This window comes from Pipistrellus hanaki (genome assembly GCF_964339955.1).
Source record: "Pipistrellus hanaki genome assembly, chromosome: 15".
In the NCBI taxonomy this organism is placed as follows: domain Eukaryota; kingdom Metazoa; phylum Chordata; class Mammalia; order Chiroptera; family Vespertilionidae; genus Pipistrellus; species Pipistrellus hanaki.
In genome coordinates, this window is record NC_140517.1 from 43835429 (window position 1) to 43977593 (window position 142165).

At 46.5% G+C, this 142165-nt stretch overlaps 6 protein-coding genes across 8 annotated transcripts; 4 read left to right on the forward strand and 2 right to left on the reverse strand.

Annotated features, from left to right (window-relative positions):
• The first annotated feature begins 13939 nt into the window (after positions 1-13939).
• On the forward strand, positions 13940-19439 carry LOC311632984 (galectin-10-like). Its single transcript, XM_084905073.1, has 4 exons — positions 13940-14146; positions 15973-16049; positions 16540-16750; positions 18286-19439. Exons 1-4 carry the CDS (start codon positions 14132-14134, stop codon positions 18397-18399), a joined length of 417 nt encoding a protein of 138 aa, XP_084761199.1. The 5' UTR covers positions 13940-14131; the 3' UTR covers positions 18400-19439.
• A 32420-nt stretch (positions 19440-51859) lies between these two features.
• Positions 51860-56279, forward strand: LOC311633099 (galectin-10-like). The gene is made up of 4 exons (XM_084905345.1): positions 51860-51913; positions 53489-53565; positions 54058-54271; positions 56040-56279. Exons 1-4 carry the CDS (start codon positions 51899-51901, stop codon positions 56151-56153), a joined length of 420 nt encoding a protein of 139 aa, XP_084761471.1. The 5' UTR covers positions 51860-51898; the 3' UTR covers positions 56154-56279.
• Positions 56280-75350: 19071 nt separating this feature from the next.
• On the reverse strand, positions 75351-86708 carry LOC311610012 (insulin growth factor-like family member 1). Of its 3 annotated transcripts, XM_084860820.1 has the most exons (7): positions 86337-86708; positions 79228-79346; positions 78624-78713; positions 76874-77015; positions 76331-76384; positions 75960-76221; positions 75357-75706 (listed from the first exon to the last, which is right to left on the reverse strand). In XM_084860820.1, exons 4-7 carry the CDS (start codon positions 76896-76898, stop codon positions 75697-75699), a joined length of 351 nt encoding a protein of 116 aa, XP_084716946.1. In that variant the 5' UTR covers positions 76899-77015; positions 78624-78713; positions 79228-79346; positions 86337-86708; the 3' UTR covers positions 75357-75696. The 3 variants fall into 3 exon arrangements, with proteins under 3 accessions (XP_084716945.1, XP_084716946.1, XP_084716947.1); XM_084860819.1 differs by lacking the exons at positions 78624-78713; positions 79228-79346 and having other exon boundaries at positions 75351-75706; positions 76874-77028; XM_084860821.1 differs by lacking the exons at positions 78624-78713; positions 79228-79346 and having other exon boundaries at positions 86337-86703.
• Positions 86709-96704: 9996 nt separating this feature from the next.
• Positions 96705-98275, reverse strand: LOC311632953 (insulin growth factor-like family member 1). Its single transcript, XM_084905015.1, has 4 exons — positions 98156-98275; positions 97616-97669; positions 97245-97506; positions 96705-96991 (listed from the first exon to the last, which is right to left on the reverse strand). Exons 1-4 carry the CDS (start codon positions 98178-98180, stop codon positions 96982-96984), a joined length of 351 nt encoding a protein of 116 aa, XP_084761141.1. The 5' UTR covers positions 98181-98275; the 3' UTR covers positions 96705-96981.
• Positions 98276-111580: 13305 nt separating this feature from the next.
• Positions 111581-113371, forward strand: LOC311610013 (insulin growth factor-like family member 1). The gene is made up of 4 exons (XM_084860822.1): positions 111581-111848; positions 112340-112393; positions 112504-112765; positions 113019-113371. Exons 1-4 carry the CDS (start codon positions 111824-111826, stop codon positions 113026-113028), a joined length of 351 nt encoding a protein of 116 aa, XP_084716948.1. The 5' UTR covers positions 111581-111823; the 3' UTR covers positions 113029-113371.
• A 25055-nt stretch (positions 113372-138426) lies between these two features.
• On the forward strand, positions 138427-140040 carry LOC311632954 (insulin growth factor-like family member 1). The gene is made up of 4 exons (XM_084905016.1): positions 138427-138492; positions 139004-139057; positions 139171-139432; positions 139686-140040. The coding sequence occupies exons 1-4, from the start codon at positions 138468-138470 to the stop codon at positions 139693-139695; spliced, it is 351 nt and encodes a 116-aa protein (XP_084761142.1). The 5' UTR covers positions 138427-138467; the 3' UTR covers positions 139696-140040.
• Positions 140041-142165: the final 2125 nt, after the last annotated feature.

Genomic DNA, 142165 nt, shown 5'->3' on the forward strand with positions numbered 1-142165 from the left:
CATGGATCAGTTGCTTCCTGCAAGCCCCCTACTGAGGACTGAACCCCCAATTCAGGCATATGTTCTGACCGAGAATCAAACCGTGACCTCCTGGCTCCTGGGTCAAAGTTCAACCATTGAGCAACACTAACTGAGCCTTTGCCCATTTTTTAAATTGGATTGTTTATTTTTAGGAGGAAATTGTTACTTTATCAGATCTATCACTGCCAAGTATGTTCTCTTATAGTATGGGTTCACTTTTCATTTTGTTGATGGTGTTCAAAAGCCTTTTAGTTTAATGTGGTCCCATTTTTCCCTTTGTTTCCCTTGTCCTAGGAGATATATTAATAAAAATAGTGCTATGAGAGATGTCTGAGGTTTTACTGACTATTGTTTTCTTCTGGGGTTTTTAGGGTTTTATTACTTACAGTAAGTCTTTTATTCATTTTGAGTTTACTCTTGTGCATGGTGCAAGTTGGTGGATTAGTTTCATTTGCTTGCATGTGCCTGTCCAGTTTTCCCAACACTGGCTTTTAAGAAACTCTCTTTACTCCATTGTGCACTTGTGCTTCTTTTGTCAAATATTAATTGACCATAAGATGTGGGTTAACTTCTGAGCTCTCTATTCAATTCTGCTGCCTCTTGACCCAATAATACCACTTCTGGGAAAATATTCTAAGAATCCTGAAATGTCAGTTAGAAAGAGTACATGCACCCTTATATTCATAGCAGCTTTATTTACAATAGGCAAGATCTGGAAGCAGCCCAAGTGCTTATCTGTAGATGAGTGGATAAAATTTTTGTGGTACATTTCATAATGGATACTATGCAGCTGTAAAGAACAAGGAACTAGTACATTTTATGACAGCAAGAATGGACCTGGAAATTATTATGCTGACCAAAATAAGCCAGTCAAAGAAAGGCAAATCCCATATGCTCTCACTTACATGTGGAATCTATTGAACAAAATTAAACTGATGACCAAAACAGAACCAGAATTAGGGAGATATGGAACAGAGTGATAGATGTCAAAGGGGAGTGGTGTGGTGGAAACTGGATGAAAGAAGGTGAAGGCATTAGTCAAAGAACAACAATGGTGATGGCCAAAGGGAATTGAGCTGGGGCTGCATGCATGTGGGCAAAGTCATGGAAATGTAATAGTGTCAATAATAAAAATTAAGTTTTTTAAAAAAGGTAATTTGCCCAGTCAGTGTGTGTTAGTGGTTAAGAGTCAACCTATGAACCAGGAAGTGGAGGTCACGGTTCAATGGCCAATCAGGGCAAATACCCTGGTTGGGTGCTCAGTCCACAGTGTGGATTTGCAGCCGATCCAATAATTCTCTTTCATTTTATTTTTGTTTTATTTTTTCCTTTCTTTTTCTTTTTTCTTTTTATTTATTATGATATCACATAATTGTCCTCATCTCCCCCCCCCCCCCGTTCCCATTCTAAACACTTTCCCACATATGCCCCTACCGCCCTGTTTTCCATGGCCACTGCCTAGGTCCATATGTATGCACACAAGTCCTTTGGTTGATCTTTTTCCATTACCCTCCCCCTCCCTTACTTTCCCTCCGAGGTTTGAAAGTCTGGTCTCTGCTTCTCTTTCTCTGGGTCTGTTTTTGTTCATCAGTTTATGTTGTTCATTATTTCCTCTAGATGTGTGAGATCATGTGATCCAAGAAATACCCTTTCTTTATTGATGTTTCTATCTCTCTCTCTCCCTCTGTCTTCCACTCTAAAATCAATAAAAAATATTTTTTTAAAAATAGGTCATTTAGAAGAGAACTTAGGGGACCAAATCCAGGAGCACTTAATGCTGAGCCCTAGGGTTTACGTTCTTTTTAGGATGTAATAGATACTCAATAGTGCTATGTTTTTCTGAGGAGATATAATATTTTTTTAAGCCCTCGTATTCTGTCTGTCCTCCCCATCACTTGGAAACAAGACGCTAACCTCACATAACCACATGGACAACACAGCAAAAAGCTTTGCAGACTTGGTTATTAAGGATAGTATTAGAACAGTACTCACTAGTTATTTTTTATTCTAACACTTTATTTATAATTTAAAGTAAATTGTTGTGTTTTTGTTTTTGTTTTTTTTACGGAGAGTAATGGAGAGGGATAGAAAGTTAGAAACATCGATGAGAGAGAAACATCGATTCTGCACACCCCCTACTGGGATGTGCCTGCAACCAAGGTACATGCCCTTGATTGGAATTGAACTTGGGACCTTTCAGTCTGTAGGCTCATGCTCTATCCACTGAGCCAAACCGGTTTTGGCTATAATTCAAAGTAAATTGTAAATAGTCACACCAGGAAAAATACTGAATTGTCTTTCCAACCTCTCTACAGAAAATAATGCTACAAAATCTTTGTCATATTAAGAGGTAATCAGAATATGTAAGAAAAGAAAAAAAAACTTTCGGGTATGTCAATCTGTTAATAATAAAGATAATACTGTGATTTTTTTTTCTATATTTTTAATGTTGGTTGTATTTGTTAACCCTTGAAAATATATGACTTGTGGTGATCAATGGATCTAAGTAAACATTCCATTTTGTGTTCACAATTTTACATTCTTTTTCTTAAGTCATATAAAATTTAAATTGTATACATTTCAGGCTCAACAAAATCTGGATGGAATCTTCTGGGTATAATAAAAATGTGATATGTAGTGAACAATTCATCTTTAACAATCCAAATTTAGAGTTTTGCTGTCACTCATAGAAGACCTGAGATATCAGATAATCAAGAGATTTGATAGACTGAGATGAATGGAAATAAGGCCAAAGTGCCAGAACTACCTGTTTTGAAGGTGGCATATCAGTCACGGACAAGCAAAAGATGCTGAGAAGAGAAGCTTTAGGGAATGAGAACGTCGTTCTATTATCTGAGATGTGCCTTATCTGCTGGGATATTTGGATTGAGGAGGATTGAGGAAAATGGGGTCTGGGGAAGTCCTCAGAGACACTTCAAAGATTTCTTATTGAACACTGATCCCTGGGCTCTCGATGCCATATCTTAGTATCTGAGACATCACTACTGGCCACCATGAGCACAAAGCAGATAAAGATGGGTGCAATAAGCCACGTGAAGTGAACTGAGTTGATGAATATCGTTCAAAGAAAGGGCAATTATTGTGAGTCTGTTTAGCAAGGTCATCAGGTAAGATTGTCTAGGTATTCCTCTTTCTCTAAAAAATCAATGGGATAAGATATCCTTGGGTGAGGAGTAATCAAGATTAAGACAAGGAAGATGAAAGGAGGAGATTGTGCCTAATCAAAGCTCAAGAGTTATGGATCATGAGGAGGATATTTCATTCCAGTATGAAATGAAACCTAGAAGAGAGGCTGAACAGTGCCATGAGTAATGTGTTGCCATCTCAAGGCTTCTGGGTGTTAGGTTGGGTGAAGGCTAAGGTTAGTAAGGCTGGAGTTGAAGAAGAAGCTGTGGCAATAGACACGGGGAGAAATGACACAATTGAAGCCTAAGGTAGTCCTTGTGGACAAAGACGCTATTTTCAGAAGACTTTCCTTTGTTTGATGTACCAGGCTCTGTTTTCTTTTTTATCTTTGTTGTTGAAAGTATTGCAGAAGTCCCCCTTTCACACCTCATTAACTCCTTTCTCCCCACTTTCTTAAATCTGCCTTGGTATGTTTGTAGGAATAGTGTCTTCTGAGTAGTGTGTCTCCTAAGTGGTTCTCTGGACTTGCTAAGAAGCTGATGATGAATCAGAGCCCCTGAAGTTGTCATTCTGACAGCATGGCAAGAACACAAAGAAGCTGAGAATGGAGGGCGGACTCAATCACTACACAGAAAACAGTCCTAGAGAGAAGGGGAGATATGAGCCTGACTGGTTGTCATATGTGATATGAAACTGCAGGTGCTTTACACCTCCTATTACTGTCTCTGAAAATGTGGATTGCATTTATTCTGGGTCTGTTTCAGCATGTAGGCTTGGCATGTATGAGGTATTTTGTCTCATTAGTGCACACATGAAAAGAACTGCACCTGAGAAGTTATACTCAGTTCACTTTGTGAGCCCCAGGATCTGGTTTAAATGGTGAAATCCTGAACTCTGTCTTGAGCTTGTTGCTGTTATTACACTTGGGAATTCCTTTCAGAGTGGGCAGAGTTTGGGGTATGTGGGAAGTGTGAATGTCTCTGGTGGGTGGGACAGTACTAGTCTAGGATGTCTGGTCACGAATCACAAGGCAACATAGCCATGCCCTGGTGTTGTCTTCTCCACATGATTATGGCCGTCTCTCTGACTCACCTTCGAACAATAGGATGTGACAGGAGTGACACTGCATGACTTCTAGAGCTAGGTCCCATGTCCCCTTGTACCTTCTGCTTGAGCTTTTTCAAGGACTCTCTGAGACAGAAGCCAGTCACCATTCATTAAATCCCAAATCCCTGAGACCTCTGTGATTTGAAGAGGTCTAAGACACGAAGGTCATGTGAAGAGAGAAATAACCAGCCAGCCCCCAGCTGTTTCTGCCACCCCAAGTGAAGTGTCAGACATGAGGAAAGCATCCATCAGAAAACATCACTTCCCACCACAATTTGATTAAGGCCATGTGATACACTACCCATATGAGTGCAGTAAACCTGCAAAATGGAGAGAGATATTAAATTATTGTTTTAAACCAATATATTTTGGGGAGTGTTGTTATTCTGTAATGATTAATGGGACAACATCAAAACCAGAGTATGGTCACTGCATCGAGGTGTATAAATTGTTCTTGTTTTAGTAATAAACTTTAGGCTCCTCAGTCTAAAATGGTGACAATTCATTATTAAACATGCCCCAGGCTTCTACCACATAAATTGGAAAAATCTTGCAATAGTTTGAATAAAAGAAAAATCTTTGAGGCAAATTGTTTTGGTTCTTCAAATAGTCCTTGGATTACAATTTTGTAAGTGAACCCTGGCCAGGTGGCTCAGTTGGAACATCATCCTGTACACCAAAAGGTTGTGGGTTTGGCTCCCAGTCAGGGCACATATAGAACGAAACCAATTGAGTTCCTTCTCTCTCTCTCTTTCTCTCTCTCTCTCTCTCTCTCTCTCTCTCTCTCTCTCTCTCTCTCTCTAAATATATTCTTGGGTGAGGATTAAAAAATTGTTTTTAAATTCTGGCCTTGTCATTCTCTTTATTTTTCCCAGTGCATCTTACAAAAAAGAGGTACAGCGTCAATGCATATTAAACACCCTTATCATAAAGGAACAATTAAGATTTTTCACCCGATTTTCCTCAAAGGACAAAGTTTCTTCCCCAAACCACCAATTATGGCACTTGTGTGCAGAGAGACCCCTAAAGTCTTAGTTTGCCGGTATCTGCTGGCAATAGAACAGTACCTGAATGAGGGGGTGAGGATGAGAAAAAAGACAGACAAGAAAAGATGGGGTCGGGAGGATTGAGACCCAGGTCTGCAGTCCTGAGTTTATTCCATGCAGCATATTTAAGCACTGCAGTAAGACTAAGTGATTACAGCAATTTTGGCAAAAATAGTAAGTTCCTTATCTACGCAAGATACATTTTGCGCCACTAAGTCTACTGACTGTTCTTTAACCAGGTCAAGTAAATATCAAGGCCAACAATGCAAGCAATCCTTGTGCTGCAGGTCGAAACAATCCTTGAGAGCTGCAAACAGCAGTAGTTTCCCACTGCCCGCCGTGCAGCGAGGGAGGAAAAGAGAGCTATGTCTCAACAAGTGAAACCCCTGTTTTCAGGGCAGCTCCCCACATTAGTTTAGCTATCTGAAATTGGGGAAGTATTTTGCTTCAGAGTTTCTAACATATCCTAAGCACTACACCATAAGAATATGGTTCCTATGTCTTTTCAGCTATTTCATGAGCCCCTCTCTTACTCCTTGTATCAGAGAAATGTTTATCCACTTTGTTCCATGATCTCTCCCACAATATTCTCAGACCCTTTTTGTGATAACCACAGACTCTCCCCCCCCCCTTTTCCCCATCTAAAGCAAGAAGCAAATCTTGTCAAGTTTTCAGGGGTTTTAATTACAAAGTGTCAGGGAAGGGTGAGAACCCATGTTGTTAGTGAGCTCTGGGAGTCACAGAGTCACTTAGGTGGAGGGGTCTCCTTGACAATGGGGTGTCTGGTCACATCCTTCTCTAAGCGACAGTCACTGAGGACAGGGACACATCTCTCCACACCTGCATCATCTTCACAGATCCTGGGTCAAATCAATCTGGAAAAGCACAATATTGGCTACATTTACTGAAACCTGGAAGAGAATATATGTCAGAAATATAGCATGTCACCAAACAAACTTACCGTCTTCCTATCCTTTTCTACCCTACACACACACCATCCACCAGAAACTCCTAGTCACACTCTAAAACCCAACAGGCATGCATCTGCAGGGGGCAGTTGTTTTTCTAGAACCTGGGGATCGAAGCGGGCAGTGACCATTGGAGAGCCAGCTCTGAGTCAGTCCACCTCCACAAACTGGCATTGAGGACCATAAGGAAAGAAGGATAGAGAGGCCATAGAGACCCAGAAATCAATCCAGAAACCCTGCCACCCAGGGGCTCAATCACAAATTGACTCTTGTGTAATCAAAATTATAAAGGAATATGAGAAATTAAGACACCTTTCTAATAATAATTACAGGGTAAATTAAGATTGTTATTAGTGTATTAAATTTGACAGTAAATTAGTAAACCTGTCTCCAGCCTCTCCTTTCTCTGATTTTCCAGTGAGCTAACAGCACCTCCATCTTGGCCCAATTCTTCATGATAATGTTTCTAGTGAACTCAATCAGCCCAACCAAGTACCACTTCTTCCTGATAACATTTCTAATGAACTCACCCAGCCCAACCAAGTACCACTTCTTCCTGATAACATTTCTAATGAACCCAATCTGACCCACCAAGTACCTCTTCCTGATAACATTTCTAATGAACCCAATCTGACCCACCAAGTACCTCTTCTTCCTGATAACGTTTCTAGTGAACTCAATCTGACCCACCAAGTACCACTTCTTCCTGATAACATTTCTAATGAACCCAATGAGCCCCACCTTGTACCACTTCTTCCTGGTAACGTTTGTAGTGACCGAATTAGCCCCACGTTGGCTCTCCAATTGATGCATCTGTCCTAAACCTTTTCCTTATTTCACCATCTACAACTTTAAAAAACAGTCTCACAATCACCTTGTGTTGTGAAATCTTTCCTGCATGCAACCAAGAACCCACAACATTACGGGTGGGCCCTAGGTTTATTCACTCCAGACCTGGTCACTGTCCAGTGACAAAAGTGTCCACTTGGGACTGGAAAGCCTATGGAAGCATGTGCTCCTCTTGAGTTTGTTTTCAGATCCAGCACAGCCACAGGAACGGGCTGACAGTACTTGATCAACTTGCTATTTTCCAGCATGCTCCTTTCATTAGACTTCAGGTTGGGCCATGATGTTAGGACCCAAGTTCCTGAGCCCTTTGACCTGCCCACACCTCAATCACCCACTGGTGACCACACAAATTCTTCCTCTGAAGCCTAATTTCTCTCCTAGAAGATAAAGTACAGGTACATAAATTCAGGAACATATGAAGCTTTTAATCCGATTTGGTACAAATGACCAAAAGCACATGCGAGCATGAGAATTTCATACTTTTCACTTATGTAGTAAGAAGGATTCATTTACAATGTTGAAAAACCAGTCTCCAAATACTAAAAACCTCCAGACTTAAATCTGGAAATAAGAAGGAAAAGTTTCATTACTTGCCCAAGTCCCCTTTCACTCTGACGTGGGGGCAGTATGAGATAGTAGATTCAGGATTAGGAGTCTAGAGGGGCAAAAGAGGCACCTTTTTGGAGTAAAACAATTCACCACTGTTATGCCCAGACTTCATGATCCCCAAGGACCACCAGGGAGCCAAGTCCGATGCAATAAACAAAAGAGCCTTCACCATGCTAGCATGGGCCCCCCAACTCATGCCGGCAGCATGGTGGAAGAGAGCGAATTTCTCCCAGTCCAGGGGTTTTGAGGGCTAGGGATAACTCCGCCCTGCGGGGTGGAGTCGGGAGCTCATCCTTGCCCCGCCCTGCCCTCTCATTCCCCCCTTGTCTAATGTGCTTAGTCAAATCATTGACTCAGCCTACTTCCTTTCAGCATAAACAACAAATACAGTTAACAAGACCCTTAGTACCACAGTTCCCATCAGTATTGTCCTCACTGAAGTCCAGTTCCCCTCCTGCAGGCATCAGTTCTCCTCCTGGCCTGTAGTTGCCAGGATCCAGGCCATGCAGGAGCTGGGAGTCATGTAGTCAGGTCTGGGTGCCATCTACTTCAACAGCAGTGGGCGTGCTCAGGATAACAGTGCAGCATCCCTTTGAGTCCTTGGGCAGTGAATTTCTTTACCCACATTGAGTTCCGGGGCTACAGGGTCTGCGGTGGGCACTGGCAGTGCATCTGGAACAAGCAAACTGCAGAGCCTGTAAGGACTTGAGCAAGAAAATGGTTACCATACATGATCCCCTCCCAAAAAGGGGAAACTCGTCCCAGTAAGGGGTACACCTGGCCCTCAAGAGGGCAAAGGACAGGGGGTTGGTCCAATTTTCACCGATTCTAAGACACATTTAGTTAAACCCCCTTCCTCCCGAGTCGCACCTACCTGTCCTAAGGCTAGAGCCATACTCTGAGATACCTTAGCTACCAAGGTGGGGCTGTTATCTGACAGTGGGGTATACCTCAACCTAATCTGAAGTGTCTATAAAAACTAGACCTTAATGCTGGTGGTTTAATTTCTGAAATCCACCTACCAATGCTCTCCTGGGGAGGTTCCCTGGGACCTGAATTCCCAGGGGGGATCCCCTTACCTTGCTTAGCATTTACCTGTGCACAGACAGTACTTCTAGCAACTCTGCCTCACAGAAGTTCAGAAGTTGGTGACACTTAACCTGGTGTCACCGGGCAACTCTGACCTAGAGCCTCTGGGACCAACAGTCTTGTCATCTGGAGGGTCCCTCAACCATCTGGTCCTTCAGTGGCTTGCTTCTGTTCAGCCAATTCCTTCTGGCTGCAGTTGGTAACCCTCTTTCCTCTGTGGATGGCACAGTGTCTCCATCAAAGGGCCTGGATTAAGGCCAAAAGTTCTGGAACTGTGCCCAAATGGTGTGGTCCAAGGTGACTACCACTGCCCCTGCATATCAGGTCCCATCCTGAACGTAACTGCTCCCATCCGTGAACAGTACCTTGTCGTCTGTTACCTCTGTGCAGTCATGAATGGGTTCCCTCATCATCATCTGGAAGCAGGCTGACAGGGTTGATGGTCAGAGTCTTATGAATCCAGACACAGGGCTGGTCCAGGAGAAAAGCCTGACCCATCCAGGTTAGCTCCTGGTCCAGAGTCCGCTTATCTGCCTCCTTCCTTCACCAGCAATGCTGTGGTGGCCACTGCCTGGGAGCACGCTGGCCACCCTGCTGCCACAGGGTCCAATCTCTTAGACAGATAGGCAACAGGTCTCTTCCAGGGGCCTAGAGTCTGAATGAGAACCCCTTTGGCAATGCCTCTTACCTCACTCACGTAGAGGTGGAAGGGCTCCACGTCGTCCGGCAAGGCTAGGGCAGCTGCTGAGATGAGAGCCTTCTTTAGCTCCTCAAAGATCCGTTGTTCCACTTTGGACCAGTTCAGCAGCTGCATTTCCCCAGTACGTGTTCCTTCCGAGGACCACAGTCCTTCTTGATGTCCAAGAAAAACAGGCAATTTGTCCAGTGGCTTCCTGGGCTGATGTATGGGTCCTATTGGCTCTCTCAAGACTAAATAGGGTGCCCCAATGCCCATCAGGAAACTAACAGGCTTGCCTCGCCTAGCTAACCTGCCAGGACATAATCTTTATAATTTTTATAAAAATCTTATCTTCCAAAAATACATAACCATGCCTCAAATTTTAAAGAAAAGGCAAGGGAGGAGGGAGCAGGTCCAGTACCTGTTCCCAGGCCTCTTGAAATTTAAAATGCCACATTTTTCCTACAGATACAGATCTATCAGCATTTCTAAGCCCCCTCTACTCCCCTCATGCAGAACATCGGTGAAAATTGTCCAAGCAGTCGCAGGGGGTTAAATCATACAAATAATTGTTTTCACATTGTTTTAACACAATTCTAAATAAATTATAAACCTTTGTGATGAAGTCTACTTAAACCTATAAAGTAGATACACATGACTGAAAGTAAAAATGATTCCCAAAGTTTAAACAAAATACAAGATGCAGGTACAAGCCCAAATTCAACAGCAATGGCATATGAGAAAAGCAAAACAAAACAAATCAAATATAAAAGTTTCATGTTACATTAAACATTACTTCAGAAAAACTGACTTAAAATAATTTTTTAAGTGTAAGCATTACATACTTTTTCATCTGACAAATGAGAATAAATCAACCCTTGAGATTTTTGATCATTACTGCTTATTCTTAACACATATAATACAGTTTAGTCTGCCATATTCTAGGCATCTAGTTACTGCAATTAACTTTTCCTAATTTATACTTTGAGCTTTTAAAGCTGGCAAGTCAAATATATTTGGCAGTTTTTTAGTTTAATAACATTACATTTCTAATACATCCTGCTTATTTAGGGTAAAGTTTCAGCAACAGATCTAATCATACAGTTTTTTTTCAGATCTCAAATTTTTTTTCTGAAGTTCAAACAAAGCACTGAATAATCTCTTTGTAGGAGAGCTAATAGTCTTGCGCTCTCCGGCCTCCCCTAGACCTCTCCACACCAGAGGCAGTTTACTAGGATTTAAGACAATGTCAGAAAATCAAAGGTCAATCACAATTCATACTTAAGTAGCTATATGACTCTGCTTAGTTGATACCAATGACAAGGAAGACTAACCATTGTGGGCTGCTTCACCACCAATCACCTGCTGCTGGAGCAGCATTTCAAATGCAAATGAACACATTCTTTACCTGAAGCCTCTCAGCCATTATCTTCTAGTTTCTGCCTCAAGGCTGGGAATTTCAAAAGCTGCTTACAATGACTTGGGAAACTAGTTTTAATTTATCTCTCGGTTATCTTCACCATTTTTAAAGCTCATTCTGTACACAGAAAAGTTTTAAGCACAGCCCAAAACTATGCGCACTCGTTTTGAACTGGCCTTTTCACTTTACTGAGCACAGAGATTCGCCCTTGAGCTCTTCTCCAGTACCCGATGTCGCCAGGGACCAGATGCCTCCATGCCGGCCCAGGCCACCAGAGCCCAGGCCCCCGGAGCGAGGCTGCTGCCACTGCAGCCCCAGCCAGGCTACTCAGGCGGCCCCCAGAGAGAAAGCGCGGGTCGCCCCAGCGGCTTCCCGGCTCCACTTCCCCTTCTCCGGGCAGCCAGCAAATTAACCCAGGTGCCTGCTCCCCGAGCCAGGCCACCACTGCCCAGCCGCGCTCCACCACGCAGACTGAGCCCCGCGGGAGCACCCCCTCCGACCCAACGCCGCCAGGGGGCCCCGCACCACCACGCCGGCCACACTTCTCCGGCTCCATCCTGGGGCGCCATGTCGCCCACAGATACCAAACTCAGACCTGGGAAAGGCTCACTTTCCACAGGTGAGGCAACGGCTCATGCCGCTCACCTCGTCCTGGAGAGGATTCATTCCTCTCCCCATGAGGGTCCCTCTAGGGCCCTCCAGGGAGGTCAGAACGTCTTCTGATCTTCCTGCCCGTGGCCTTCATGGTGCGTCCACCAGGCGTCTTCGGGCACCAATTCCATGAGGGGTTTTACGTCCCTCCAGAGCGCTCACACACCTACCGCGGCCAGTCAGACTCTCCGGATTGGGGTCCCTCATGGTCCTGGGTGGGGATTCCGGACGAGTTCCCCCATATGTTATGCCCAGACTTCGTGATCCCCCAAGGACCACCAGGGAGTCAAGTCCGATGAAATAAACAAAAGAGCCTTCACCATGCTAGCATGGGCCCTTGCCACCGACGCCGGCAGCATGGTGGAAGAGAGCGAATTTCTCCCAGTCCAGGGGTTTTGAGGGCTAGGGATAACTCCGCCCTGCGGGGCGGAGTTGGGAGCTCATCCTCGCCCCGCCCTGCCCTCTCACCATGAGGATTTTTTCAAGTAATAAAGAAAATATTCCTACCTGGACTGCTTCTCCTGTGGAAATTTCCTGCCCCTGACCTTGTTGGGGGATGGAGAGGGCCTGGCCCAGCAGTCAGGTGTCTGTTCAGTAATGAATCTGTCTATGATTTGGCTGTGCTACATTGCAGAACTCACTTTCTTTCTAATAGAAGAGTGATTTTCCTTCATTCCTTCCTTTTTCCTTACCTCATTTCCCTAGCTTCTTTTCCTTTAATTATTTGTTATGGGAAATTTCCATTTCAAACATCACCAAATGTAGAGACAATAGTATAATAAGCCCTCATGTACTTATCAGCTTTAACAGTTATCATCCTATAACCCATCTTCTTTTTTTTTTTTTTTAATTATCACCCAAGGATATGTGTATTGGTTTTTTTTAGAGAGAGGGGAAGGGAGATGGAAAGGGAGAGAGAGAGAGAGAGAGAGAGAGAGAGAGAGAGAGAGAGAGAGATTGGTTGCTAATGTATGTGCCCCGAACAGTGATCCAACCCAAAACACAGGTATGTACTCAGACTGTGATCAAACCAAATCTGCAACTTTTTTCCCCCCCAGTGTACAGGACAATGCTTTGTCCAACTGAGCTACTGGGCTAGAGCACACCTGGCTTCTTTTGAAGCAAATCCCTAAACATCAGTAATTTATCTGTAAATATTTCCGAATTACATAACTTATCTATTGAGGTTGTTTAGATTAGATGCTAGAAATAGTGATGAATCTGAGAGATCATGATTTTGTGGGTTGACAATTTGGGCTGGGATCAGATGAACGGTTCTTGTGTAGGTTTTGTCTGCTCTCTCATGCAGGTGTAGTAAGCTGGTGACTTTTTTAGGGTTGGACAGTCCCTGATGGCCTCACTCACATGTCTGACAGTTGATCAAGGAGCCTTAGTTCTCCACCTGGCCTCTCCAGCAGGCTCTCTTGGCCTTGCTCCCATGGTGTCAATATTCCATGCATTCCCTTTGGCAAGAGGGAATCTTTCAATTAAAATTTTTTTATTTTACTTTTAGTGTTCACATCTGTTGACACAGATGTCCACATTTTCCTCCTCCCCCATACATTTGTCCACCTAAAACCAGCCCCTGGCCGCCCTTTCCTGTCACCATCACCACACGTTGTCTGTGTCTATGGGTTATGCACCTTTTTTTCATCTCCTCCTTCCAGTAAATGTTAGTCTGTTCCATGTATCCATGCCTCTGTTTCTATTTTGTTCATCAGTTTATTTTGTTCATTACGTTCCACTTGGAAAACTTAATGTTGAAAAACTTTCTGACTTAACTTATTTTTTATGTTTTATTTAACTTTTTTAAATGACTCGAAAATGTGTCATTAGTTGGGTATGCTCTAATTTATTCAGCAGGTCATCATGACTAAATCATACTTATTCAAGTGTTCTTATTACAAAGAATTTATCATCTTAAATGTCCAATCTTGATTGATATATGTTGGAAGTTGACTAAGAAGGTGTAATAAAAAGGCTAAAACACTGTTGGCATTAAGAGAGCCAAGGGACCTACTGTGGAAAGGACATGACACAAAGACTTTATTATCTCCGTCTACAGGTCTGCTGAGGATCAATTTCCATGATCTCCAAGGACCTCTGGAAGGGAGGCCTTACCTCCAGGACTATCAATTCTTTGCCATTGTTCAAGGTAGAAACATGTGTACCTTTTGGATGGGTTCTGCTCAGAGGGATAAACACTTGGTGAGAGGCATGTAGGCTGGATTGTAGACCCACTCACCCACTCATTCCATCACACTTAATCATGAATTTTTTCTGCTAATCCTCCCTCAACCACAAATTCCTCATTGAAGTTTCTATTGCATCACAACACAACCATTTCAAGGAAATAGCTGTGATTGATTCTATCTATGATAGCCCACACCTTCTCCTCTGCTGGAGATCTTTCTAGAAGAGATTTAGCAAGTGAAAGGGAGCCAGAGGGCGGGGCTTCCAGAAATCATTTATAACCTGCTGCTTGCAGAGATCACACACACAACTACACACAATTTGGAAGAGCTTCCTAGCAGAAAGCACAACAATGGCTTTGCTACCGGTGAGTTGAAAAGGCACAGCCTTCAGTGATCCCAGGTAGCTTAAGGAAAGGAGAAAAGAGTGAGATTTTCTAAGATGAAAATATTGGGAATGTCCAAAACCGGTTTAGCTCAGTGGTAGAGCGTCGGTCTGCAGACTGAAAGGTCCCAGGTTCGATTCCAGACAGGGGCATGTACATTGGTTGCAGGCGCATCCTCAGTAGGGGGTGTGCAAAGGCAGCTGGTTGATGTTTCTCTCTCATCGACATTTCTAGCTCTCTCTCTCCCTTCCTCTCTTTAAAAAATCAATAAAATATATTTTTTTAAAAAAAGAAAAGAAAATATTGGGAATGTTTTAATGGAGGTTGTGAATATATGGAAGGGAGAGGATGGGCCAGTGTATATATTGTCAGCATTTGGTGGTCTCTGACTGAGGGTGAACTGTATTGAGGCACTGTGACTTTGTGTGGGAAGTGAACAGCTGACTGGGAAGAGGCAGTATGCGCATGGGTGCAAGGGGTGAGATTGCACACTTTTCTTCATGCCCCTGAGTATGTGTGTGTGAGTACAGCTGGGGCAGTGGTTGAACAGCTGTGCATGTCATCATGAGTAGTAGTATTGGGAGGTATGTGTGAGTCAGTAAGTTTCATGTATTTGTATAACTGTGTGTATGATGAATTATGACTGTGTGAACTATGAAATGTGTGCACCTGTATCCGCTTATGAGCTGTGGTTCTTTCCATGTATATCATTGTGGCTTCTGGTGGGCAGAACTGGAGGTCTTGGGGAGAGTGGGTTTCCAAGAACTCATCTCTGAGCATTAATGAGAACAGAATGTGTCAGTCCTCAGATGCTCCTTCTCAAGAAGGCTGGGGGAAGGTGAACTCAGACTGTGGGGCACAGGATTTCCTGTCTATGTCAGCACACAGTGACTCCTGCTCCTGCCTCAGGTCTCCTCTCCAGCCAGTCTTTCCTTTGTCCTATCAAAAAAAAAAAAGGGGGGGTGGGGAGGTGTTTTAAACCAGATCCTGGCTCTCTGGGGAAGGTTGTTGGGAGAAATGGTTTCAGAGAATGGATCACCTGAAGATGGAAGGAACAAAACCAGCCTCAATCCAGACAAAGCTTAGTCAATATCAGGGAACAACCTGTAGATTCTACTTAATTAGTTTCCTGTCTCCCACCTTGTGTGCAGGGACTGACTGTCCTCAGTAACTTGTACACATTCCTGAAAAGGCACCATTGCCCTTGAAAATTCTGATGCATATACATCCTATACACAGGATTCTCCTTTTCCATTATTTCCCTCTGTCTTTAGACAACTATCTTATATTAGAGTGAATTCTTATATTTTATATTTTTACATTCTAAAGCCTTATCTTCGGAGTTTCAGATAAAATTGATGGGAGGGTAGTACCCTAGAAAGGGCCCTCCCCTTCTGCTAAGACACCCCGAATGGACCCTATACCTACCAGTGATCATGCTAAAGGTTTTACATCTATTAGCTCAACTATTCCTGAGAACATCCTAGGAAATAGGAATTTTTATAATCCTTCTTGTACTGAGAAAATGGAGGCAGGGAGCAGTCAAGTAACGGAATCCAGTACTCATTGGTAGTAAGAGGCAAAATCAGCATTAGAATCCAGGCCACCTGGCTTTTGAAATCTTGCTGTTAACTTCAGCTTTCTCACTTCTTCAAAGACACAAGGACCTGCCTGTGGTGAGGTGGGAAGAAGAGGGTCCTCAGAGTATGTCCTTTGATGTATGACCTGCTTTGCCACTGGGCACTGTTATAGGACGGGCGACCACACCTGGCTTTGCCCCTCTCAACCACTCTTCTCTCCCATGGCAGGTACCATATACACAACTTGTATCCTTGTCTGTTGGTTCTTCAGTTTACATCAAAGCGACATCTGCCATGCCTTTGAGGTAAGTATCTATATCCATGGGAAAAGAAGTAAGATTATTAGAGCTTTGGGGGTCACTTCATGCATGACTGAGGTTTAAGTTTGTAATTAGCATAATGGAAGCACAATGCAGATGCAAGTTCTGCAGACTCACATGGTGCCAGGCATTAAACCTACAGGTGCATGACTTTGGGCAAGTGTTGAAGTCTGGGGGCTGGGGTCTCTCAGGCATTGGAGCTGAGATTTATTATCAAGGGACACAGTGTTTTCAGGGCATGGAAAGTAGCCCCAGGCCAGTGACTGCTGCTCAGTGTGAGCCCTGGGCTAAGAAATGAGGCATCTCCCCAGCCTGGGCAGGACAAGCTGAAGCACCCCACAGGGGCACGTACTGCAGTGTCACCCAGGAAGGCCTTCCTTCCCCCAGGAGGAGTTGGGAAGGGTGTGTCTGTGTGTGAAATGTGGGCCGCCATGAGGAAGGGTCCTGCTCAACATGCTGTGTGCTTTGCCTTCAGTATGGACCCACAAATGCAGGTGGATTTCCACACTGGAAATGAAGTAGACTCGGACATCGCCTTCTGTTTCCGCGTGTGCTTTGGCAAAAAAGTGGTGATGAACACCCGTCAGGGTGGGATATGGGGTGAACCAGCGACATCGACTATTATGCCCTTTCGAGATGGCCAACCCTTTGACCTGAGCATCTTGATGCAGTCAGATGGGTACAAGGTGAGTGTACACAGGACCATCCACGGCAGGGACTCTCAGGGCTCTCACGGGAGCACAGCTCTCCCTGGCCTGGCCCCCAGGCCACCTGTGGTTCATCTCCTGCCCCTCTCATCACAGAGTGCCCTCTGCATGTGCTCAGGTCCTTTTCCAAATCCAAGCAGGTCATGATCAGCACACATGCCTTACTCTCCATGATGAGGTTCCTGTCTTCACTCACTGCCATCATTTCTCCCTATGCTGTCATTCCTTCAGTTTTCATGTAGGAGATTGTTAAAATATGCATATAAATAATTATAATCAGTCTAAAATTAAGTCTTTCCTACATCCCCATACCCAGTCCCTCTCTCCAGAGCAACACTTGCTAATTCCTTTATGCTCCTTCCAGAAATACTATATGCTTCTTCAACTCTATGTATCTATCTTTCTATCTACCTATTATTTATCTATGTCTGCTTTTATTTTTAAACAATTGATGTTATTAGTTTCTCTAGAAATCACATATTGGTGACTAGATTTTATTTGTTGTCAAAGAATATGTGTTACAGAAACTAACATCATGCTATTTGTGATGCCCCCACATTATTTAATGTTTGCATAATATTTCAATAGAAGCATTTTCAGAATAATTTAACTTGGCCCTTATTCATGCACATTTAGGTGGTTTCCATATTTTGATCTCATGAATGATGCTTCCCTTTGTATCACATTTTTGTCATTATCACTTCCCTATTCTTACAAGGAAGTATAATTTCAGAGGAATTGAATATCTGGTTCAAAAAAGGTATGCATTTTAAATTTGAAAAATTAAGATCTAAACAGTCGACTTTCTCACCATAGCCACACCCATAAAGTGTCTTTTTAAACCTTCGGTCATGGGAGAAGCACATATATTTACTGTCCTATGACTGAAGTGAGGCATTGTTCCATTTGCTTATAAGATGAATAAAAATATCCTCATTGTAATCATATGTACTATTCCTCCTCTTTAGGAATATTCAAGTTTTTGCTCAGTGGTTAGAGCATTGGCCTGCACACTGGAGGTTCTCAGGTTGGGTTCTCAGTCAAGAGCATGTATCTGGGTTGCAGGTTCAATCCCCAGCCACAAAGGGGCGCATGAGGAGGCAAAAATCTGAGCTACTGGGTCATCAGGAGTAAATGGCAGTAAAGTTTAGCAGAGCTAAAATGAATGCACTCAACAAACACTTAATGACCAATTAGCTTAGGGCACTCTGTGCAAGACCCAGAATCAGGATTCATTAAATAGTTCCTGGTCAGAGGGAAGTCCAGGCAAACATAGACAGTGCTACATAGAGTGCTAACACCTCAGTAGAAGAATGAGAAACACAGAAAATAGCGTGAATAACTGTCTGAAATTGTCACAAAAGGTAGGCTATAAAAAGAAGCATGCCTTTTGGGTTTCAGAGTGTGACTAGGAGTTTCTGGTGGATGGTGTGTGTGTGTAGGGTAGAAAAGGAAAGAAAGACGGTAAGTTTGTTTGGTGGCATGCTATGTTTCTGACTCATTTTCTCTTTCAGGTTTCGGTAAATGGTCATGAATATTACAAATTTCCCTGTCTCCTGGACCCAGGATCTGTGAAGATGATGCAGGTGTGGAGAGATGTGTCCCTGGCCTCAGTGATTGTCACTTAGAGAAGCATGTGACCAGACACCCCGTTGTCAAGGAGACCCCTCCACCTAAGTGACTCTGTGACTCCCAGAGCTCACTAACCACATGGGTTCTCATCCTTCCCCCACACTTGGTCATTAAAACTCCTGAAAACATAACAAGATTTGCTTCTTGCTTTAGAGGGGAAAAAGAGAGAGGAAATCAAGAGTATGTGGTTATCACCAAGAGAGGTGTGAGAGTATTGTTGGAGAGATCTGGGTATCAAAGAGGATAAACATTTCTCTGATGCAAGGAGTGAGTGACAGGCTCATGAAATATCTGGGAAGACATTGGAACAATATTCTTATGATCTATTGCTTAGGACATGTTAGAAACTCTGAAGCCAAATCATTCCCCATATTCAGATAGCTAACCTAAGACTTTAGGCATCTGTCTTTCCACATAGTTCTATAATTGGTGGTTTGAAAAAGAAGCTGTACTTTGAAGAAAATCAGGTGAAAAGTCTTAATTCTTCCTTTATGCTAAGGATGTTTAATATTGACACTGTGCCTGGTGTTGTGTAAGATACACTGTAGGAAATAAGGAAAATGACAAGGCCAGCACTTAAAAAACTTTTTTTATCCTTACCTGAGGATATAATTTTATTGATTTTCAGAGAGAGAGATAGAGAAACATAAATGAGAGAGAGAGAGATGCATCAATTGGTTGCCTTCCTTATGTGCCCTGACTGAAAGCAGAACCCACGATTTTTTGGTGTACGGGATGATGTTCCAACAAACTGAGCCACCCAGCCAGGGTGCACTTATAAAATTGTAATCCAAGGACTATTTGAAGAAGCAAAAACGGTTTGCCTCAAAAGTTTTTCTATTATTTAAAAAATTGTAAGATCTTTCCAACTTATGTGGGCAGAAGCCTGGGCATGTTTGGTAATGAATTGTCACCATTTTAGGCCAGGGAGGATCAAATTTGTTATTAAAACAAGAACAATTGATACACGTGGATGCAGTGAACAGACTCTGGTTTTGACGTCCCAATTAATCATTACAGATTAACAAACCACCCCAAAACATATTGGTTTAAAACAATAATTTATTTGTATCTCTCTCCGTTTTGCAGGCTTACTGCACTCATATGGGTAGTGTATCACGTGGCCTTAATCAAATTGTGGTGGGAAGTGAAGTTTTCTGATGGATGCTGTCCTCATGTCTGACACTTCACTTGGGCGGGCTAAAACAGCTGGGGGCTGGCTGGTTATTTCTCTCTTCACATGACCTTTATAGTTATCTTAGACCTCTTCAAATTACAGAGGTCTCAGGGGTTTGGGATTTAATGAATGGTGACTGGCTTCTGCCACAATGAACCCTTGAAAAAGCTCAAGCAGAAGGTACAAGGGGTAATGGGACCTAGCTCTAGAAGTCATGCAGCTTCACTCCCATCACATCCTGTTGTTCAAAGGTGAGTCAGAGGGACAGCCATAATCCTGTGGAAAAGACTACACCAGGGCATGGCTATGTTGCTTTGTTATTCATGACCAGTCATCCTAGACTAGTACTGTCCCACCATCAGGCTCCAGAGACATTCACACTTTCCACATACCCCAAACTCTGACCACCCTCTAAGGAATTCCCAAGTGTAATACAATAACAGCAACAAGCTTAAGACAGTGTTCAGGATTTCACCATTTAAATCACAATCTGGGGCGACGTGAACTGAGTATAACCTCTCAGGTACAGTTCTTTTCAATGTGTGCACTAATGGGGCAAAATACCTCATACATGCCAAGCTTACATGTCAAAAAAGACACAGAATAAATGCAATCCACATTTTCAGAGGCAGCAATAGGGGATGTATGCCCCCTGCAGCTTCATATCTCATATGACAACCACCAGGCTCATATCTCCCCTTCTCTCTAGTACTGTTTTCTCTGGAGCAATTGACTCCACCCTCCATTCTCAGCTTCTTTGTGTTCTTGCCAAAATGTCAGAATGATAACTTCAGGGGCTCTGATTCATTGTCAGCTTCTTAGCAAGTCCAGAGAACCACTTAGGAGACACACTACTCAGAAGACACTATTCCTACAAACATACCAAGGCAGATTTAAGAAACTGGGCAGGAAGGGGTCAATAAGGGGAAATGGGGAACATCTGTAATACTTTGAACAACAAAGATTAAAAAAAAAACAAAACAGAGCCTGGTACATCAAAACAAAGGAAAGTCTTCTGAAAATAGCGTCTTTGTCCACAAGAACTACTTTAGACACCAATCCTATTTCCAAGTGAAGAGCAAGGCAGACAGAAAAAGAGGATTAAAAAAAAATCTTATATTTTCTTGGGAAAACAGCACTATTGAGTATCTATTATATTACATCCTATAAAGAACTTCAATCTTAGGCCAAAGCATGAAGAGCTCCTGGTTTTGGTTCCATAAGTTCTTTTTTTTTAAAAAATATATTTTATTGATTTTGTACAGAGAGGAAGAGAGAGGGACAGAGAGTCAGAAACATCAATGAGAGAGAGTCATGGATCAGCTGCCTCTTGCACACCCCCTACTGGGGATGGGCCTGCAAACAAGGTACATGCCCTTGACCGGAATCGAATCCGGGACCTTTCAGTCCACAGACCGATGCTCTATCCACTGAGCTAAACCGGTTTCAGCCCATAAGTTCTTTTTAATTGACCTACTATTTTAAAAATATATTTGTATTGATTTCAGAGAGATAGAAATATCAATGAAGCAAGAGAATCATTGATTGGCTGCCTTTTGTACAACAACACTGGGGATGGATCCCACAACCCAGTTATGTGCCCTGACTGGGAATTGAATGGTGACTTCCTGGTTCATAGGTTGACTCTCAACCACTGATCCACACTGGCCTGGCAAATGACCTATTTTTTTAAACTTACTTTTTATTATTGACACTATGACCTTTCTCTGCCTTTGCTCACCTCCACACAGCCCCTGCCCCTTTCCCTCTGGCCATCATCACACTATTGTTGTTCTTTGACTAATCTCTTCACCATCTTTCATCCAGTTTCCACCACACCCCTCCCTTTTGACACTCTGTTCCACGTATCTCTACATCTGGTTCTATTTTGATCATAAGTACATTGTGTTAATTAGATTCCACCTATAAGTGAGAGCATATATTATTTGTCTTTCTTTGACTGACTTATTTTGGTCAGCATAATCATATCTAGGTCTATCTATGCTGTCATCAAAGGTAATAGTTACTTCTTTTTTACAGCTGCATAGTATCCATTATGAAATATAACACAAATTTTTTATCCACTCATCTACTGATAGGTACTTGGGCTGTTTCCACATCCTGCCTATTGCAAATAAAGCTGCTATGAACATAAGGGTGCATATACTCTATCTAACTGACATTTCCGGATTCTTAGAATATATTTCCAGAAGTGGGATTGCTGAGCCAAAAGGCAGCAGAACAGAATAGAGAGCTCAGAAATTAACCTACACCTTATGTTCAATTAATATTTGACAAAGGAGGCAAGAGTATACAATGGAGTAGAGACAGTATTTCGAATCAATGGTGTTGAGAAAATTGGACTGGGGTGCACATGCAAAAAAATTGAAACCTGTCTACCAACTTACACCACACACCAGAGTAAACTCAAAATGAATAAGAGACTTACATGTAAGTAATGAAACCATAAAAATCCTGGAACAAAACAATAGGCAGTAAAACCTCAGACATCTCTCAAAGCACTAGGTTTGCCAATATATCTACTAGGACAAGAAAAACAAAGGAAAGAAGTAAACAAATTAAACTATATCTAATTAAAAAATTTCTGAAAATCATCAACAAAATGGAAAGTGAACCCACAATATAAGCAAACGTATTTGCCAGTGATACATCTGATAAAGGGTTAATTTCCAAAAAAAATTTAAACGTAAACAATCCAATTTTTAAAAATGAGCAAAGGCCTTGCTTTTGTACATCAGTGGTTGAGCTTTGACCCATGAACCAGGAAGTGACAGTTCAGTTCCTGGTCAGAGCATAAGCCTGAGTTGGAGGTTCAATCCTCTGTAGTGGGTGTCCAGGAGAGAATCAATGAATCTCTCTCATTATTGATGTTTTTGTTTCTCTTTTCCTTTTTCTTTCTCTCTCTGAAATGGAAAAAAAAAAAACTATTTTAAATAAATGGGCAACAAAACCTGAATGGACACTTCCCCAAAGAGGACTTATACATGATCAATAGACATAAAAAAAAAAAAAACAACCCTCAAAACACTAATCATCAGAGGAATGCAAATTAAAAATAAAATGAGATATCACTTCACACCTGCCAGAATGGCAACCATCAATAAATCAACAAAGAGGTGCTGGTGAAGATGTGAAGCTGTTACAGAAGACTGGAGAAAAACCAAGCAACGCTTAGAGTAATGTAGTTATAAAAATTTATTATGCCCTCGGGCTCATAGCAGAATATCTCTCTCAAATTCTGAGCGACAACATGGAGAAAGCTTTCCCTCTTTAAATCTTTTCCAATCCTTTGTCTCCCAAATATAAGGTTTTCCGGCCTCCTAGGCAAGTTTTTACAGAGCAGCATGTGCTGGGACTTTGAAACCTCCACCAAAGGCCTGGTCAGGCACCAGCACTGATAACTTCATCTGGGGGTGGGTTATGTCCCCTCTAAAATGGGAGTAAATTTTTGGGTAAACAGGTATTGCAATAAAAGATAATTAAAGGGTCAGTAACTAGATTCAGATTGCCAGCCCCCATAAAAGCAAAGGGAACACTTGTGCAAAAGAGGGGGCATAGGAAATGCGAAGCCAAGTCCGAGACTGGTGCAGCCACTGTGGAAAACAGTATGGAGTTTTCTTAAAAATGGAATTCCCATTTGACACAGGGATCTAACTTTTTTTAGAGGGCTCAGGACTTGAGGACCTTGTGTGGAACAGAGAGAAAGAGCCTCGTCTCAGGTCAGAGGCAGTGACAAATGACACCAGAGAGGCCAGGGCAAGTGGAGGGCAGACATAGAAGTGCCAACATTGGGCCAGAGAAAACCAAACAGAGCGGGGAAGGTAGATGGACGTGTTGAGTAGCTGAAAGGCTGAGAGGTCATGTGAAGGCAGGGCCAGAATAATGTCAATAGTCACCTAGTTTCCCACCTAGAAGGTCATAATGAGAAAGAGGACCAATCCAGCAAGGACACAAGTAGTTGGGGCGACACGTGGTCACCGTTGTCTCCAGCATTGGCCACAGTGTCTCAGATGGTCTTGCTGGCGAGATGGCCGGCAGCAGGGTCGGAGGCAGGCAGGAGGGTCCCGCTGCACAGCTGAGGGGTGACGATGGCCACGACGGTGCACTCTGCCACGGGAAGGTTGTCTTCTGTGAGCCAGTGAGTGACAATAGCAAGTGCGAGGGCAACGCTGTGAGTGAGGGAGGGTGGGGCGAGGAGGGTCCATCCCACTGGTGGGTGTGTGACCATGACCAGAGCCAGGAGAAATGAATGCCACCCTGAGTCCTGCTGGCCCCTCCCTGGGCCCACACATGTGTCAGTCCAAGGACCATGAGGGAGAGGAGCTGGGAGGCCCTGGGTGTGTCTGGATGTGAAAGGAAATGCGTTTGGGACTGGAGAACACATGGCATTTTCTGTGGTGGAGACTGGGGAGTAAACATGCCAACTCTATGAGCACCGGTGATTTCCAGTGTGTGATGGGCTGACTCCCGCTGAAACCTGGGGACCATGGGAGAGTAGCTGGGTGCTTCAGGAGAGTCCCTGGGGACAATGGGTGAAGACATGGGAGACCGCGGGGAGGAACCTGGTGCGGTCTGTGAGTGATTCTCTGTTTCCTGCGTGTGATGGGCTGATTCCTGCAGAAACCTGGGGACTGTGGGAGAGTAGCTGGGTGCCTCCGGAGAGTCCCTGAGAACAATGGGTGAAGAGATGGGAGACCTCGGGGAGGAACCTGGTGAGGTCTGTGAGTGACTCCGTGTTTCCCGTTCTTGATGGGTGGAATTCCAGAGAAACCTAGGGACCGAGGGAGAGAAGCTGGGTGTCTCCAGGGAGTCCATGCGGCCTGGCGGTGTAGGGCTAGGCGATGGCAGGACAAACATGTGATAGATGGTGTGTGAGCAGGGTGAGCCGGAAAACCTGCTAGAAGTGGGCGTAGAGCTCAGTGACTCGGGTGACCTTGGATTCCGATCTGGAGAGAGGAATGTGGAGCCGTGTACTGGGGAGGATGGTGGCGAAGCGGATGCAGTCACCGAGGCGGAGGATGGAAAGCTGCTCGGGGTCCCCGGTGGGGAGAAGCCTCTTTGGCCCGGGTTCCTTGGAGAGAAGACTGGGAAGCTGAGTGACGCTGACATGGAGTTTGGAAACAAAGGGCCGGGTGACGGTTCCCGTTCCAATTCAGGAGAGGAGTCAGACATGGCCCACTCTCCACAGGTGCCCACCTGCTGGAGAAACCTGCTGCTCCCCGGACTGTCTGCCCCTCTTCGTTCTCCAGCAATGGCGCGAGAAGTGTGCGTTTGTTCCTGTGTCTGTGTTCCTGTGTGTGTGTGTGTGTGTGTGTGTGTGTGTCCGTTACCTGCAAATGCGTCCTTTCCAAAAAGATGGAAGTCAACAAAGCAGAAGACAGGTCGAAGTCCTTTCACTACCCAAGCGCTCTGTCGTGAGTTGTGGGAAATGCCCCTGCAGCCGCTGCTCAGAAGAAGCGATCCACAGGCTGCTGTCCTCTGAGAGGAAATGAGCCCAGAGAGGCAGGCCCGGGTTTAAGTACCAGTGGGCACCGCCTGGAGGGAGCCCAGGTGCATCATGGGATACAAGGGGCGGGGTTTCACAGCTCCCCTCTCTGGATTATTCCCTTTTGTCAGGGTGACTCCATCCAATAGAAAATTGCTCTCCTTACTTGATAGTATTCTAAATTGCAAACAGTGTTAGGCAAAAACGTAGGAATTTGTTTGTAAAAATTTACAGAGGCCCTGGCCGGTTTGCTCACTGTTTAGAATAGGGGTGTCGAACTCAATCAGAGAAGGGGCCAAAATCTAAAATCCAGCCTAAATCGCGGGCCGAATGGTTTACTGAACAGTCATAAACTGACAATGTCATAAACTGACAGCGGAGTGCAGTGATGACAGTGCGGTGCGGGCCACATTGCAAGGCCTGGCGGGCTGGATTTGGCCCCCGGGCCTTGTGTTTGACACATGTGGTTTAGAACATCACTCCTGGTACAGAAGGAGGGCAGGTTGGATTCTAGGTCCAGGGCACCTGCAACTCCCCTTTCAGGCTCTAGGACAAGTGCCTGTGGGAGGCAACCAGTGGCTGTTTTTCTTTCCTCTTTCCCTCTACATTCCAGTATCTCTAGACAAATTAATAGAATAAATATCCTCAGTTGAGAATTAAAGAAAAAGGAAGATATTTACATCAGAAAGAGTGAAATATTTTCTAGTTCCGAAGCTACAATGGAATTATTGAATCAATCTTTTTTTTTTGAACCAATCTTGCATAATCGCTGCCAAAGATACTTTTAAAAAAATATTTAATCCAGTATATTTGATACACAACACTGTGTAAATATAAAGTATAGACCTGTTACTTGATACTTTTATATGTTGCAATGTGAGTGGTGTAGCAATATTTATCATGATTCATAATTATAATGTTCTGTTTTTATAATTTGTATTTATATTTATAGAATTGACATTCTGTTCCGTATCCAAAATATTCAATTCCCCGCTCCTTTTTTATTTTCAAAGTTGACAATGCAGCCTGTGCATCTGGGGGGTCGCTCCAGGTCCCCCATGCTGATACAAGGATTCTTTTCCTGCTGGCTCTCTTCTCTTCCCTAAATGGCCCAGTTCTTTTCTGGAACGTCTTCACTCTTTATATCAACAGCATCTGCCAGACCCCGCTGGTCCTTTCTTACCCAGGCCTGGAATCAGCCACTTCCCCAAGAAGCTGGGTCCTCCGGGTGGGGGTGGGGGGTCTATAGAGACAGACGGACTCCCAGTGCCCATCCACTGCCCCCGAGATCCTCCCTCAGCCACCGCGTTTCTGACTTCCTTCTCCCACAGAGGAAACCCGGCACTTTGCAACCGTCAACGTACATTTTCAGTTGCTCTGTTCTACACTTAACATATTAAGATTTTAATCTGAATAGAATCTGATTCATAAACCTTTTCATATAGGCCTTCTAAGGCATTTTTACCAACCTGCTCAAACTCATTCCCTATATTTTCTTCTAATAATGTTGTTGATTTTTGATATTTACCCTTCTATCCCAGATCATGTTGTGGTTTTATGAATACTGTGAAGTTGGCATCTAAGTATTTTTCTTCAAGTTGATGGCCAGGAGTCTGATACTGTTTTAAAATAACCCACTGAGCTCTGGCCTGGGAGGTAAGTTGGTTAGAGCATCATCCCCATATGCCAAGGTTGTTGATTTGATGTCTGGTCAGGGCACATACAAGAAGCAACTAATGAGTGCATAAATAAATGAAACAACAAATTGCACATATCTATCTATCTATCTATCTATCTATCTATCTACTTTACCTTTCGCTCTTTCTCATCTTCTTTTTTCTCTCTCTGAAATGAATAACTAAAAATTTTAAAAATTATTCCATTTATTCTCCTGGATTTGGAATTGTATCTTCACCACACAATACATGCACAGATATAAATGGACCAGCTATTTATTTCTCTTCAGCTCACCTGATTGGCATCCATGCATCTGTCAGGTGACCACACTGCTTTTATTTTAATTTTTAATCTTTGCTGTTGAGAGTATGACAGGTGTCCCCCCTTTTGTCCACTCTGCTTTTCATGAACATAGATGTACACACAGAGCTTTGATTTAATATTATTAGCATCACAAGTAATTCTTGACAATTTTCCCAACCCTACCTATTCTGCCTGTCTTTGAAAATAATTTTTTCCAGAAAATTCACATTCTGATTTTCAAATTGTATGAACAACTGATTGGACTGACATCCGATTATTGATTTTTTACAGAAGAAGGGAGAGGGATAGAGAGTCAGAAACATCGATGAGAGAGAATCATCGACCAGCTGCCTCCTGCACACCCCTCTCAGGGGATGTGCCCGCAACCAATGTACATGCCCTTGACCGGAATCGAACCTGGACCTTTTAGTCAGTCCACAAGCCAATGCTCTATCCACTGAGCCAAACCGGTTTTGGTGACAGTATATATGTTTTTATATATCACAGTATTTTGAAAAATAAGTTCTCCCAATCCTGGAAGGTGTCATTCCTCAGGAGAGTATTATGTGTTTCTAAGAAATATAAATTAACAGTTGTGTGTCTTCTCTCTCTCTCTTTTTTAAGATAACATCACTGATGCACAACCCTGAGCTATCCTGGAAACTCTTGGTTCTTCAACCCAGTTAGGTCACCTGACCACCTGACCACAGTGACAGACACCAGACCAGACGCATCAGGACCTGAGTTAATCAAAGAAAAACCACTGAAGCTGGCACAGAACTAACCCATCAGCTTCCCCCGTGACCCCCAATCCCTAGAATGTGATCGCTGCCTTTCAAAGCCCTTGATGAAAAGCCATCAGGGAGGCCTGGGTGGGTAGCTCAATTGCTAGAGCATCTTCCGGATAATCCAAGGCAGCCTTTATCTCGGGTCACAGCACATACCAGAATCAACCAATGAATATGTATCTCTCTCTCTCTCTCTCTCTCTCTCTCTCTCTCTCTCTCTCTCTCTCTCTCTCTCTTTCTCTCACCTTTCATTATTCCTCTAAAAATCATTTTTAAAAATATAGATATAAAGAAAAACCATGTGGGAGTTGGGATTTTGAGCTCCCAGATCTCTTGGCCTGGCACTCTGCCCATAAAAGGCTTTCATTCTCCACTGCAAAACTTGGTGTTCAGCCCTCACTGGTTTGGCTCAGTGGATAGAGCATCGGCCTGTGGACTGAGGGGTCCCTGGTTCAATTCTAGTCAAGAGCATATCCCAGGGTGCGGGCTCAGATTCCAGTGAGGTGCGTGCAGGGAGCGGCCAGTTGATTCTTTCTCATCCTTGATGTCTCTATCTTTCTCTCTGAAATCAATAAAAAAACATATTAAAAAGAAAACTTGGTGTTCAGTGTTTGATTTCGCTGCAGGGCACAGAGTGGTTAGATGCTTTGGTTTTGGAACAATTAGGAAACAAACAAGCTGGAGGTTGATAGTGGGAGAGGCTGTACAAGTGTGTGTGTACAGGGGGGTGGGGTGCTGTGAGTGCGGGGTTGGGCAGGAGGCAAGAAACACATAGGAACTCTGCACTTTCTGCTCAGCTCTCCTGTGGACATAAAACTGCTCTACAAACTAAAGTCTATTTTTAAAAATGTATTTTATTGATATTTTACAGAGAGGAAGGGAGAGGGATAGAGAGTTAGAAACAGTGATGAGAGAGAAAGATCAATCAGCTACCTCCTGTTCACCCCCTACTGGAAATGTGCATGTAACCAAGGTACATGCCCTTGACCAGAATCAAACCTGGGACCTTTCAGTCCGCAGACCAACGCTCTATCCACTGAGCCAAACCGGTTTTGGCTAAAGTCTATTTTTTAAAAACAACACAGGAGCCAGCTAGTAGAAGCTCCCACTCACCAAATGTTGGACAATTAGAGAGTCAAAATAATGATATTAATTATAACCTAATGGATGAAAGAGATCCTAGAAATTCCTAATGACATAAATAATGAATTAAAACAAATGTGAAGATGAATACCAATATTATTCATACAGTGAAATGGCAACTAATAAGTGTAGAAGAAAGAAAGAAGTGGAACACTGGATGGTATAACTAAGTGGTTAGAGCATCAGCCCTCTCACCAAAGGGTGGAGAGTTCGATTCCCAGTCAAGGACAGGTACCAGGGTTACAGGTTCAATCTCTGGTCCAGGCGACTGATCACAGCTCTTCCCCTCTCTCTTCTTTTTCTATTTTTCCCTTTCCCTACCTCTCTCCCTTCCACTCTCTCTAAAAATCAATGAAAAAATATCCTCTGGAGAGGATTAACAACAACAGAAAGACAGAATTAGAGAATTATCATGTGACAAGTTTCATACTATTAATTAATCCAGCCAAGTAACATCAATGGTAACTGTATAGGGGTCAAAGTTTAATGAGCAAGAGATATAGAGATATTTGCATACTGTCACATTTTCTCTCCACCAAATATTTATGAATTGCAAAGAGAGAAAGAGCCACTTTACAGAGAAGAAACCTGTCAGGCACGACGTGAATTCATGGTGAGTGGACAAACCAGAATCCTGTATCACCAGAGAGGATGCAGCAAGGAGAACACCGAGTCACTTCTCTGCTTTCCTACAAGGGATGCAAACCTCAAAGCTCATCCTGAGAAAACATTAGACAAACCTAAACCGAGTGACTAGAAATAACTGTCCTATCATCTCCATAAGTGTGGGGACCATGCAGGTGAAAGTGAGACATGACAATGAAATGCATCGTGTGCTTCTGAGTGTGGCACTTCCGTTCTAAAGGCAGCTGTGGGAGCATTGGGTGGACCGGGGTGAGCTGTGAGGATGAGGTGGTGGTGACGTGTTATGAGAATTTCCCGATCTTGGGTCTGGCTGTGCAGGGAGGTGTCCTTGTTTGCACCAACCAGCAGGTGCAGAGGTGAGGTGATGAGGCAATCTGTTGGCCACGTACTTTCAAATGGTTTAGGAAACAAGTGAGGCCATAATATTCATCTCAAAGGATAGGTGTGAGGATTAAATGACAGGGTGTGAAATCTTATAGCAGTTCTTGGCACATAATCCTTCAATAAATTGAAGATGTGATGATACAATATCAAGACACTAAAAACATGTGGCCAAGGTGATCTTTGTATGTAGCTTTTTCTTCATGAGAAACACTTTTTCAGTTGTGAAAGTTTGTGTGTATAACATCGCAGCCATTCTAATTTGTACCAGCAGAGGGAGCATCAGCCTTAGGTTAGGGCTTGACTGGTTGCAATTTTAATAAGTAGTAGACCAGTGGTTCTCAAATGTTTTAGTATCAAACTCCTTATGCTCTTAAAAATGACTGAGGACCCCAACGTGTTTTGGGCTATGTGTGTGATTACAGTAAGCGTCCAGGTAAACCAGCTCTCTGAGGGAAAGGTAACCCCATGCTATCCTATTTCAGTGCGGTAAACACTCCCACCACAGCCCCTCTCAAGCTACCAAAGATTTAACAACTGGCTCACATGCCTAAGAATTGAACATGTGGCCCTCTGCTTCCAGTAGGGGCTGGCACCGGTGCACCATTGGGTAGATATTCATCTTCACCTTAAACAAATTCAAAACCAAGACATTCGGAATTGAACTTGGGACCTTTCAGTCTGTAGGCTGATGCTCTATCCACTGAGCCAAACCGGTTTTGGCTATAATTCAAAGTAAATTGTAAATAGTCACACCAGGAAAAATACTGAATTGTCTTTCCAACCTCTCTACAGAAAATAATGCTGCAAAACCTTTGTCATATTAAGGGGTAATCAGAATACGTAAGAAAAGAAAAAAAAAAACTTTGGGGTATGTCAATCTGTTAATAATAAATATAATACTGTGATTTTTTTTCTATATTTTTAATGTTGGTTGTATTTGTTAACCCTTTAAAATATATGACTTGTGGTGATTAATGGATCTAAGTAAACATCCCATTTTGTGTTCACAATTTTACATTCTTTTTGTAAGTCATATAAAATTTAAATTATATACATTTCAGGCTCAACAAAATCTGGATGGAATCTTCTGGGTATAATAAAAATGTGATGTGTAGTGAACAATTCATCTTTAACAATCCAAATTTAGAGTTTTGCTGTCACTCATAGAAGACCTGAGATATCAGATAATCAAGAGATCTGATAGACTGAGATGAATGGAAATAAGGCCAAAGTCCCAGAACTACCTGTTTTGAAGGTGGCATATCCGTCACGGACAAGCAAAAGATGCTGAGAAGAGAAGCTTTAGGGAATAAGAATGTCTTTCTATTATCTGAGATGTGCCTTATCTGCTGGGATATTTGGATTGAGGAGGATTGAGGAAAATGGGGTCTGGGAAAGTTCTGAGAGGCACTTCAAAGATTTCTTATTGAACACTGATCCCTGGACTCGCTATGCCATATCTTAGTATCTGAGACATCACTACTGGCCACCATGAGCACAAAGCAGATAAAGATGGGTGCAATAAGCCACGTGAAGTGAACTGAGTTGATGAATATCATTCAAAGAAAGGGCAATTATTGTGAGTTTGTTTAGCAAGGCCATCAAGTAAGATTGTCTAGGTATTCCTCTTTCTCTAAAAAATCAATGGGATGAGATATCCTTGGGTGAGAAGTAATCAAGATTAAGACAAGGAAGATGAAAGGAGGAGATTGTGCCTAATCAAAGCTCAAGAGTTTATGGATCATGAGGGGGATATTTCATTCCAGTATGAAATGAAACCTAGAAGAGAGGCTGAACAGTGCCATGAGCAATGTGTTGCCACCTCAAGGCTTCTGGGTGTTAGGTTGGGTGAAGGCTAAGGTTAGTAAAGCTGGAGTTGAAGAAGAAGCTGTGGCAATAGACACGGTGAGAAATGACACAATTGAAGCCTAAGGTAGTCCTTGTGGACAAAGACGCTATTTTCAGAAGACTTTCCTTTGTTTTGATGTACCAGGCTCTGTTTTGTTTTTTATCTTTGTTGTTGAAAGTATTGCAGATGTCCCCCTTTCACACCTCATTAACTCCTTTCTCCCCACTTTCTTAAATCTGCCTTGGTATGTTTCTAGGAATAGTGTCTTCTGAGTAGTGTGTCTCCTCAGGGGTTCTCTGGACTTCCTAAGAAGCTGATGATGAATCAGAGCCCCTGAAGTTGTCATTCTGACAGCGTGGCAAGAACACAAAGAAGCTGAGAATGGAGGGTGGACTCAATCACTACGCAGAAAACAGTCCTAGAGAGAAGGGGAGATATGAGCCTGACTGGTTATCATATGTGATATGAAGTTGCAGGTGCTTTACATCTCTTATTGCTGCCTCTGAAAATGTGGATTACATTTATTCTGTGTCTGTTTCGACATATAGACTTAGCATGTATGAGGTATTTTGCCCCATTAGTGCACACATTGAAAAGAACTAACTGTACCTGAGAACTTAAAGTCGGTTCACTCCAGGTCCTGGTTTAAATGGTGAAATCCTGAACTCTGTCTTGAGCTTGTTGCTGTTATTGTATTACACTTTGGGATTCCTTACAGAGTGGTCAGAGTTTGGGGTATGTGGGAAGTGTGAATGTCTCTGGAGCCTGATGGTGGGACAGTACTAGTCTAGGATGTCTGGTTATGAATCACAAGGCAACATAGCCGTGCCCTGGTGTAGTCTTCTCCACATGATTATGGCTGTCCCTCTGACTCACCTTTGGACAATAGGATGTGACAGGAGTGACACTGCATGACTTCTAGAGCTAGGTCCCATGTCCCCTTGTACCTTCTGCTTGAGCTTTTTCAAGGGTTCATTGTGGCAGAAGCCAGTCACCATTCATTAAATCCCAAATCCCTGAGACCTCTGTGATTTGAAGTGGTCTAAGACACGAAGGTCATGTGAAGAGAGAAATAACCAGCCAGCCCCACCTGTTTCAGCCACCCAAGTGAAGTGTCAGACATGAGGAAAGCATCCATCAGAAAACTTCACTTCCCACCACAATTTGATTAAGGCCACATGATACACTACCCACATGAGTGCACTAAACCTGCAAAACAGAGATAGATAACCATAAATCATTGTTTTAAACCAATATAATTTGGGGAGTTTAGTTATTCTGTAATGATTAACTGGGACAACATCAAAACCAGAGTCTGGTCAACACTTCCTGGTGTATACATTGTTCTTGTTTTAATAATAAATTTGATCCTCCCTGGTCTAAAATTGTGACAATTCATTATTAAACATGCCCCAGGCTTCTGCCCACATAAATTGGAAAAATTTTGCAATTGTTTAAATAACAGAAAAATCTTTGAGGCAAATCTTTTTGGTTCTTCAAATAGTCCTTGGATTACAATTTTGTAAGTGCACCCTGTCCGGGTGGCCCAGTCAGTTGGAACACCATCCTGTACACCAAAAGGTTGTGGGTTTGACTCCCAGTCAGAGCACATATGGAAGGCAACCAAATTGATGTTTTTCTTTCTCATTGATTTCTCTCTCTCTCTCTCTCTCTCTCTCTCTCTCTCTCTCTCTCTCTCTCTTTCTCTTTCTCTCTCTCTCTCTCTCTCTCTCTCTCTCTCTCTCTCACTAAAAATCAATAAAAATATATTCCCAGGTGAGGATTAAAAAAATTATTTTTAAGTTCTGGCTTTGTCATCCTCTTTATTTCCCCCAGTGCATCTTACAAAAAAGATGCACAGAGTCAATATATATATTAAACATCCTTATGATTAAGGAACAATTAAGATTGTACCCTGATTTTTTTCAAAGTACAAAGTTTCTTACCCAAATCCTAAATTATAGCACTTTGTATACAGAGAGACACCTAAAGTCTTAGTTTAGCTATCTGAAATTGGGGAAGGATTTTGCTTGAGAGTTTCTAACATTCCTAACCATTACATGGTAAGAATATGGTTCCAATGTCTTCTCAGCTATTTCAGGAGCCTGTCTGTTACTCCTTATATCAGAGAAATGTTTATCCACTTTGTTCTCTGATCTCTCCCACAATATTCTCATACCCTTTTTGGTGATAATCACAGAATCTTTTATCCCCCCTCTCTCTTTTCCAGGTCTAAAGCAAGAAGCAAATCTTGTTAAGTTTTCAGGGGTTTTAATTACAAAGTGTGGGAGAAGGGTGAGAACCCATGTTGTTAGTGAACTATGGGAATCAGTCACTTATGTGGAGGGGTCTCCTTGACAATGGGATGTCTGGTCACATCATTCTCTAAGCGACAGTCACTGAGGACAGGGACACATTTCTCCACACCTGCATCATCTTCACAGATCCTGGGTCAAATCAATCTGGAAAAGCACAATATTGGCTACTATTTACTGAAACCTGGAAGAGAATAAGTGTCAGAAATATAGCATGTCACCAAACAAACTTACCGTCTTCCTATCCTTTTCTACCCTACACACACACCATCCACCAGAAACTCCTAGTCACCCTCTAAAACCCAACAGGCATGCATCTTCAGGGGGGGAGTTGTTTTTCTAGAACCAGGGGATCGAAGCAGGGAGTGAGCCTTGGAGAGCCAGCTCTGAGTCAGCCCACCTCCACAAACAGGTATTGAGTGCCAAAGGAAAGAAGGATAGAGAGGCCATAGAGACCTGGATGTCAATCCAGAGACACTGCCACCCAGGGACTCAATCACAAATTGACTCTTGTGTAATCAAAAATATAAAGGAAGAAGAGAAATTAAGACACCTTTCAACTAATATTTACAAGGTAAACGAAGATTGCTATTAGTGTATTAAATTTGACAGTAAAATAGTAAACTTGTCTCCAGCCCCACCTTCCTCTGATTTTCCAGTGAGCTGTCGGCACCCCCATATTGGCCCAATGTTTCATGATAACGTTTCTAGTGACCCAATCAGCCCACCTTGCCCCACTTCTTCCTGATAACGTTTCTAGTGACCACAGGCAGCCCCACCTTGGCTCTCCTATTGCTTCACCTATCCTAAACCCTTCCTTTATTTCACCATCCACAATTTTCAGAAACAGTTTCACAATCACTTTGTTCTGTGAAATCTTTCCTGCATGCAACCAAGAACTCACAACATTACGGGTGGGCCCTATGTTTTTATTCATCCAGGCCTGGTCACTGTGCAGTGACAAAAGTGTCCACTCGGGACTGGAAAGCATTTGGAAGCACATTCTCCCCTTGAGGTTGGATTGTTTTCAGATCCAGCACAGTCACAGGAACTGGCTGAACGTACTTGTTCAACTTGCTATTTTCCTGCTCGTTCCTTCCATTAGACTCCCTGTTGGGCCATGATATGGTAGGACCCAAATTCCTGAGCCCTTTGACCTGCCCACACCTGCAATCATCCACTTGTGATCACACAAATTCTTTCACTGAAGCCTAACTTCTCTCCTGGAAAATGAAGTACAGGTACATAAATTCAGGAATATATAAAGACTTTATCAGATTTGGTCTAAATGACCAAAAGCACATGTGAATATGAGAATTTCATACTTTTCACTTATGTAGTAAGAGAGATTCATTTACAATGTTAAAAATCCTGTCTCCAAATATTAAAAACCTTCAGACTTAAATCTGGAAATAAGAACGGAAACCTTTCATTACTTGCCCAAGTCCCCTTCCACTCTGACTTGGGGGCAGGGTGAGATAGTGGACTCAGGCTTAGGAATGTAGAGGAGCAAGAGAGGCCTCTTTTTGGAGTAAAGCAATTCAGCACATGGTCCAGGGCTGAAGGAAGAACCTATCAAAGTGTAGCTGTGGTTGGTAACTGGGTCTGGATTTGGGTTGCATGTGAAGAGAAACTTGAAACTCTTGTATCAGGAATTAGCACTTGATGCACATTTCATATCCTATGTATCAGGCCTGCACTAAGACTCATTCCTGCTTACATTCAATGTGCTCAAAGCAGCCTGGAGCAGGAACTTCAGACAACCAAGTGTGGGTACTGAATGGTATGAGGTGACTGGGGACTTACTAAATTATTTGAGTTCATTGGCATCATCAGAGATGCTCCACAACTACCACTAAAGCCTTCCTTTTCTTTTCTCAAAAGGACATTTAGAACACACACACACACACACACACACACTCAAACACACTATCACAATTTATGCCATGAACTGTAGCAGACAGTCCAGTTTCTCCTCGTAGGAGTTTGGGTTCCCCGAGTCTCCCCAGAAACTGGATTTCAGGGTAATGGGGAGCTTGTCTCCCTTCGGGTTGAAGAAAGCAATGCCCGCCACCAGCCCCGATCACGTGCCTCCTTACCTCAGCTTTTCAGTGCTTGTTCACGTCTCAATGCTCTTTTGTCTTTCCCTCTAGTTGTAGAACTTCCACTCAGCCAGCTTTCCCATGGAACTAGAAAATTAATAAGTTTCTAATGTAAATCTCTCTCTCTCTTTTTTTTTTAGTCCTCAACAGAGGCCATTTTCCCCCCCATTAATTTTCCTAGAGATAATCGTAGTGGAAGGGAGGGGAGTGAGGGAAAGAGAAACATCCACCAGTTAATGGAGCCTGCCCAGGAGTACCAGGTGCCCTTCACCTAGAACTCAACCTGTGATCCTTCAGTCCGCATCTGACTCTGTAAACACTGAGACAAACCGGCGAGGGCCTCTGTAAATTTATAAAACCAAATACCTACGTTCTCGCTTGGTATTTTAATAATAAACATTATCAAGTCAAGAGAGCAATGTTGTATTGGGCAGAGTGAGCCTGACAAAGTTGGAATAACCTGGGATAGGGATGTGAAACCCCGCCCCTCTTTTCCCATGATCCACCTGGGCTCTCCCAAGCTCCGCCCACTGGTAATTAAAGCAGGCCCTCCTCTCTGGGCTCACATCCTCTCAGAGGACAGCAGTGTGTGGACCTATTCCTATGAGCTTGGGCTGTAGGCAAATTTCCAGGACCGAGGACAGAGCTCTTGGGAAATGAATGTCTGTGTCTGCCTGTCTGTCTGCTTTGTTGACTTTCACAATTTTTTGGACAACACACTCCCATATAACACACACACACACACACACACACACACACACACACACACACACACATCCCCACTCCCTCCATTGCTGGTCAGAAAAGGGGGCAGAAGGTTTCACAACCAGGTGGGAACCTGAAGAGAGTGGCTCATGTCTGGCTCCTCTCCAAAATTGGAAACAGAACCATCGGCCCTGTGTTTCCAAACTCACTCAGCTTCCTAGTCTTCTCTCAAAAAAACAAAACAAAACAAAACAAAACAACAACAACAACAACAACAAAAACGCCGGGCGAAAGAGGCTTCTCGTCATCAGGGAGCCCAGGTTACTTTCCATCCTCTGCCATGGTGACTTCAGCTGTGTCGCCACCATCTCCGCCCCCTCCCTCACCTCCCCACCACAGGGCTCCACATTCCTCTCCAGATCAGAATCCATGGTCACCTGAGTCACTTAGCTCTATGCCCACTTCGAGCAGGTTTTCGGACTCACCCTGCTCACACACCATCTATCACATGTTTGTCCTGCCATCGACTAGTGCTTCACCCCAAGGCCTCATGGACTCCCTGGAGGCACCCAGCTACTCTCCCACCACCCCCATCACGCACAGGAAACAAGGATTCACTCACAGACCTCACCAGGTTCCTCCCCAAGGTCTCCCATGACTTCACCCATTGTCCTCAGGGACTCTGGAGTCACACAGCTACTCTCCTACCATCCCCAGGTTTTGTTGGAGTCAGCCAATCACACACAAGAAACTCCCTAGAGCTCAAAGAACTCCGAGGTTTACTCCCCCGTCTACACCACATGGACTGCCAGGTGTTCTCAGTCCCAAATGCATTTCCTTTCACACCCAGACACACCCAGGGCCTCCCAGCTCCTCTCCCTCATGGTCCTTTGACTGACACACGTGTGGGCAAAGGGAGGGGCCAGCAGGACTCAGGGTGGCATTCATTTCTGCCTGGCTCTGGTCATGGTCATACACGCACCAGCGAGAGGGACCCTCCTCGCACTCTCCTTCACTCACAGCACTTGCTATTGTCACTCACTGGCTCACAGAAGACAGCCTTCCCATGGCAGAGTGCACCGTCATGGCCATCGTCACCCCTCAGCTGTGCAGCAGGACCCTCCTGCCTGCCTCCGACTCTGCTGCTGGCCACCTCGCCAGCGAGACCCTCGGGTCTGTCTATGACCTTGTGGACAACGCTGGAAACGATGGTGACCACGTGTCTCCCCAGACTACCTGTGTGCTTGCTGGAGGGGTCCCCTCTCTCATAACTGAAATTCGGGGTGTGTGTGGGGGGGAATAAGTGACTATCAACATCAGCCTGGGCCTGCCTTGACACAACCTCTCAGCCTCCCAGTGTCTCACCATGTCGGCCCACCTTCCCCTGCTCATTTGATTTTTTATGACCTACTGCTGGCCCTTCCCTGTCTGCCCTCCCCCTGCCTTGGCCTCTCCGCTATCATCCTCACTGCCTCTGACCCTGTGCCTGAGGCCAGGCTCTTTCTCTCTACTCCACTCGAGGGGTTCAAGGCCTGAGTCCTCCTCCATGGACCCCTCTCTTTGGTCTCTTGGTTTCTCCTTCTTTCCCTGGGTGTCTGCATCTCCTCTCACAGCCTATTTTCTGTCCCCACTCCCCCACAGAACACATGTTGTCACTCTCTGAGAGTTCCTCTTTCTCAACTTTAGTCCCTTCCCTCTCTATTCTCACTTTCTACCATCCCTCTCATCATTTTACTTTTTTTCCCCCCATCCTCACCTTCTTAAACTCTCTAAGGCCATGCCCTCTCTCCTTCCCTCTTTATCCTTTTCCCCATTTATCATTCACCCACCCCGTGCCCCTGTGTCTATCCCTCTCTCTGTGGTTAAACTGTCTCAGTCCCACCCCGGTTCCTTCCCTTGCACTCCTTATCTTATCCCTCCCTCCACCACTGACCCTGATCCTCCGCAAACCATATATATCACTAGGATCCAGGTTCACCCTGGAATTAGAACCAATCCAGTGGTTCTAGTGTGTATGATCATTTTTGAGTTTAGAAACCTTTGCTTGGTCACACAGCATTTGGGCATGCTCACTTCAGCCTGTGTTTGTGTGAACAGGGCGGGCCTCGGCTGGTACAGCCAGGTCTGGAGCTCCTCTCCTTCAGTACAGCCAAGAGAGGGGACAGAGACTTTCCTGGCTTGGTGGCCATGGCCTGTCTAGGGTCCAGGTCTGGGAACCCTGGGAGGGGGTGGCTGTACATTTGGGAAAGTCCTGGCCTTTGGCTCCCACCTCTGTCAGAGCCGCTGATGAACTGTGTTCACTCAGGAGTGAGTGCCATGAGGATTTGGGGGGCATGGGTCCAGGGCCCCCTCAGCAAGTGTCCCTCATCCTGAGAGGTGTTCAGACACACTCTCCTGTTGCCCTCCCTCTAAGTGCAACAAGATGGAACTTTCATTCAACATGGCCTCCGCTCAGAATTCTGTGCTACTTTCCCTTTTGCTTCCAGAGTCATTCCAACAGAACTAGGGATTCTCTAAAGGCCAGGGCTCCCATCTCTGCTTGAATGACCAGGCCCTGTGAGCGCATGTGCATGTGTTTGAGCAGGAAACCACAGGTGGGACACTGCGGTGAAGGAATTACAGGTGCAGGCGTAGGAGGGCTCCAGGTGGGGAGAGACTCCGTGTGTCTCCCGGATGCTCCTCCCAGATAAAGTCCTGTTCACAGCTCAGTGCTGTGTCTGAAGGAATGGAGACACAATGGGCCCCTAGTCCAGGGTCTCCACAGCCTTTCAGGACAAAGTGCTGCTGCAGGTGGTTGGCCTGCGGTGGGCGGGGACTTGGCCAGAAGCACAGGGTGAATGCGCGAGGGTGTGTATGGGGGCACTTTTCCACTTCAACCACACTGTTCTGATCTTGGAATGGGTGGGGCGGGCATCCTTCCTCTGCTGTGCACATGTGTGGGTCCCTGCAAGTGGGTGGCAGGTCGCACTCAGGCTTCCTCTCCAGGGAAGCCCTAAGTTCCAGGGACTCATCCATCTGGAGAAGATTCTGGGTCATGAGGGCCTCTGTCCAGGGTCCTGGGCGTCTCTTTTTCTGCCCAATGCCTGACCCTCCATCCAAGCTGGGTGGTTCCTCACAGCCCTTGGGACTTTCGATGACACCAGTGTCCTCCCTCAACCTGGTCCAAGAATCATTGATCAGCTACCTCCTGGACAACTGACGATGGAGCCTGCAACCTGGGCATGTGACAGAATTGACCCGGTGACCTCTTCATTCACGGGTGGACACTCAACCACTGAGACACACCAACTAGGGCCTCTGTAATTTCTAAAACCAAATACCTACGTTCTCGCCTTATGGTGTTTGACATTTTAAAATAGACTTTGTCAAGTCAAGAGAGAAACTATCTATTGGGCAGAGTCAGCCAGACAAAGTGGGAATAAACTTGGCTCCCTCCAGGCAGTGCCCACTGGTCTTTAAACCCAGGCCCACCTGCCTGGGCTCACATCCTCTCAGAAGACATCAGTGTGTGGACCCCTTCATCTGAGTTGTGGCTGGAAGCAGATTTCGAGGAGAGATGAGAGAGCACTTGAAAATTGAACCTCTGTCTGTCTCTCTGTCTGCTTTGTCGACATCCATTGGAGGACACACTCCCACACAACACACACACACACACACACACACACACACACACAGGCAGGCACACACAGGCAGGCACACACGCGCATATGCACGCACGCATGTCATTCTCTCATTGCTGTTGTCAGAAGAGAAGGCAGAGAGTCCCGGGAGCAGCAGTTTTCTAAACCAGGTAGGCACCTGAAGAGAGGGGGTCATGACTGGCTCCTCCCCAGAACGGTCCCCAAGCCCTGCGTTAGATTTCAGCAAAGTTTGGAAGTTGCCAGTGTGAAGACCTTGCACACCTGTATCAGATTTACTCCTAGGTATTTGGACTTCCTGACCTGTTGTTATCAAATTGTTTCTGGTTCACCTCCACTTGGTTCCTGATTATGGCTGATGATGATGATGTCAATAAACAGAAAGCATCTGCTCTGGTAGGCCATGTGCTGGACACAGTGCATAGCTGACAACAAGGCAAACAGATTAGTGTAGGGCAGGGGACAGACATTAAAGGGATAAGTATTGAACTCTTTTTTTAAGGTGCATGATAGGGAGCCAAAGGGAGTTGGTAACAAAGAGACTTGACATAATCTCAGGAGTGAGTGAGTGAGTGAGTGAGTACCCCGAGGAAGTGCTTTTCAAACTGACACCTGGAGGATGAGGCCATGATCCATAGTTCATGGCATCAATTTTTTTTTTTGTGTGTGTGTGTGTGTGTGTGTGTGTTCTAAATGTCCTTTTGAGAAGGGAAAAGGGAGGTTTTAGTGGTAGTTGTGGAGCATCGCTGATGATGTCAGTGAACTTAAATAATTCAGTAAGTGGCCAGTCACCTCATACCATTCAGGACCCACACTTGGTTGTGTGAAGTTCCTGCTCCGGGCTGCTTTGAGCACATTGAATGTAAGCAGGCATGAGTCTTAGTGCAGGCCTGACACATGGGATATGAAATGTGCATCAGGTGGTAATTCCTGATACAAGGGTTTCAAGTTTCTCTTCACATGCAACCCAAATCCAGACCCAGTTACCAACCACAGCTACACTTTGATAGGTTCTTCCCTCAGCCCTGGACCATGTGCTGAATTGCTTTACTCCAAAAAGAGGCCTCTCTTGCTCCTCTACCCTCCTAAGCCTGAGTCCACTATCTCACCCTGCCCCAAAGTCAGAGTGGAAGGGGACTTGGGCAAGTAATGAAAGGTTTCCCTTCTTATTTCCAGATTTAAGTCTGGAGGTTTTTAATATTTGGAGACTGGATTTTTAACATTGTAAATGAATGCTTCTTACTACAATAGTGAAAAGTATGAAATTCTCAGGTTCACTTGTGCTTTTGGTCATTTGGACCAAATGACTAAAAGCACAAAGTCTTCATATATTTCTGAATTTATGTAGCTGTATTTCATTTTCCAGGAGAGAAATTAGGCTTCAGAGAAAGAATTTGTGTGATCACAAGTGGATGATTGCAGGTGTGGGCAGGTCAAAGGGCTCAGGAATTTGGGTCCTACCATATCATGGCCCAACAGGGAGTCTAATGGAAGGAACGAGCAGGAAAATAGCAAGTTGAACAAGTACCGTCAGCCAGTTCCTGTGGCTGTGCTGGATCCAAAGACAATCCAACCTCAAGGGGAGAATGTGCTTCCAAATGCTTTCCAGTCCCGAGTGGACACTTTTGTCATTGCACAGTGACCGGGTCTGGATGAATAAAAACACAGGGCACACCCGTAATGTTGTGAGTTCTTGGTTGCATGCAGGAAAGATTTCACAGAACTAGGTGATTATGAGACTGTTTCTGAAAGTTGTGGATGGTGAAATAAAGGAAGGGTTTAGGATAGGTGAAGCAATAGGAGAGCCAAGGTGGGGCTGCCTGTGGTCACTAGAAACGTTATCAGGAAGAAGTGGGGCAAGGTGGGGCTGATTGGGTCACTAGAAACGTTATCATGAAACATTGGGCCAATATGGGGGTGCCGACAGCTCACTGGAAAATCAGAGGAAGGTGGGGCTGGAGACAGGTTTAGTATTTTACTGTCAAATTTAATACACTAATAACAATCTTTGTTTACCTTGTAAATATTAGTGAAAGGTGTCTTAATTCCTCTTCTTCCTTTATATTTTTGATTAAACAAGAGTTAATTTGTGATTGAGTCCCTGGATGGCCGTGTTTCTGGATTGACATCCAGGTCTCTATGGCCTCTCTATCCTTCTTTCCTTTGGCACTCAATACCGGTTTGAGGAGGTGGGCTGACTCAGAGCTGGCTCTCCAGTGGTCACTCCCCGCTTCGATCACCAGGTTCTAGAAAAACAACTGCCCCCTGCAGATGCATGCCTGTTGGGTTTTAGAGTGTGACTAGGAGTTTCTGGTGGATGGTGTGAGTGTAGGGTAGAAAAGGATAGGAAGACGGTAAGTTTGTTTGGTGACATGCTGTATTTCTGACACTTATTTTCTTCCAGGATTCAGTAAATGGTAGCCAATATTGTGCTTTTCCAGATTGATTTGACCCAGGATCTGTGAAGATAATGCAGGTGTGGAGAAATGTGTCCCTGTCCTCAGTGACTGTCGCTTAGAGAATGATGTGACCAGACATCCCATTGTCAAGGAGACCCCTCCACATAAGTGACTGATTCCCATAGTTCACTAACAACATGGGTTCTCATCCTTCTCCCACACTTTGTAATTAAAAGCCCTGAAAACAAGATTTGCTTCTTGCTTTAGACGGGGAAAGGAGAGAGTGGGGATAAAAGATTCTGTGATTATCACAAAAAGGGTCTGAGAATATTGTGAGAGAGATCAGAGAACAAAGTGGATAAACATTTCTCTGATACAAGGAGTAAGAGACAGGCTCCTGAAACAGCTGAGAAGACATTGGAACCATATTCTTACCATGTAGTGGTTAGGAATGTTAGAAACTCTGAAGTAAAATCCTTCCCCAATTTCAGATAGCTAAACTAAGACTTTAGGTGCCTCTCTGCATATAAGTGCTATAATTTAGAGTTTGGGGAAGAAACTTTGTACTTTGAGAAAAATCAGGGTACAATCTTAATTGTTCCTTTATCATAAGGATATTTAATATATATTGACTCTGTGCATCTTTTTTGTAAGATGCACTGGGGGAAATAAAGAGGATGACAAGGCCAGAACTTAAAGATAATTTTTTTAATCCTCACCTGGGAATATATTTTTATTGATTTTGAGACAGAGAGAAAGAGAGAGAGAGAGAGAGAGAGAGAGAGAGAGAGAGAGAGAGAGAGAGAGAGAGATCAATGAGAAAGAAATACATCAATTTGGTTGCCTTCCATATGTGCTCTGACTGGAAGTCAAACCCACAAGCTTTTGGTGTACAGGATGATGTTCCAACTGACTGGGCCACCCGGCCAGGGTGCACTTACAAAATTGCAATCCAAGGACTATTTGAAGAACCAAAAAGATTTGCCACAAAGATGTTTCTGTTATTTAAACAATTGCAAAATTTTTCCAATTTATGTGGGCAGAAGCCTGGGGCATGTTTAATAATGAATTGTCACCATTTTAGACCAGAGAGGATCAAATTTATTATTAAAACAAGAACAATGTATACACCAGGAAGTGTTGACCAGACTCTGGTTTTGATGTTGTCCCACTTAATCATTACAGAATAACAAAACTCCCCAAAATATATTGGTTTAAAACTATAATTTATTATTATCTCTCTCTGTTTTGCAGGCTTACTGCACTCATATGGGTAGTGTATCATGTGGCCTTAATCAAATTGTGGTGGGAAGTGAAGTTTTCTGATGGATGCTTTCCTCATGTCTGACACTTCACTTGGGATGGCTAAAACACCTGGGGGCTGGCTGGTTATTTCTCTCTTCACATGATCTTCATGTCTTAGACCACTTCAGATCACAGAGGTCTCAGGGGTTTGGGATTTAATGAATGGTGACGGGCTTCTGCCACAGAGAACCCTTGAAAAAGCTCAAGCAGAAGGTACAAGGGGTAATGGGACCTAGCTCTAGAAGTCATGCAGCGTCACTCCCATCACATGCTATTGTTCGAAGGTGAGTCAGAGGGACAGCCATAATCATGTGGATCAGAATACACCAGGGCACGACTATGTTGCCTTGTGATTCATGACCAGACATCCTAGACTAGTACTGTCCCACCATCAGGCTCCAGAGACATTCACACTTCCCACATACCCCAAACTCTAACCACTCTGTAAGGAATTCCCAAGAGTAAAAAAATAACAGCAACAAGCTCAAGACAGAGTTCAGGATTTCACCATTTAAACCAGGACCTGGGGCTCATGGAGTGAACTGACTATAAGTTCTCAGGTACAGTTAGTTCTTTTCAATGTGTGCACTAATGGGGCAAAATACCTCACACATGCCAAGTCTATATGTCGAAACAGACACAGAATAAATGTAATCCACATTTTCAGAGGCAGCAATAGGAGATGTATAGCACCTGCAGTTTCACATCACATCTGACAACCAGTCCGGCTCATATCTCCCCTTCTTTCCAGGACTGTTTTCTCTATAGTGATTGTGTCCGCCCTCCATTCTCAGCTTTTTTTTGTGTTCTTGCCAAGATATCAGAATGACAACTTCAGGGGTCCTAATTAATCTTCAGCTTCTTAGCAAGTCCAGATAACCACTTAGCAGACACCCTACTCAGAAGACACTATTCCTAGAAACATACCAAGGCAGATTTAAGAAAGTGGGAAGGGGCGTCACTGAAGGGAAAAGCGGGATATCTGTAATACTTTCAACAACAAAGATAAACAAAAATAAAACAGAGCCTGGTACATCAAAGCAAAGGAAAGTCTTATGGAAATAGCGTCTTTGTCCACAAGGACTACCTCAGGCATCAATGGTGTCATCTCTCACCATGTCCATTGCCATAGCATCTTCTTCAACTCCAACCTTACTAACTGGAACGATTCTTTCCTTAGCCTTCAGCCAGCCTAACATCCAGAAGCCTTGAGGTGGCAATGCATTGCTAATGGCACTCTTCAGGCCTTTCTTCTGTGTTGAGAGCATCTTGGGGGCAACTGAGCCTAGGGTCCTTGGCTGACTCCAGAGGCATCAGCAAAGCAATGTGCAGGAGACATACCTCACCAAAGGCAGGGATGTCATCAATCCTGACCTTTAGCTCAGGCACCGGGGGGGGGGGGGGGGGGGCGGTAATTATCTAAGTTCAGCCAGGTGCCAGGTGTGGATGCAATGATCAGGGTCCAGGCAGGCCTGATGAATCCAAGAAGCCATAAGAAGGAAGAATTACAGCCTGATCTTTAAGCATGACTTCACATAATTTCCTGTCTTAAACTCCAGTAAAACTGCCTGGTATCACACTGTATCTACTAAACATGCTGCACTAGCTTTGAGTCATTATCTCTTCATCCAAGAACAGTGTCCCACCTGGTCCCAGCTTTCCCTACTGTCTCTGTGTCTGTCTCTTTCTTTTTCTTGATCCCCATCGCCCCTACTCAGGACTCTTCTGCTCTCTAGCTGTGTTGGTCGTGGCTAAGAGAGAACACTTATGCTTCCATGTTTCATTTTATATTGAAATTAAATGTCCCTGTCCCCCACCACCACCCCCCCCCCCCGGCAGTATCCATAAACTCTTGAGCTTTGGATTAGGCACAATCTCATTTTTTCACCTTCTTTATCTTACTCTTGGTCACATTTCTCTCTCTCTCTCTCTCTCTCTCTCTCTCTCTCTCTCTCTCTCTCTGTCTCTCTGTCTCTCTTTCTCTCTCTCTATTTGATACTCCTCAACCAAGGATATTTTATCTCGTTAATATTTTAGAGAAAGAGGAATACCTAGACAATCCTATCTGGTGGCCCTGCTAAACAAACTCAAAATAATTGCCCTATCTTTGAATGATATTCTTCAACTCAAGCATCTTCACGTGGATTATTATACATATCTTAATCTTCTTTGTGCTCATGGTAGCCAGTAGTGATGTCTCAGATACTAAGATATGACATAGAGAGCCCAGGCATCAGTGTTCAATGGAAATTATTTGAAGAACCTTGAAGGACTTTCCCAGACACCATTTTTCTCAATCCTCCCCAATGCAAATCTCCCAGCAGATCAGGCATATCTCAAAGGATAGAAAGACAGTTTTATTCCCTAAAGCCTGCTCTTCTTGGTGACCTTTGCTTGTCCATGACTGATATTACACCTTCAAAACAGTAAGTTCTGAGTCTTTGGCCTTATTTCCATTCCTCTCCATCTACCAAATCTCTTGGTTACCTGATTTCTCAGGTGTTGTATGAGTGACAGCTAAACTATAAATTTGGATTTTTATAGATGAATTGTTCACTAAGCATCTAATTTTAATTCCACCCAGAAGACTACATCCAAATTTTGTTGAGTCTAGAGTTCATACAACTTGAATTTCACATGATTTAGGAAAAAGAATGCAAAATTGTGAACACAAAATTGAATGTTTACCGAGAACTATTGATCATCACAAGTTATAAAGTTTAAAGAATTACCAAATACAACAAACATTAAAAATGTAAAAAAAATTACAGTATTATCTTTATTATTAAAAGATAGACATACCCTAAAATTCTTTTTTTTTTTTTTAACATATTCTGGTTACTGCTTAATATGACAAAGATTTTTGTAGCATTATTTTCTGTATAGAGGTTGGAAAGACAATTCAATATTTCCTCTGGTTTGGCTATTCAGAATTTATTCAAATTTAAAAAAAAAAAAATAAACACCACTGAGTTCTGTTCTAATCATATCCTTGATACCCAAGTCTGCAAAGCTTTCCTCTCTGTGGTGTTGTCCATGGTGCTGATGTGAGGTTGGAATCCTGTTTCCAAGTGAAGAGCAAGGCAGACAGAAAAAGAAAATTAAAAAAATAATAATCTTATATTTAAGGAGAACTTACATCTTAAGAATATTGAGACATCCAATCCAGGAGCATGGAAGAGGTCTGAATTTGTTTGTATATTCTTTAATATATTTCAGCAATGTTTGGATTTTGCCAGTGTGAAGCGCTTGCCTGCTTGTATCAGATTTATTCCTAGGTATTTGGTCTTCCAGACCCTTCACTATCCGATTGGATCCGGTTCACCTCCACTTCCTTCCTGGATATGGCTGCTGCTGAGGGCAATAAACAGAGCACCTGCGCTGGCAGGGCCCTGTGCTGGATGCAGAATGCAGAGCTGCCAACAAGGCAAACAGTTTAGTTTAGGGCCAGAGACAGACATTAAAGGGATAAGGATTGAACTCTTTTTTAAAATATATATAAAGGGACTCAAAGGGAGTTGGCAACAAAGAGACTTGACATAATCTCAGGAGTAAGTGAGTGAGTGAGTGAGTGAGTACCCCTAGGCAGTGCTCTTCGGACTGACAGCTGGTGGATGAGGCCGTGATCCATAGGTCATGGCACAAATTGTGATAAATTGTGTGTGTGTGCATGTGTGTGTTTGTGTGTGTGTGTGTGTGTGTGTGTGTGTGTGTGTTCTAAATGTCCTTTTGAGAAGGGAAAGGGGAGGCTTTAGTGGTAGTTGTGGGGCAGCTCTGACAATGCCAATGAATTTAAACTATTTATTAAGTCCCCAGTCACCTCATATAACTCAGGACCCACACTTGGTTGTCTGAAGTTCATGCTCCAGGCTGCTTTGAGCACATTGAATGTAAGCAGGCATGAGTCTTAGTGCAGACCTGATACATGGGATATGAAATGTGCATCAGGTGGTAATTCCTGATACAAGAGTTTCAAGTTCCTCTTCACATGCAACCCAAATCCAGACCCAGTTACAAACCACAGCTACACTTTGATAAGTAGCTCAGTCCTCAATCATGTGTTGAATTGCTTAACTCCAAAAAGGTGCCTCTATTGCTCCTCTAGAGTCCACTATCTCACCCTGCCCCCAAGTCAGAGTTGAAGGGGACTTGGGCAAGTAATGAAAGGTTTCCCTTCTTATTTCCAGATTTAAGTCTGGAGGTTTTTAGTATTTGGAGACTGGTTTTTCAACATTGTAAATGAATGCTTCTTACCACAATAGTGAAAAGTATGAAATTCTCAGGTTCACTTGTGCTTTTGGTCATTTGGACCAAATGACTAAAAGCACAAAGTCTTCATATATTTCTGAATTTATGTAGCTGTATTTCATTTTCCAGGAGAGAAATTAGGCTTCAGAGAAAGAATTTGTGTGATCACAAGTGGATGATTGCAGGTGTGGGCAGGTCAAAGGGCTCAGGAATTTGGGTCCTACCATATCATGGCCCAACAGGGAGTCTAATGGAAGGAACGAGCAGGAAAATAGCAAGTTGAACAAGTACCATCAGCCAGTTCCTGTGACTGTGCTGGATCTGAAAACAATCCAACCTCAAGGGGAGAACGTGCTTCCATAGGCTTTCCAGTCCCGAGTGGACACTTTTGTCACTGGATTGTGACCAGGTCTAGAGTGGATAAACCCAGGGCCCACCCGTAATGTTGTGAGTTCTTGGTTGAGTGCAGGAAAGATTTCACAGAACTAGGTGATTGTGAGACTGTTTCTGAAAGTTGTGGGTGGTGAAATAAAGGAAGGGTTTAGGATAGGTGAAGCAATAGGAGAGCCAAGGTGGGGTTGCTTGAGGTGACTAGAAACGTTATCAGGAAGAAGTGTGCAAGGTAGGGCTGCTGTTAGCTAACTGGAAAGTCAGAGAAAGGTGGGGCTGGAGACAGCTTTTGGGAGTCCCTTAGAGTTTAGGTGATGCACGCTCTGGGGGAAGGAGAGAAGAAAGGGCAAGACATGGATGTGCTCCCAGGAAGGAGAAGGCTTATGCTGGGTCCTTTGTTTTGAGGCTTTTTAAAGGCTGGAAGTTTAGGGCAGGTCTTAGGGGAGATCTCAATAGAATATTCCTGAGTTTTCCATGTGATTCCTTTCAGAATCATGGCCTCCACTGATTGGTTGGCACAAGTCATGGCAGCTGGGCCTTGTGTGGCCCACAGGATTTGCTGCTTTTCTGAGCCTGGAGCTCAAATACAACAGAGGCCTAGATATAATCTCTAGGAAGGCGACCTTCTGTAACTGGCATTAAATTGCTCAGCTAGTTTGTTCAGCTGTCTGTCTCAGTTTCCCCATTCTACTTGCCAAAAAAGTTTCCTAGCTTCTTACTATTCTGTCTCATTCTGACAAATGTTTCTTCTCCCAAACTAGGTTAAGAAAAATACATCCCAACAAATAAAGGTAATTTTTCAACAAAGGTCTCAGCATTACTAATGACTTAGACCTACCTGCCATGAGGATTTTTCTCAAGTAATAAAGAAAATATTCTTACCTGGGCTGCTTCTCCTGTGGAAATTTCCTGCCCCTGACCTTGTTGGGGGATGGAGAGGGCCTGGCCCAGCAGTCAGGTGTCTGTTCAGTAATGAATCTGTCTATGATTTGGCTGTGCTACATTGCAGAACTCACTTTCTAATAGAAGAGTGATTTTCCTTCATTCCTTCCTTTTTCCCTATCTCCATTCCCTAGCTTCTTTTCCTTTAATTATTTGTTATGGGAAATTTCCATTTCAAACATCACCAAATGTAGAGACAATAGTACAATAAGCCCTCGTGTACTCATCAGCTTTAACAGTTATCATCCTATAACCCATCTTGTGCATTCATACCTCTACTCACCTCACCCTTAGTTTCTTTTTTTAAATTATCATCCAAGAATGTGGGTATTGGTTTTTTTTAGAGAGAGGGAAAGGGAGATGGAAAAGGAGAGAGAGAGAGAGAGTGAGGGGGGGGGGGGATTGGTTGCTCACGTATGTGCCCCGAATGGTGATCCAACCCAAAACCCAGGTATGTACTCAGACTGGGATCAAACCAAATCTGCAACTTTTTTTCCAGTGTACAGGACAATGCTTTGTCCAACTGAGCCACTGGGCTAGAGAACCCCTGGCTTCTTTTGAAGCAAATCTCTAAATATCAGTAAATTCATCTGTAAATATTTCAGAATTACATAACTTATCCATTGCTGATGTCTAGTTGCTAGAAATAGTGATGAATCTGAGAGATCATGATTTTGTGGGTTGACAATTTGGGCTGGGATCAGCTGAATGGTTCTTCTGTAGGTTTTGTCTGCTCTCTCGTGCGGGTGTAGTAAACTGGTGACTTCTTTAGGGTTGGATAGTCCCTGATGGCCTCAGTCACATGTCTGACAGTTGATCAAGGAGCCTTAGTTCTCCACCTGGCCTCTCCAGCAGGCTCGCTTGGGCTTGCTCTCATGGTATCAATATTCCATGAGTTCCCTTTGGCAAGAGGGAATCTTTCAATTAAAAAAATTTTATTTTACTTTTATTGTTCACATCTGTTGACACAGATATCCGCATTTTCCCCCTCCCCCATACATTTGTCCACCTAAAACCAGCCCCTGGCCGCCCTTTCCTGTCACCATCACCACATGTTGTCTGTGTCTATGGGTTATGCATACATGTTGTTTGGCTAACCCCTTCCCCCTTTTTCATCTCCTCCTTCTGTTAAATGATAGTCTGTTCCATGTATCCATGCCTCTGTTTCTATTTTGTTCATCAGTTTATTTTGTTCAGTACGTTCCACTTGGAAAACTTAATGTTGAAAAACTTTATGACTTAACTTGTTTTTTATTGTTTTATTTAACTTTTTTTAATGACTCTAAAATGTGTCATTAATTGGGTATGTTATAATTTATTGAGTAGTTCATCATGTCTAAATCATACTTATTCAAGTGTTCTTATTACATAGAATTTTTCTTCTTAAATGTCCAGTCTTGATTGATGTATGTTGGAAGCTCACCAAGGGGATAAAACACAAAAGCTAAAACACTGTTGGAAAGGACATGACACAAAGATTTTATTATATCCATCTACAGGTCTGCTGAGGATCGATTTCCATGATCTCCCAGGACCTCTGGAAGGGAGGCCTTACCTCCAGGACCATCAATTCTTTGCCATTGTTTAAGGTAGAAACATGTGTACCTTTTGGGTGGGTTCTGCTCAGAGGGATAAATACTTGGTGAGAGGCATGTAGGCTGGATTATAGAGCCACTCACCCACTCATTTCATCACACATAATCATGAATTTTTCCTGCTAATCCTTTATCAACCACAACTTCCTCAATGAAGTTTCTATTGCACCACAACACATCCATTTCAAGGACATAGCTGTGATTGATTCTATTTATGATAGCCCACACCTTCTCATCTGCTGGAAATCTTTCTAGAAGAGATTTAGCAAGTGAAAGGGGCCCAGAGGGCGGGGCTTCCAGAAATCATTTATAACCTGCTGCTTGCAGAGATCGCACACACAACTACACACAATTTGGAAGAGCTTCCTAGCAGAAGGCCCAACAATGGCATCGCTACCGGTGAGTTGAAAAGGCACAGCCTTCAGTGATCCCAGGTCGCTTAAGGGAAGGAGAAAAGAGCTGAGATTTCCTAAGATGAAATTATTGGGAATGTATTAGTGGAGGTTGTAAATATATGGAAAAAAGAGAATGGGCTAGTGTATCTACTGTCAGCATATGGTGGTATCTGACTGATGGTGAACTCTATTGAGGCACTGTGACTTTGTGTGGGAAGTGAACGGCTGACTGGGAAGAGGCAGTATGTGCATGGGTAAAAGGGGTGAGATTGCACACTTTTCTTCATGCCCCTGAGTATGTGTGTGTGAGTACAGCTGGGGCAGTGGTAGAACAGCTGTGTATGTCATCTTGAGTAGTAGTTTTGGGAGGTATGTGTGAGTCAGTGAGTTCCATGTATTTGTATAACTGTGTGTATGATGAATTATGACTGTGTGAACTATGAAATGTGTGTACCTGTATCAGCTTGTGAGCTGTGGTTCTTTCCATGTGTATCATTGTGGCTTCTGGTGGGCAGAACTGGAGGTCTTGGGGAGAGTGGGTTTCCAAGAACTCATCTCTGAGCATTAATGAGAACAGAATGTGTCAGTCCTCAGATACCCTTTCTCAAGAAGGCTGGGGAAGTTGAACTCAGACTGTGGGGCACAGGATTTCCTGTCTAGTTCAGCACACAATGACATCTACTCCTGCCTCAGGACTCCTCCCCAGCCAATCTTTCCTTTGTCCTAACCAAAAAAAAAAAAAAGGGGGGGGGGGGAAGGTGTTTTAAACCAGATCCTGGCTCTCTGGAGAAGGTTGTTGGGAGAAATGGTTTCAGAGAATGGATCACCTGAAGATGGAAGGAACAAAACCAGCCTCAATCCAGACAAAGCTTAGTCAATATCAGGGAACAACCTGTAGATTCTATAATACTTAATTAGTTTCCTGTCTCCCACCCTGTGAGCAGGTACTGACTGTCTTCAGCAACTTGTACACATTCCTGAAAAGGCACCATTGCCCTTGAAAATTCTGATGCATATACATGCTATACACAGGACTCTCCTTTTCCATTATTTCCCTCTGTCTTTAGACAACTATCTTATATTAGAGTGAATTCTTATATTTTATATTTTTACATTCTAAAGCCTTATCTTCGGAGTTTCAGATAAAATTGAGGGCCCTCCCCTTCTGCTAAGACACCCCTGTATGGACCCTATACCTACCAGTGATCATGCTAAAGGTTTTACATCTATTAGCTCAACTATTCCCGAGAACATCCTATGAAATAGGAATTTTTATAATCCTTCTTGTACTGAGAAAATGGAGGCAGGGAGCAGTCAAGTAGCGGAACTCAGTTCTCATTGGTAGTAAGAGGCAGAATCAGCATTAGAATCCAGGTCACCTGGTTTTTGAACTCTTGCTGTTAACTTCAACCTTCTCATTTCTTCAAGACACAAGGACCTGCCTGTGGTGAGGTGGGAAGAAGAGGGTCCTCAGAGTATGTCCTTTGATGTATGACCTGCTTTGCCACTGGGCACTGTTATAGGATGGGCGACCACCCCTGGCTTTGCCCCTCTCAACCACTCTCGTCTTTCCTGGCAGGTCCCATATACAAAACATGCACCCTTATCTGTTGGTTCTTTCGTGAAAATCAAAGGAACACCTGCCATGCCTTTCAGGTGGGTATCTATATCCCTTGGGGAGGAGAAGTGAGATTAGTAGAGCTTTGGGGGCCACTTCATGAACGACTGAGGTTTAAGTTTGTAGTTAGCATAATGGAAGCACAATGCAGATACAAGTTCTGCAGACCCATATGGTGCCAGGCATTAAACCTACAGGTGCATGACTGTGGGTAAATGTTGAAGTCGGGGGGCTGGGTCACTCAGGCATTGGAGCGGAGGTTTATTACCAAGGGACACGGTGTTTCCAGGGGATGAAAAGTAGCCCCAGGCCAGTGACTGCTGCTCAGTGTGAGTCCAGGGCTAAGAAATGAGGCATCTCCCCAGCCTGGGCAGGACAAGCTGAAGCACCCCCCAGGGACACGTACTGCAGTGTCACCCAGGAAGGCCTACCTTCCCCCTGGAGGAGTTGGGAAGGGTGTGTCTGTGTGTGAAATGTGGGCCGCCATGAGGAAGGGTCCTTATTCAACATGCTGTTTGCTTTGCCTTCAGTATGGACTCACAAATGCAGGTGGATTTCCACACTGGAAATGAAAATATCTCAGACATCGCCTTCCATTTCCGCGTGTTCTATGGCCGCCGAGTGGTGATGAACACCCGTCAGGGTGGGAAATGGGGTGAAGAAGTGAAATTGAATGCTGTGCCCCCATTTGAGGATGAACAACCCTTTGACCTGACCATCTTGGTGCAGTCAGATGCGTACCAGGTGAGTGTGCACAGGAACATCCACTGCACAGGCTCTCAGGGCTCTCACAGGAGCACAGCTCTCCCTGGCCTGGCCCCCAGAGCCACCTGTGGTTCATCTCCTGCCCCTCTCATCACAGAGCGCCCTCTGCGTGTACTGCCATGCTCAGGTCCTTTTCCAAACCCAAGCAGGTCACGATCAACACACATGCCTTACTCTCCATGGTGAAGTTCCTGTCTTCACTCACTGCCATCATTTCCCCCTATGCTGTGTCTCCTTCAGTTTTCATGTAGGATATTGTTAAAATATGCATATAAATAATTATAATCAGACTAAAATTAAGTCTTCCTACATCCCAAAACCCAGTCCCTCTCTCCAGAGCAACGCTTACTAATTCGTTTATGCTCCTTCCAGAGATACTATATGCTTCTTCAACTCTATGTATCTTATCTATCTACCTATTATTTATCTCTGTCTGCTTTTATTTTTAAACAAATGATGTTATAAGTTTCTCTAGAAATCACATATTCGTGACTATATTTCATTTGTTGCCAAAGAATATTTGTTACAGAAACTAACATCTTGCTATTTGTGATACCCCCACATTATTTAATGTTTGCATAATATTTCAATAGAAGCATTTTCAGAATAATTTAACTTGGCCCTTATACATGCACATTTGGGTGGTTTCCAGATTTTGATCTCATGAATGATGCTTCCCTTTGTATCACATTTTTGTCATTATCACCTTCCTATTCTTACAAGGAAGTATAATTTCAGGGGGACTGAATATCTGGTTCAAAAAAGGTATGCATTTAAGGGACCTTTTTGGCTCAGTGGATAAAGCATCGGCCTGCGGACTGAAAGGTCCCGGGTTCGATTCCAGGCAAGGGCGTGTACTTGGTTGCGGGCACATCCCCAGTAGGGGGGTGTGCAAGAGGCAGCTAATCGATGATTCTCTCTCATCGATGTTTCTAGCTCTCTATCCCTCTCTCTTCCTTTCTGTGAAAAATCAATAAAATATTTTTTTAAAAGGTATGCATTTTAAATTTTAAAAATTAAGACCTAAACAGCCCACTTTTTCACCATAGCCACATCCATAAAGTGTCTGTTTAAACCTTCTGTCATGGGAGAAGCACAAATATTTAATGTCCTATGACTGAACTGAGGCATTGTTCCATTTGTTTATAAGATGAATAAAAATATCCTCATTTTAATCATATGTACTATTCCTCCTTTTTAGGAATATTCAAGTTTTCGCTCAGTGGTTAGAGCATTGGCCTCCAGACTGGAGGTTCTCGGGTTGGGTTCTCAGTCAAGGGCATGTATCTGGGTTGCAGGTTCAATCCCCAGCCACAAAGGGGCGCATGAGGAGGCAAAAATCTGAGCTACTGGGTCATCAGGAGTAAATGGCAGTAAAGTTTAGCAGAGTTAAAATGAATGCTCTCAATAAACACTTAATGACCAATTAGCCTAGGGCACTCTGTGCAAGACCCAGAATCAGGATTCATGAAACAGTTCCTGGCCAGAGGGAAGCCCAGGCAAGCATAGACAGTGCAACATAGAGTGCTAACACCTCAGTGGAAGAATGAGAAACACAGAAAATAGCGTGAACAACTGTCTGAAATCATCACAAAAGGTAGGCTATAAAAAGAAGCATGACTTTTGGGTTTCAGAGTGTGACTATGAGTTTCTGGTGGATGGGGTGTGTGTGTAGGGTAGAAAAGGAAAGAAAGACGGTAAGTTTGTTTGGTGGCATGCTATATTTCTGACTCATATTCTCTTTCAGGTTTCAGTAAATGGTCATGAATATTACAAATTTCCCCATCGCCTTGAGCCAGGATCTGTGAAGATGATACAGGTGTGGAGAGAGGTGTCCCTGTCCTCAGTGACTGTCGTTTAGAGAAGGATGTGACCAGACACCCCGTTGTCAAGAGGATCCCTTCACCTAAGTGACTCTGTGACTCCCAGAGCTCACTAACAACATGGGTTCTCCTCCTTCCTCCACACTTGGTCATTAAAACTCCTGAAAACATAACAAGATTTGCTTCTTGCTTTAGAGGGGGAAAAGAGTATATGGTTATCACCAAGAGAGGTGTGAGAATATTGTGGGCGAGATCTGGGTATCAAAGAGAATAAACTTTTCTCTGATACAAGGAGTGAGTGACAGACTCATGAAATATCTGGGAAGACATTGGAACCATATTCTTATGATGTAGTACTTAGGACATGTTAGAAACTCTGAAGCCAAATCATTCCCCAAATTTCCATAGCTAACCTAAGATTTTGGCTTCTGTTTGCACACATCATCCTATAATTGGTGGTTTGAAAAAGAAACTGTACTTTGAGGGAAATCAGGTGAAAAGTCTTAACAAACCACCCCAAAATATATTGGTTTAAAACAATAATTTATTATTATCTCTCTCCGTTTTGCAGGCTTACTGCACTCATATGGGTAGTGTTTCATACGGCCTTAATCAAATTGTGGTGGGAAGTGAAGTTTTCTGATGGATGCTGTCCTCATGTCTGACACTTCACTTGGGGTGGCTGAAACAGCTGGGGGCTGGCTGGTTATTTCTCTCTTCACATGACCTTCGTGTCTTAGACCTCTTCAAATCACAGAGGTTTCAGGAGTTTGGGATTTAATGAATGGTGACAGGCTTCTGCCACAATGAACCCTTGAAAAAGCTCAAGCAGAAGGTACAAGGGGACATGGGACCTAGCTCTAGAAGTCAAGTCATGCAGTGTCACTCCTGTCACATCCTATAGTCCAAAGGTGAGTCAGAGGGAAGGCCATAATCATGTGGAGAAAAGTAACCAGGGCAGGGCTATGTTGCCTTGTGATTCATGACCAGACATCCTAGACTAGTACTGTCCCACCATCAGGCTCCAGAGACATTCACGCTTCCCACATACCCCAAACTCTGACCACTCTCTAAGGAATTCCCAAGTGTAATACAATAACTGCAACAAGCTCAAGACAGAGTTCAGGATTCCACCATTTAAACCAGGACCTGGGTTACAAAGCGAACTGAGTATAACTCCTCATTTGCAGTTTTTTTCAATGTGTGCACTAATGGGACAAAATTCCTCAAGCATGCCAAGCCTACATGCTGAAACAGACACAGAATAAATGCAATCCACATTTTCAGAGGCAGCAATAGGAGATGTATAGCACCTGCAGCTTCATATCACATCTGACAACCATTCCGGCTCCTATCTCCCCTTCACTCCAGGAATGTTTGTTTGTAGTGATTGAGTTCACCCTCTATTCTCAGCTTCTTTGTGTTCTTGCCAAGATATCAGAATGACAACTCCAGAGGCTCTGATTGATCATCCACTTAGCAAGTGCAGAGAACCACTTAGCAGACACCCTACTCAGAAGACACTATTCCTAGAAACATACCAAGGCAGATTTATGAAAGTGGGAAGGAGGGTCGCTAAGGGGAAAAGGGGGATATCTGTAATACTTTCAACAACAAAGATAAAAGTAAAACAGAGCCTGGTACATCAAAACAAAGGAAATAGCGTTTTTGTCCACAAGAGCTACCTCAGGCATCAATCTTGACATCTCTCACCATGTCCACTGCCACGGCGTCTTCTTCAACTCCAACCTTACTAACTGGAATGATTCTTTCCTTAGCCTTCCTCCAACCTAACTCCCAGAAGCCTTGAGGTGGCAACACATTGCTCATGGCACTGTTCAGCCTCTCTTCTGGGTTTCATTTCATTCTCAGATGAAATATCCCTCTCACGATCCATAAACTCTTGAGCTTTCATTAGGCATAATCTCCCCCTTTCACCTTCTTTGTCTTAATCTTTGTTACTTCTCACCCAAGGATATCTTATCCCATTGATTTTTTTAGAGAAAGAGTAATACCTAGACAATCTTACCTGATGGCCCTTGCTAAACAAAATCACAATAATTGCTCTTTCTTTGAATAATAGTCATCAACTCAGTTCACTTCACGTGGCTTATTGCACCCATCTTTATCTGCTTTGTGCTCATGGTGGCCAGTAGTGATGTCTCAGATACTAAGATATGGCATAGAGAGCCCAGGGATCAGTGTTCAATAAGAAATCTTTGAAGTGCCTCTGAGGACTTCCCCAGACCCCATTTTCCTCAGTCTTCCTCAATCCAAATCTCCCAGCAGATAAGGCACATCTCAGATAATAGAATGACATTCTTATTCCCTAAAGCTTCTCTTCTAAGCATCTTTTGCTTGTCCGTGACTGATATGCCACCTTCAAAACAGGTAGTTCTGGGACTTTGGCCTTATTTCCATTCATCTCAGTCTATCAGATCTCTTGATTATCTGATATCTCAGGTCTTCTATGAGTGACAGCAAAACTCTAAATTTGGATTGTTATAGATGAATTGTTTACTACACATCAAATTTTTATTACACCCAGAAGATTCCATCCAGATTTTGTTGAACCTGAAATTTTTACAATTTAAATTTCATATGACTTAAGAAAAAGAATATAAAATTGTGAACACAAAATGGGATGTTTACTTAGAACCATTAATCACCACAAGTCATATTTTAAAGGGTTAACAAATACAACCAACATTAAAAATGTAGAAAAAAAATCACACTATTATCTTTATTATTAACAGATTGGTATACACCAAAGTTTTTTTTTTTTTCCTTTTCTGCTATATTCTGATTACCTCTTAATATGACAAAGGTTTTGTAGCATTGTTTTCTGTAGAGAGGTTGGAAATACAATTCAGTATTTTTTTTCTGGTGTGACTATTTATAATTTACTGTAAATTATAAATAAAGTATTAGGCAGGGACCAGTTTGGCTCAGTGGATAGAGCGTCGGCCTGTGGACCGAAAGGTCCCGGGTTCAATTCCGGTCAAGGGCACGTGCCTTGGTTGCGGGCACATCCCCAGCGGGCGGTGTGCAAGAGGCAGCTGATCGATGACTCTCTCTCATCAATGTTTCTAACTCTTTATCCTTCTCCCTTCCTCTCTGTGAAAAATCAATAATATATATATTTTTAAAAAAATAAAAAAATAGGAGAGATCCAAGATGGCTGCACCCAGGTAAAGACCTAGCCCCAGCCGCACACAACAATTTCAATAAAATACAACTAAAATATAAAACGGACATTGCCCAGAACTACAGGAAGGTTGACTGACTGGAAATTCTACAGCGAGAAGCAAGGAGAAAACCAGAAGGAGGCTCGGAGGAGCTGGAAAAGACCAAGGTATGGAGACGCGGCGCACGGAGAGGACGGAGCCAGAGAGGAGGGGGAGGCGGAGTGCCTGGCGGGTGTTCCCTAGCGGAAAGGAGATAAAACTCCGACTGTGCTAGGCCCCCAACTGCTCTGAACCCCAGTTCCCCAGACCCCGGGGACCCAGGCTCATCCATAGGGAGCCGGGCTGTAAGGCGGGACTCCGGGGAAGCCGCGAAAGGAGGTCCCGGAGGTGCGCACACTGCGCGCAGAGAAGGGACAGTCGGCTGTGCCGCGGGATTGCCCTGGCCGGAAGGAGACTGGGGCTCCAGACTGCTCTGAACGCCACCTCCAACTCCACTTCCAACTGAACTGAACCCCAATACCGGGCTCATTGTGGGAGAGCATAGACTGTTTGGCAGCAGGCGAAAATCGAGGGCACCTTTCTCTCAGAGGCGCCGGCAGCGAGCACTGAAGGACCCGCAGAGGGTGGGGCTGACGGAAGCCAAAGCTGCAGGCTCCACCCTGAAACCCCGTCCCATCTGTAACTGCGAAATGCGACAACAAAATAGATCACAAACGAAAGAAATGGAGGACAAAAAGCGACTGGATATAGAGTTCAAATCTACGCTTATAAGGTTTTTCAAGAATTTCCTAGAAAAGATGGATAAGACCTATGAGGATATGAAAAGAGATCAACTAGAATTAATAAGGAGTCAACAAGAAATGATAAAGGATCAACAAGAAATAATAAGGGATCAACAAGAAATAAAGAATACATTGTCTGAAATAAAACATATTTTACAGAGTCCTAAAAACAGAAGGGAAGATCGCAAGAATCAAGTCAAAGATTTGGAACATAAAGAGCCAGAAGACACTCCTCCACAGAAGCTAGAAGGCAAGAGAATCCAGAAAATTGAAAATAATGTAAGAAACCTCTGGGACAACTTCAAGCGAACCAACATCAGAATTATGGGGGTTCCAGAAGATGAGAGAGAGCAAGATATCGAAAACATACTGAAAGAAATAGTGACAGAAAACTTCCCCCACCTGGTGAAAGAATTAGACTTACAAGTTCAGGAAGCACACAGAACTCCAAACAAAAGGAATCCAAAGAGGACCACACCAAGACACCTCATAATTAAAATTCCAAGAGCAAAAGACAAAGAGAGAATATTAAAAGAAGCAAGAGCAAAGAAGGTAGTTACCTATAAAGGAGCACCTATACGATTGTCAGCTGACTTCTCAACAGAAACCATGCAGGCCAGAAGGGAATGGCAAGAAATATTCAAGGTGATGAATAGTAAGAACCTACAGCCAAAGATAATCTATCCAGCAAAGCTATCACTCAGAATCGAAGGTCAGATAAAGAGCTTCACTAATAAAAAAAAAAGCTAAAGGAGTTCATCACCACCAAACCAGAATTATATGAATTGCTGAAGGGGGTTCTTTCAGTAGAGAAAGTAAACAAAGATAAAAATTATGAACAACAAATACATAACTATCAACAAGTGAATCTAAAAACCAAGGAAATTAAAAAAAAAATCTGATGAACAATAGTAACTGTTGAATATAATAGAATCAGAGGTATGGAAGGGGAGTGAACTGATGATTCTTGGGGGAAAGGGGAAAGGGGGGCGTGGGAAGAGACTGAACATAAACTATGCACCTATGGATGAGGACAATGGGGAGTGGGGAAAGGGCAAAGGGTGGGGTGGGAACCTGGTGGAGGAGAGCAATGGTGGGGGGGAAAAAAGGAACATTTGTAATAATATGAACAATAAAAGCTTATTTAAAAAAGAAAGAAAGAAAGAAAGAAAAAATAAATAAATAAATAATAAATAAATAAATAAATAAATAAATAAATAAAGTATTAGAATAAAAAAATAACTAGTGAGTACTGTTCTAATTCTGTCCTTGATAACCAAATCTGAAAAGCTTTCCTCTCTGTGGTGTTGTTCATGGTGCTAATGTGAGGTTAGCATCCTGTTTCCAAGTGACGGGAAGGGCAGACAGAATAAGAGGGCTTTAAAAAAAAAAAAAAAAAAAATCCCGCAGATACCGGTTTGGCTCAGTGGTAGAGCGTCGGTCTGCGGACTGAAAGGTCCCAGGTTCAATTCCGGTCAAAGGGCATGTACGTTGGTTGCGGGCACATCCTACGGTAGGGGGTGTGCAAGAGGCAGCTGGTCAATGTTTCTCTCTCATCAACGTTTCTAGCTCTCTATCCCTCTCCCTTCCTCTCTGTAAAAAAAGTCAATAAAATATATTTTTTAAAATGGATTATAATTTTAAAAAATAAATAAATAAATAAAAATCATATCTCCTCAGAAAAACATAGCACTATTGAGTATCTATTACATCTTATAAAGAACTTAAATCTTAGGCCAAAAAGAAAGAAAAGAAATAAAGAAGAACGAACATCTGACTGCATACTGTCTTGTTCACCTTAAACCTAAACTCACCATCCATCGGAAGCAGGAACCTGACTCTGTGTGTCCATGAGCCCTGACCTCATGGAGCACCTCTCGTGTCTTACAAACCACAGGCTCACCGTCCACAATGCCACAACCCACGGTCCAAGCAGCTGCACAGGAGAGACTCCGTCTAACTTGCCTGATGGCCAAGCGGAGCCTGACACAGGCTCCTGTGGCGTCTGCATGCATCCCGCTGTGGTGTGAGGGGCTCAGGTTTCACCGTGGAAACATGGATGTGCTTGACTCCAGGAGCCGCCCTGAGCCCAGCGGGGCCTGATACCATCTGTGCCCCCCACGGGCCACCTCCCCACAGTCCCACTCCTCCCCGGTGCTCACACACTCATGTCTGGTCACCTTCCCACAGTCCCCTCCTCCCCGGTGCTCACACACTCATGTCTGGTCACCTCCCCACAGTCCCACTCCTCCCCGGTGCTCACACACTCATGTCTGGTCAAGGGCTGTGGGCTGCATTTTCTCTTGTTTCCTCTCTGTCTTACAGAGAATACATTGCAATGACTATGAGATTAGAGATTATATACCGGGATGGGGAAGTTATGTTGTGTATGAATTTCATTTCATAATACTAAAGGAAATATTGTAAAACATTAAAATTTTTAAAGGAGGATAATGGATTGAAAAGACTTCAGAACAGAAAGTCGAAGCCAGTGGTTCTCAAAGCATGTTCCCTGACCCCTGGGGGTCATTGATGTCCTTTCATAAGGTCCACAAAGTCAAAACTATAATAATAATACAGAGATTCTGTTCCTCACTCTTCCCCACAGTGTGAGGTGGAGTGTTCCATAGGCCACATGATATATGATGAAGTCATTGCTCTGATATTAACGTGGAATGGATTTATTGTTGCTATCTTTGAACAAATACATAAACCTCTAAAAATGTCTTGGTTTTGAATTTGTTTAAGGTGAAGATGAATAGGTATCCCATGGTGCACCGGTGCCAGCCCCTACTGGACGCAGAGAGCCACATGTTCAATTCTTAGGCATATGAGCCAGTTGTTAAATCTTTGGTAGCTTGAGATGGGCCCTGGTGGGAGTGTTTACCGCACAGAAATACGATAGCATGGGGTTACCTTCCCCTCAGAGAGCTGGTTACCAGGACATCTTCCTGTAATCACAAACATAGCCCAAAACACGTTGGGGGTCCTCAATCATTTTTAAGAGCATAGGAGTTTGATACTAAAACATTTGATTGAGAACTACTGCTCTATTTAAATTACAACCAGTTAAACCCTAACCTAAAGCTGATGCGCCCTCTGCTGGTACAAATTAGAATGGGTGCGATGTTATACACACAAACTTTCACAACTGAAAATGTGTTTCTCATGAAGAAAAAGCTACAATACATACAAGGATCACCTTGGCCACATGTTTTTAGTGTCTTGATATTGTGTCATCACATCTTCAATTTATTGAAGGATTATGTGCCAAGAATTGTTATAAGATTTCACATCCTGTCATTTAATCCTCACACCTTTCCTTTGAGATGAATATTATTACCTCACTTGTTCCCTAAACCTTTGGAAAGTACGTGGCCAACAGAATGCCTCATCACCTCACCTCTGCACCTGCTGGTTGGTGCAAACAGGGCACCTCCCTGCACAGCCAGACCCAAGATCGGGAAATTCACATAACACGGCACCGCCACCTCATCCTCACAGCTCACCCAGGTCCACCCAATGCTCCCACAGCTGCCTTTACACCGGAAGCGCCACACTCAGAAGCACACGTTGCAGTTCATTGTCATGTCTCACTTTCACCTGCATGGTCCCCACACTTATGGAGATGACAGGACAGTTATTTCCAGGACGTGACTCAGTGTAGGTTTGTCTGATGTTTTCTCAGGATGAGCTTTGAGGTTTGCATCCCTTGTAGGAAAGCACAGCAGTGATTCTGTGTTCTCCTCGCTGCATCCTCTCTGGTGATACGGGATTCTGGTTTGTCCATTAACCATGAATTCACGTCGATCACTTGGTGAAGGTGGTGCCTGCTCAGTTTCTCCTCTCTCTTTTTGCAATTCATAAATATTTGGTGGGGAGAAAATTTGACAGTATGCAAATATCTCTATATCTCTTGCTCATTAAACTTCGACCCCTATCCAGTTTTAATTGATGTTACTTGGCTGAATTCATTAATAGTATGAAACTTGTCACATGATAATTCTCTAATTCTGTCTTTCTGTTGTTGTTAATCCTCTCCAGAGGATATTTTTTCGTTGATTTTTAGAGAGAGTGGAAGGGAGAGAGGTAGGGAAAGGGAAAAATAGAAAGAGAAGAGAGAGGGGAAGAGTTGTGATCAGTCGCCTGGACCAGAGATTGAGCCTGTAACCCTGGTACCTGTCCTTGACTGGGAATCGAACTCTCCACCCTTTGGTGAGAGGGCTGATGCTCTAACCACTTAGTTATACCGGCCAGTGTTCCAGTTCTTTCTTTCATCTGCATTTATTAGTTGTCATTTCACTGTAAGAATAATACTGGTATTCATCTTCTCATTTGCTTTAATTCATTACTTATGTCATTATGAACTTCTAGGATTTCTTTCATTCATTAGGTTATAATTAATACCATTATTTTGACTCTCTAATTGTCCAACATTTGGTGAGTGGGAGCCCCTACTAGCTGGCTCCTGTGTTGTTTTTAAAAAATAAACTTGAGCCAAAACTGGTTTGGCTCAGTGGATAGAGCGTCGGTCTGGGGACTGAAAGGTCCCAGGTTTGATTCCGGTCAAGGGCATGTACCTTGGTTGCATGTACATCCCCAGTAGGGGGTGAGCAGGAGGCAGCTGATTGATGTTTCTCTTTCATCAATGTTTCTAACTCTCTAACCCTCCCCCTTCCTCTCTGTAAAATATCAATAAAATATATTTTTAAAAATAGACTTTAGTTTGTAGAGCAATTTTATGTCCACAGTTGAACTGAGCAGAAAGTGCAGAGTTCATACATGTCTCTTGCTCCCACACTTGTACAGCCTCTCCCACTATCAGCCTCCGGCTTGTTTGTTTCCTAATTGTTCCAAAAACAAAGGGCCTACGCACACGATGCCCTGCAGCGAAACCAAACACAGAACACCAAGTTTTCTTTTTAATATTTTTTTTTATTGATTTCAGAGAGGAAGATAGAAACATCAAGGATGAGAAAGAATCCACTGGCCGCCCCATTGGGGACTGAGCACACAACCTGGGCATGTGCCCTTGAAAGAAATTGAAGCAGGGTCCCTCAGTCCACAGGCTGACACTCTATCCACTGAGCCAAACCAGCGAGGGGTGACCACCAAGTTTTGCAGTGGAGAATGAAAGCCATTTATTGGCAGAGTGTCAGGCCAAGAGATCTGGGAGCTCAAACTCCCAACTCCCACATATTTTTTCTTTATATCTATATTTTTTTAATGATTTTTAGAGAAATAATGGAAAGGTGACAGAGAGAGAGAGAGAGAAACACATATTCATTGGTTGATTCTGGTATGTGCTGTGACCCGATAAAGGCTGCCTTGGATTATCCTGATCTAGCAACTGAGCTACCCACCCAGTCCTCCCTAATGGCTTTTCATCAAGGGCTTTGAAAGGCAGCAATCACATTCTAGGGATTGGGGGTCACGGGAGAACCTGATAGGTTAGTTCTGTGCCAGCTTCAGTGGTTTTTCTTTGATTAACTCAGGTCCTGATGCGTCTGGTCTGGTGGTGTCTTTGTCACTGTGGTCAGGTGGTCAGGTGACCTAACTGGGTTGAAGAACCAAGATTTTCCAGAATAGCTCAGGGTTGTACATCAGTGATGTTATCTGAGAGAGAGAGAAGACACACACAACTATGAATTTATCTTTCTTATAAACACCTAATACTCTCCTGAGGAATGTCACATTCCTCAGTGGGGAGAATTTATTTTTCAAAATACTGCGATATATAAAATATATATATATACTGTCATTCCAATCAGTTATTCATATAATTTGAATATCAGAATGTGAATTTTCTGGAAAAAGATATTTTCAGCCAAGACCGGTTTGGCTCAATGGATAGAGCGGTTTGGCTCAATTAATACCATTATTTTGACTCTCTAATTGTCCAACATTTGGTGAGTGGGAGCCCCTACTAGCTGGCTCCTGTGTTGTTTTTAAAAAATAAACTTGAGCCAAAACTGGTTTGGCTCAGTGGATAGAGCGTCGGCCTGCGGACTGAAAGGTCCTGGGTTCGATTCTGGTCAAGGGCATGTACATTGGTTGCAGGCACATACCCGGTGGGGGGTGTGCAAGAGGCAGCTGGTTGATGTTTCTTTCTCATCTATGTTTCTAGCTCTCTAGCTCTCTCCTTTCCTCTCTGTAAAAATATCAATAAAATATTTTTTTTTTCAAAAGCTAATGTGTACATCTATGTTTATGAAAAGCAGTGTGGACAACAGGGGGGACATCTGTATACTCTGTCATACTCTCAACAATAAAGATTAAAAATTAAAATAAAAGCAGGGTGGTCATGTGACAGGTGCATTGATGCCTGGTTCAGCAATCAGGTGAGCTGAAGCAAAATAAAAAGCTGATCCATTTATATCTGTGCATTTATTGTGTGGTGAAGACACAATTTCAAATCAAGGAGAATAAATGGAATAATTTTTAAATTTTTAGTTATTAATTTTAGAGAAGGAAGATGAGAGAGAGATGTAGAGATAGATAGATGATAGATAGATAGATAGATAGATAGATAGATAGATAAATAGATAGATATGTGCAATTTGTTGTTGCATTTATTTATGCACTCACTGGTTGCTTCTTGTATGTGCCCTGACCAGACATCAAACCCACAACCTTGGCATATGGGGACGATGCTCTAACCAACTTAGCTCCCAGGCCAGAGCTCAGTGGGATATTTTAAAACAGTATCTGACTCCTGGCCATCAACTTGAAGAAAAATACTTAGATGCCAACTTCACAGCATTCATAAAACCACAACGCAACCTGGGATAGAAGGGTAAATATCAAAAAGCAACAACATTATTAGAAGAAAATATAGGGAATGAGTTTAAGCAGGTTGGTAAAAATGCCTTATAAGGCCTATGTGAAAAAGTTTATGAATTAGATTCTATTCAGACTAAAATCTTAATATTTCAGGTGTAGGACTGAGCAAACGATAATGTACATTGACGGTTGCGAAGTGCCGGGTTTCCTCTGTGGGAGAATGACGTCAGAAACGCGGTGGCTGAGGGAGGATCTCGGGGGCAGTGGATGGGCACTGGGAGCCCTTCTGTCTCTAAAGACCCCCCACCCCCACCCGGAGGACCCAGCTTCCTGGGAAAGTGGCTGATTCCTGGTCTGGGTAAGAAAGGACCGGCAGAGTCTGGCAGATGATGCTGACACAAAGAGTGAAGACGTTCCAGAAAAGAACTGGGCCATTTAGGGAAGAGAAGAGAGCCAGCAGGAAAAGAATCCTTGTGTCAGCATGGGGGACCTGGAGCGACCCCCCCAGAGGCACAGGCTGCACTGTCAACTTTGATCAAGAAAAGGGAGCGGGGGGAAGGAATAGTTTGGCTACGGAGCAGAACGCCAACTCTACAAAGTATAAAACAATTATAATTATGTAATGTGATAATATCGCTAAAACAGCAATCATATTACAACACACTTTCTGTTTACACAGTGTTGTATGTTAAATATACTCAATTAAAATTAAAATATTATCTTTGGCAGCCATTATAAAAGATTGATTTAAAAAAAAAAAAAAAAGATTGACTGAATAATTCCATTGTTTCTTTGGAACTAGATAATGAATCCCCGTTTCTAATGTTAATATCTTGTTTTCTTTTTTTCCCCCTTTAATCCTCACCAGAGGATATTTGTTCTGTTGATTTTTCTAGAGATGGTGGAAGGGCGGGGAGAGAGGACAGAGAAACACCCCCTGGTTGCCTCCCACAGGCCCCTCCTGGCGCCTGGCAATGGAGCCTGCGAAGGAACACCAGGTGCCCTGGAGCCAGAACCCAACCTGCTATCCTTCAGCCCCAGGGCCTATGCTCTAACCACTGAGACAAACTGGCCAGGGCCTTTGTAAATGTCTGAAACCAGATACCTACGTTCTCGCCTTACAGTGATTGGCATTTTAAAATAGACTGCCAAGCCAAGAGAGCAAATTTCTATTGGGCGCAGTCAGCCTGACTAAGTGGGCTTAGTTCCCATGATCCACCGGGCTATTCTTTGGCTCCTCCCCCTTGTTCAGGTTGCATCACTCCACTTTCCCAGTTCATCTTCAGGCCTGAGAGCGTCTGGGGGGAAACATTCAAGGTCACTGGTGGCCTGTGACCTTGTGTATCCCTGTCACATCCCAGATGCATGTCCCTGGGTCCCTCTAGGAGGAGGGAGGGGTCTCTCCTTAAACAGACCTGGGGCTGAGTTCAGGTTATGGTGAGAGTGGGCATCAGCTGAGCCTTTCATAACGTGGCCACTGCCAAAGCACTTGCCCAAGGTCGGGACACCCATTCACCCCAGTGTCCCCACCTGGGGCCTCCCAGCTCCCCTGGTGGGTAATGTGGCAGGTGAATCAGAGAAGGAAACCCGGAGTTTCCACCTGTCACAGGCTCCCCACCCTGCATGCCTGACCTGCTTGGAGCAGAGATGGATTCCTCACATTCCTGTCTCCCACAGGGAGGGGTCCCCGAAGCCCGGAGGAAAGCTCACCCAATGCTGCCAGGAGGAGGCTCCGCCTGCTGAGCTGCTGGGCCCCACGTGGCAGGAGGAATGACTCACTTCCTTGGGAACTTCTCTACGGTTTTGCTGGATTTAATCCAGTTTTTTTAAATATACATTTTTGTATTGAGTTCAAAGAGGAAGGGAGAGAGATAGGAACATCAATGATGACAGAGAATCATTGATGGGCTGCCCCCTGCATGCTGGACGGAGCCCACAACCTGTGATGTGCCCTGACCGGAATCACACCATGACCGCCTGGTTCAGAGGTGGACACTCACCCACGGAGGGCCACCCGCCGGGCCCGTCCGAGTTTTTTAAATAAAAAATGTCAGTCTTCTCCGTTGGACAGTGCTGTTCCCGGGCACGTCTGGGGTCTCCCCCGGAGCACGTTCCTCCCGACAGAGAGCTGACCACTCCCCCCCCCTCCAACCTCCCCAAGCCCACACACACACACACACACACACACACACCGTCCCACAGCCCCTCGTGCTCACACTGGGGAGCGGCTCCTGGTTGCTGCGGAGCCTCTGAGCAGGAAAGGAGGTGGGAGCCCTGCAGGCGGTGATCAGGAAGCCCCTCTGCACGGATGCAGGCAGCCTGAAGCCTGAGGAGTGCAGGCGGGGCCCAGGGCACCTCCCGGCAGCCAGCAGCTCAGGGCAGCCTGGCCCTGGGCTTCCCCCTGCATGCCTGACCTGCTTGGAGCAGAGATGGATTCCTCACATTCCTGTCTGCCCACAGGGAGGGGCCCCTGAAGCCAGGTGGAAAGCACACCCCAATGCTGCCAGGAGGAGGCTCAGCCTGGGCCCTCTGACCCCACAGCTGCAGGCTGTGGAGTTAGAGGATTTCAGTGCCCACACCTCTCAAGACCTGCCACAGCCCTCCAGCCTCAGAGCTCCCCTGGCCTCCTGCCCAGGCCCGAGTCTGACTCACCTGTTCTGGGAGACCAGGCTCCATGCTCAGCAGCTCCAGCTCCAATCCTGCCCCAGGGAACTGGCTGTTTCTCACCCAGGCTCCCTGCTCCACCTCACCCTCTTCCTGGCACACACCCAGGCTGGTGCCAAGCCTGCTGCCAGCCTCCCCGGAGGAGCTGGCTTGCTTTGTGAAAGACCAAGGTCCTCCGCATCCTCATTCCCTTTGGATTCTGAAAACATTGTCACCTGGCATGGTGGCCATGGAGTGGGCAGGAGAGTGTCTGGGGTCCCAGTGAAGGGCTGGTGTCACAGAAAGAGAGACCCTTGGGGCAGCAGGACGTGGGAGCCGTGGAGGGCGATGATGAGTGTCTGTGGGCCCACCGATGGAAGTGGGAGTCTGTGGGGCTGCCAGATGGGGGTGAGGAATGTGGGGGTTGGCAGGGAGGCAGGTGGGTGTTGGGGGGCATCAGGCTTATGCTGGCCTTAGGAAACATGTTCCATGTTCTGCTACAGTGTGTATAAGATGGCTATTTTTTATGGGTGCCCTGAGTTCTGGCAATCTTCCAGGATAGAAATCAGAGGGGTGTGGTCACCCGAAACCGATACCCACAAAGGTTGATTGAAGCTCCTGCACCAGAGGCCAGCACCCAAACGGAGAGGAGCCAGTCGCTTCCCACCAGAGCCTGGGGAGATCTGAGAAGAGGCTCAGGGGGAACAGTGCCAGCTCATTATGCAGAGCAGGCGCTGTGGGCACTGGCAGTGTGACTACATGCTTCTTCATGCCCGGCACGTGCCATTAGCGTGTTAGATCCCTGACCGGGGGCGGGGAGGGGGGGAAGGGGGGTGTCAGTGGTTAAATGAGGGACGGTCACCAAAAGGACAGGCTTGTGGCATGAGGAGCTAAGCCCCTGAAGGGAACCTTGGAGAGGGCAGCTCCCTCAGTGCAGCCCCTGATTGGCTGATTGTCCTGAGGGAGGGAGGGCCTTGGAGGGCAGCCTGCCTGTCTCAATGTTATTCTTAAGCCTCTGTAAGAGCTCACCGATGACTCCAGGGAGCTTGGAGTTCTCTTGGTGAGAAGGATTTAAACGTGGCCTGAATGTCCTAACACCTATTTAAGAGACTATGAACATTTTCTTTTCTTTTTTTTAAATATATTTTTATTGATTTTGTACAGAGAGGAAGGGAGAGAGATAGAGAGTTAGAAACATCCATGAGAGAGAGTCATCGATCAGCTGCCTCTTGCACACCCCCTACTGGGGATATCCCCGCAACCAAGGTACATGCCCTTGACCGGAATCGAACCCGGGACCCTTCAGTCCCCAAGCCGACGCTCTATCCATTGAGCCAAACCGGTCTCGGCAAGACTATGAACATTTTCTATTTCTTTCTTAATCCTCACCTCAAGGAGGGGGTGAGAGAGAGAAAGAGGGACATGGATGTGAGAGAGACCCTGCCATTGGTTGCTTCCTGCACTCCCACCCACCTGGGAGGGGATGGAGCCAGCAGCCCAGGTACATGACCTGGACCAGGAAATGGGCCTTCTTCCTGCCATCAGCTCCTCACTGGCTCCCCGTTTGTCCAGGACCAAATAGCTGAGCCTCCCTCCTGGCAGCAGGAGGCGGTTATCTCCATGGTCCCCTGGAGGCTCTCCCAGGGGAAGAGGAGTTGGGGGGAGTACCAGCTGAGGGGGAAGAGGCTGGTGAGCAGACGTCACTGAGCAGGAGGGGCTGGGACTCTGTGGCCACATGCCAGCCTGCACAGGCCGCCTGCACCTGCCACAGCCAACAGGGAGCCCCCAGTCCACCTTCAGGGTTCCTGGCCTTATCCCTGCTCCCTGCAACAGGTGATGGGGGACCCAGAACTGGATGGGCCGCCAGACCCTTCCTAGCTTTCAGAAGGAGGTGACAGGTTCCCAGGCAGGGGGATGTGCAGACTCACATCAAACATTTAAAAACCAGAGTCTATGCAGCAAAAGCACAGAGAAGTCCCCAAGGGCATGATCCATCCCTTCCCTGTGGATGGGGCCCCACAATTAGATGCCAGGTGTGGGGGGCACTCTGGGGTTGCAGGGTGTCTCCTCCATGGACATGGGTCTGTGAGGTGGCACATTATGCACCAGTTCAGATGGTGTCCACTCTCACCATGAACTGAACTGAGACCAGCTCTGTCCAAAGAGATTGCTCCTCCCTCCTCCCAGAGGGACATAAGGAAATACAAATAGGAAGTGATGGTGATACAGGAGAGGACAGGTAGGAGATGGCCTTGAGTGTGTCCCCGCATCCTCTCAGGCCTGTCTGTGAGCATGGAGAGTGGAGTGGTGCTGCCTGGACAGGGAGGAGGAGCCACAGACACGCAGATACACTGGAGCCCGTCACAGTTAAAGCTTTCACTTCTAGAAGCACCAGCGCAGTGGTGTAGCTTAGTGCATGGAGCGGCTTCCCCTGGACCAAGAGGTTCCAGGTTTGATTCTCATTCAGACCACATGGCCGGGTTGCAGGCTTGACCCAGAGCAGGAGACAGCCGATCAATGTGTGTCTCTCATCAGTGTTTCTATCTCTCTGTCCTTCTCCCTTCCTGTCAAAAAATCAATAAAAGTATCTATTCTAATGAAAGCCTAGGTGGCCCTCAACATCACCAAAAGATGGCCAAAGGCACTGTGGAGACCGGGTCCATCAGATGCTCCACTCGGTGAGGCCTAGGAGTCCCGCGGCTCCCAGATTGGAGATGGTGCAAGCCAGGCTGAGGGACAATCCGCACGCCCCATGCACGAATTTTGTGCACAAGGCCTCTAGATTATGGATAAAAAAAAGAAAGGGAAAAGACAACTTCCAGTATGAAAGAAAATATTTGCAAACCATATTCCTGATAAGGGGATTGTATCCAGAATATCATAAAAATTTACCAGTCAACAATAAAAGGACAAACAACCAATGAAAAAGTGGGCAAAGGATTTGCAGACATATGCCCAAAGATGACATAGAAACAGACACTGAACCCATGGAGAGATGATCCACATGCTGAGTCATTAGGGAAAGTGAATCAAAACCACACACCTCTTCACACCCACGGGTACAAGTGTGTGTTCATAGCACAATTATCCTTAAAAGCCTCAAGTTGGAAAGGACCCAGATGTCCATGAGCTGGTGACCGGTGAAGTGTGGGTCTCCGCTGTGGATGCTACAAGGTAGGATGCTGGGGCCCTGGCCTTGACCTTTTGTCCTTGTGGCGAGACCCACAGGCATTTCCTGGGCTGCAGTCCTGTTGTGATCCCATTTAAAGGCAATGTCCAGAATAGGCAAGTCCATAGAGACAGAAAACAGATCAGTGATGTGAAGGGGCAGGGGAAAGTGTCATGGGGTGGGTTGACTGCTAATGGATTCGGGACTTCTTTTTGGGCTGATGGGAATATTCTGCAATTAGTAGTGGTGGTTACACAATTTTATAAATACACTAGAGGCCTGATGCACGGAATTCTTGCACTGGGTTGGTGCGGGAGGGTCCCTCAGTCCAGCCTGTGCCCTCTCACATTCTGGGATTCCTCTGCAGTCTGGGACCCCTCACTCCTTACCTCCCTCCTGCTGGCTGCTCCTTAGCCCTGCTGTAGAGGCAGGAAAGGTTCCTGCCACAGCCATGAGCCTGGCTTCTGGCTGAGCAATGCTCCCCCTGTGGGAACGCACTGACGACCAGGGGGCAGCTCCTGCATTGAGTGTCTGCCCTCAGGTGGTCAATGCATGTAATAGCGACCAATTGTTCTGCCTTTAGGTCAATTTGCATATTAGGCTTTTATTATACAGGATACATATTTTTAAATCCACTGATTAAAGTAATTCAATCAGAAATTCTGTTATGTGAATTTTACTTTAAAATATTAATGATAAAAGATTAAAAGTATGCACTGGAAGAAGAGAGCAGCCGTAAATATATTAGGTACATGGCTGTCATTGAAGTACCATGGAGTCAGGCAGCCTCTTCAATTTGCTGGCCCTAAAAAAAAAAAAAAAAAAAAAAGTTACCAGGAGCTCCTGTCCAGAAATTTTTCAGAGCTGGGCTGTGCGGTCTGAGGGTCCAGTTGGCTACAGCATGCTCCCGATTTGCCACGGTTTCCTATTGGATCCTGGATCAGCGCACATACAAGAATCAGCCAATGAATGCATCAATAGGTGGAGCAATGAATCTTCCTCTTCTGTCTCCTTTCCTCGTTTTTGTTTTTGTTTTTTCCGCTCTTATCCTCTCTCTAAAATCAATGGGGAAAACCCCACAGTGAGATAATGGCTAATGCAATTATGTATCCTAGATTTTTCACGTTTCACATTATGATGTGAACATTTTCCATGTCAGTAGAGTATTTCAAGTATATTATTAAAAAAGACATTGGATTATAAACTTGAGACTTTCAGGCACTGCACTAATTTTCTGCCATTAGCAAGTTTGAGATGAATCTATAGGTCCTCACACAGAAATACTTCTAAACTATTTTTATTTTTAAAAGGCAAAATAATTAAAGTTAGGGGGAAAAAATGTTTGCTTTTCAACAAGCCCAGACATGTTTCCTATACTTCAGGCATTTTTTGAAATCCTTTAAAATATGGATTCATTTAATCTAGTTTTCATGGTCATTTTACAAATGCGGAAACTGAGGCACAGTGGCACTTATCACTCCCAGAATCACACATGTGAGAGCAAGGGAAGGGTCTGCCCTGGGCACTCCAGCTGCAGAGTTCCTCCTCCCCCAGAGCCTGCTGCCCCATCAGGTCTCTGCAGACATGATCTTACAGGCACAGAACCTTCTGGAAGGTCACACTGACACTGCTGCTAGTGTGTCTTCAGAGGAGAGGGAGACAAGGCTGAGGATGGGGAGGAGCTTTGCTTCCCATGCTGTCCATTCCCCAGCTGCTCATATTTACAACCTCATGGATGGAGGGGCAGGTTCCTCTGAGCCCGGTTTGGGGAGACCCCACTCAGTGACCCAGAATCCCTGCCTTTTCTGTCTAATTTTCATATGATTGTTTACAAATAAAATTAGTACACGGAAAACAGTCTTCATTTCTTTCAGAAGTTAGAATCTGGAGAGCACTAGGCATTTGGCCCCTCTGTCCAGGGTCCTGGACATGCCTGGTCCAGGCCCAGTCACCACCCTGCAGGCTGAGGGGCGTGGCCTGGTCCCCTGTGATCCTCACCACCTGTCCTGGATGCCCCTCCTCCCTGAACCCCTGTCTCTCTAGGGAAGATCGACCTCAGACATGACAGACCCCGACCCCTGTGACCTTGTTTCTGGGTAAGCCCAGGAGCTCGGGGAGGAGTTCCTGCCCGCGGTTTGGGTGGAAGCCAATGGGAAGTGCTAACACCTCTTGGGATGATGCCCAGACCGTCTTTTGGAGGAAAGCCAGTTCTTCCTGTGAGAGTGCCAGCTCCAACCACAGCCCGCTGGCTGGTGGGGACACGTGGAGAGCCCCGCCCCGGGGTTTGGGTGCAGGAGATGCACCTTGTCCTTCCCCAGCACTGGGGGCTCCTCCCTGGTTCTCATTCCTAGCACCTGCCCGCCCTGCGCCCTCCTCCCGCCAGGGAGCGTGCTGGCCTCACCTCCCTCCACTGGGCTAGGCAGGTGGTGGGGGAGAGATGCAGGCCAAAGCCCTCCCCTGTCCTAAGCCCTGGTGGGGTGGAAACAAGAGCTGGATCCCAGTGACTGGGATGCAACTGTCATTCCGTGAAACCCGCAGTTCCTTGGGAACACCTGACAGTTGTTCTTACGGGGGAAATGTGCACATCCCTTGTGACCCCAGGGAGTCAGAGAGAGGACCCCATGTCCACCACTAAGACCCCTTCCCAACCATTCATGAGCCGGGACAGAACAGGTAAAACTACAAAGTTTATTAAATGGCATGTGTTTGCTGACAGGTGAGAAAAGAGCAGAAGGTAATGGGGTTCTGTCTCATGGTGTTCGCTGTAGGCATTGGGGACCTCGGGGCCTCCATGAGCAAAACCATCTCTCATGATTCTCCAGAATCACAGAAACGGGCTGTCACCATTTAGAACAGAGTAGAGTGCCAGAGAAGCAAGCATCAAACAGGCACATGGACTCGGAGAAGCTCCTGTCCCCAAATATCATAGCAGTCCCGGAGCTCAGTCAGCACCAGGCCCCGTCTCCAGGCTCACTGAGGAAGCAGAATCAACAGTCATCTGGTCGCCCGTCCTCGGTCAGCTGACACTGCGGAGAGAGAAGGCCAGAAATGCAGGGACACATGGTTATGGGCAGAGGAGTGGAAAAGTGGGACACAGAATGACAGCAAGGAGGATGAGAGGGAAATAAAACCAAAATGAGAAACAAGGAGAGAAAAATGGAGAGATTGACTAGAGCAGGTGGACAGGAACAGGGCGGTTATATCATGCACAATCTGGGATTCCAGACCCTCCCCAGTCCCCGGGCACACTCTATCCCTGTGAAGCAGACAGGACCTTACCTGGAACAAACCCTGTCATCCAAGGTGGGTGCCAAGCAACACCCCTGGCCTCTCACTTTTACCACGAAGGTCTCCTGGGGTCTCAGTGACCAGGGACAGCACTGCTCAAAGCAGACCCTGAAGGTGCAGTTTCCACACTTCTGGGTCCTGCTCAAGGGCACCACGGCATCGTCATAGCAACAGTACTGCTGGGGGTCGTAGAACTTGCCCCCACATCTGGAGTGTGCCTGGCACAGCATCAGGTGAGCACCCGTGGGGGACACTGGAGGAGACAGAGCTGTTGTGGCCCAGACGGCAGGATAAGCAGCACCCATGCGAGACCCTCTGAAAGCCACCCACCACCCGAATGTCCCCGTCCCTCCCGGGCTCACCTGGGGCTCCGTGTGCACAGAGGAGGCTGATGATGCAGAGAGCGGCGGAGAGAGCTGTGGGGAGGAGCTGGATGAGGTGAGGCTGAGGGGGCAGCCTTGGGTCCCCCTCAGGGAGCCCTGCTTGGGGCCAGGGAATGTCTGAGAGGGTCTCTGTCCGGACTGAAGCTCAGGACCGGTGGAATGTGAGGGTACTGGCAGGGTTTTGGGGGAAAATGGGTTTAAGGTTGTGGGGAATGTTGGTGTTTCCTGGACAGGCCTTGAGAGCAGGAGGCCCAGCGTCACTCAGGGGGCTGAGCTGACTGGGTTGCTATGGAGATGACCCATATGAAAGTCTAGAAGACTGGGGTTGGAGTGTGAAAGGGGGGCATGGGTGGCATTGGGCATGAGTTTCAGAACCGAATTGGAGATGTGGATGGAGAGGATATTGGGGAGATGGATCCGGTAAGGCCTGGCACTAAGGAGGAGAAGTAGGTTGAGGTGGGATGGGGTGGTGGGTGAGATTGGAGCTGTGATTCAAGGGAATTGGATTTGGGTCCTGCTTACCCAGGATGCGGCATCGAGGAGTCATGGCTCTGGTTGGCTGCAGCGGAATCAGAAGAAGGTCTGCAGTTCCCGCAGGTGCTTTTATGTCTGACAAGGGGGGGTGATGTCATCAGGTAACGTGCCTCCTGCCTCCTGGCCAGGCCTGTGAAGACACGCTGGGACCATGAATCAGGAGAATCTAGACATCATCTCTGGCACCCCAGGATCCTCTGAGAGCCAGGATACCCAACCCCCCCTTCATGAGACTTTCCCCAAATGCCTCCCACTCATGCCCAGGGACTCCTCAGAAAGCAGGACACGCCTCAGAGCCACCCCCACTCTGCCAGGAGGAGCCCACCAAACAGCCTTTCCTTTGCATCCTTTAAGTCTTTTACTTTCCCCACTGTCTTTTACACATTGGTAACCTCTCACATCCTTGGGGTTGGGGGGCGGGGTGTGCTCTCAGCTCCCTGACCTCAGAGCCCTGACCAGGAGCTGCTCACTAAACCACAGTTCAGGGTACTTAGGTGAAGGTGATGAGTTTTTACACGTGGAAATTCCAGGTTGAAGAAGGTTGGGGAAAGAGGGAAATAAGTGGAGGATTCTGGGGTGGCTCATAAAACAGAATCAGGGGAAGGGCCTTGGAGGAACCTTGTACTCACTCCCCCAGGGCCCTCTGGCTGGTCTCCTCTATGTCTTCATTCATGTCAGTTATTGAGGAGCACAAGTCCACTACACACCCTATATGGTCCAGATTTTCTTTCAGACACAGGTGACGAAGGGGTGAGTAGGCTATTCCGAGGTCATAATTTGCATGGAGTTCATGAGAAGAAAATCAGGAGGGAAAGAAGGAAGATGGGAGAAATGTAGGGAGAAGAAGAGAGAGAGAATATGAATTTCGTTTGGTTGTTGAAGCCATCATCATTATCAGTATTACTTGCCTGTAAAGTTCTGTGAGAGAAATCTCACCACCTTCAATAGATTCTCCAAGGCTTTGATCTCTAGGATGTGTGTTCAGAGGGAGATGGGTGTGGGATCTCCCAGTGTGGGTCATGCTTTCCCTGGTTGAATTCACACTGAAGAGACCACCAGCTGCTTCAAATTCCATGGGTTGTGGTGCAAGATGCTGCTCATTTTGTAGTGAGACCGGATGCACGAGGAAGCCAATGGGAGGTTCCTAAGTTTTTCAAGTCCTGGGAGCCATTGCCTGTTATATTTTTTATTTTTAATATATTTTATTTATTTCAGGGAGGAAGGGAGAGGGAGAGAGAGATGTAAATATCCATGATGAGAAAGAAGAATTGATCGGCTGCCTTCCACATGACCCACACTGGGGATCAAGCCCGCACCCAGGGATGTGCTCTTGACTGGAATCAAAACTGGTACTTTTCAGTCCACAGGCTGATGCTCTATCCACTGAGCCAAACCAGCTGGGCCCACTGCCTGTTTTAATGAACAAACCAATTCTTGATGCAGGAGCACAGTTTTCAGAGAAGCAGTCACTGTGCCACTTGGTAACTTGGTAAACTCAAGACTGAGGATGTCTGGCCTCTGCTGTGGGCCGTCCTGGCTTTCACTTCAGAAGCAACTTGGAGGGAATAAAATCTTGAGATTACGTGGCTCTGCTTAGCAGCTTCATGTCCCAGAATGGCTCTGAGTTATGTTCACTCTCTGCTTAAGAGAAAGCCAAGTTTCTCTCCCTACTCTCTTCACACGCACTCTGATCATTCTCAAATGTTATGTGGAAAATTGTCAGCCCCAAAAAACATGCCTGGACCCAGAGGCTTGGAGGGAGTCATAGCAGTGCATCCTGGTGGCACTTTGGATGCCTTCCGTGGAGCACTTGTTACATCTATTGGAGCTTTGTCGTCAAGGAAGACAGTTGAGAATCAGGCGCAGTTGTGGTGTTTCATTGTCCGTGAGAAAGGAACCAGATGTTTCAGGGACAGATATATCAAGGGTGTTAGATTCAATTGAACAGGCCAGCCTACACTCCACACAAGCAGGTGGGGGGTCAGAATCACACTCTAAAGTGAACAGACAGAGAAAGTAACATTCCAGCAACAGAAATAATGAGACTGGTCACAGTGGTCAGCACCAGTGGTGTGGAGAGCTCCTCTGCTCTCTGGACACAGGCCCCCATTCAAATGCTCTTACTCTTCATTTTTATGTGTGGTAAAATTCACATAATAGAGTTTACCTTTAAACCAAGGTAAGTTCAGTGGCATTCAGTGCATTCAAGATGCTGTGTAACCATCACCAGAACATCTTCAACACCTTTTAACCCCACACACCCATCGCACAATCATCGCCCTTTCCACCCTCCTCCCAGTCCCTAGAAAACATGAATCTGCTTCCAGTCTCCATGTCTTTACCTATTTTGGATTTTTCCTATGGATGGAAAGGCACAATATGTGCTGTCTGTCTGGCTTTTTTCACTTATCTCAAAGTTCCCAAGATTCATCCATGTTATCCATGGATCAGTCCTTCATTTCTCATGAGATATAAAATTTCATTATATGAATATACCACATTTAGTTTATCAATTCATTAACTGATGGACATTTGTGATGTTTCCATCTTTTGACTCTTTGAATAAGGTTTCTATGAACATTTGTGGACAAGAGAATTTTGAACAGCTGTTTCATTTATTTGGGTTCTATTCCGAGGAATACAATTGCTTGTTTGCATGCTAATTTTATGTTGATTTTTGGAGGAACAAACTGTTTTCCACTTTTGTACCACATTATGTTCACACTAGCAAATATGAAGTTTACAATTTCTCCACACCCTCAACTCCTCATCATTCTAGAGAATGTCAAGTTGTAAGTCCTAATAGTTCTGATTTGAATTTCCCTTTGAAAATGACAGGGATTCAAGCTGGTGACACAAAAGATCTAAACTCACCTCCTCCTATGGACACAACAGTTAGCTATGAAATACACACACTCACACAAAACATATGAAACATCAAAAACATAAAACATGGGGGAGGGGAATAAATATGTAGATTTAGAGCATGTTCAAACTTAACTTGCTAATTACTTAACACAGACTGGTATACCCTATGGGCTGATACATGTGAGCATCATGATAACCTCAACACAAAAATATAAATAGGTACAGGAAAGATAATCTAGTAGATGCAGCCAAATCAGCTCTGTGCCCAGAACAAAGTGATAAAGAACTGAGAAAAGAAGAAAGAAACAGAGAGGAACTACAAAGCAACCAGAAAGCAATGAACAAAATGGCAAAAAGTACATCCATCAGCCTTAATGCCCTCCCATCCCCCAGTAATAGAGCCACTTAAGCAGAAAGAAGGGCATCAGATACACCTTGGAGCCAATGGAAATAGCAAAACATGCCTCATACTCCCAACCTCACAGGTCTTCTACTTTTCCCAAGTTCTTTTGCAAATTTTATATTCCCTTGAGCAAGCTCGTCAACAACCTGTCCTTCCTCACACTCCCAGCCTAAGGACCAGGGGGTGGTCACTGCTCACCTGACCACAGTGGGTGTTATTTTGATGAAAGAGACCGTGATAGTCAGTGACCTTTTATTTGTAGATTTGGAAATTCTAATTTGAGGAAGTGAGCAAAATGAGAAACTTGCCAGGTTTCTGGGGTCCCTCCTGAAACCAAGACAGGAGCTCACATGCCAAAAGGACGTGATGTCTACTGTTTTGTTGTTTTAGTTGTCATGTATTCAAGCACATGCAGCTGGTACATCTCAGGCGCAGGTGCAGGCTCTGAGAGTCTTGCTGAGGCCGCCCTGCAAATGCCACTGTTTTCCTTTAGTTCCCATAGAGGAAGAGGGAGGAGGGGAAGGGCAGGAAGAGCAGAGGAGACTCTTACAGGACTCTTTCTTGGCCCGCGTAGAAAGAGTTCCAATTCAGGGTTCAGGCTATGGAGAAGGGCCGCACACAAATGAAAAGAGACTTGAAGAAATTCAATTTGGTGATATGGGGGGCCAGGTGGTAGTCCAACTCTAGTGGAGAACTACTCCTGCTCTGGCCCTGCCATCCCCTTTTATTGAGCCTTTGGGGAAAACATCTTAGGCAACATAAACAGAAATTTACATGTAGCCCTTAGGCAGGAAATAACAGAAACTTTCACGGGACAAACAGGGTAGATTCTGCTTCAGCTAACAATATCTCAACTAAAGGTTAGAGCAATTAAGGTTGTTGACCAGCCTTCCTGGCTTTCTGTCAACATCTCTTTTTTAGTGAAACTGATTTGTTTTCCAGAAGACTCTGAGTGAGAGAATGGGAGAAGTTGTGCAGGACACTTGGTAAGCAATGGACGACTTTAAAAATGATTGACATAACCAGTGGCAATATCGTACTTTTTTGTATCATTGACATTCTGCACGAAAGAGTTCAAAGACTCTCCCCTAGATCATGACCCAGTAAGAGTGAAGGTAACAGGACCAGTGAGAGGTTCCCACTGTCTCCTCCACAGGGATTCTTCTTCCTTGTGCTGAATAGGCTTGCTCTCTGAGGGAGGCTGAGGGAGCACTTTATTGCCTATTTTTCTTTCACTCTATTTGAAATCGTGTGTTAGCTGTGATGCAATATCTGTTTGTTCTAGTAGGTGCAGCCAAATCAGTAATATCAGTCATCATTCGAACCGGTAATAAAGAAAGCTCTGTGCCAAGTTCCAACTGGCACACTCCAGGCTGGGTCTGGATGAGGGCAGCCTAGATGTCTAGCGTGTGTTGGGCCCCTGTGTGTGGGATGGAGGAGCAGGGGGGGTGATGCTATGATGAGATGGTGCAGAGAGCTTATTCTGCACAGCGGGGCCCTTAGGCCTCCCCAGCCTATGAGATCCAGGCTTCAGCTGAACAGAAGCATTACAGGGGGGAGGAGAGGTTTGAGCTTCAGGCACCAATTCTCAGAAAGTCGGTATGTCACCACATACATGCTGTGTTCAGTGAGTACACCCTGCACACAGTGCTTTCATTCAGTCACCCACCCCTTCGCACATCCACTTATTAATTAACTCATTCAATATTCCCTGAGAAACCTGCTCTGTCTTCAGCCCTTTGCTAGTTGATGTCCCAGGCCTGTCCTTCTGGTTCTCAGATCCATTGGGGTACACAGACCCCTCCCCCCAAATCAATAATGACCCAGAGTTTGAAGAGCTGGGAAGGGGGACCAAGGGCATCAAGGGTGGCTTCCTGGAGGAGGGACATCTGAGCTGTGATTTTAAGAGTGAGCAAGAACTGTGACTCTTTCTGTGAGATTCAGCCCTGGGAGAGCAGAGGGCAGGGTCAGTCAGCATGTGGCCTTGATGAGGATTCAGGACTTCAGCTGAGTGCATTGGGAGCCATAGCCAGGTTTGGCTATGGGGTTGAAACTGGGATGAAAGTGGTGAGATTTGAGTCTGTGGAAGATGCCAGTGTCTGTCTCCTGTGAGGGAGTGGACAGGAGGCAGGAGACACAGGAGGAGGCATCTGAGAGCAGAGATACCAGAGTCTTAATGTCTGTGCTCTCTCAAGGGGTGGGGGCAGCACGCTCCTCTCTCTGCTCTTCATGCCCCTCCCTCCCTTACACTTATTGGGTAAAGAAATATTCCCAAAATTGTGAGTCATGGCACTCTTTCAGGCTGTAAAACCAATGAGTTTGTCAAAGCAGATGGTTTAAAAATTAAAATAGTTGATTGGAAGTAGAATGTCACCAATTCCTGGGTAATTCTATCTGTTTTTGAACTGTCTATACGTGACAAAATGATGTAGAATCTATTTTTCCCAGTGAGTCACGTACAGACACTTAGTAAACATGAGAATGGAAAGGTTCAGACTTGCAGTCTCCTTTCCGGACTTAATTGTCCTGTCATGTCTTGTAAAAATAAAAAGGAGGGTGGGAGTCAAAGGTAGGTTCTGCATCCAGCTAAGTGTCTCTATCAAGAAAAGTGATAAGACTGGCCCAGATACCATCCAGACCTAGAGAGACACAGATTCCCAGGGGAAGAGTTAGGGTTCCTGTCTCTCAGCACAGCCCGCCCTCCTGGGCGTGGATCCTGGTCTCTGCAACAGCTGAGTCACTACTTGGTTGGAAAAATGGAGGGAACTTGGCAGAGCAGGGGGTCTCAGAGACTGTGCTGGTGAAATGGGCATTGAGGGCCAGTCCATGGACACTTTGAGCCCCTGACTCAACAGTGATGAGGGTTTTGGGTCAGACAGTCCTGGGTTGGAATCCTCACACTTCCTCAAAGGGTGAAATAGGCTACTTACAAGTACAGCCGTTCATTTCCCTGTATAAGAAGAAGATTTGATTTTTCGTGTGACTGATAGCTTTGAGCCCCAGCACACTCCCATTGCACATGGGAGCTGCACATGTGAACAAAGGTCAAACCCTCCACCCAGCCCACATACAGGAACCTAACTCTGGCCACAGGCCTTAGGCAACCACAGCCCCCCCCCCAACCCCCCAAAAAAATGACCAAAGTCAACCTCCACACTCCATGCCTGTTCATACCTGCCTCACACGGGAACAAACCTGAGCCCTTCCCCTCAGGGCGATGTTGTTGCTGTTCCTTGGATCAAAGATAAGCATTACTTCATCTTCAGTGGTGCCCGTGTGCCCTCTGTCATCCAGGCAGGCACCTGTGCAGTCCAAAACTCCAAGCCCATATACGTTGTCCCCAACAAGCTGCCTCTACCTCCCCATCTCTGTGCTGCCTTCTGGGTTGTCTGTCTGGATGAGTCTGGCATCTCCACTGGACCTACTAGGAGAGCCCCATGGGGACGGGGACCAGGGCTGCCTCAGTCTCCACCGTGTTCCCAGTTGTTCCCACCCAAAGGATGCTCAGGGTCCTATGGGGACCAGGAGTTATTGCAAACCCCATTGGCTGAACTCTCTGGGCTCAGATTTCTCAGGAAGATCCTGGCATGAGGCCTCACTGCAGGTCACAGGCACAGTGATGTAATATCTATTTTCCTAGTGAGTCACCTGTCTCAGGCTCAGCCCTTCTGGAAAGGGCAAGTGAACCCTGATTTCAGACATCCTTGGAACCAAGCCAGAGGACATTCCCACAGCTCCCTGTGGTACAGGGAGAGCCGTGAACATGAAATATGAAACAGACAAAATGCTGCATTTGTAATGTCAAGGACTTTCCTTTACCAGCAGGTGCTAAAGAGGCTGGATTTCCTCCTGGGTGCAAGCTTGTTATTTCCATCTGGCCTCAGGGCACTCCTTCCAGGGAACAGGCATTTGGTGGAACTTCCTGTTTTCATAAAGAATGTCAGGTATGTGGGATGTGGCTGAGGAGAAGGGGCAGAACCTCAATGTGGCTCAGGAGCTGCAGTTTTCCAACCACTTGGCTCTAACCAACTTAGCTCCCAGGCCAGAGCTCAATGGAATATTTTAAAACAGTATCAGACTCCTGGCCATCAACTTAAATAAAAATAGTTAGATGACAACTTCACAGCATTTATAAAGCCACAAAATGATCTGGGAGAGAAGCGTAAATATGGATAAGCAACAACATTATTTGAAGAAAATATAAGGAATGAGTTTGAGCAGGTTGGTAAAAATGCCTTATAAAGGATAATGTGAAAAGGTTTCTGAATCAGATTCTATTCAGACTAAAATCTTAATATATTAGGCGTAGGCTGTACATTGGCGGTTGCAAAGTGCCTTGGTTTCCTCTTGGGAGAATGAATTCAGAAACGCGGGTGGCTGAGGGAGAAACTCGGGTCAGTGGATGGGCACTGGGAGCCCCTCTATTGCTAAAGACGCCCCCCACCCCCACCCGGAAGAGCCAGCTTCTTGGGGAAGTGGCTGATTCCAGGTCTGGGTAAGAAAGGACCAGTGGAGTCTGGCAGATGCTGTTGACACAAAGAGTGAAGACGTTCCAGAAAAGAACTGGGCCATTTAGGGAAGAGAAGAGAGCCAGCAGGAAAAGAATCCTTGTGTCAGCATGGGGGACCTGGAGCGACCCCCCCAGAGGCACAGGCTGCATTGTCACCTTTGATCATGAAAAGGGAGCGGGGAAGGAATAGTTTGGCTACGGAGCAGAACGCCAACTCTACAAAGTATAACATTATAATTCTGTAATGTGATACTATCATTACAACAGCAATCATCTTACAACATACAAAAGAATAAAGTAACAGGTCTACACTATATACACAGTGTTATATGTCAAATATACTCAATGAAAATAAAAACATTATCTTTGGCAGGTGTTCTGAAAGACTTATTAAAAAAAAAAAAGATTGATTGAATGATTCCATTGTAGCTTTGGAACTAGATAATGAATCACTGTTTCTAATGTAAATATTTTGGTTTGTTTGTTTGTTTTTCTTTAATCCTCACCAGAAGGTATTTGTTCTATTGATTTTTTTCCTAGAGATGATGGAAGGGAAGAGTGAGAGGACAGAGAAACACCCCCTGGTTGCCTCCCACAGGCCCCTCCTAATGCCTGGCAATGGAGCCTGCGAAGGAGCACCAGGTGCCCTGGACCCAGAATCCAACCTGTGATCCTTCAGCCCCAGGGCTGATGCTCTAACCACTGAGACAAACAGGCCAGGCCTCAGTAAATGTCTAAAACCAGATACCTACGTTCTCGCCTTACAGTGATTGACATTTTAATATAGACTGTCAAGCCAAGAGAGCAATTTTCTATTGGGAGGAGTCAGCCTGATTAAGTGGGAATAATCTGGGGGTAGGGAGGTGTGAAACCCCGCCCACCATCTCCCATGATCCACTGGGTATTCTTTGGCTCCTCCCCCTTGTTCAGGTTGCATCACTCCACTTCCCCAGTTCATCTACAGGCCTGACAGCGTCTGGGGGGAAACATTCAAGGTCACTGGCGGCCTGTGACCTTGTGTATCCCTGTCACATCCCAGGTGTATGCCCCTGGGTCCCTTTAAAGAGACCTGTGGCTGAGTTCAGGTTATGGCGAGAGTGGGCATCAGCTGAGCCTATCATAACGTGGCCACTGCCAAGGCACTTGCCCAAGGTCGGGACACCCATTCACCCCAGTGTCCCCACCTAGGGCCTCCCCACCTCCCTGGTCAGTAATGTGGCAGGTGAATCAGAGAAGGAAACCTGGAGTTTCCACCTGTGACAGGCTCCCCACCCTGCATGCCTGACCTGCTTGGAGCAGAGATGGATTCCTCACATTCCTGTCTCCCACAGGGAGGGGCCCCCGAAGCCAGGAGGAAAGCTCACCCCAATGCTGCCAGGAGGAGGCTCTGCCTGCTGAGCTGCTGGGCCCCACGTGGCAGGAGGAATGACTCATTTCCTTGTGAACTTCCCTACGGTTTTGCTGGATTTGGTCCAGTTTTTTAAAATATACATTTTTATATTGTTTTCAAAGAGGAAGGGAGAGGGAGAGAGAGAGATAGGAACATCAATGATGACAGAGAACCATTGATGGGCTGCCCCCCCCCTGCATGCTGGATGGAGCCCACAAGCGGTGATGTGACCTGACCGGGAATCACACCATGACCGCCTGGTTCAGCGGTGGACACTCACCCACGGAGGCCCACCGGCTGGGCCTGTCCAAATTCTTTAAATAAAAAATGTCAGTCTTCTCTGTTGGACAGTGCTGTTCCCGGGCACGTCTGTGGTCTCCCCCTGAGCACATTCCTCCCGACAAAGAGCTGACCCGCCGCCACCCCCTGTCCCACAGCCCCTCGTGCTCACACTGGGGAGCAGCTCCTGGTTGCTGAGGAGCCTCTGAGCAGGAATGGAGGTGGGAGCCCTGCAGGAAGTGATCAGGAAGCCCCTCTGCAAGGATGCAGGCAGCCTGATGCCTGAGGAGTGCAGGCGGGGCCCAGGGCACCTCCCTGCAGCCAGCAGCTCAGGGCAGCCTGTGCTCTGGGCTTCCCCCTGCATGCCTGACCTGCTTGGAGCAGAGATGGATTCCTCACATTCCTGTCTGCCCACAGGGAGGGGCCCCTGAAGCCAGGTGGAAAGCACACCCCAATGCTGCCAGGAGGAGGCTCTGCCTGCTGAGCTGCTGGGCCCCAGGGAAGCCTGTGACAGATGAGAACCCCGGTTTCCTTCTCTGACTCCCCTTCCAGAAGCACAGCCTGCCAGCAGCACCTGGGAGCTGGGGGACCTGCTCCCGGGGTGTGTCCAGCAGAGCCTCCCAGCGGGCGGCTCCCTGTTCCCGAGGGGCTGGGCCTGGGGCTGAGGGAAGCCTGGCTGAGCTGGGTGTGTGAGTCCAGCCCAGACCGAGCCTGTACCTGCTCAGGGGCCTGGTACCTGGGTCTTCCTTCCACAGAGGGAGCTGGGCAGAGGGGTTTCAATATCTCTTATGTCAAGGAAAAGAGCCACATGCTAACCCTACAAGCTCAGGGGAGGCCTGTGTGGCAGTTTTGCAAACTCAGAGACCTAAAATAACCACAAAAGATGGTGTAAAAATTAAATATCTACGGTAACTACAAACACGTTATAGTGGGTAGTCATGTCCTATGCTAATATTTCACAAAGATCAACTTAGATCGTCTTTACTGAGCCCATCTGCCTTCCTGCCTCTAAGATAACACATCTGTGAGATGTCTGGGTAACTTGTAGCTTCCCTTTTTCCGGAGCCCCTGGGGCACAACCAGATGTGGTGGGCGCCAGGACAGATGCCTCAGATTCCTTCGTTATCATGTTAATTGTTCCTGCACTCACCTAAGTACACATCCATCATTTTACTTTTTATCCAATCCCAGGGGTGTCCCACCACTTTGCTTTCTTCTGCCTCCTTACTCCATCACCAATGAATTTCATGTAACCCACCTATGTCCCTCCTTTGATTGCAATGTATAAATAGAAATGTAACCCGCCATTCTTCAGAGCATTATCTCAATCCCTTGAGGTTTTGGTTCCCGGCATATATCAACAGTTTGGCTCAAATAAACTCACAAAAATTCTTTACAGGTTTAAATAGTTTTTTTTCCATTAACACTTATTTCCCACCGGACCCCGAGTGTCCTCTGGTCTGTGGAAGATACAGTGTCCCCAGCAACCGGGCCTTTGGCTGTGGCCATGGCAGTGCCGGTCCCTGACAGCACAGAGCTTAAGTCCATTAGAGGTGGCCCACTGGCCCCAGACAGGGACCACTGAGCCTGGGCAGTGGGGAGGAAGCTGCTATGGCACTTCTGTTGGTGGTGGTGGTGGTTTTGGTGCCTAGTGACCCTGGCTGGAGGCAGGAGGGCCCCTCAGGCAGGGATTCATGTGAACAGCAGGAGGAAGGACAGCACTGATTTATTCGCAGTGAGGTTTGTCATGCTCACAGGAGATAACAATAGCACTCTCCAGGAGAAGGGCTCAGGTTTCCTCTGGAGGGAAGTAGGGGGAGCAGGTGGTGAGCCAGGGCTTCCATGTTGGCTGGGAGGTGGGCAGGTCTTGATTTTTTATGGTTTGAACTTCCCTTGCGGGGAGGGGAGGCAGCCCAGAGGACTTCCTAAGGGCTGACCCAGATGTGGGGCTGGAGGAGGGGGCATGGGCCCTGAAAGCTGTCAATCAAACATCCAACAGGGAGTCTTCCTCTTGATCCCAGGGGTGAAAGGGGCTCTGTAAGGGGTGTTTGTTTCCTTGGTTTCATGTCTCCATGGATGAAGTTCCTGCTGTGACTCCCGTGTTTATATCACTGTATCAGTCTGACCTCACCCTCATAAAGGTCTATACAGTGACCAGGAGGCCTGGGGGTGGAGGTGTTAGATGGTCAGTATTTCTTCCAGGTGCTACTGATTTGACTCCTTTGAGGTGATTTCTTCTTCTTCTTTTTAAAATCCACAGCTAAGAATATTTTTTGACAGTGGAGCGATGGAGGTGGTGTGTGTGTGTGTGTGTGTGTGTGTGTGTGTGTGTGTGTGATGACTGAGGAGAGAGAGACAAACATGGATATGAGAGGGGACACATGGATTGGCTGCCTCCCTCATGTGCCCTGGCCAGACTGTGTATCAAGCCTGCAACCAAGATAGGTGTCCGGACCTGGAATGGAACCCCAGACCCTTCATCTGGGGGTTGACTCTATAAACACCAACAGAAATGAGTCAAGGCTGTTTCTTGCTTTTTATAAGATTTTATCTTAGACAAACTAACAACATATGCCAGGGAACAAACATCTCAAATGTTCTGGATTTCTTATTTTGAAACACACAACCCTGGGAGGAGAAATAGAAGCCCATGTCCTCTTTTCACTGTTGTTCTTGTAATTCTCACCGATATTTCCTCCCCGATTTTTAGGGAGAGTGGAAGGGAGGGGAAGAGAAGAGCGGGAAACGTCAGTGTGATCGGCCCATGGATTGGATGCCTCCCGCACAGGGGATCGAGCCTACAACCCTGGTGCATGCCCCTGACAGAATCAAACCGAGGCTCTATCCACTGAGCCAAACCAGCTAGAGCCACACCCTCTTTGATGGTGCAGATTTGTTCTCATGGAACCAAGACAACTGCTTAAGTACAATCCACAAAATGAAGTCAGTTATTTGAGCAGTGGTGATGGGAGTCTACACTCATTTTAAGTGAATTCAAGCACTTTTTTTAATATTCACTCCAGGATGTTTTTCCATTGATTTTTAGAGAGAGTGGAAGGGAGGGGAAAAGACTGAGAGAAACATTGATGTGAGATACAGATATGAATAGATTGTCTCCTGCATGTGCACTGACCAAGGCCGTGGCCAGGGAGGAGTCTGCAACTGAAGTACATGCTCATGACCAAAATCAAACCTGGAACCTTTCGGTCTTCACGCCTACAAACTATCAATTGAGCTAAACCGGCCAGGGCCTAAATACTTTTTATTTCCTAAGAGGCTTTTAAATGTATGGCCTTTTTAATGTCCCTCTTTTTGACAGTGATTTTTTAGAGCAAAATCACCTTAAGGCCAATTAGTTATGGGGCAAAAATATTGGCAGCAAAAATGCTTGCAGCAAGATGTCTATGTAAAAATACCAGGCATGTTATTTCTTTAAAAAATATATATATATTTTATTGATTTTTTACAGAGAGGAAGAGAGAGGGATAGAGAGTTAGAAATATCAATGAGAGAGAATTATCGATCAGCCGCCTCCTGCACACCCCCCACTGGGGATGTGCCTGCAACCAAGGTACATGCCCTTGACCAGAATCGAACCCGGGACCCTTCAGTATGTAAGCAAACACTCTATCCACTGGACCAAACCAGTTTTGGCAGGCATGTTATTTCTTGACAGTTTAGGAAGAGACAGAGGAAGGTTAAAACCTGGGCCCCCTGAACCCATAGCCTCAGGCTGTGGAGTTAGAAGCTCTCAGTGCCCACAGCTCTCAGGACTGGCCACTGCCCTCAAACCTCAGAGCTCTACTGGCCTCTGCCCTGGCCCGAATCTGACTCAGACCAGGCTCCATGCTCAGCAGCTCCAGCTCCAATCCTGCCCCAGGGAACAGGCTGTCTCTCACCGGGCTCCCTGCTCCACCTCACCCTCTTCCTGGCACACACCCAGGCTGGTGCCAAGCCTGCTGCCAGCCTGCCCGGAGGAGCTGGCTTGCTTTGTGAAAGACCAAGGTTCGCCGCATCCCCATTCCCTTTGGATTCTGAAAGCATTGTCAGCTGCTATGGTGGCCACGGAGTGGGCAGGAGAGTGTCTGGGGTCCCTGTGAAGGGCTGGTGTCTCGGGAAAGAGAGACCCTTGGGGCAGCAGGACGTGGGAGCCGTGGAGGATCATGGTGAGTGTCTGTGGGCCCACCGATGGAAGTGGGAGTCTGAGGGGCTGTCAGATGGGGGTGAGGAATGTGGGGGTTGGCAGGGAGGCAGGTGGGTGTTGGGGGGCATCAGGCTTATGCTGGCCTTAGGAAACATGTTCCATGTTCTGCTACAGTGTGTATAAGATGGCTGTTTTTTATGGGTGCCCTGAGTTCTGGCAATCTTCTAGGATAGAAATCAGAGGGGAGGGGTCACTCGAAACCAATACCCACAAAGGTTGATTGAAGCTCCTGCACCAGGAGGCCAGCACCCAAAGGGAGAGGAGCCAGCCGCTTCCCGCCAGAGCCTGGGGAGATCTGAGAAGAGGCTCAGGGGGAACAGTGCCAGCTCAATATGCAGAGCAGGCGCTGTGGGCACTGGCAGTGTGACTACATGCTTCTTCATGCCCGGCACGTGCCATTAGAGTGTTAGATCCCCACGGGGGCGGGGGGGGAGTAGGGGGGTGTCAGTGGTTAAATGAGGGACGGTCACCAAAAGGACAGGCTTGTGGCATGAGGAGCTAAGCCCCTGAAGGGAACCTTGGAGAGGGCAGCTCCCTCAGTGCAGCCCCTGATTGGCTGATTGTCCTGAGGGAGGGAGGGCCTTGGAGGGCAGCCTGCCTGTCTCAATGTTATTCTTAAGCCTCTGTAAGAGCTCACCGATGACTCCAGGGAGCTTGGAGTTCTCTTGGTGAGAAGGATTTAAACGTGGCCTGAATGTCCTAACACCTATTTAAGAGACTATGAACATTTTCTTTTCTTTTTTTTAAATATATTTTTATTGATTTTGTACAGAGAGGAAGGGAGAGAGATAGAGAGTTAGAAACATCCATGAGAGAGAGTCATCGATCAGCTGCCTCTTGCACACCCCCTACTGGGGATATCCCCGCAACCAAGGTACATGCCCTTGACCGGAATCGAACCCGGGACCCTTCAGTCCCCAAGCCGACGCTCTATCCATTGAGCCAAACCGGTCTCGGCAAGACTATGAACATTTTCTATTTCTTTCTTAATCCTCACCTCAAGGAGGGGGTGAGAGAGAGAAAGAGGGACATGGATGTGAGAGAGACCCTGCCATTGGTTGCTTCCTGCACTCCCACCCACCTGGGAGGGGATGGAGCCAGCAGCCCAGGTACATGACCTGGACCAGGAAATGGGCCTTCTTCCTGCCATCAGCTCCTCACTGGCTCCCCGTTTGTCCAGGACCAAATCGGCTGAGCCTCCCTCCTGGCAGCCGGAGGCAGTTATCTCCATGGTCCCCTGGAGGCTTTCCCAGGGGAAGAGGAGCTGGGGGAAGTACCAGCTGACGGGGAAGAGGCTGGTGAGCAGACGTCACTAAGCAGGAGGGGCTGGGACTCCAGGGCCACGTGCCAGCCTGCACAGGCCGCCTGCACCTGCCACAGCCAACAGGGAGCCCCCAGTCTGCCTTCAGGGTTCCTGGCCCTATCCCTGCTCCCTGCAACAGGTGATGGGGGACTCAGAACTGGATGGGCCTCCAGACCCTTCCTTACTTACTAGAAAGAGGTGACAGGTTCCCTGGCAGGGGGATGTGCAGGCTCACTTCAAACATTTAAAAACCAGAGTCTATGGGGCAAAAGCACAGAGAAGTTCCCAAGGGCATGAGCCACCGCTTCCCTGTGGATGGGGCCCCACAATTAGATGCCAGGTGTGGGGGGCACCCTGAGGTGTCCCAGTATCCCGTCCATGGACATGGGTCTGTGAGGTGGCACATTGTGCACCAGTTCAGATGGTGTCCACCCTCACCATAAACTGAACTGAGACCAGCTCTGTCCAAAGAGATTGCTCCTCCCCCCTCCCAGAGGGACATAAGGAAATACAAGGAGGAGGTGACGGTGGTACAGGAGAGGACAGGTAGGCAATGGCCTTGAGTGTGTCCCCGCACCCTCTCAGGCCTGTCGGTGAGCGTGGAGAGTGGAGTAGTGCTGCCTGGACAGGGAGGAGGAGCCACAGACACACAGATACACTGGAGCCCGTCAGAGTTAAAGCTTTCACTTCTAGAAGCACCAGCACAGTGGTGTAGCTTAGTGCACTGAGCGGCTTCCCCTGGACCAAGAGGTTCCAGGTTTCATTCTCATTCTGGGCACATGGCCAGGTTGTAGGATTCACCCACAGCAGGGGGCATGCAGGGGGCAGCTGATCAATGTGTGTCTCTCACCAATGCTTCTATCTCTGTGTCCTTCTCCTTTCCAGTCAGAAATCAATAAAAATATCTAATCTAATACAACCCCAGGTGGCTCTCTACATCATCACAAGATGTCCACCACAAGATGGCCGCAGGCACAAGAGGAGGGGTCAGGCAGCTACTCCACTTGGCTCCCAGATTGAACATGGTGCAGGCCAGGCTGAGGGACCAACCACCCCCCCACCCCGCCCCAATGCACAAATTTTGTGCACAAGGCCTCTAGATTATGGGGGGGGAAAGAAAGTGAAAAGACAACTCCCAGTATGAAAGAACATATTTGCAAACCATATGCCTGATAAGGGAATTGTATCTAGAATATAGTAAAAATTTACCAGTCAAGAATAAAAAGGCAAACAATGAATGAAAAAGTGGGCAAAGGATTTGCAGACGTTTCCCCATAGATGACATAGAAACAGACACTGAACCCATGGAGAGATGATCCACATGCTGAGTCATTAGGGAAAGTGAATCAAAACCACAAACCTCTTCACACCCACGGGTACAAGTGTGTGTTCATAGCACAATTATCCTTAAAAGCCTCAAGTTGGAAAGGACCCAGATGTCCATGAGCTGGTGAACGGTGAAGTGTGGGTCTCCGCTGTGAATGCTACAGGGTAGGAATGCTGGGGCCCTGCCAGGGCCTCTTGTCCTTGTGGCCAGACCCACAGGCATTTCCTGGGCTGCAGTCCTGTTGAGGCTAGTCCAACCCTCGGAGTTATTATGATTGCAGGACGCACCTCCCCATGAGCCATTGAGAATGTTTAGAACAGGATTTATGACTCACAGATGCTGGAGGGACATGGCAGGTCAGAGGGCCACACAGCAAGTGGAGGGAGGGGAGGAGGGTGGACCTGTTGGTCTGCCTTTAACAGGGTCCAGGGCTTGGGTGTGTAGTGTGTGGAGGGTTCACTGTTTATGGGTGAATTTAAAGCAATAAGAGCAGGAATTAGAGCGCAGGAAGGGAGGCACACAGGTCACCAACCTGTCAATTATCTGGTTGCCCAGGACTTTCTAAAGGGGATCCTCATGGTGTGAGCCTCCTGGTTGCTTATCTGCTTGTTTTGCTGGTAGCTGCACCCTACATGTGGCAATTGTTCTTTGTAGATGACTGTCTGTGATTTGGGTGACATTTACAATGACAATCATTAAGATAGCAGTTAGAACACTAATGCCAGACACTTGCACCGCAATGAATGAACAAGATGTGGTGTGTCCATACGATGGAATATTACGGTCACTAAAAGAAGCGGAACACTGATACATGTGACAACATGGATGAACCTTGAGAACCTTACACTACGTGAAAGACACAAATGGTCACCCAACATATGATCCCATTTAAAGGAAATGCCCAGAATAGGCCAATCCATAGAGACAGGAAGTAGATCAGTGGATGTGAAGGGGCAGGGGAAAGGGTCATGGGGGTGACTGCTAATGGGTTTGGGCTTTCTTTTTGGGCTGTTGGGAATGTTCTGGAATTAGTGGTGGTGGTTACACAACTTTATAAACACACTAGAGGCCTGATGCATGGAATTCTTGCTCTGGGTTGGGGGTGCGATCCCTCTCATGCAGTCTCAGACCCCTCACTCCTTACCTCCCACCTGCTGACTGCTCCTAACCCCAGCTGTAGAGGCAGGAGAGGTTCCTGCCACAGGCACCGAACTCATCAGCCATGAGCCTGGCTTCTGGATGAGCTATGCTCCCCATGTGGGAGGGCACTCATCACCATGGGGCAGCTCCTGCATTGAGCATCTGCCCCCTGATGATCAATGCATGTAATAGAGACCAGTTGTTCTGTCTTTTGGTCTATTTGCATATTAGGCTTTTACTACACAGAATAGACATTTAAAATCCACTGATTAAAGTAATTCAATCAGAAATTCTGTTATGTGAATGTTACTTTAAAATATTAAGCATAAAAAGTTAAAAGTATGCGCTGGAAAAGAGAACAGCCATAGATTTATTAAGTACATGGTTATCATTGAAGTATTGAGGAGTCAGGGAGCCTCTTCGATTTGCTGGCCCTAAAAAAAACCCTGGAATTACCAGGAGCTCCTGTGCGGGAATTTTTCAGAGCTGGGCTGCACTGGCTGAGGGCTCACTTGGCTACAGTGTGCTCCCGATTAGCCAAGGTTTCCTGTTTGATACTGGATCAGCACACATACAAGAATCAGCCAATGAAAGCATAAATAGGTGGAACAATAAATCTCCCTCTTCTGTCTCCTTCCCCCATTTTTTTCCTTCCTATCCTCTCTCTAAAATCAATGGGGAAAGCCCCACAGTGAGATAATGGTGTATGCAATTATGTTTCCTAGTTTTCCCCCTTTAACATTATAATATGAACATTTTCCATGTCAGTAGAGTATTTGAAATATTAATATTTAAAAAGATTTTGGATTATAAACTTGAGACTTTCAGGCACTGCACTAATTTTCTGCCATTAGAAAGTTTGAGGTGAATGTATGTGTCCTCACACAAGAATATTTCTAAACTTTTTTTAAGTTAAAAAGGCAAAGTAATGGAAGTTATGTATACATACAGGTAAGCTAAAACAGAGAATAAATGTTTACTTTTCACCAATCATGGACACATTTCATATACTCCAGGCATGTTTTGAAATCCTTTACAAATATGTATTCATTTAAGCTCCATTTTTGTGGTCTTTTTACAAATGGGAAAACCGAGGCACAGAGGCACTTATCACTCCCAGAATCACACACGTGAGAGCAGTGGCAGGGTCTGCCCTGGGCACTCCAGCTGCAGAGTTCCTCCTCCCCCAGCACCTGCTGTCCCATCAGGTCCCTGTAGACATGATCTTCCAGGCACAGAACCTTCTGGAAGGTCACACTGACACTGTTGCGAGTGTGTCTTCAGAGGAGAGGGAGACAAGGCTGAGGATGGGGACGAGCTTTGCTTCGCATGTTGTCCATTCCCCAGCTGCTCATATTTACAACCTCATGGATGGAGGGGCAGGTTCCTCTGAGCCCGGTTTGGGGAGACCCCACTCAGTGACCCAGAAGTCCCTGCCCTTTCTGTCCAATTTGCATGTGATTGTTTACAAATAAAATTAGTACACGGAAAGTAGTCTTCATTTCTTTCAGAAGTTAGAATCTGGAGAGGACAAGGCATTTGACCCCTCTGTCCAGGGTCCTGGACATGCCCGGTCCAGGCCCAGTCATCACCCTGCAGGCTGAGGGGCTTAGCCTGGTCCCATGTGATCCTCACCACGTGTCCTGGATGCCCCTCCTCCCTGAACCCTTATCTTTCTAGGGAAGATAGACCTCAGACATCACACAGCTCCACTCCTGTGACCTTGGTTACCGCCCCTGTGTGGCTGGCTGAGCCCAGGGACTCCGGAGGAGTTCCCACCTGCGGTTTGGGGAAAACCCAATGGGAAGGGCTGACACCTCTTGGGATGACGCCCAGACCATCTATTTGAGGAAAGCAAGTTCTTCCTGTGAGAGTGCCAGCTCCAACCACAGCCCGCTAGCTGGTGGGAACACGGGGAGAGCCCCGCCCTGAGGTTGGGGTGGAGGAGAGGCACCTTGTCCTTCCCCAGCACTGGGGGCTCCTCCCTGGTTCTCAGTCCTAGCGCCTGCCCGCCCTGCGCCCTCCTCCCGCCAGGGGGCGTGCTGGCCTCACCTCCCTCCACTGGGCTAGGCAGGTGGTGGGGGACAGATGCAGGCAAAAGCCCCTCCTGCCCTGGGACCCAGTTCCCTCCCCATCCTAAGCCAGGTAGAGTGGAATCAAGAGCTGGATCCCGGTGACTGAGATGCAATTGTTATTCCGTGAAACCTGCAGATCCTAGGGAACACCTGACAGTTGCTCATACAGGGGAAACATGCACATTCCTGGTGACCCGGGGAGCCAGAGAGAGGACCCCATGTCCACCACTTAGGACCCTTCCCAACCATTCATGAGCCGGGACAGAACAGGTCAAACTGCAAAGTTTATTAAGTGCCCTGTGTTTGGTGCCAGGTGAGAAAAGAGCTGAAAATAATGGGGTTCTGTCTCATGGTGTTAGCTGTAGGCATTGGGGAGCTCAGAAAAACCATCTCTCACGATTATCCAGAATCACAGAAAGGGGCCATCACCACTTAGGACAGAGTAGAGTTCCAGAGGAGCAAGCATCAGACGGGCACATGGACATGGAGAGGCTCCTGTCCCCAAATATCCCTGCAGTCTCAGAGCTCAGTCAGCACCAAGGACTCCAGGCTCAATGAGGAAGCAGAATCCGCACCCATCTGGTCACCTGTCCTCGGTCAGCTGACACTGGGGAGAGAGAAGGCCAGAAATGCAGGGACACGCGGTCATGGACAGAGGAGTGGAAAAGAGAGACACAGAAGGACATCAAGGAGGATGAGAGGGAAATAAAACCAAAAGGAGAAACAAGGAGAGAAAAAGGGAGAGACTGACTGGAGCAGGTGGACAGGGACAGGACTGTTATATCGTGCACAATCCGGGATTCCAGACCCTCCCCAGTCCCCGGGCACACCCCATGCCTGTGAAGGGAACAGGACCTTACCTGGAACAAACCCTGTCACCCAAGGTTCGTGCCAAGGAGCACCCCTGGCCTCTCACTTTTACCACAAAGGCCTCCTGGGGTCTCAGTGACCAGGGACAGCACTGCTCAAAGCAGACCCTGAAGGTGCAGTTTCCACACTTCTGGGTCCTGCTCAAGGGCACCACAGCGTCGTCATAGCAACAGTGCTGCTGGGGGTCGTAGAACTTGCCCCCACATCTGGAGTGTGCCTGGCACAGCATCAGGTGAGCACCCGTGGGTGACACTGGAGGAGACAGAGCTGGTGTGGCCCAGATGACACCGCAGGCAGCACCCATGCGGGGCCCTTTGAAAGCCACCCACCACCCGAATGTCCCTGTCCCTCCCGGGCTCACCTGGGGCTCCGTGTGCACAGAGGAGGCTGATGATGCAGAGAGCGGTGGAGAGAGCTGTGGAAGAGGAGCTGGATGAGGTGAGGCTGAAGGGGCAGCCTTGGGTCCATCCCAGGGAGCTCTGCCTGGGGCAGGGGAATGTCTGAGAGGGTCTCTGTCCTGACTGAGGTCCAGGACCGGTGGAATGTGAGGGGTGCTGGCAGGGTTCTTAGGAGAAATAGGTTTAGGATTCAAGAGGTTTTGATGTTCAATGGGTAGGCATTGAGAGCAGGAGGCCCAGGGTCACTCAGGGGGCTGAGCTCACTGGGGTTGCTATGGAGATGACCCACATCAAAGTCTAGAAGAAGGGTTGGAGTGCGAAAGTGGGGCATGGGTGGCATTGGGCATGAGTTTCAGAACCAAATCAGAGATGTGGATGGAGAGGATATTGGGGAGATGGATCGGTTAAGGCCTGGTGCTAAGGAGAAGTAGGGTGAGGTGGTGATGGGTGGTGGGTGAGATTGGAGCTGGGGTCTGTGGGAATTGGAGTTGGGTCCTGCTTACCCAGGATGTGGCATCGAGGAGTCATGGTTCTGGGTTGGCTGCAGTGGAATCAGAAGAAGGGCTGCAGTACCCGCAGGTGCTTTTATGTCTGATAAGGGCGGGTGATGTCATTGAATCTCCTGCCTCCTAGCCAGTCCTGTGGAGACATGGTGGAACCATCAATCAGGAGGATCTAGACATCATCCCTGGCACCCTGTGATCCTCTGAGAGCCAGGATACCCAGCCCCTCCCCTTCATGAGATTTTCCCCAAATGCCTCCCGCTCATGCCCAGCACCTGGGCCTCCTCAGCAAGCAGGACACGCCTAGAGCCACCCTTACTCTTCCAGGATGAATCCCCCAGGTTTTCCATCACATCCTATGACTCTTTTACATTCCCCACTGTCTTTCGCACATTGCTAATCTCTTACACCCTTGGGGTTTGGGGATGGGAGGGTGCTCTCAGCTCCCTGACCTCAGAGCCCTGACCAGGAGCTGCTCACTGAACCACAGTTCAGGGTACTCAGATGAAAGATGAGTTTTTACACTTGGAAATTCCAGGTTGAACAAGGTTGGGGAAATGGGGGGAAATATAGGGAGGATGGTGTAGTGCACACATGTCAAACACAAGGCCCGCGGGCCAAATCCGGCCCACCAGGCCTTGCAATGTGGCCCGCACCGCGCTGTCATCACTGCACTCCGCTGCGTTCCATCACAATGACGCGCAGTGACATAGGAGGCTTTTGATCTCTCCGGCCGCCTCGCCGGCCGCCTTACTTGCTATCTATTACGCATGCGCATAGATAACAAGTCACGCGAGATTCAGGAGGCGTGACCTATAGTCCGGCATCCGATGTGGTTGTGCGGGTGGCAGAGCAGAGGAGAGAGTGAGTGTGCGGGCATAAAAAAATACACAGCAGAAGCTGCCAGTTCCTGGCATAAAGTGCAGGCATAAAAATCGCAACAGAATCTGCTATCTGTACCCAGCCAGGCATTTATTGACTGACTTTTTTTTTCTCCACTCCATCTGCCAAATCAAGCTATCCCTGTGCAGTTTTCAACTTTTTCCTTCTAACGCAGATTTCCAATAAACTACATCTTTTGCTGCCAATATTGATCCCAAAATGTCCAGGAAAAGAAAAGTTGACGGTGAAGGCAGACAATTTAATGACAAATGGGAAAATGAATACATGTTTGTGCTTAGAGAGGGCAAACCAGTGTGTATATTGTGTTATGAGACAGTGTCGGTGATGAAAGAGTACAATATACGTCATCATTTTGACACCAAACATAATGTTAAGTATGGCAAATATACTTTGGAAGAAAAGCATAAAATTGTTAAAGAACTAAAAGGCAAACTACAATCACAGCAGCAAATGTTTACAAAGGCTACAGCGAAAAATGATGCTGCAGTGAAAGCAAGCTTTATAGTGGCTGAAGAAATTGCCCGTACTTCAAGGTGTTTTTCAGAGGGTGCCTTTTTGAAGCAGTGCATGCTAAAAGTGTGTGAGCAAGTATGCCCAGACCAGATACAGTTTTCAAAATGTCAGTTTGTCAAGAAACACCATTGCAGATAGAGTTCAAGAACTCTCAGGAAATCTATCATCACAGCTGGCCAAACAGGCATGCAGTTATCTCGCTTTTTCACTTGCTATTGATGAAAGCACAGACAACACTGATACAGCGCAGCTGTCCATCTTTATACGTGCTACGAAGACCGACCTCTCTGTCACTGAGGAACTTTTGGATGTAGCTGCCATGCATGGGACGACGACTGGTAGAGATATATTTGAGGCTGTGGAGAAATCTATAAATAATTTTAAATTACCCTGGGAAAAGTTGGTGGGGCTAACTACCGATGCCGCACCTTCAATGTGCGGAGAAAAGAAAGGCTTGGTTGGACTAATGAAGGAAAGAATGCAAAAAAGTCACTGCCACACACCCTTGATTACTTATCATTGCATTATCCACCAAGAGGCTATGTGTGGAAAAGTTCTGGACATGAATGACATAATGACCACAGTCATTAAAACTATTAACTTTATACGGGCACGTGGCCTGAATCATCGCCAGTTCCAGCAGTTTTTACAGGAGGTGGGTGCAGAGCATGGAGACGTGCCATACCACACAGAAGTAAGATGGCTGAGCAAGAGCGCAGTCCTCAAAAGATTTTTTGAGCTCAGAGAACAAATTGCTCTTTTCATGGAAAGTAAAGGAAAGCCCTTGCCTGAACTGTCGGATCCCGCCTGGCTATGTGATTTTGCTATGTGTGACATATGCGAGCATCTCGCCCAACTGAATCTGAAGCTGCAGGGACGCAAACAAGTCATCACGAAGATGTCTGACATGATCACAGCATTCCAGCGTAAACTTCAACTATGGAAGTCCCAACTGGAACAGGACAATCTTGCCCACTTTCCCGTTTGTTTGAGTATCTCAACCACTATTTCTGGTACTTTTCCTTGCAGTCGGCTGGCTACCAAAGTTAGCCGTTTACTAAGTGAATTTGAGCGGCGCTTCTCTGACTTTAGAACACAGCACTCAGGCTTTGACATCTTTGCCAATCCTTTTACAGTTGATGTCAACAATGTGCCCCATCACCTTCAGATGGAGATAATCGAGCTTCAGTCTGACAGTGGCCTGAAATCAAGGTTTCAGGATGTTGAAATTGAGGACTTCTACCCTCTACTGCCCCCTGACTCAATGCCAGAGCTCCGACTTCATGCTGCCCGTATTCTATCCATGTTCGGGAGCACCTATCTTTGTGAACAGGTGTTTTCAATAATGAATCTGAACAAAAACAAGCACAGATCATGCATTACAGATGACAACCTCCATGCTGTTTTGCGGGTTGCTACAGCCCAAGAAATAAAACCGAACATTGACTCATTGATCCGGGGAAAATGGTGTCAGACATCTAGCCAGAAAACAAAACAATGAGCATTTTAGGTACATTCCAATATTACTGTTTTGCTTGATACCAATATTACTGTTTTGCTTGATAGCATGTGAGTTGGTTAACAGCACTGTTAAGGAAAAGATTGTTCCACTCATTTTAAATTCACATTTCTGGTTAACATTGTCAGTTTATGACTGTTCAGTAAACCATTCGGCCCGCGATTTAGGCTGGATTTTAGATTTTGGCCCCTTCTCTGATTGAGATCGACACCCCTACTCTAACCAAATGAGGTACCCAGCCAAAGCTAAATTTTTATTTATTGGCATTAGAGAGAAGGACAGAGAGAGAAAGAAAAAAATCTGTGGTTCCATTTATTTATGCATTTGTGCTGGGTCTTAATGAGAACAGCATTACCTGTCAGCTCTGTGGTTTTTTCAGAGGAACATTTGAATCTGAGTTCTAATTTGTCTGCCTCTTTGATAATTTGAGCTGGGTCCCCTCACCTTTTGGGTGACAGATTTTGATTCATCCATTGAAGTGAATGTGATACCTCTGTTTGTGTCTCAGAATGTTGTTGGACATGGCTGTGACATTCACTCTGCAGGATGGGACAACAGGATGTGAATTTTGGGACATCCTACTCAGAAGTGATACTGGAGATCAGCAGAATTGGTCTCATTGGGTGAGTGCTCATCTCTCACCCATGAAAAAGACCCCAGAGCTTATGTTCTATCCTCTGTCCAGATTAGCTGTATGCAGCAATGGTGCCCATCATGTTTTTCCCACATCCCTGATGTTTCTTGCATCAAATTTCTTTGGGTTGGATTTTTTTTAAAGACCCAATTTATAATCTCCATAAGAAAACTTAAATGTAGATTATTTTATTTTATTTTTAAATAAATCTTTATTCAGATTATTACAATTGTTCTGCTTTTTTTTCCCTCCACAGCTCTCCTCCACATGATTCCCACCCCATCCTCTGCCCTTATCACTCCCCACTGTCCTCATCCATAGGTGTACGATTTTTGTCCAGTCCTTCCCGCACCCTTACACCCCTTTCCCCGCTTGAGAATTTTCAGTCCACTCCCTTTCTATGCCCCTGATTCTGTTATATTCATCAGTTTATTCTGTTCCTCAGATTGTTAATTCACTTGATTTTTAGATTCACTTGTTGATAGATATGTATTTGTTGTTCATAATTTTTATCTTTACCTTTTTCTTCTTCCTCCTCTTCTTAAAGAATACCTTTCAGCATTTCATATAATACTGGTTTAGCAGTGATTAATTCCTTTAGCTTTTTCGTATCTGTGAACCTCTTTATTTGCCCTTCAATTCTGCATGATAGCTTTTCTGGGTAGAGTAATCTTGATTGTAGGTTCTTGCTATTCATCACTTTGAATATTCCTTGCCACTCCCGTCTGGCCTGCATAGTTTCTGTTGAGAAATCAGCTGACAATCGTATGGGTGCTCCCTTGTAGGTAATTAACTGTTTTTCTCTTGCTGCTTTTAATATTCTCTCTTTGTCTTTGTCCTTGGCATTTTAATTATGATGTATCTTGGTGTGGTCCTCTTTGGATTTCTTTTGTTTGGGGTTCTGTGTGCTTCTTGGACTTGTAAGTGTATTTTACCAAGTGGGGGAAGTTCTCAGTCATTTTTTCTTCAAATAGGTTTTCAGTATCTTGCTCTCTCTTCTTCTGGCACCCCATAATTCAGATGTTGGTATGCTTGAAGTTGTCCCAGAGGATACACTCTCTTCAAATTTTTGGATTCTTTTTTCTTTTTGCTTTTCTGGTTGGGTGTTTTTGGCTTCTTTGTATTTCAAATATTTGACTTGATTCTTGCGATCCTCTAGTCTGCTGTTGGATTTCTATTATTCTTTATTTCAGTCAGTGTATGCTTAATTTCTAGTTGGTCCTTTTTCATATCCTCGAGGGTCTTGCTAAATTTATTGGCCTTTTCTAGGAAGTTCTTGAAAAACCTTATAACCATGGTTTTGAACTCTATATCCAGTTGTTTACTTTCCTCCATTTCTTTCATTTATGACCTGTTTCTTTGTCTCTGCATTTTGGCTGCTTCCCTAAGTTGATAGAGTGGCTTTGTATGCTAGGTGTTCTATAGGGCCCAGTGGCTCAGCCTCCCCAGGTACCTGGGGTGGACATTTCTCCCAGTGTCTCCCACACTAGTCCTGCTAATTACCTTCAGGCCAGTGCAACTTTTATGGGTAGAACTTCTTCAATTTTCTGTCCTTTAAAACTCATTGAGGTTCTGCCAACAGCCAGAATTAATAGTGTCGTCTCTCCCAACATAGACTATGTCCAAGTTATAAGGTTCTCCCTCCTCCCAACTGGTGGGCGGAGTTGTGACATTGCTGGCACCTGTCACAGGGACATCTCCGGGACATTGAGCCATGGATCGGCGCCTGCCGGAGTGTCCTGGAGCCCACCTCTTCCTGTTCTGTCCTGGATCCAACCCTCTCCTGTTCCTCCCCTTAAAAAGACCCCCAGACCAGCCACGTGCTGCTGATCCTCCTTGTCCAGGTGGCAGCCCAGCTGGGTCCATCTCCCCTCCCAACTCCTTCAATTCTGACTTCTCTACCTCCATAATGAGTCCCTCTCATTACTGGGGAATAAACTTTACTTTAAAACTCCTTGGTGATCAGTTTCCTGCGCCTCAAACCTTACATCTTTACACAAGTAATGGCAGTGGTACTTGGGTTAATAAAGACCGACATTTACCAAACAAACCAAGAGCATTTCTTGTGAGAACTCCGATGCCACACCTGCCTGTGTTCCTCACCATATCTGTTCACTGTCAATTGTGTTTTTATGTCCCTCTGGGAGGAGGAAGCTGAACTGGGCGATGGGGAGAGTGAAGGTCCCCTGGGCCTGTGCACAATGTGGCCACTTTAGAGAAGTGCCCCTCAAAGAGTAACACTCAGTCATCCCAGCATCCAGATGCAGAATATCTACCAAAGTCTAGTATCTAATTGGAAATTCTCCATTCACATTTGAAAGCAAGGTTACCCTTGTGTTTGGGAAACTTCTGTATTGTGTGTGCTGAACAGTTTCCACATACATTTCTCACTAAAAATATTATATGTGAAGTCCCTAGTTCAGAGCTGATCTTACATGTCATTCGTGGGGTCCTGGCATGGAGCCAGCTGATGTGCCCAAGTGTCATCAACCCCAAAGACTACTAGGGAGCCGAATCCGATGCAATTGCAGAAAGCCTGTATTTATTTCCGACTAGTCCAAGCCCAGTCTCACCTACACCAATGAGGGCATGGGCTAGAAAGAGGAAGAACTTAACATATCAATGGGTTTTGATTGGTTGGGTTAGGCCTAGGGTCCAGTTACCGGGAGCTGGCCCCGCCCCACCCTGCCCTCTCACCCCACCTGCCCTCTCGCCCCGCCTGCCCTCTTACCCCGCCCTGCCCTCTCACCAGCAATGCAGCCCTGGCCTGGCATTGGTCAGATCTCATTCCTTCTCTTTAGCGTGGTGTGAGTGCTTGCTGTTTCCTTCTGTTCCTGCTACTGCTGCAGGGCATTTGAAGCAGGAAGTGATCTGGCCTGGGCATCAGGGTGTTGGCCTGTAAGGAATGGCCTTTGCGTGTAGCAGAGACCAGCCTTCCAGCTTGAAGTCCACAGATGGAGCCAAGGGCACTCTTCCGCCCAGTCAGACACTGGAGGAGGGGCCCTCTGACACGGAGGGGACTGCCCCTCCTCCTCAGCCACATCCCACATACCTGACATTCTTTTTGAAAACAGGAAGTTCCACCAAATTTCTGCCTGTTCCCTGGAAGGAGAGCCCTGAGGCCAGATGGAAATAACACTCTTGCACCCAGGAGGAAATCCAGCCTCTTTAGCACCTGCTGGTAAAGGGAAGTCCTTGACATTACAAATGCAGCATTTTGTCTGTTTCACATTTTATGTTCATGGCAGAGGGGCTGAGCCTGGGACAGGTGACTCACTAGGAAAATAGGTATTACATCACTGTGCCTGTGCCCTGCAGTGAGGCCTCATGCCAGGATCTTCCTGAGAAATCTGAGCCCAGAGAATTCAACCAATGGGGTTTGCAGTAACTCCTGCTCCCCAATGGGACCCTGAGCATCCTTTGCAGTGGGAACAACTGGGAACATGGTGGTGACTGAGGCAGCCCTGGTCCCCGTCCTAGGGGGCTCTATTAGTAAGTCCAGTGGAGATGACAGACTCATCCAGACAGACAACCCAGAGGGCAGTACAGAGATGGGATGTAGAGGCAGCTTGTTGGGGACAGTGTATATGGCTTAGAGCTTTTGACTGCACAGGTGCCTGCCCTGGATGACAGGGGGCACACGGGCACCACTGAAGATGAAGTAATGCTTATCTTTGATCCAAGGAACAGCAACAACATCGCCCTGAGGGGAAGAGTTCAGGTTCCTTCCTGTGTGAGGCAGGTATGAACAGGCATGAAGTGTGGAGGTTGACGTTAGCCGTTTTTTCTGTTTTGTTTGTTTGGTTGGGTTTTTTTTTTGGGGGGGGGGGGGAGGGCCGAAGCGTGTGCCTAAGTCCTGGGGCCAGAGTTAGGCTTCTGTATGTGGCCTGGATGGAGGGTTTGACCTTTGTTCACATATGCAGCTCATATGTGCAGTGGGAGTGTGCTGGGGCTCAAAGCTGTCAGTCACACTGAAAAATCCCTCTTCTACAGGGAAATGAATGAAGCTACCTGTAAGCAGCCTATTTCATCTTTGAGGAAGTGTTAGAATTCTAACCCAGAACTGTCTGACCCAAAACCCTCATCACTGTTGAATCAGGGCCTCAAAGTGTCCATGGACTGGCCCTCAATGCTCATTTCACCAGCACAGCCTCTGAGACGCCCTGCACTGCCAAGATCCCTCCATTTTTCCACCCACGTCCTGACTCAGCTATTGCAGAGACCAGGATCCATGCCCAGGAGGGTGGGCTGTGTTGAGAGATGCCAACCCCAACTCTGCTCCAGGGAACCTGTGTCTCTCTAGGTCTGGATGGTATCTGTGCCAACCTTATCACTTTTCTTGGTAGAGACACCTAGCTGGATGCAGAGCCTATCTTTGACCCCCCCCCCCCGCTTTTTTTTTTTTTTTTTTACTAGACATGATGAGACAATTAAATTCGGAAAGAAGATTGCAAGTCTCAGCCTTTCCATTCTCATGTTTACTAAGTGTCTGTACATGACTCACTGGGAAAAATAGATGCTACATCATTTTGTCACGTATACACAGTTCAAAAACATATAGAATTACCTAGGAATGGTTCACATTCTATTTCCAATCAGCTATTTTAATTTTTAAAGTATCTACTTTGACAAACTCATTGGTTTTACAGCCTGAAAGAGTGTCATGACTCACAGTTTGGGGAACATTTCTTTACCCGGTAGGTGTAAGGGGGGAGGGGTATGAAGAGCAGGGAGAGGAGTGTGCTGACCCCAACCCTTGATAGAGCACAGACATTAAGATTCTGGTATTTCTGCTCTCAGATGCCTCTTCTCAGGTCTCCTGCCTCCTGTCCACTCCCTCACAGGAGACAGACACTGGCATCTTCCACAGACTCAAATCTCACCACTTTCATCCCCTGTTTAGACCCAGCTGTGGCTCCCAATGCATTCAGATGAAGTCCAGAATCCTCATCAAGGCCACAGGGTGACTGACCCCGCCCCGCCCTCTGCTCTCCCAGGACTGAATCCCACTGAAAGAGTCACAGTTCTTGCTCCCCCTTAAAATCACAGCTCAGATGTCCCTCCTCCAGGAAGCCACCCTTGGTGCCCTTGGTTTCTCTTCCCAGCCCTTCAAACTCTGAGTCATTGTTGTTTTGGGTGCTCTGTGTCCCCCAATGGACCTGAGAACCAGAAGGTCAGGGCATGGGACTAGGTCACCTATTTGGAACATCAACTATCAAAGGGCTGAAGACAGAGCTGGTGGTTAAGGAATATTGTACGAATTAATTAATAAGTGGATGTATGAAGGGGTGAGTGACTGAATGAAAGCACTGTGTGCAGGGTGTGTTTACTGAACACAACATGTCTGTTGTAACATACCGACTTTCTGAGAATTGGTGCCTGAAGCTCAAACCTCTCCTCCCCCCTGTAATGCTTTTGTTCAGCTGAAGCCTGGATCTCATAGGCTGGGGAGTCCTAAGGGCCGCTCCGTGCAGAATAAGCTCTCTGCACCATCTGATCATACCATCACCCCCCTCCTCCCCCATCCCACACACAGGGGCCCAACACACGCTAGAAATCTAGCTTATCCTTATCCAGACCCAGCCTGGCGTGTGCCAGTTGGAACTGGGCACAGAGCTTTCTTTATTACTGATTTTAATGATTGATATTACTGATTTGGCTGCACCTACTAGAACAAACAGATATTGCATCACAGCTAACACATGGTTTCAAATGAAGTGAAGGAAAAATAGGCAATAAAGTGCACCCTCAGCCTCCCTCGGGGGAGCGGCTCCCTCCCTCCTAATCCCCTGAGGCTCTGTGAGAGGACAAACTCTCCCCTTTCCCACAGAGCAAGTCTATTCAGCACAAGGAAGAAGAATCCCTGTGGAGGAGACAGCGGGAACCTCTCCCTGGTCCTGTTACCATCACTCTTACAGGGCCATGATTTATGGGAGAGTCTTTGGACTCTTTTGTCCAGAATGTCAATGATACAAAAAAAAAGTATGATATTGCCGTTGGTAATGTCAATCGTTTCTAAAGTCATCCATTGCTTACCAAGTGTCCTGCACAACTTCTCCCATTCTCTCACTCAGAGTCTCCTCTGCTCTTCCTCCCCCTAACCTCCTCCCTCTCCCTCTCTGGGAACCAAAGAAAAAGAGTGGTCTAAGCAGGGCGGCCTCAGCAAGACTCTCAGAGCCTGCAACTGCGCCTGAGATGTACCAGATGCCTGTGCTTGAATACATGACAACTAAAACAACAAAACAGAATAGACATTGTATCCTTTTGGCATTTGAGCTCCTTTCTTGGTTTCAGGGGGGACCCCAAAAACCTGGCAAGTTTCTCGTTTTTCTCACTTCCTCAAATTAGAATTTCCAAATCTACAAATAAAAGGTCACTGACTATCACGGTCTCTTCCATCTGAGTAACACCCACTGTGGTCAGGTGCGCGGTGGCCACCCCCTGGTCCTTAGGGTCGGAGTATGAGGAAGGACAGGTTGTTGATGAGCTCGCTCAGGAGAGTCTGAAATTTGCAAAAGAACTTGGGGAAAATAGAGGGCTTGTGGGGATGGTGGATAAGGCATGTTTTGCTATTTCCATTGGGGAGGTGGGGATGGCACCAAGGTGTATCCGCTGCCCTCCATTCTGCTCAGGTGACTCTATTACTGGGGATGGGAGGACATTAGGCCTATGGATGTACTTTTTGCCATTTTGTTCATTGCTTTCTGGTTGTTTTGTAGTTCTTCTCTGTTTCTTCTTTCTCGGTTCTCTATCAGTTTAATCTGGGAACAGAGCTGATTTGGCTGCATCCACTAGATTATCTTTCATGTACCTATTTATGTTTTTGTTTTGAGGTTATCATGAGGCTCACATGTATCAGCCCATACGTATACCAGTCTGAGTTAAGTAATTAGCAACTTAAGTTTGAACATGCTCTAAATCTACATATTTATTACCCTCCCCCATATTTTATGTTTTTGATGTTTCATAAAGTTTTGTGTGAGATTGTGTATTTCATAGCTAACTGTTGTGTCCATAAGAGGAGATGAGTTTAGATCTTTTGTGCCACCAGCTTGAATCCCTGTCATTTTGAAAGGGAAATTCAAATCAGAACTATTAGGACTTACAACTTGACATTCTCTAGAATGATGGTGAGGTGAGGGTGTGGAGAGATTGTAAACTTCATACTTTGCTAGTGTGAATGTAATGTGGTACAAAACTGGAAAACTGTTTGTTCATCCAAAAATCAACATAAAATCAGCATGTGAACAAGCAATTTTACTCCTCGGTAAAGAACCCAAATAAATGAAACAGCTGTTCAAAAATCTCTTGTCCACAAATGCTCATAGTAACCTTATTCAAAGAGAAAAAGGTGGAAACATCACAAATGTCCATCAATTAATGAATCGGTAAACTAAATGTGGTATATTCATATAATGAAATTTTATATCTCCTGAGAAATGAAGGACTGATTCATGGATAACATGGATGAATCTCGGGAACTTTGAGATAAGTGAAAGAAGCCAGACACACATCCACATAGCACTTTATATGGTCCAGTTTTTGTGCCTTTCCATCCATAGGAAAAAATCCAAAACAGGTAAAGACATGGAGACCGGAAGCAGATTCATATTTTCTAGGGACTGGGAGGAGGGTGGAAATGGCCATGATTGCGCGATGGGTGTGTGGGGTTAAAGGGTGTTGAAGATGTTCTGGTGATGGTTACACAGCATCTTGAATGCACTGAATGCCACTGAACTTCCCTTGGTTCAATGGTGAACTATGTTATGTGAATTTTACCACACATAAAAATGAGGAGTAAGAGCATTTGAATGGTGGCCTGGGTCCAGAGAGCAGAGGAGCTGTCCACACCACTGGTGCTGACCACTGTCATCCATCTCATTATTTCTATGCTGGAACGTTACTTTCTCTGTGTCTTCACTTTAGAGTGTGATTCTGACCCCCCACGTGCTTTTGCGGAGTGTAGGCTGGTCTGTTCAACTAAATATAAAACCTTTGATGTATTTGTCTCTGAAACATCTCGTTCCCTTCTCACGGACAATAAAACACCACAACTGTGCCTGATTCTCAAGTGTCTTCCTTGACAGCAAAGTTCAAAGAGATGTAATAAGTCCACTGCAGAAGGCATCCAAAGTGCCACGAAGATGCACTGGCTTCACTCCCTCAGTCTCTGGGTTCAGGCATTTTTTTGGGGAGCTGACAATTTTCAACGAAACACTTGAGAAAGATCAGAATGCATGTGAAGAGAGTAAGGAGAGAAACTTGGCTTTCTCTCAAGCAGGCAGTAACCATGACTCAGAGCCATTCTGGGACATGAAGCAGCTAAGCAGAGCCAAGTCATCTCAAGATTTTATTCCCTCAAGTTGCTTCTAAAGTCAAAGCCAAGACATCCCCTCAGCAGAGGCCAGACATCCTCAGCCTTGAGTTTACCAAGTTACCAAGTGGCACAGTGACTGCTTCTCTGGAAACTATGCTCCTGCATTAAGAATTGGTTTGTTTAGCTGGGACCGGTTTGGCTCAATGGATAGAGCGTCGGCTTGGGAACTGAAGGGCCCCGGGTTCAATTCCGGTCAAGGGCATGTACCTTGGTTGTGGGCATATCCCCAGTAGGGGGTGTGCAAGAGGCAGCTGATCAATGACTCTCTCTCATTGATGTTTCGAACTCTCTATCTCTCTCCATTCCTCTCTGTAAAAAAAAATCAATAAAATATATTTTTTAAAAAAAGAATTGGTTTGTTCATTAAAACAGGCAGTGGGGCCCTAGTTAGTTTGGCTCAATGGATAGAGCATCAGCTTATGGACTGAAAGGTCCTGGGTTTGATTCTGGTTAAGGGCATATGCCTGGGTTGTGAGCTAGATCCTCAGTGGAGGGGCCTGAGGGAGGCAGCTGATCAATTATTCTCTTTCATCATTGATATTTTCATCTCACTCCCTCTCTCTCTTCCTCGATGAAATCAATAAAAACTATATTTAAAAAAATAAATACAACTGGCAGTGGGTCCCAGGACTCCAACAACTTAGGAACCTCCCATTGGCTTCCGCGTACATCCAGTCTGACTACAAAAGGAGCAATATCTTTCATCACAACCCATGGAATTTGAAGCAGCTGGTGGTCCTTTCAGTGTGAAATCAACCAGGGAAAGCATGGCCCACACTGGGAGATCCTACACCCATCTCCCTCTGAACACACATCCCAGAGATCAAAGCCTTGGAGAATCTATGGAAGGTGGTGAGATTTCTCTCCCAAAACTTTACAGACAAGTAATACTGATAATGATGTTGGCCTCAACAACCAAACTAAATTCATATTCTCTCTCTCTACCTCTCCCTACATTTCTCCCACTTTCCTTCTTTCCCTCCGGACCTCCTTCTCATGAACTCCATGAAAATTATGACCTTGTAATAGCCTGCTCACCCCTTGGTCACCTGTGTCTAGAACAAAATCTGGACCATATAAGGTGCTATGTGGATGTGTGCTCCTCAATAACGGACATGAATGAAGAGACAGAGGAGACCAGCCAGAGGGCCCTGGGGGAGTGAGTACAAGGTTCCTCCAGGGCCCTTCCCTTGGTTCTGATTCATGAGCTGCCCCAGAATCCTCCCCACTTATTTCCCCCTTTTCCAACCTTGTGCAACCTGGAAATTCCACTTGTAAAAACTCATCACTTTCACCTCAGTACCCTGAGCTGTGGTTTAGTGAGCAGCTCCTGGTCAGCAATATGCAAAAGACAGTGGGGAAAGTAGAAGACTTAAAGGATGCAAAGGAAAGGCTGTTTGGTGGACTCCTCCTGGAAGTGTGGCGGTGGCTCTGAGGCGTGTCCTGCTTGCTGAGGAGGCCCAGGTGCTGGGCATGAGTGGGAGGCATTTGGGGAAAGTCTCATGAAGGGGAGGGGCTGGGTATCCTGGCTCTCAGAGGATCACAGGGTGCCAGAGATGATGTCTAGATCCTCCTGATTCATGGTCCCAGCGTGTCTTCACAGGCCTGGCCAGGAGGCAGGAGGCACGATACCTGATGACATCACCCTCTCTTATCAGACATAAAAGCACCTGCTGGGAACTGCAGACCTTCTTCTGACTCCGCTGCAGCCAACCCAGAGCCATGACTCCCCGATGCTACATCCTGGGTAAGCAGGACCCAACTCCAATTCCCTCAGAGCCCAGCTCCAATCTCACCCACCACCCCATCCCTTCCTCACCCTACTTCTCCTCCTTAGCGCCAGGCCTTACCCAATCCACATCTCCAATATCCTCTCCATCCACATCTCCAATTCGGTTCTGAAACTCATGCCCTATGCCACCCATGCCCCTCTTTTCTACTCCAATGCCAGTCTTCTAGAGTTTCATATGGGTCATCTCCATAGCAACCCAGTCAGCTCAGCCCCCTGAGTGACGCTGGGCCTCCTGCTCTCAAGGGCTGCCCAGGAAACACCCACATTCCCCACAACCTTAAACCCATTTCTCCCAAGAACCCTGCCAGCACCCTCACATTCCACCGGTCCTGGACCTTAGTCAAGACAGAGATCCTCTCAGACATTCCCCTGCCCCAGTCAGGGCTCCCTGAGGGGGCACCAAGGCTGCCCCTTCAGCCTCACCTCATCCAGCTCCTCTCCCACAGCTCTCTCCACCGCTCTCTGCATCATCAGCCTCCTCTGTGCACACGGAGCCCCAGGTGAGCCCAGGAGGGACAGGGACACTCGGGTGGTGGGTGGCTCCCAGAGGGGCCCCGCATGGGTGCAGCCTGTCCTGCCATCTGGGCCACAGCAGCTCTGTCTCCTCCAGTGTCCCCCACGGGTGCTCACCTGATGCTGTGCCAGGAACAGTCCAGATGTGGGGACAAGTTCTACGACCCCCAGCAGCACTGTTGCTATGACGATGCCGTGGTGCCCTTGAGCAGGACCCAGAAGTGTGGAAACTGCACCTTCAGGGTCTGCTTTGAGCAGTGCTGTCCCTGGTCACTGAGACCCCAGGAGGCCTTCGTGGTAAAAGTGAGAGGCCAGGGGTGCTCCTTGGGCCCATCGTTGGGTGACAGGGTTTGTTCCAGGTAATGTCCTGTCCCCTTCACAGGCATGGGGTGTTCCCAGGGACTGGGGAGGGTCTGGAATCCCGGACTGTGCATGATATAACCACCCTGTCCTTGTCCACCTGCTCTAGTCAATTTCTCCCTTTTTCTCTTCTTGTTTCTCCATTTGGTTTTGTTTCCCTCTCATCCACCTTGCTGTCCTTCTGTGTCCCTCTTTTCCACTCCTCTGTCCTAAACTGTCTGTTCCTGCATTTCTGGCCTTTTCTCTTTCCAGTGTCAGCTGACCGAGGACGGGTGACCAGATGACTGCAGATTCTGCTTCCTCAGTGAGCCTGGAGTCCTCAGTGCTGACTGAGCTCTGAGACTGCAGGGATATTTGGGGACAGGAGCCTCTCCGTGTCCATGTGTCCGTCTGATGCTTGCTCCTCTGGAACTCTACTCTGTCCTAAGTGGTGGCAGCCCTTTTCTGTGATTCTGGAGAATCGTGAGAGATTGTTGTGCTTATGGAGGCCCCGAGGTCCCCAATGCCTACAGCTAACACCATGAGGCAGAACCCCATTACCTTCAGCTCTTTTCTCACCTGGCACCAAACACACAGCACTTAATAAACTTTGCAGTTTTACCTGTTCTGTCCCGGCTCATGAATGGTTGGGAAGGGTCTTAGTGGTGGACATGGGGTCCTCTCTCTGGCTCCCCGGGTCGCCAGGAATGTGCACGTTTCCCCTGTAAGAATGACTGTCAGGTGTACCCCAGGATCTGCGGGTTTCACGGAATAACAATTGCATCCCAGTCACCGGGATCCAGCTCTTGATTCCACCCCACCAGGGCTTAGGATGGGGAGGGAACTGGGTCCCAGGGCAGGAGGGGCTTTAGCTCTGCATCTGTCCCCCACCACCTGCCTAGCCCAGTGGAGGGAGGTGAGGCCAGCACGCCCCCTGGCGGGAGGCGGGCGCAGGGCGGGCAGGCGCTAGGACTGAGAACCAGGGAGGAGCCCCCAGTGCTGGGGAAGGACAAGGTGCCTCTCCTGCACCCCAACCCCAGGGCGGGGCTCTCCACGTGTCCCCACCAGCCAGCGGGCTGTGGTTGGAGCTGGCACTCTCACAGGAAGAACTGGCTTTCCTCCAAAAGACGGTCTGGGCGTCATCCCAAGAGGTGTCAGCATTTCCCATTGGGTTTCCCCCAAACCGCAGGTGGGAACTCCTCCCTGAGCTCCTGGATTCACCCGGGCACACACATGTGTCGGAACCAAGGTCACAGGAGTGGAGCTGTGTGATGTCTGAGGTAGATCTTCCCTAGAAAGACAAGGGTTCGGGGAGGAGGGGCATCCAGGACACCTGGTGAGGATCACAGGGGACCAGGCCACCCCCCTCAGCCTGCAGGGTGGTGACTGGGCCTGGACCGGGCATGTCCAGGACCCTGGACAGAGGTGCCAAATGCCTTGTCCTCTCCAGATTCTAACTTCTGAAAGAAATGAAGACTACATTCCGTGTACTAATTTTATTTGTAAACAATCACATGCAAATTGGACAGAAAGGGCAGGGACTTCTGGGTCACTGAGTGGGGTCTCCCCAAACCGGGCTCAGAGGAACCTGCCCCTCCATCCATGAGGTTGTAAATATGAGCAGCTGGGGAATGGACAGCATGCGAAGCAAAGCTCGTCCCCATCCTCAGCCTTGTCTCCCTCTCCTCTGAAGACACACTAGCAGCAGTGTCAGTGTGACCTTCCAGAAGGTTCTGTGCCTGGAAGATCATGTCTGCAGGGACCTGATGGGACAGCAGGTGCTGGGGGAGGAGGAACTCTGCAGCTGGAGTGCCCAGGGCAGACCCTGCCCCTGCTCTCACGTGTGTGATTCTGGGAGTGATAAGTGCCTCTGTGCCTCGGTTTCCCCATTTGTAAAAAGACCACAAAAATGGAGATTAAATGAATACATATTTGTAAAGGATTTCAAAACATGCCTGGAGTATATGAAATGTGTCCATGATTGGTGAAAAGTAAACATTTATTCTCTGTTTTAGCTTACATGTATGTATACAAAACTTTCATTATTTTGCCTTTTTAACTTAAAAAAAAGTTTAGAAATATTCCTGTGTGAGGACACATAGATTCACCTCAAAGTTTCTAATTGCAGAAAATTAGTGCAGTGCCTGAATGTCTCAAGTTTATAATCCAATGTCTTTTTTAATAATATACTTGAAATACTCTACTGACATGGAAAATGTTCACATCATCATGTTAAAGGGGGGAAAACTAGGATACATAATTGCATACGCCATTATCTCACTGTGGGGGTTTCCCCATTGATTTGAGAGAGAGGATAAGGGAGGAAAAGAAGGAGGGAATGACACAGAAGAGGAAGATTTATTGTTCCACCTATTTATGCATTCATTGGCTGATTCCTGTATGTGTGCTGATCCAGGATCAAACAGGAAACCTTCGCAAATTGGAAGCACGCTGTAGCCAACTGAACCCTCAGCCAGCACAGACCAGCTCTGAAAAATTCCTGCAAGGGAGCTCCTGGTAACTCCGGGGATTTTTAGGGCCAGCAAACTGAAGAGGCTCCTTGACTCCTCAATACTTCAATGACAGCCATGTACTTAATAAATCTATGGCTGTTCTCTTTCTCCAGTGTATACTTTTAACCTTTTATTCTTAATATTTTAAAGTAACATTCACATAACAGAATTTCTGATTGAATTTCTTTAATCAGTGGATTTTAAATGTCTATTCTGTGTAGTAAAAGCCTAATATGCAAATAGACCAAAAGACAGAACAACTGGTCTCTATTACATGCATTGACCACCAGGGGGCAGATGCTCAATGCAGAAGCTGCCCCCTGGTGGTGAGTGCACTCCCACATGGGGAGCATAGCTCAGCCAGAAGCCAGGCTCATGGCTGATGAGTTCGGTGCCTGTGGCAGGAACCTCTCCTGCCTCTACAGCAGGGGTTAGGAGCAGTCAGCAGGTGGGAGGTAAGGAGTGAGGGGTCTGAGACTGCATGAGAGGGACCGCACCCCCAACCCAGAGCAAGAATTCTGTGCATCAGGCCTCTAGTGTGTTTATAAAGTTGTGTAACCACCACCACTAATTCCAGAACATTCCCAACAGCCCAAAAAGAAAGCCCAAACCCATTAGCAGTCACCCCCATGACCCTTTCCCCTGCCCCTTCACATCCCTCATCTGCTTCCTGTCTCTATGGATTGGCCTATTCTGAGCATTTCCTTTAAATGGGATCATATGCTGGGTGACCATTGGTGTCTTTCATGCAGTGTAAGGTTCTCAAGGTTCATCCATGTTGTCACATGTATCAGTGTTCAGCTTCTTTTAGGGACAATAATATTCCATTGTGTGGACACACCACATCTTGTTCATTCATTGTGGTGCAAGTGCCTGGCATTAATGTTTGTCAATATAAATGTCACCCAAATCACAGACAGTCATCTACAAAGAACAGTTGCCACATGTAGGGTGTAGCTACCAAGCAAAACAAGCAGATAAGCAACCAGGAGGCTCACACCATGAGGATTCCCTTTAGAAAGTCCTGGACAACCAGATAACCGACAGCTTGGGGATCTCTGTGCCTCCCTTTCTGTGCTCTAATTCCTGCTCTTATTGCTTTAAATTCACCCATACATAGTGAACCCTCCACACACCAGACACCCCAGCCCTGGACCCTGATAAAGGCAGAGCCGCAGGTCCACCCTCCTCCCCTCTCTCCACTCGCTGTGTGGCCCTCTGGGCAGCAGTGTGCCCTCCAGCATCTGTGAGTCATAAATCCTCTTCTTAACATTCTCAGTGGCTGGGGAGATGCATCCTGCAATCATAATAACCCCGAGGGCTGGTCCAGCCTCCACAGGACTGCAGCCCAGGAAATGCCTGTGGGTCTGGCCACAAGGACAAGAGGCCAGGCAGGGCCCCAGCATTCCTACCTTGTAGTATCCACAGCGGAGACCCACACTTCACCGGTCACCAGTTCCTGGACATCTGGGTCCTTTCCAACTTGAGGCTTTTAAGGATAATTGTGCTATGAACACACACTTGTACCCGTGGGTGTGAAGAGGTTTGTGGTTTTGATTCACTTTCCCTAATGACTCAGCATGTGGATCATCTCTCCATGGGTTTAGTGTCTGTTTCTATGTCATCTATGGGGAAACGTCTGCAAATCCTTTGCCCACTTTTTCATTCATTGTTTGCCTTTTTATTGTTGACTGGTAATATTTTTCTATATTCTGGATCCAATTCCCTTATCAGGCATAGGGTTTGCAAATATGTTCTTTCATACTGGGAGTTGTCTTTTCACTTTCTTTTTTTAATCCATAATCTAGAGGCCTTGTGCACAAAATTCGTGCTTTGGCGAGGGGGGGGGGGGCGGGGGGAGGGGGGTTGTCCCTCAGCCTGGCCTGCACCTTCTCTAATCTGGGAGCCACAGAACTCCCAGGCCTCACCAAGTGGAGCATTGATGGACCCGGTCTCCACAGTGCCTTCAGCCATCATGTGGCGGCCATAATGTGGTGACGTTGAGGGCCACCAGGGTTTTATTAGTATAGATATTTTTATTGATTTCCGACAGGAAGGGAGAAGGACAGAGAGATAGAAACATCGATGAGAGACACACGTTGATCTGCTGTCTCCTGCTGTGGGTCAAGCCTGCAACCCAGCCATGTGCCCTGAATGAGAATCAAACCTGGAACCTCTTGGTCCAGGGGAACATGGCGTGATTCCCGGTCAGAGCACATCACCGGCTGTGGGCTGCGTCCAGCATGCAGGGGGCAGCCCATCAATGATTCTCTGTCATCATTGATGTTTCTATCTGTCTCTCTCCCTCTTCCTTCCTCTTTGAAATCAATAATAAGTAAAAAAAAAAAAAAAAAAAAAAAAAAAAAGTATATTAAAAAAAAAAAAAAAAATACTAGCCGAGACCGGTTTGGTTCAATAGAGCGTCGGCTTGGGGACTGAAGGGACCCGAGTTCGATTCCTGTTAAGGGCATGTACCTTAGTTGTGGGCATATCCCCAGTAGGGGATGTGCAAGAGGCAGCTGATCGATGACTCTCTCTCATCGATGTTTCTAACTCTCTATCTCTCTCACTTCCTCTCTGTACAAAATCAATAAAATATATTTTTTTTTAAAAAAAAAACTGGACCAAATCCAGCAAAACCGTAGGGAAGTTCACAAGGAAATGAGTCATTCCACCTGCCACGTGGGGCCCAGCAGCTCAGCAGGCAGAGCCTCCTCCTGGCAGCATTGGGGTGTGCTTTCCTCCTGGCTTCGAGGGCCCCTCCCTGTGGGAGACAGGAATGTGAGAAATCCATCTCTGCTCCAAGCAGGTCAGGCATGCAGGGTGGGGAGCCTGTGACAGGTGGAAACTCCAGTTTCCTTCTCTGATTCACCTGCCACATTACCGACCAGGGGAGGTGGGGAGGCCCCAGGTGGGGGCACTGGGGTGAATGGGTGTCCCGACCTTGGGCAAGTGCCTTGGCAGTGGCCACGTTATGACAGGCTCAGCTGATGCCCACTCTCACCATAACCTGAACTCAGCCCCAGGTCTGTTTAAAGAGAGACCCCTCCCTCCTCCTAGAGGGACCCAGGGACATGCACCTGGGAGGTGACAGGGATACACAAGATCACAGGCCGCCAGTGACCTTGAATATTTCCCCCCACGCTCTCAGGCCTGTAGATGAACTGGGGAAGTGGAGTGATGCAACCTGAACAAGGGGGAGGAGCCAAAGAATAGCCCGGTGGATCATGGGAGAATAGGGGGCGGGGCTTCACACCTCCCTACCCCCAGGTTATTCCCACTTAGTCAGGCTGACTCCGCCCAATAGGAACTCGCTCTCTTGGTCTGAGAGTCTATTTTAAAATGTCAATCACTGTAAGGCGAGACATTAAGTATCTGGTTTCAGACATTTACAAAGGCCCTGGCCAGTTTGTCTCAGTGGTTAGAGAGTCGGCCCTGGGGCTGAAGGATTACAGGTTGGATTCTGGGTCCAGGGCACCTGGTGCTCCCTTGCAGGCTCCATTGCCAGGCGCCAGGATGGACCTGTGGGAGGCAACCAGGGGGTGTTTCTCTGTCCTCTCTCCCTGCCCTTCCCCCATCTCTAGGAAAATCAACAGAACAAATATCCTCTGTTGAGGATTAAAGAGGAAAAAACAAAGATATTAACATTAGAAACAGGGATTCATTATCTAGTTCCAAAGCTACAATGGAATCATTCAATCAATCTTTTTTTTTTTTTTTTTTTTGGAATCAGTCTTTCATAACACCTGCCAAAGATAATGTTTTTATTTTCATTGAGTATATTTGACATATAACACTGTGTATATAGTGTAGACCTGTTACTTTATTCTTTTGTATGTTGCAAGATGATTGCTGTTGTAACGATATTATCACATTATGTAATTATAATTTCATACTTTGTAGAGTTGGCGTTCTGCTCCGTAGCCAAACTACTCCTTCCCCGCTCCCTTTTCATGATCAAAGTTGACAGTGCAGCCTGTGCCTCTGGGGGGGTCACTCCAGGTCCCCCATGCTGACACAAGGATTCTTTTCCTGCTGGCTCGTTTCTCTTCTCTAAATGGCCCAGTTCTTTTCTGGAACTTCTTCACTCTTTGTGTCAACAGCATCTGCCAGACTCCGCTGGTCCTTTCTTACCCAGACCTGGAATCAGCCACTTCCCCAAGAAGCTGGCTCTTCCGGGTGGGGGTGGGGGTGGGGGGGCCTTTAGAGATAGAGTGGCTCCCAGTGCCCATCCACTGCCCCCGAGATCCTCCCTCAGCCACCGTGTTTCTGACATCATTCTCCCACAGAGGAAACCACAGCACTTTGCAACCCTCAATGTGCATTATCGTTTGCTCAGTCCTACACCTGAAATATTAAGATTTTAGTCTGAATAGAATCTGATTCACAAACCTTTTCACATAGGCCTTTATAAGGCATTTTTACCAACCTGCTTAAACTCATTCCTCATATTTTCTTCTAATAATGTTGTTGCTTTGTGATTTTTACTCTTCTATCCCAGGTCACGTTGTGGTTTTATGAATGCTGTGAAGTTGGCATCTAAGTATTTTTCTTCAAGTTGATGGCCAGGAGTCTGATACTATTTAAAAATATTCCATTGCGCTCTGGCCTGGGAGCTAAGTTGGTTAGAGCATCGTCCCCATATGCCAAGGTTGTGGGTTTGATGTCTGGTCAGGGCACATACAAGAAGCAACTAATGAATGCATAAATAAATGAAACAACAAATTGCACATATCTATCTATCATCTATCTACCTGTCTGTCTGTCTGTCTGTCTATCAATCATCTCTACCTGTCTCCCTTTCTCATCTTCTTTCTTCTCTCTCTAAAATTAATAACTAAATTTTATTTAATTATTGAATTTATTCTCCTTGATTTGAAATTGTATCTTCACCACACAATACATGCACAGATATAAATGGACCAGCTATTTATTTTGCTTCAGCTCACCTGATTGGCATCCATGCACCTGTCACATGACCACACTGCTTTTATTTTAATTTTTAATCTTTGTTGTTGAGAGTATGACAGGTGTCCCCCCTTTTGTCCACTCTGCTTTTCATGAACATAGATGTACAGACAGAGCTTTGATTTAATATTATTAGCATCACAAGTAATTCTTGACAATTTTCCCAACCCTACCTTTACTGCCTGTCTTTGAAAATATTTTTTTCCAGAAAATTCACATTCTGATTTTCAAATTGTATGAACAATTGATTGGAATGACACCAGATATATTTTTATATATTGCAGTGTTTTGAAAAAATAAGTTCTCCCCATCCAGGAATGTGACATTTCTCAGGGGAGTATTATGTATTTACAAGAAAGAAAAGGTAAAAGTTCTCTCTCTCTCTCTCTCTCTCTCTCTCTCTCTCTCTCTCTCTCTCGATGCACATCCTGATGCACTGATCACTGATGCACATCCCTGAGCTATCCTGGAAAATGTTGGTTCTTCAAACCAGTTAGGTCACCTGACCACAGTGACAAAGACACCAGACCAGATGCATCAGGACCTGAGTTAATCAAAGAAAAAGCACTGAAGCTGGCACAGAACTAACCCATCAGGTTCTCCCGTGACCCCCAATCCCTAGAATGTAATCACCGCCTTTCAAAGCCCTTGATGAAAAGCCATGGGGAGGCCTGAGTGGTAGCTCAGTTGCTTAGAGCATCGTCCAGATAATCCACGGTAGTCTTTATCTCGGGTCACAGCTCATACAGGAATCAACCAATGAATGCTCTCTCTCTCTCCTTTCCATTCTTTCTCTAAAAATCATTTTTAAGATATAGATATAAAGAAAAACCATCTGAGAGCTGGGATTTTGAGCTCCCAGATCTCTTGGCCTGGCACTCTGCCAACAAATGGCTTTCATTCTCCACCACAAAACTTGGTGGTCAGCCCCCTCTGGTTTGGCTCAGTGGATAGAGCATCGGCCTATGGACCGAGGAGACTTGGTTCAATTCTGGTCAAGGGACCATGCCCTGGTTGCGGGCTCAGTCCCCAGTCGGGGGCGTGCAGGGGGCGGTCAGTTGATTCTTTCTCATCATTGATGTTTCTATCTTCCTCTCTGAAATCAATAACAAAATGTATTTTTTTAAAAAAACGTGGTGTTCAATGTTTGGCTTCATTGTAGTGCACGGAGTTGGTAGACCCTTTGGTTTGGGGACAATTAGGAAACAAACAAGCTGGAGGTTGATAGAGGGGGAGATTGTACAAGTGTGGGGAGAAGAGACACATATGAACTCTGCACTTTCTGCTCAGCTCTTCTGAGAGGATGCAGTAAGAACACTGAGTCACTTCTGTGCTTTTTCTACAAGGGATGCAAATATTTTTTTTAATTTTTCTTCATTGATTAAGGTAAGGTGTGATTATCCTCCCATTGCTCCCCCCTCAACTTATGCTCTCACCCGCCTGTTGTCTGTATCCATTGGTTAGGCTTATATGCATGCATACAAGTCCTTTGGTTGATCTCTCCCCTTCACCCCCACCCTCCCCTACAGATCTCTGTCTCTGGATCTATTTTTGTTCATCTGTTTATGTTGTTCTTTATATTCCATAAATGAGTGAGATCATGTGATATTTATCTTTCTTTGACTGGCTTATTTCACTTAGCATAATGCTCTCCAGTTCCATCCATGCTGTTGCAAATGATAAGAATTCCTTCTTTTTTTTTTTTTTTTTTTTTTTTACAGAAGTATAGTATTCCATTGTGTAGATGTACCACAGTTTTTTAATCCACTTATCTGCTGATGGGCATTTAGGCTGTTTGCAAATCTTAGCTATGGTAAATTATGCTGCTATGAACATATGGGCGCATATATCCTTTCTGATTCATGTTTCTAGTTTCTTAGGATATATCCCTAGAAGTGGAATCACTGGGTCGAATGGGAGTTTCATTTTTAGTTTTTTGAGGAAACTCCATACTGTTCTCCACAGTGGCTGCACCAGTCTGCATTCCCACCAACAGTGCATGAGGGTTCCATTTTCTCTGCATCCTCACCAGCACTTGTAGTTTGTTGATTTGTTGATGAAATCCATTCTGACAGGTCTGAGATGGTACACATTGTCGTTTCAATTTGCATCTCTTGGATAATTAGTAACTTTGAGCATTTTTTCATATGAACTTTGGCCTTCCTTCTCTTTTCTTTCAAAAAGTATCTATTTAGGTCCATTGCCCATTTTTGAGTAGGTTAAGGGATGCAAATCTTGAGCTTATCCTGAGAAAACATCAGACAAACCTAAACTAGAAAATAATTGGCCTATAATATAAAAAGTGTGGGGACAATGCAGGTGGAAGTTATACTTGACAATAAAATGCAACTTGTGCTTCTGAGTGTGGCGCTTCTGTTCTAAAGGCAGCTGTGGGAGCATTGGGTGGACCGGGTTGAGCTGTGAGGATGAGGTGGCAGTGCCGTGTTATGTGAATTTCCCGATCTTGGGTCTGGCTGTGCAGGGAGGTGCCGGTGTTTGCACCAACCAGCATGTGCAAAGGTGAGGCGATGAGGCATTCTGTTGGCCACATACTTTCCAAAGGTTTAGGAAACACGTTAGGCCATAATATTCATCTCAAAGGATAGGTGTGAGGATTAAATGACAGGATGTGAAATCTTATGACAATTCTTGGCACATAATCTTTCAATAAATAAAAAATGTTATGATATGATATTAAGACACTAAAAACATGTGACCAAGGTGATCTTTGTATGTAGCTGTTTCTTCACAAGAAACACACACATTTTCAGTTGTGAAAGTTTGTGTGTATAACATCGCACCCATTCTAATTTGTACCAGCAGAGGGCGCATCAGCCTTAGGTTAGGTTAGGGCTTGTCTTGTAATTTAAATAGATCAGTGGTTCTCAAATGTTTTAGTATCAAACTCCTTATGCTCTTAAAAATGATTGAGGACCCCCAACGTGTTTTGGGCCATGTGTGTGATTACAGTAAGCATCCTGGTAACCAACTCTCTGAGGGGAAGGTAACCCATGCTATTGTATTTCTGTGCGGTAAATACTCCCACCATGGCCCCTCTCAAGCTACCAAAGATTTAACAACTGGCTCACATGCCTAAGAATTGAACATGTGGCTCTCTGCGTCCAGTAGGGGCTGGCACCGGTGCACCATGGGATAGCTATTCATCTTCACCTTAAACAAATTCAAACCGAGGCATCTTTTAGAGATTTATGTATTTGTTTAAAAATAGCAACAATACATCCATTCCATGTTAATGTCGGAGCAATGACTTTAGCACATCTTACGTGGCCTCTGGAACACTTCACCTCACACTGGGGGGAAGAGTGAGGAACAGAATCTCTCACTATTATTATGAGACTGGTTTTGACCTTGGAACCTCATGAAAAGACGTCAGTGACCCTCAGGGGTCAGGGACCAATCTTTGAGAACCACTGGCTTAGCCATTCTGTTCTGAAGTCTCTTCAATCCTTTATCCTCCTTTAAAAATTAATGTTTTACAAAATTTCCTTTATTATTATGAAATGAGATTCATACACAGCATAACTTCCCCATCCTGGTATATAATCACTAATCTCAAAGTCATTGCGATATATTCTCTGTAAGACAGAGAAGAAACAAGAGAAAATACGGTCCATAAACCTTCACCTGACATGAGTGTGTGAGCACCAGGGAGGAGTGGGACTGTGAGAAGGTGACCAGACATGAGTGTGTGAGCACCGGGGAGGAGGGGACTGTGGGGAGGTGACCAGACGTGAGTGTGTGAGCACCGGGAAGGAGGGGACTGTGGGAAGGTGACCAGACATGAGTGTGTGAGCACCGGGGAGGAGGGGACTGTGAGGAGGTGACCAGACATGAGTGTGTGAGCACCAGGGAGGAGTGGGACTGTGGGGAGGTGATCAGACATGAGTGTGTGGAGCACCGGGGAGGAGGGGACTGTGGGAAGGTGACCAGACATGAGTGTGTGAGCACCGGGGAGGAGGGGACTGTGGGAAGGTGACCAGACATGAGTGTGTGAGCACCGGGGAGGAGTGGGACTGTGGGGAGGTGACCCGTGGGTGGCACAGATGGCATCAGGCCCCGGTGGGCTCAGGGCGGCTCCTGGAGTCAAGCACATTCATGTTTCCGTGGTGAAACCTGAGCCCCTCACACCACAGCGGGATGCATGCAGACGCCACAGGAGCCTGTGTCAGGCCCGGCTTGGCCATCAGGCAAGTTATACGGAGTCTTTCCTGTGCAGCTGCTTGGACCGTGGGTTGTGGCATTGTGGACGGTGAGCCTGTGGTTTGTAATACACGAGAGGTGCTCCATGAGGTCAGGGGTCACAGACACACAGAGCCAGGTTCCTGCTTCTGATGGATGGTGAGTTTAGGTTTAAGGTGAATGAGACAATATTCAGCCAAATGTCCGTTTTTCTTTATTTCTGACATTTTGAAGTAAGGGCTAACTGAGAGTACTTTTATGAGAGAAGCAAAAGCAGAGGGACCAGCCAGACACTGAGGACTGTGCATACACCCCTGAGACCTGAAGTGGCAGCTGAGACTTGCTCACTGAGCTCTGACAGAGGTGTGTGCAGGAGAGTTGGGGTTCAGGGCTCTGGGAAGGAACCCTGGCCTCCCAGCTGTGAGTGAGAGATTCTCCTGTAGGGGGCGCCAGAGCACTGAGGGCCTGAGCTGGGACTTGGGCCACAGTTCCCATCAAACCGCTACGTGCAGGAGGTGCTGATGGATGTTTCTCTGTCATTGATGTTTCTAACTCTCTATCCCTCTCCATTCCCCTCTGTAAAAAAATCGATAAAATATATTTTAAAATTTTAAAAACAACAACAGTCAAAACAGAAACAAACTCTTAGATATGAGAACAAACTGGTGGTTGCCAGATGAGACAGGGGTAGGGACAGAGGTAAAAAGGTGAAGCGGTGAAGAAGTTCACACTGGCAGTTACAAAATGGTCCTGGGGATGTACAGTATGGCACAGGGGATGTAGTCACTAATGTTGTCATAAATATGTGTGGTGCCTGGTGGATAATGGACTTACCAGGAGGATCACTCTGTAAGGTACATACATGTCCAACCACTGTACACTTGAAACTAATGTAATATAGAATGTCAACTGTAATCTTTAAAAAACTTTAAAAATTAAAAATGAAGGTGTTAGGAAGAAAGAGGACATCTGTAATACTTTCAACATTAAAGAGGGGTTTTTTTTATGAATAAATGAGCAAGTAAATGAATGAGTAAATGGCAATCAGTATTTCAAACTCACCAGGTGCCAGGTGCTATGCTAAGCACACACATGCCTGATCTAATTAAATCCCTACTACAGTCTCTATGACATAGGGCCCATCATGGCGCCCACTGTACAGATGAGGAAAACTGAGTCATTGAGACTCTAGGTAACTTTCCCATAGCCATTCAACATGTAAATGTCAAAGCCTTGATTTGAGTCAGGTCTCCCAAACTTCAAAATGAGCATTCCAGGGTACATTGTTATTGAAGAGAGAAAGAGAAGGGGGGGGGGGGGGGGGGGACACTGATGTTCGAGAAAACATCCATGGGTTGCTTCCTGTTTGCAGCCAGGGATTGAACCTGAAACCTGGATATGAGCCCTGACCAGGAATCAAACCCCTGACCTTTTGGTACACAGGAGGGTAATCCAACCAACTGAGCCACACCAGCTGGGGCCAAAATGAGCATTCTCAATCTCTTAACCGCTGGCTGTCCTAAGTCCTGATTGTGAAGGGACAATGCCCTCCCTCCATTCCTGGAACACGTGCCAACCCTCCAGGGCAGGCACTCAGCAAGTTAGAAGAACAGAAGGCAGCCTTTATCATCAATTCAGAGGAGAGGGAAGAGGTAGAGACGGTCCCAACGAGGCTGAGAAGTTCTGTGCAACGTGGCAACTCCTGCCTCTGAGCCCTTGGGAGGTTCCATGTGGACACACCTCTAGGGGAGAGGAGTGAGAGGGTCCGTTTCCCTCCCCCATCACCATGGATCCACAGTCCCTCTTATTAGTGAGGATGTGGAAATAGTGAATTCTCATTCACAGCCATTGCAACTGCTGTGGGAATAGTTTAGCATTGTTTCAAAAAGCTAATAATTACCAAACAGTCTAGCATTCCCACTCCTAGGCATCGACCAAAAAGAATCGAAAACAAGTGTTGCGACAAGTACTTTTCCCTAAATGTTCATAGCACTGCCATTCACAATAACCAAAAGATGGAAACAACCCAAATATCTAACAACTGATGAGTGTAATATCCAATGGAATAACGTTTAGCCATAGAAAAAAATGCAGTACAGGTCACTGCTACAAGGTGGCTTAATTCCAGAAATTTTCCATCATTGTTGGAAGTACCCATTGTCTTCACTATCAGAAAAGTGTAAACAGAAGGGAGGATCCAAGATGGCTGCTCAGGTAGACACCTAACCGCAGCAGCACACAACAACTTCAATGGAATACAACTAAAATGTAGAGTGGACATTGCCCAGAGCTACGGGTAGTCGACTGACTGAAAATTCTACAACAAGAAGGAAAGAGAAAACCAGAAGGAAAATCAGAGGAGCTGAAAAATCCTAAGGTACGGAGACATGCTGTGCGCCCGCACAGGCGCTCACGCAGAGAGGACGCAGCCTGAGAGGAGAAGGCTGGGTGCTGCCTGGCGTTCCCTAGCAGGAAGGAAATAAAAACCCCAGCCTGGGCTGAACCCCCGAACCAGCAGCGCCGAGCCCCAGTTATGGGCCAGACCCTGGGGACCCAGGCTCGGGCAGGGGGAGACGGGGCTGTGAGGCGGAATCCCAGGGGAGCGGCGAACAGCAGATCCCCCGGAGTCACGCACATTGCTCGCAAGGGAAGGAATGTTGACTCTGATGCTGGATTGCCCTGGAGGGAAGGAAACAGGAGCTCAGGCCGTGCTGGGCACCAGTTTCGACTGCTCTGAACCCCAGTTCTAGGCCAGACCCTGGGGACCCAGGCACAGGCAGGGGGAGACGGGCTGTGAGGCGGAATCCCAGGTGAGCAGCAAAAAGCAGAGCCCCCAGAGTCGCGCACATTGCTCGCAGAGGACGAAATGTTGACCCTGATGCTGGATTGCCCTGGAGGGAAGAAACAAAACCTCCGGTGGTGCTGAGCCCCACTCCCGACTGCTCTTAACCCCAGTTCTAGGCCAATCCCTGGGGACCCAGGCTTGGGCAGGGGGAGACGGAGCTGTGAGGTGGAGTCCTGGGAGCACGGCGAAAGGCCGAGCCCCTGGAGTCGCACACATTGCGCGCAGAGGACAGTCTGTTGACTCTGATGCTAGACGCCCCTAGTGGGAAGGAGAAAAAAAGCTCCAGATTGGAGGAACGCGACGAGGAGCAGGAGCCTCTGCCGGACACTGGCCAGCCAGGCGCCAGCAAGGAGCCGGGCGACGGGGCCCCCAGGGGGGGGGGGTGACCCTGGGCCTTTGACTGCTGAGCGCGGGCCACAGAGCCGAGGCCGGGGGCTGCTTCCTGGGCGGCGCCAACCCCAGCAACAGGCTGAAGCAGCACAGGAGCCCATGGAGAACAAAGGGTTGCCACAGACCAACAAAGGGGAGCTTCCAGGACAAGGAGGAAGAAACCGAAGAAGTTTTTGATATGAAGAAATCAAGTGAGAGCAAAAGATAGTAAAATTACTTAAGAAAGAGTATAAAGAAGATCTTGAAAAATCGAAGACTAAGTCAGAACTCAACTCAGCAGCCAACATTGCAACATAAATGCGTTTAAAAAAAAAAAAAAAAAAAAAGGGACAGAATGTTGGAATGGCGGTGGCCAGGCCTAGAGTGCCCAGGCACAGGGCAGTAGCAGCTAGGCCCGGAGCAGCAACAGCCAGACCCCAGAGCAGCAGCAGTCAGAACCAGAGCAGCAACAGCCAGGCCTGGAGCAGCCAGACCTGGGGCAGTGGCAGCCAGGCCTGAGGCGGAGGCGGCCAAGCCCAGGGTGGCCAGTCCAGGACCACCCAGGCCTGGAGTGGCCGGGCCCAGAGCAGCCGGGTCGGGAGCACCCAGACCCAGAACATCAGAAGCCAAGCCCGAAGCATCCAGGCCGGGAGCTTCCAGGCCCGGAGCGGATAGGCTCAGGGCAGCCGGGCCCAGAGCAGCCAGGTTGGGAGCAGCCAGGCACAGAGCAGCAGCAGCCAGGCTGGGAGCGGCCAGGCCCGGAGCGGCCGGGCCCGGAGTAGCCGTGCCCAGAGCATCCGGGTCGGGTGCGGCCAGGTCCGGAGCAGCAGCAGCCAGGCTGGGAGCAGCCAGGCCTGAAGCAGCCGGACCCAGAGCAGCTGGGTTGGGTGCGGCCAGGCCCGGAGCAGCAGCAGCCATGCCAGGAGCAGCCAGGTTGGGAGCAGCAGTGGCCAGACCTGGAGCAGCCAGGCCCGGAACAGCTCGCTCCTCCCCTGCCCCTGCCCCAAGGCTGCCTCTCAGACATGGCTGGAAACTTTTGCGGGAACTTGAGGGTCTGCTGGATCAAATGAGGAAGGCTTAGATCTGGATGTGTTGAGTTAGTATAGCGCTGGGGTGTTGACCTGTGAGTGCCTTGTGTGGGATCTGGATGAGGTTGGTTGATCTATTTGGAAATGTCTTTTGTGTGAAGTGTATCCCTGGGCCTGTGGAGGTATTACTGATTTGAGAAAATGCTAAGAAACTGATTTACTATCTGAAAAATTTAAAGTTCTGAAAGTTTAAGGTCTCTTGCCAAAAAGAGGTTTTAAAGCTAACACCTTAATTTTAGTGGAGAAAGGGAATGACAAGCCCTTCCCACCCAGAACAGGTAATCCAATTCCAACCAGCAGCTATCTTTAAACAATGTGTCCATTTACACTTGAATGGCTATACCAGCGTTTTTCAACCGCTGTTCCGCGGCACACTAGTGTGCTGCGAGATGTTGCCTGGTGTGCCGTAGGTGCAGACAAGACAAGAATTTTATAATTTTTCACTATTTTGTTTACTTAATATTTCATAATAAAGTAATTATAAAATACTTTCTTTGTGTTTATTTGATTCCTATTCAAGAGAATTACTTTATATATAGTCAATATAGGCACAGAGTTAAATTTTTTAACATTTTCTAATGGTGGTGTGCCTCGTGATTTTTTTCATGAAACAAGTGTGCCTTTGCCCAAAAAAGGTTGAAAAATACTGGGCTATACCTTTTGATAGCCTAAGGGCAAGTTTACATGTAAACAAGTTTGCTCTCAATTCCCAGGGCAGAAATAAAACAAGGTTTAAAATTATTAGATTTTAAAATTTATTCTTAGAAGTGTAAAAGTTTATTAATTAAAAAAAAAAAGAGAGAGATTGAAAAACCTGATGAACAATAATAGCGGTTCATTGTAGTAGAGTCGGTGATATGGGAGGGGAGTGGACTGACTGTTCTCGGGGAAAGGGAGGGAGGAAGAGACTGAACATAAACTGTGCACCTATGGATGAGGACAATGGGGGGTGGGGAGGGGGCGGAGGATGGGGTGGGAACCTGGTGGAAGGGGGAAGAAATGAGGAACCTTTGTAATAATATGAACAATAAAGATTGATTTTTTTTTTTTTAAAGTGTAAACAAGGAACCTGGAATGCTGGTGAACCTTGAGCTCTGGCAAGGGCCAAAGCTATGCACTGATTGTTTAGTTGAGACAATGGTGACTCAAGCAATTTCCTGACCAGGTAGTCTCAAAGTCAATCTTTACTATATTTACTGCCCTTTAAGATAGTTGGTCTGTTACTAGAATTGCCTGCCTGACTCAGGGCGGACTGTTGACTATGCTGCTAGATTGCCCTGGTGGGAAGGAGACAAAAGCTCTGGACTGTGCTGAGCCCCAGTTCTAGGCCAGACCCTGGGGACCCAGGCTCATACAGAGGGAGCCTGGGGTATAAGGCAGAAACCCAGGGGAGCTGTGAAAGGAAGTCCCAGAGGCACGCACATTGCTCACAGAGAACAGGCGGTTGACTGTGCCGCTGGATTGCCCTAGCGGGAAGGAGACAAAAGCTCCAGACTGCTCTGAACCCCACTTCCAACTGAACTGAACCCCAGTTCCAGGCTCATTGAGGGATAGCCTAGACTGTTTGGTAGCAGGCAAAACTCAAGGGCACCTTTCTCTCAGAGGTGCTTGCAATGAGTACTGAAGAATCCTGAGGAATACTGAGACTCAGGAGCCTCATAGGGCGTGGCTGATGGAAGCCAAGGCTGTAGGCTCCACCCTGAAACTCTGCCCCATCCAAGATGAACACAGAGACTTTTAAGGCTACCAACTCAGGGAAGCTGCGAAAATGCTGAGACAAGGAAACAGATCACAAACAAAAGAAATGGAGGACAAAAAGTGACTGGATATAGAATTCAAAACCATGCTTATAAGGTTTTTCAAGAATTTCTTAGAAAAGGTCGATAAGACCTATGAGAATATAAAAAGGGATCAACTAGAAATAATAAGGGATCAACAAAAAATAAAGAATACATTGTCTGAAATAAAAAATATTATACAGAGTCCTAAAAACAGAATGGAAGAATCGCAAGAATCAAGTCAAAGATTTGGAACACAAAGAGCCAGAAGATACTCCTCTGCAGAAGCAAGAAGACAAGAGAATCCAGAAAGTTGAAGATAATGTAAGAAACCTCTGGGACAACTTCAAGCAAACCAACATCAGAATTATGGGGGTCCCAGAAGAAGAGAGAGAGCAAGATACCGAAAACATACTGAAAGAAATAGTGACAGAAAACTTCCCCCACCTGGTGAAAGAATTAGACTTACAAGTCCAGGAAGCGCACAGAACTCCAAACAAAAGGAATACAAAGAGGACCACAGTAAGACACATCATAATTAAAATTCTAAGAGCAAAAGACAAAGAGAGGATATTCAAAGCAGCAAGAGAGAAGCACCCATACGATTGTCAGCTGATTTCTCAACAGAAACCATGCAGGCCAGACAGGAATGGCAAGAAATATTCAAGGTGATGAATAGCAAGAACCTACAGCCAAAAATAATCTATCCAGCAAAGCTATCACTCAGAATCGAAGGCCAGATAAAGAGCTTCACTAATAAAAAAAAAAAACTAAAGGAGTTCATCACCGCGAAACCAGATTTATATGGATTGCTGAAGGGGGTTCTTTCGGAAGAGAAAGAAAATAAAGATAAAAATTATGAATAACAAATACATAACTATCAACAAGTGAATCTAAAAACCAAGGGAATTAAAAAACCCGATGAACAATATTGACTGTTGAATATAATAGAATCAGAGGTATGGAAGAGGAGTGGACTGATGATTCTCAGGGAAAAGAGGAGTGGGGAGTGCGGGAAGAGACTGAACATAAACTGTGTACCTATGAATGAGGAAAATGGGAGGTGGGGAAAGGGCAGAGGGTGGGGTAGGAACCTGGCAGAGGGGGGGAAAAATGAGGAACTTTTGTAATAATATGAACAATAAAGGTTTATTAAAAAAAATAAAAATTAAAAAAATAAAATAAAGACCCACATTTACCAAATGACCCAAGAGCATTTCTTGTGAGAACTCCGATGCCACACCTGCCTGAGTTCCTCACCATATCTGTTCACTGTCAATTGTGTTTCTATCTCCCTCTAGAGGAGGAAGCTGAACTGGGTGATGGGGAGAGTGAAGGTCCCATGGGCCTGTGCACAATGTGGCCACTTTAAGAAGTGTCCCCCAAAGAGTAACACTCAGTCATCCCAGCATCCAGACGCAGAATATCTACCAAAGTCTAGTATCTAATCGGAAATTCTCCATTCACATTTGAAGGCAAGATTGCCCTTGTGTTTGGGAAACTTCTGTATTGTGTGCGCTGAACAGTTTCCACTTACATTTCTCACTAAAAATATGTGAAGTCCCTAGTTCAGAGGTGTTCTTACAGGTCATTCCTGGGGTCCCGGCATGGAGCCAGCAATGCAGCCCTGGTGTGGCATTGGTCAGATCTCATTCCTTCTCTTTAGCGTGGTGTGAGTGCTTGCTGTTTCCTTCTGTTCCTGCTACTGCTGCAGGGCATTTGAAGCAGGAAGTGATCTGGCCTGGGCATCAGGGTGTTGGCCTGTAAGGAATGGCCTTTGCATGTAGCAGAGACCAGCCTTCCAGCTTGAAGTCCACAGGTGGAGCCAAGGGCACTCTTCCACCCAGTCAGACATGGAGGAGGGGCCCTCTGACACGGAGGGGACTGCCCCTCCTCCTCAGCCACATCCCACATACCTGACATTCTTTTTGAAAACAGGAAATTCCACCAAATTTCCGCCTGTCCCCTGGAAGGAGTGCCCTGAGGTCAGATGGAAATAACACACTGTGCACCGGGAGGAAATCCAGCCTCTTTAGCACCTGCTATAAGGGAAGCCCTTGACATCACAGAATGCAGCATTTTGTCTGTTTCACATTTCATGTTCATGGCTCTCCCTGTACCACAGGGAGCTGTGGAAATGTCCTCTGGGGTGATTCCAAGGATGTCTGAAATCAGGGTTCACTTGCCTTTCCAGAAGAGCTGAGCCTGAGACAGGTGACTCACTAGAAAATAGATATTACATCACTGTGCTTGTGACCTGCAGTGAGGCCTCATGCCAGGATCTTCCTGAGAAAATTGAGCTCAGAGAATTCAGCCAATGGGGTTTCCAGTAACTCCTGCTCCCCTTGGGACCCTGAGCATCCTTTGAGTGGGAACAACTGGGAACATGGTGGTGACCGAGGCAGCCCTGGTCCCCGTCCCCATGGGGCTCTACTAGTAGGTCCAGTGGAGATGCCAGAATCATCCAGACAGACAACCAGGAAGGGCAGCACAGAGATGGGGAGGTAGAGGCAGCTTGGTGGGGACTGTGTATATGGGCTTGGAGTTTTGGACTGCACAGGTGCCTTTCCATGGATGACAGAAGGGCATACGGGCACCACTGAAGATGAAGTAATGCTTATCTTTGATCCAAGGAACATCAACAACATTACCCTGAGGGGAGTGTCTCAGGTTCATTGCTGTGTGAAGCACGTATGAACAGGCATGAAATATAGAGGTTGACAATGGCTGATTTTTGTTTTGTTTATTTAGGTGGTTTTGCCTAAAGCCTGGAGCCAGAGTTAGGTTCCTGTATGTGGGCTGGGTGGAGGATTGACCTTTGTTCACATATGCAGCTCATATGTGCAGTGGGAGTGTGCTGGGGCTCAAAGCTGTCAGTCACACAAAAAATCAGATCTTTCTCTTCTACAGAGAGATGAAAGGGGCTACTTGTAGGCAGCCTATTTCACTCTTACAGGAAGTTTAAGGATTCTAACCCAGGACTGTCTGACCCGAAACCCTTATCGCTGTTGCATCAGTAGCTCAAAGTGTCCATGGACTGGCCCTCAATGCCATTTCACCAGCACAGCCTCTGAGATCCCCTGCCCTGCCCTGATCCCTGCATATTTCCACCACGTCCTGACTTAGCTGTTGCAGAGACCAGAATGCACACCCAGGAGAGTGGGCTGTACTGAGAGATGCCAACTCAAACTCTGCCCCAGGGAACCTGTGTCTCTCTAGGTCTGGATGGTATCTGGGTCAAATGATGCAGAGCTTACCTTTGACACACACCCCATTTTATTTTTACAAGACATGATGGGACAGTTAAGTCTGGAAAGGAGGCTGCAAGTCTGAGCCTACTCATTCTTATGTTTACTAAGTGTCTGTACCTGACATACTGGGAAAAATTAATTCTACATCATTTTGTGACTTATAGGCAGTTCAAAAACAGATAGAATTGCCCAGGAATGGTTTACATTCTATTTCCAATCAACTATTTTAATTTTTAAAGTATTTGCTCTGACAAACTCATTGGTTTTACAGCCTGAAAGAGTGTCATTACTCACAGTTTGGGGAATATTTCTTTTATATATATATATATTTTATTGATTTTGTACAGAGAGGAAGGGAGAGAGATAGAGAGTTAGAAACATCGATGAGAGTCATCGATCAGCTGCCTCTTGCACACCCCCTACTGGGGATATGCCCGCAACCAAGGTACATGCCCTTGACCGGAATCGAACCCGGGTCCCTTCAGTCCCCAAGCCAAGGCTCTATCCATTGAGTTAAACCGGTTTCGGCTGGGGAATATTTCTTTAACCAGCAGATGTAAGGGGGAGCGGCATGAAGAGCAGGGAGAGGAGTGTGCTGACCCCATCCCTTCCTTGGGAGAGCACAGACATTAAGACTCTGGTATTTCTGCTCTCAGATGCCTCCTCCCGGGTCTCCTGCCTCCTGTCCACTCCCTCACAGAACAGACACTGGCATCTTCCACAGACTCAAATCTCACTACTTTCATCCCCTGTTTAGCCCGGCTGTGGCTCTTAATGCACTCAGATGAAGTTCAGAATCCTCATCAAGGCCACAGGGTGACTGACCCTACCCCGCCCTCTGCTCTCCCAGGGCTGAAACCCACAGAAAGAGTCACAGTTCTTGCTCATCCTTAAAATCACAGCTCAGATGTCCCCTCCTGGAAGCCACCCTTGATGCCTTGGTTCCCCTTCCCAGCCCTTCAAACTCTGAGTTATTGTTGTCATTGTTCGTAATTTTATTTGTTCATTAGATTCCACATATAAGCCAGATCATGTGACATCTGTCTAGAGCTCTTACTGCTTCAAAAATGCTGCCAAAGGGAAAGTTGCAACTGCCCCATAGGTGCATGAATTCGTGCATGGGTGAAGTCTGCCCAGCCTGGCCATGGGGAGGGACATGAGCGGTTGGCTGGCCTACCGGCTGGTTGAACACCTGGTCTAAGGAGCAATTTGCATATTAGCCTTTTATTATATAGGATATACACTGAGTGGCCAGATTATTATGCATTCAGAGATCATAATAATCTGGCCACTCAGTGTATAAAGACTAATATGCAAAGTGTCCCCTTGGGAGTTTGACCAAGAGATGGGAAGTTTGATCACTCGCTAGGATGTGTGCTGACCACCAGGGGGTGGCATGAAACATGGCAGGACCAGTGATGTGGCACTGGCAGCAGGAAGCAGTAGAAGTACTGCCATGGGTGGGGGAGGGGGGAGTAAGAAAGAGGGCCCGCTGCCTGGATCCCAGGCACTGAGGGAGGGAAGGAAGGGAATCTGTTCAGCCCTGATTGCTGGCCAGGCTTAGGGACTCTTTCTGTGCACAAATTTCATGCACTGGGACTCTAGTAAAAATATATAGTTAAAAAAAAACACAAAGTATAAATAGGGTTGATTGTCCCCAGCTGATCTAAATTCCATGAGCATTCTAAGTGTTACAAAGACAGAGAGTGAGAGTAGGCAGACAGGCAAGGACCATCCTGCATGATCCCTGGAGCACATGGATGAGGAGGGGCACAGACACTGAAGTGGAGGAACAGGAAGTGGGGGAAAGCAGGGAGGCCTCCAGCTGTGGGACATGGGGGCTGAGCCATGGGGGACACCTTGGGCTGTCACAGGAGCTGTAAACAGTTGAAGGCAATGAGTGCCATGCAAAGTGGACAGGGAACGTGGTGCCCATCCCTCCCACTGCAGAGGCTGCAGAGACCCAGCCTGCCTTTGTCGGATGGCCTTGCAGCTGAGATGAACTTGAAGCTCTGGGCAGCACACCACTGCAGTCACCAGTGGATTGATTCCCTAGCAGCAACTGCAGTCTGGACAAGAGCTTTCAGACGCCAAAGGCTGCTAGGGCTGTAAAGTGATGTCCAGACCCCGAGTCACATCAGCAGTGCTGTTCTGGGAGTCACAGCCTGCTCCTCCAGCCCCTCCCATGACAAGTAGGCCCTTATTTCACTATTTTACTGGGAGGGACTGCAGGGCTGGGGTGGAGGGCAGACCATCCATCTTTTGGTCACCAGAAGTCCCTTTGCAGGGAGAGAGATCAGTCACTGAATCCTGATGATGTGATTGGAGCCAAGGAGTGACACAGCTCCCACAACAACCAGAAGAGGAGGACCTTCTGTCCCTGGGGAGCACCCCCACACCTTCTGTTGCACACCTGACACCCCAAACCACCACACTCCTGCCCTTGCCCTGGGAAAGGATCCCTGAGGCCAGATGGAAATAACACCCAGGTGCTAATTGGAGAGATAATCAATTAATTCCTGGGGTAAAGGGGATGCCAGGAGAGAAGCAGGTGAAAGCAGGAAATGCCAGTGTCCTCCTGGGCTTCAATGCAGGTGCCAGCTCTGACACTTTCAACCAGGAGCCCCAGAGCAACAACCTGGGTCTGGTCCCGGGTGTCTGTGAGTAGAGCCTGCCTGTCCTTACCAGAGGGGCTGTGCTGGGGGGGGGGGGGGGGGGCTTGGAGGCTCCTGCACTGAGATTCTCGAGCCTTGGGTCCTGCTCCAGCCCATGTCCCTGACCTGTAGGATGGTGGGTCAGTGTCCTGCTTGGATGTGGGGAGCAGGATGAGAAAATACAACAAATGGTTGTTTGAGGTCAGGATCTTTCACTTGGTAACCAAGAAAGCCAGAACCTTTTCTAGCCACTGGTAGAGGCAGGATCCCAACATCTAATAGCAGCTTCCACCAAGGCAGCCCCAATCCTGCCTGACTGAGGTGGACTCTCACACAGAAGACAGAGCTGTCCCCAGAGAGTAAGGTCCCATGGTGGACACAACAGGAAGGGGTCTCTGAGGGAGCTGTTGGTGGGAGTGCACGGGGCTGTGTGCTAAGGCTTCTCTGATGCCTTGAGAAGGGCCCCCGCAGCGTGCAAATCCCAGACTCACACCCCAGAGCCTCAGTGCTGCTGAGTTTCTGGCTGACAGTGTCCACACATCTCAGGAGCACCTGTCTTCTCATCAACACAGCCTCCCAGACCCCTGCCCTGCCCTGTCTCCTTTCCCCTCCCTACCTTTTAGTGACTCATCTATGTGATCAGGAGTATGGGCTGGGCTGCATCTATTCAGACACAACAATGACCGTTCCCTTGAGAAGTTTCCTTCCTAACCCTGCAGGTGCCCCAGATTTTGGCAGAGGCCATTGGCCTGGGTCCCAGGCTGCCTGGAACTGTCCCAGGAAAGGAGTGGTTTCATTCTGAAATGGGTGCACTGATTGGAGGAGCCTCCATCTGGGCCTGGGCTCCAGGTGGAAGGAGTGTGGGAGAGTGAGTGCTGCAAGTTCCCTGGGGCAGAGACCAGGGAGGCAGTAAAGTCAGCCTACAAGAGTGGCAGGTCACCCTTCCTAGACCCCATGAGAATCTTGTCTTTGCTGGAATGGGGCTGGGGTGTCCCTGAGGGTGAATTCCTGCAGGAGCTGGGGGCGGGGCTCCCAGGTGTCACTGCATGGGTGGCCTGAGCTCCCAGAACTCAGTGTCCCTCAGGGGAGCTGTTCTTCACCTGCAGTGCTCACATCCTGACCCCAGTGTTACCCTTTCTCTAAGGGGAACTCCCACATCCATCTTCCTCTGAACATGAGGCTGAGGTCAAACCTTGGAGAATCTACTGAAGGTGGTGGAATTTCTCTCACAGAACTTATGGACCAGTAATACTGATAATGACAGACCACACCAGCAAACTGAGATTTCTATACTCCCCCCTCTCTCCCTTCTCTCTTGCCCTCTTGCCCTTGGGCCTCTCATCGTGGCTTTTGAATAACCTACCCACCTGTGCCATATAAGATGTTAAGTGACATGCGCGCCTATATACATGATATTAACAAAGTCATAGAGGAGACTAGCAAGAGGACTCTTGGGGAGTGGGAAGTAGGGATCTCCCAGGCCTTTCCCATGATTCTGTTTCATGAGCCACCACACCATCCTCCCTACATTTCCCCCCCTTTCACCAACCTTGTTCAACCTGGAATTTCCACGTGTAAAAACGCATCACTTTCACTAAATAAGATGAGCTGTGGTTCAGTGAGCAGCTCCTGGTCAGGGCTCTGAGGTCAGGGAGCTGAGAGCATACCCTGCCCCCAAACCCCAAGGATGTGAGAGATTAGCAATGTGCGAAGGACAGTGGGGAAAGTAGAAGAGTCATAGGATGTGATGGAAAAACTGGGGGATTCGTCCTGGAAGAGTGGGGGTGGCTCTGAGGCCTGTCCTGCTTGCTGAGGAGGCCCTGGTGCTGGGCATGATGGGAGGCATTTGGAGAAACTCTCATGAAGAGAAGGTATGTTGGTCCTGGCTCTCAGGGGATCCCAGGGTGCCAGAGATTATATCTAGAATAGATCCTCCTGAGTCATCATTCCAGCAGGAGGCAGGAGCTTTAATGACATCACCCGCCCTTTTCAGACATAAAAGCACCTGCGGGAACTGCAGACCTTCTTCTGATTCCGCTGCAGCCAACCCAGAGCCATGACTCCCCGATGCTGCATCCTGGGTAAGAAGGACCCAACCCCGATTCCCTCAGAGCCCAGCTCCAATCTCACCCACCACCCCATCCCACCTCAACCTACTTCAGCTCCAGGCTTTACCTGATCCATCTCCCTAATATCCTCTCCACCCACATCTCGGATTCGGTTCTGAAACTCATGCCCAATGCCACCCATGCCCCACTTTCCCACTCCAACCCCAGTCTTCTGGACTTTGATGTGGGTCATCTTCATAGCAACCCCAGTCAGCTCAGCCCCCTGAGTGACCCTGGGCCTCCTGCTCTCAACAGCTGCCCATTAACATCCAAAACCTCTTGAATCCTAAACCTATTTCTCCCAAGAACCCTGCCAGCCCTACTCACATTCCACAGTTCGTAACCCCAAGACTGTCCTTTCCCTGAGCCTCAGTCAGAATAGAGTCTCCCCTCCCCCAAGAACTTCCCCTGCCCCAGGCAGGGCTCCCTGAGGGGGTCCCAAGGCTGCCCCTTCAGCTGCACCTCATCCAGCTCCTCCCCACAGCTCTCTCCACTGCTCTCTGCATCATCAGCCTCCTCTGTGCACACGGAGCCCCAGGTGAGCCCGGGAGGGACAGGGACACTCGGAGGGGGTGGAGGGGGCTCCCAGAGGATCCCACATGGGTGCTGCCCGCCCTGCCATCTGAGCCACAGCAGCTCTGTCTCCTCCAGTGTCCCCCACGGGTGCTCACCTGATGCTGTGCCAGGCACACTCCAGATGTGGGGGCAAGTTCTACGACCCCCAGCAGCACTGTTGCTATGACGATGCCGTGGTGCCCTTGAGCAGGACCCAGAAGTGTGGAAACTGCACCTTCAGGGTCTGCTTTGAGCAGTGCTGTCCCTGGTCACTGAGACCCCAGGAGGCCTTCGTGGTAAAAGTGAGAGGCCAGGGGTGCTCCTTGGGCCCATCCTTGGATGACAGGGTTTGTTCCAGGTAAGGTCCTGTTCCCTTCACAGGCATGGGGTGTGCCCGGGGACTGGGGAGGGTCTGGAATCCCAGATTGTGCATGATATAACCGTCCTGTCCTTGTCCACCTGCTCCAGTCAGTCTCTCCCTTTTTCTCTCCTTGTTTCTCCTTTTGGTTTTATTTCCCTCTCATCCTCCTTGCTGTCCTTCTGTGTCCCTCTTTTCCACTCCTCTGTCCATAACCATGTGTCCCTGCATTTCTGTCCTTCTCTCTCCGCAGTGTCAGCTGACCGAGGATGGGTGACCAGATGGCTGCGGATTCTGCTTCCTCAGTGAGCCTGGAGATGGGCCCTGGTGCTGACTGAGCTCCGGGACTGCAGGGATATTTGGGGATGGGAGCCTCTGCAAGTCCATGTGCCCGTCTGATGCTTGCTCCTCTGGAACTCTACTCTGTCTAAGTGGTGACGGCCCCTTTCTGTGATTCTGGAGAATCGTGAGAGATGGTTTTGCTGATGGAGGCCCCGAGGTCCCCAATGCCTACAGCTAACACCATGAGGCAGAACTGCATTACCTTCAACTCTTTTCTCACCTGGCACCAAACACAGGGCACTTAATAAACTTTGCAGTTTGACCTGTTTTGTCTTGGCTCATGAACTGTTGGGAAGGGTCATAAGTAGTGGATCCCCGGAGTCACAAGGAATGTCCACATTTCCCCTGTAAGAACAACTGTCAGGTGTTCCCCAGGATCTGTGGGTTTCACAGAATGACAGTTGCATCCCAGTCACTGGGATCCAGCTTTTTATTCCACCCCACCAGGGCTTAGGACAGGGAGGGAACTGGGTCCCAGGGAAGAAGGGGTTTTGGCACTGCATCTGTCCCCTACCACCTGCCTAGCCCAGTGGAGGGAGATGAGGCCAGCACGCCCCCTGGCGGGAGGCGGGCGCAGGGCGGGCAGGCACTAGGACTGAGAACCAGGGAGGAGCCCCCAGTGCTGGGGAAGGACAAGGTGCCTCTCCTGCACCCCAACCCCAGGGCGGGGCTCTCCACGTGTCCCCACCAGCCAGCGGGCTGTGGTTGGAGCTGGCACTCTCACAGAAAGAATTGGCTTTCCTCCAAAAGACGGTCTGGGCGTCATCCCAAGAGGTGTCAGCCCTTCCCATTGGGTTTTCCCCAAACCGCGGGTGGAATTCCTCCCTAAGCTCCTGGGCTCACCCAGCCACACACACAGGCGGGAACCAAGGTCACAGGGGTGGAGCTGTGTCATGTCTGAGGTAGATCTTCCCTAGAGAGACAAGGGTTCAGGGAGGAGGAGCATCCAGGACACGTGGTGAGGATCACAGGGGACCAGGCCACGCCCCTCAGCCTGCGGGGGTGGTGACAGCCTGGACCGGGCATGTCCAGGACCCTGGACAGAGGGGTCAAATGCCCAGTCCTCTCCAGATTCTAACTTCTGAAAGAAATGAAGACTACATTCCGTGTACTAATTTTATTTGTAAACAATCACATGCAAATTGGACAGAAAGGGCAGGGACCTCTGGGTCACTGAGTGGGGTCTCCCCAAACCAGGCTCAGAGGAACCTGCTCCTCCCTCCATGAGGTTGTAAATATGAGAAGCTGGGGACTGAACAACATGCAAAGCAAAGCTCCTCCCCATCCTCAGCCTTGTCTCCCTCTCCTCTGAAGACACACTCGCAACAGTGTCAGTGTGACCACAACATGAGGAACTGTGTATTAAAGGGCCGTGGCATTAGGAAGGTTGAGCACCACCGCTCTAATGGCTCGTGTGGAGGTGTGTCCTGCAATCATAACAACTCCGAGGGCTGGTCCCAGGAAATGGACCTGAGGACTGCAGCCCAGGAAATTCCTGTGGGTCTGGCCACAAGGACAAGAGGCCCAGGCAAGGCCCCAGCATTCCTACCCTGTAGCATCCACAGTGGAGACCCACACTTCACCGTTCACCAGCTCATGGACATCTGGGTCCTTTCCAACTTGAGGCTTTTAAGGATAATTGTGCTATGAACACACACTTGTCCCTGTGGGTGTGAAGAGGTGTGTGGTTTTCATTCCCTTTCCCTAATGATTCAGCATGTCGATCATCTCTTCATGGGTTCAGTGTCTGTTTCTATGTCATCTTTGGGGAAATCCCTGCAAATCCTTTGCACACGTTTTCATTCATTGTTTGGTTTTTTATTGTTGATGGGTAAATTTTTACTATATTCTAGATACAATTCCCTTATCAGGCATATGGTTTGCAAATATGTTCTTTCATACTGGGAGTTGTATTTTCATTTTCTTTTTTTTAATCCATGATCTAGAGGCCTTGTGCACAAAATTCGTGCTTTGGGGGAGGGGGGAGGGTTGCCCCTCAGCCTGGCTTGCACCATCTCCAATCTGGGAACCTCAGGACTCCCAGGCCTCACCGAGTGGAGCTTCTGATGGACCCGGTCTCCGCAGTGCCTTTGGCCATCTTGTGGTGGACATCTTGTGATGATGTTGAGGGCCGCCTGGGGTTTTATTAGTTTAGATATTTTTATTGATTTCCAACAGGAAAGGAGAAGGATAGCGAGATAGAAACATCGATGAGAGACACACATTGATTGGCTGTCTCCTGCTGTGGGTCAAGTCTGCAACTTGGGCATGTGGCCTGAATGAGAATCAAACCTGGAACCTCTTGGTCCAGGGGAAGCTGCTCCATGCACTAAGCTACACAACTGCGCTGGTGCTTTTAGAAGTGAAAGCTTTAACTCTGACGGGCTCCAA

Bases quoted from the DNA above. Each gene is read 5' to 3' on its own strand.
- LOC311632984 (XM_084905073.1), top strand. The intron at 16,050-16,539 runs GTAAGTATCTAT...CTTTGCCTTCAG, and splicing joins ACATCTGCCATGCCTTTGAG to TATGGACCCACAAATGCAGG. The intron at 16,751-18,285 runs GTGAGTGTACAC...TTTCTCTTTCAG, and splicing joins TGCAGTCAGATGGGTACAAG to GTTTCGGTAAATGGTCATGA.
- LOC311633099 (XM_084905345.1), top strand. The intron at 53,566-54,057 runs GTGGGTATCTAT...CTTTGCCTTCAG, and splicing joins ACACCTGCCATGCCTTTCAG to TATGGACTCACAAATGCAGG. The intron at 54,272-56,039 runs GTGAGTGTGCAC...ATTCTCTTTCAG, and splicing joins TGCAGTCAGATGCGTACCAG to GTTTCAGTAAATGGTCATGA.
- LOC311610012 (XM_084860819.1), bottom strand. From the start codon at position 76,898: ATGACTCCTCGATGCCGCATCCTGG. The intron at 76,385-76,873 runs GTAAGCAGGACC...TCCTCCCCACAG, and splicing joins TCCTCGATGCCGCATCCTGG to CTCTCTCCGCCGCTCTCTGC. The intron at 76,222-76,330 runs GTGAGCCCGGGA...TGTCTCCTCCAG, and splicing joins CTGTGCACACGGAGCCCCAG to TGTCCCCCACGGGTGCTCAC.
- LOC311632953 (XM_084905015.1), bottom strand. From the start codon at position 98,180: ATGACTCCTCGATGCCACATCCTGG. The intron at 97,670-98,155 runs GTAAGCAGGACC...CCTCTTCCACAG, and splicing joins TCCTCGATGCCACATCCTGG to CTCTCTCCACCGCTCTCTGC. The intron at 97,507-97,615 runs GTGAGCCCGGGA...TGTCTCCTCCAG, and splicing joins CTGTGCACACGGAGCCCCAG to TGTCACCCACGGGTGCTCAC.
- LOC311610013 (XM_084860822.1), top strand. From the start codon at position 111,824: ATGACTCCCCGATGCTACATCCTGG. The intron at 111,849-112,339 runs GTAAGCAGGACC...CCTCTCCCACAG, and splicing joins TCCCCGATGCTACATCCTGG to CTCTCTCCACCGCTCTCTGC. The intron at 112,394-112,503 runs GTGAGCCCAGGA...TGTCTCCTCCAG, and splicing joins CTGTGCACACGGAGCCCCAG to TGTCCCCCACGGGTGCTCAC.
- LOC311632954 (XM_084905016.1), top strand. From the start codon at position 138,468: ATGACTCCCCGATGCTGCATCCTGG. The intron at 138,493-139,003 runs GTAAGAAGGACC...TCCTCCCCACAG, and splicing joins TCCCCGATGCTGCATCCTGG to CTCTCTCCACTGCTCTCTGC. The intron at 139,058-139,170 runs GTGAGCCCGGGA...TGTCTCCTCCAG, and splicing joins CTGTGCACACGGAGCCCCAG to TGTCCCCCACGGGTGCTCAC.